We start from the raw sequence: 144,179 nt of genomic DNA, 5'->3' as shown, positions 1-144,179 counted from the left end.
GATATATATGAATTGTAGATAAACAACAAATAAATTTTTAGTGTAAGTATATCCCAAACATTGCATGGGTCTGATACCATATGTGTATATATTGTTATTTAACTGAAATTCAAATTTAACTTGGCATCCTGTTTTCTCGGTTTTGGGGGTTTTTGTCTTTTGCCAAGTCTGGCAATCCTATGTTGAAAGAAGGTTTTTTATTGATCATCTGAAACCTTTGAAAGGCCAGTTGTTATAGTACAAAGGAAGATAGACATAATCTTTATTCTAAGTAGATACCTCATAATTTTAGGCATTTGAATGACTGTCTTCAGTCTCTTGTATTGATTGGGGCTGTAAAAGAATGTGATTATAGCCTCATAATGTCACGAACCTTCATATGATTTGAAGTTGAGAAGGACACATTATCAGTTTTTAATAGCCTGAGCAATACTGAGCAAAGCAGTAGAAAGGTGCCTGGATGTGTTGAGACACCTACAACAAAGATGTAAAAATAAATAAATAAATAAATAAAAGAAACTAGTATTTTAGAAACAAAACAAACCAAAAACAAACAAACAAAAAACTGATGCTCTTCCAGAGCTGCTTTCACAGTTTCCTCTACTTGCTGTGATGTACCTATTAGGGTGTGGCCAAATTGCAAAGGATTATGGGAGACCCAGCTGGAGGAGCAGAGGAGGGGGCCAGGCAATGACCATTGAGCAGGTGAGAAAAAACAAAATGGCCAAGCTGAGGGTATCCTGAAATCTGGAGACCAGCCTGACGGCATGAAGTCTGGCATATATAAAACAGTACCCCAGCCCAGGATATACGGGAATAGTGTTGTGTGTTTTTTGCATCCAGATGCAGTGTTGAAGAAAAGAAGGTTCTTCTACCTTACTAATGCTTGCACGTCTTTGGTTCTCAAAAGCCCCTTCAAAAGACTTCTGCGGTAGATTAGTTCTTTAACCTTGAGACGTATATCTAGAATGAGGGATTCACAGCTTGTTTTAACTTTGCAGCAAAGGTAAGAATACTTGAAAACTTACAAACTTGAGAAGTCGCCTGGCTCAACGACTCTTCCACTATTGCTTATTTTTCAGTGATGTTTGAGAAAGGAGGATATTTCTTGAAAATACAGTTTGAAATGTCAATTGTATTTCAGTCGTTTCTGCCCTTCGTTTTGATGTGGATTCTTTCCTTCACGCAAATATATAGTTAAGCACTGTGGAGTAGAGTACAGGCATCCGATTCTGCTGTCCCAGCTTTTGTTGACGTTCCCACTGACTGACCATCTTACCAAATCTGGCGAGTTCTCCACGCCCAGCAAGATCTTCTCACAACTTGTGTTAAGAACTACTTCGTGTCACCTAGGGTGACATAGTGAGATCACACCCTTGTGGGTATGGGATGGGTCGTGCCCAGTAATCGTCTTCAGAAAGAAAGAACTAAAGTGGGTGGGTCAGTCTCCTTGGTCTGGAGCAGTGGTTCTCAGCTGAGGGTGGTATCCTGCACCGAGGGAGCTTTTGGAAATGTGAGACTTCTTTTGTTGTTCTAAATTATATTTTACATATAACATTGTGTAAATTTAAGGCGTATAACGTGTTAATTCGGTGTATTTCTGTATTGTAATATGATTGCCATTGTAGCGATATTTAGCACCTCTATCATGTTTTGTAATTATTTCTTTTTAGTGATTGGAATAATGAAGTTTAGTCTCTTGGCAAGTTTGATGATTATAATCAGTCTTGTTTATAAGTCTGTTTTTAAAAGTTGATTCATGAGGGTGGAGAGAGGTCTGCTATTGACCTTAACTGGGGATCCTACGCAGCAAAAAATGCTCCTACCCCAATGCCATTAGATTCTCTGGTCTCAACAGAGAGCCTAATGATCCAGTGAGCAGTACAAGGATAGTCACCCTATGGAAGGACCTGGAAAAGATCTTTATTCCCTGTAGGGTTCCACCCTATGGGACATGAACTTTAAGCACAGAAAGGGAGCTTTGCTTTGTTTATCATTTTAGGATTGGGTTCAGCTGCCAGTGACAAGAAACCCAAATAATAGTGGCTTAAGCCCACAAAGTTCCATTCTCTCACGGATGAGTCTCCAAGTAGACAGTCTTGGCTGAAGTAGCAGGTCTGCAGAGGCAGCAGGAATTCCAGCTCCACTGCTCCGAGGTGTGGCCTTCATCTGCATGGTCCAGGATGGCTGTTTAAACGGAAGCTGTCCCTTTCACATTCCACCCAGATGAAGGAGAAAAGGAGAAAAGAGAGCTTGTTCTCTCCCTTTGAGGACACCTCTCAGAAGTTGCATATGACATTTCCGTTTACATTCCTTGGCCAGAACTTTGTCTCATGTCCATTCCTAGCTGCAAGGTAGCTGGGAAATAGAGGCTCCTATTCTGGATAGCTGTGTGCCCAGCTGTGGGCACACAGAAGAAAGAAGCAATGTTTAGCAACAGCTAGCAATTTCTGCCATTCCTAGCAAGGCAGATTACCTACATCAATAAAGTAAAGCCCTAGTATGTTATTAAAGCTGGTCCAGCCTTGACTAAGTAGGGAAAGAAAAAAAGTACTGACTTGCCTTGGCCCCAGAATTCTTTGACACTCCTCCCATTGAGACTGGGGCTGTGTCTCCTCCCCATAAATCTGGGTGGGGATTTATGACTGCTCCAACAAATAGAGCACAACGTAACTGATGTCATACAAGGCAGCACAGCTGCCCTCTGGCTTTCTCTGGGATGTTCGCCATTGGGACCCAGCCACCACGCTGTGAGGGAGCCCAGGCCACGTGGAGGCCACATGTGGGTGTTTGGCCTCCAGCCCCAGCTGTGGTCTTAGCCAACAGCTACCAACTGCCAGACACGTGAGTGAACAAGCCTCCAGATGATGCCCCCTCGAATTCCAGAGTCACCCACTGCTGTGACCTGAACGTGTCCCACCGCCAGATATTTAACCCCCAAGGTGATGGTATAAGGAGATGGGACCTTTGGGAGGGACTAGTGCTTTTACAAAGAGACCCCAGAAAGCTCCCTTCTCCTTTCACCATGTGAGGACACAGTGAGAGGTCGGCAGTCTGCAACCTGGAAGAGGGCTCTCACCTGGTCCTCTGACCTCCAGCACCATGAGAAATAAATTTCTGTTGTCTGTAAGCCACCCAGTCTGTGGTATTTTGTTACAGCAGCCTGAATGGACTAAGACAGCCTTTGGGTTTTCCATGTGACTGTGACTGCAGGAGGGACCCTGAGCACGAAGTGCCCAGCTGCGTCCAGTCAGCACCAGGGCTTTCGGGAGGGTCACAGAATGATTATTGTCTTAAGCCACTGCGTTTGGGGGTGGTTGTTTATGCGGCAATAGATAATCAGAACAGCCCGCAGAACACTGACACTTTAGTATTGACTGGTTTTCCAGCGCATTCCCCTGAGCCCAGTGAGTGTCAATCGATCAGGAGAGACATCAAGAACGCAGTAAATCAGAGCCCAGCGAGGCAGGTGGGGTGGGGATGGGGGTGGAGATTGCGGAGAGAGAGGATGTTGCTTAGAAAGCGATGCAGCGGCTCTTCATCATCAAGGGCATCTTCTTCCACCGTCAGCCTTGGTGGACCACAGCTGGGGCTGGCGGCCAACTAGTTCTTCACATGGTACAGTCAGAAGAAACCACGTGATGTGAATAAAAAAGTAAGGAAGCTGGGAGCCAAAGAAAAGGAGGAAAATGTGTTATGTGTGCCAAGGAACTGTGACTGGAAATAGAGAAAGACAAGAATCCAAAAATCTAAATTATATTGTCCACTGTGTATATTTATTTATACCACATCTTCTTTATCCATTCATCTATTGATAGGCACTTATTGCTCTCATATCTTGGCTACTGTGAATAATACTGAAATGAACATAGGGGTACATATATCTTTTTGAACCAGTGTTTTGTTTTCTTTGGAAAATAACCCAGAAGTAGAATTGCTGGATCATTTTGTTCTCCATAGTGGCTGCACTAATTTACATTCCTAGCAACAGTGCACGAGCATTCCCTTTTCTCCACATCTTTGCCAACACTTGTTATTTGTGGTCTTTTTGATGGTAGCCATTCTGACAGGTATGAGGTGATATCTCATTGTGGTTTTGATTTGCATTTCCCTGATGATGAATAATGTTGAGCATCTTTTCATGTGCCTTTTGGCCATTTGGGAAAATGTCTATTCAAATCCTCTGCCTATTTTTTAATCAGGTTTTTTTTTTTGATGTTGAGTTATATGAGTTCTTATATCTTTTGGATATTAACCCCTTATCAGATATAACATTTGCAAATACCTTCTCCCATTCAGTAGCCAGCCTTTTCGTTTTGTTAATAGTTTCCTTTGCTGTGCAAAAGTATTTTAGTTTGATGTAGTCCCATTTTATTTTTGTTTTGTTTGTCTTACATTCAAGTCTTTAATCCATCTTGACTTTATTTTTGTACACTGTGTGAGAAGGTAGTCCAGTTTGATTCTTTTACATGTAGCTGTCCAGTTTTCCCAGCACCATTTATTAAAGACAGTATCATTTCCCAATTGTATAATCTTGCCTCTTTGTCATAGATTAACTGACCATGTCAGTGGGGGTTCATTTTTGGGGGTCTTTATTCTGTTCCACTGACCTACATGTCTGTTTTTGTGCCAGTACCATACTATTTTAATTACTATAGCTTTGTAGTATAGTTTGAAATCAGGTAGCATGATACCTCAGCTTTTTTCTTCTTTCTCAAGATTGTTTTGGTTATTCAGGCTCAGGACCACAAAATTTTAAGTAGACACACTTAAAAATTATTGATGGGGAATTCCCTGGTGGTCCAGTAGATAGGACTCGGCACTTTCACTGCCAAGGATGCAGGTTCAATCCCTGGTTGGGGAACTGAGATCCCACAAGCTGTGTGGTGCACCCAAAAAATAAAATAAAAATTAAAAAAAAATAAAGTGATAACTTATTTTTTTTAATTATTTGTGACCCCAAAGAGTTTTTGATCATGTGAGTTCCACTATCAATATTTTAGAAATTAAAAAAATATGTATTACTTTATTTAAAAACGAGTTCATTCCATGTTAATATAAATAGTACTCTTCACATTACCTTGTGGGAAATGGGGCTCAGAGGACTGGCATGAATGTTGACGCCTTTGCCTACTGCTCTGGCTGTGATTAATCAACTGTCCTTTGTCTCTGCCTCAGAAGTCTCCTGTCTTCTATGAGCATCCGTGACACCATGATATGCTAATCTGTACCCTTTGAAGGAGGGCAAAACCTCAGCCCTTCACAGTTCTTGAAATAACCTCTGAGACTCAGCATACCTTCCATTTTAATGTAGCATTAGACCTCACTGTATTCACAGTACCCATGACTTTGTAACCAGTAGAAAACACAGATATTTTCATAACATACCATATTTGTATCAAATATCTCTAAATAACATTTATGCATATCAACACTTTGAAATCAAGGTACTTAGTCTTATTGATATATTAAACAAGCATGTATATTACTATATCACAATCTGTTTTGTAATATATTGACAACTGTATTTCAACATGATTGGTTTCTTTTTCTTTTATTTTTATGCATTTAACATTTTTATTCTAAGAAGGGGTCCATAGACTCCTGATCTAGGCACTCTGTTCATTGCCTGAGGCTCTGAATAGCACAGGAAAACCAGAAAGAAAAAAAAGTTTCAATTATTGGTGTTTGAATTTTCCAAGCCCAGGCGCCAGGGAGAAATGGAGGGATGCATGCATGTAGAAAGAGATTGGGAAGACATGAAAGCAGTAAAAGCCTTCTGTACCTGAATCTGGAAAGGAGTCCCTGGACTCGGGGGAGGGGATTGGACACAGGGGTGAGACTGATGAAGTCTGGATGGGGGTACAGAATCTGAAGGGTGGATCTCACTTCTAGAGGCCATCAGCCTCCCCTTGACATCCAGGAGGCCTCATGGGGGCTTCTCCAGCCTGCGGCCCACCTGCTCTCCATCTGAGTGAGCCACAGAACTGCCTCACCTCAGTCTACCTTCTCAGAGACTGGTGATGCCCCCTTCCTCCACAGCCAGAAGCCCCCATGCTGTACCTGTGTCAGTCACCAAAATGTGTTCAGTCCCAAGCAACTCACTTCTCCCCCATTCCATAGCCCAGGATGCAAGCCTCGTGAGTTGTAGGGTGGCTCTAAGCCCTTAGAGGGATGGTGCCTTGTGGAACAGAAGGTCCCCTGGCCTATATATTGGGTCACCCTTATATTGGGTGAGATTAAACAGAACCATCTTGAGGTTTTCCTCAGCACCGGGTTAAAGAAAAACTCTATCAGATATATACAGGAGAGGAAAGAGGTCTGGAGGTGTGTAGTAGTTTGCCCAAGAGATAATCTCTCCCTATTTTTAATGTCTGTGAGCTAGGAAATGCAGAGTTGCCCCTTTAGCAGGCCTGAAATGGCTGTGTGTGGGAGCAGGTACCCCCCTGCCCTTCGTTGGTGCTGATTTCAGCACTGTGCTCCTATTGCTATGGTAATGAGCCGTGAAAGCTTTTCAAGCTGGCCAGGAAGAGCAACCTGCATAAAAGAGAGGATCAATCAGGGCTACAGTTTGACATTTGAAAGGAGTCAGAGTAGAGAGACATGAAAGTTTGAATTATTGATGGAAGAAATACAACAGTGCGGCCAGCTTACCCCAGGGGAGGAGAAGGGGCAGGAGAAGGGGCACATTTTGGGAGGCTCAGAAGTAGCTTGTCCTACCCCAACTATCTCCCTGAAAAGCCTAACTGTTCCAGACTTCTGATTTTGCACCGTTTGTACTGTATCTCCTTGTGTGTTTACCTATATATGTGTATATTTAAGCAAACCCTCCAGAGATGAAATATACATATATCAAGACAGTAAGACATTTGATTTAAAAATTTTAAAAAGACATTTTAAAAAGATCTTTTCTGGGCTTCCCTTGTGGTGCAGTGGTCGAGAATCTGCCTGCTAATGCAGGGGACACGGGTTTGAGCCCTGGTCTGGGAAGGTCCCACATGCCGCGGAGCAACTAGACCCATGAGCCACAACTACTGAGCCTGCGCGTCTGGAGCCTGTGCTCTGCAACAAGAGAGGCCGCGATAGTGAGAGGCCCGCGCACCGCGATGAAGAGTGGCCCCCGCTCGCCGCAACTAGAGAAAGCCCTCGCACAGAAACGAAGACCCAACAAGGCAAAAGAAAATTAAATTAAATTAAATTTTAAAAAAGATAGTGAGAGGCCCGCGCACCGCGATGAAGAGTGGCCCCCGCTCGCCGCAACTAGAGAAAGCCCTCGCACAGAAACGAAGACCCAACAAGGCAAAAGAAAATTAAATTAAATTAAATTTTAAAAAAGATCTTTTCCTTTTCCTCTATCAGAATAGAGCACCATTCACATATGGATGGAGCAGCTAGAAAGGGGCACATGTGGCAAAGAAGAATGAGGAGAGAACGGAGAGAGGGTTGCTGAAGATGGGCTTGTGAATTGCCTAAGATTCCAGGACTAGTGATAAGGAAAAAAATCACTTAGAACACTGACAACACCAAATGCTCACAAGGAAGTGGAGCAACAGGAACTCTCATTCATTGCTGGAGGGAACACAAAATGGAACCACCTCTCTGGAGGACAGTGTGGCGGTTTCTTACAAAACTTAATATACCCTTCCCATAGGATCCAGCCATCATGCTCCTTGGTATTTACCGAAAGAAGTTTAAAACTTATGACCGCACAAAAACTTGCACATGGATGTTTATAGAAACTTTGTTCATAATTGCCGAAACTCGGCAGCAGCCAAGGTGTCCTTCAGTAGTGAATGGATAGATAAACATTGGTCCATCCAAGACAATAGAATATTATTCAGCACTAAAAAGCACTGAGCTGTCAAGCCATGAAAAAGACATGGAGGAACCCTAAATGCCAATCACTAAGTGAAAGAAGCCAGTCTGAAAAAGGTTACATACTGTATGATTCTAACTGTATGACATTCTGGAAAAAGCAGCTATGGAGACAGGAAAAAATCAGTGTTGCCTGGGGTTGGGATGGGGGTAGGATGAGTAGGTGAAGCACAGAGGAATTTTAGGGACTCTGTAATGATGGACACATGTCATTATACATTTTTTAAAAACCCATGGAATGTATAACACCAAGAGTGAATCCCAAGGTAAACTATGGACTTCTGGCATGATATATCAGTGTAGGTGCACCTGTTGTACCAGATGTATCACACTGATGGGGATGTTAACGCATGGGGTGGAAGTAGGGGGAAGTATATGGGAAACTCGACCTTCCTCTCAATTTTACTGTGAACCTAAAACTGCTCTTTAAAATAAAATAAAATAATGATAAAAAAAATGGTAGGCTGTACTCTTATAATTAAAATGTTACTTAATCATGCTTCATCTTGGTATAAATTATGTATTAATATACATTTGTATTAGTTTGCGAGGGCTGCCATAACAAAGTACTATAGATGAGGTGGCTTAAACAACAGAAATTTCCTTCTCATAGTTTTGGAGGCTAGAAGTCTGAGCTCAAGATGTCAGCAGGGTTGGTTTCCCTTGAAGCTTCTCTCGTTGGCTTATAAATGGCTGTCTTCTCCCTGTGTCCTCACATGGTCTCCCCTCTGTACCTGTGTTCTAATCTCCTCTTCTTATAAGGACATCAGTCATATTGGATTAGGGCTCACCCTAATGACCTTAATTACCTCTTTAAAGACTATCTCTTAATACAGTCACATTCTGAAGTGCTAGGGCTTATGGCTTCAACTTATGAATTTTGAGGGGACACAACTCAGCCCATAACATGTTTGTAAAATAAAGCTGTTTTGTTACTTGTAGCAGTTTTCTAAAAATGGTTGTGGTAACATAGAATTAAATAGAAATAATTCCTTCACTTTATGCTAAAACAAGGAGTCGCTAGCTCCGCTCTTATTAAAAAATATAAATATGCAGTAAAGATTCAAAAAGAACACAGACCTGGAAGTCTGATAAGTACTAGTACAAACATCTGTGACAATAGCCAACAGTTCCCAGTGATCACCATCTGTCATACATGGTGTTAAATTCTTATTTACTCCCTGCAACAACTCCATGAAATAGATACAATTATTATTATTATTTTACAAATAAATATAGGCTTGGAAGGTAAGTGACTTGCTCCAATCACAGGAAGTAGGAGAAGTAGGGCTGAACACCAGGTGCCTCAGGCTCCAGAAGCCAGACTAGTGGCTGCTTTGCTCTACAGTAAGTCCCCTACATACGAACCTTCAAGTTGTGAACTTTCAAAGGTGTGAACATGTGTTCACAAGTCCAATCACATAGGTTAGTTCACATGTCTGGCGTACATTGCCACATGCATGCGTCCTCTACAAGTGGTTGTGCTTTTGTGTACTTTACTGTACAGTACTGTATAGAGTACAGTAGTACAGTATCTTTATTTCAAGCCTAGTATGTCTGGAAGCAAGCGTAAAAGCAGCGGTTTTTATAGCTGATACTGCTAAGTCTCCTATTGCTGACGATTCTCCAGCTCCCACCTCCTCTCCCTCCTCCAGTCAGTAACTCTTCTTGCCTGTTCACTGGATGCCAGCCCCTGTATGCCAGCTGCTATACTGTACTACTGTACTTTTAAAGGTACTGTACTGTAAGATTAAAAATGTTTTCTTTATTTTTTGTGTTTATTTTTTATGTATTTTTTGTGTGAAAAGTATTATAAACCTATTATACAGTACAGTACTATATAGCTGACTGTGTTAGTGGGGTACCTAGGCTAACTTTTTTGGACTTACGAACAAACTGGACTTAAAGACGCGCTCTTGGAATGGAACTCGTTCATATGTAGGGGACTTACTGTACTGGACGTAGTTCATACTCTGATGGTGCTCCAAGTTCACAGACAGCAGCAAGAGCCTTTCTGACCAAGGCCTCTTGGTGACCAGAAAACATGAATTCAGGTCTGGCTCTGTGTCCTAATACAAGCCTGGGCCACCATTTGGTAGCATGTTATTCTTTTCCTATATGCCCAAAAGTGGTGTTTTCATGAGGTAGAAATGAAACTCTTTGGTATTTTCTTGAATGGAATATTTAGATACAGTGAAATGCACAGACACTCGCTGGGTTGACAAATGGATTTACCTGCGTAACCACAAAACCTGCCTGAATTCTTGTCCAGCCTCTTATCAGTTTCTACCGATTAAAGAGTCCAAGAACCCAGGTCGGTAACAATGAGGCATCTGCTTTTTAATCCTTTACCCATTTAGCTGAAGGACTGAGGTCTTCACAGTGAGATTTCAGGGTGGACCTTAAATGGAGAGGCAGCTGTCGGCATCTTGGCCTTGAATCCACATCACATAACGAAGCTGTGTACATTGCAGGACCTTAAGGAAACAGCTACAGAGCCTGTCACCTGGGGTGCCTGTTTGAAAAGCTAATGTTGGGCCCAATCTTTAGGAATATTGATTCCATGGCTAGAGTGGCGCCCATAAATGTGGATTTTAAGAGAAGATCCTAACTCATTACTCTATGCTTTGAGAAATGTTGCCTTGGGAGTGAAGGAAATGAAGTATGACACAATTTTGACAATGTACGATTCTGAGAGACTCTTCCAGCCCCCCCCCCCACACCAAATCAAGGGGTGTGTATTAGTGTGTTGGGGCTGCCGTTACAAATTACCACAAACTGGGTGGCATAAAAAAACAGAAACATGTTTTCTCACAGTTCTGGAGGCTAGAAGTCTGAATTCAAGTCACAGGCAGGGCCACGCTCGCTCTGAAGGATGCGAGTATAAAGGAGGATGCTTCCTCGCCTCTTCTAGCTTCCGGTGGCTACTGGCAATCCTTGGTATTCCTTGGCTTGTAGCTACACCACGTCCGGTTTCTTCTTCCGATCTTCACGTGGCTTTCTTCCCTGTGTGGATCTCTGTGTATCCTCTCCTCTTACAAGGACACCAGTGGTTGGATCTAGGGCCCACCCTAATCCAGTATGACCTCATCTTAATTTACATCTTAGTTATATCTGCCAAGACCCTATTTCCAAATAAGGTCACAGTCGCAAGTACTGGAGGTTAGGTTAGGATGTGAACATATCTTTTTGGGGGATACAATTCAACCCATTACGGGTTCTATACTCTGCTACTCAAAATATGATGCTCATACCAGCAGTACTGGCCTCACTTAGGAGCTGTTAGGAATGCAGAGTCTTGGGGTGTATCCCAGACTTATTGAATCAGAAACTGCATTTTTAACAAGATGCCTGTGTGATTAATCTGCATATTAAAGTTTGAGAAGTACTGTGTTACAGGTCCAAATAGTTCGAAGTAAAAAGGGACAAATGTTCTTTTCACACCTAACTCTGGGAAATAAGGGTTTGTGTTCCCTGGAATTCCCAGCTATATTCCATTTATCCAGTTGGAATCATCTCTTTAACCCCACAACAATAGATTCTTTTGAGAATTTGCTCTGTACTTAGTTTTACAGATGGCAGAGACTAATCCTTGTCCCCCATTATCTGTTCTCTTCTTTTCAGCAGTAGCAATCTTGAGTTTCAGTGGGACATGTGACCACCCTGAATATACTTTCCATTTTCCCAGCTTCCCTGGAAGCAAAGCCTGCCCATGTGGCTAAGTTACTTATAGCCAGTGGGATGTAAGGGGAAGTGGTGTGTGTATAATAGTTTCTGGGACATAGCCTCAAAAGGAGGGGATGTATACTTTCTTTTCTCTTTCTTCCATCCAAATGAAGCAGAAGAAAGGAAATAAATATCAAAGTGGAAATCAGTGATATAGAAAACAATAGACAAAATTAATGAAAATCTGGTTTTTGAGAAGATTGATAACATTGATAAACTTCTAGACAGACTGATCAAGTAAAGAAGAAAAGACACATATTACTAATATCAGGAATGAGATGGGCGACAGCTACAGATGTTAAAAAGATAACAAGGGAATAACATAAACAATTTAATGCCAATAAGTTCAACAACTTAGATGAAATGGGCAAATTCCTGAGAGATATAAACACTAGACATAAACCCTAGCTCACTGAAGAAAAGCATACATAACCAGAGTAACCCTATATTTACTGAAGAAATTGTAATTAAAAACCATCTCATAAAGAAAACTCCAAGCTGCTACAGTCTGAATCTTTGTGTCCCTCCAAAATTTATATGTTGAAACCTAGCCCCCGAGGTGATGATATTAAGAGGTGGGGGTCTTTGGGGTTATTAGCTCATGAGCATGGAGCCCTCGTGGATGGGATTAGTGCCCTTTTAAAAGTGGCCGGAGAAAGCTCCCTTGCTCCTTCCACCATGTGAGGATAAAATGAGAAGTCAGCTCTCTGCACTAGGACGAGGGCTCTCACCAGAACTTGACCATGAAGGCACCTTAATCTCTGACTTCCAGACTCCAGAACTGTGAGAGAAATTTCTGTTGTTTATAAGCCACCCAGTCTGTTATTTTGTTATGGCAGCCTGAATGGACTAAGACACAAGCCCCAGTGGCCTTACTGGTGAATTTTAAAAAGGATTTAAGGAAAAAATAATAAAAATTCTACACAAACTCTTCCTTCAAAATTGAAGAGGAAGAATAAGCAATACTTTCTAACTCATTCTACAATGTAAGGCCAGCATCACCCTGATCCTGACACCAGTCAAAGGTAACACAAGAAAAAAAAAACTGCAGACCAATATCCTTCATGAATATGGGCGCAAAAATTCTAACATTTTAACAAGTTGAATCCAACAATATATTAAAAGCATAATACAACATGACCAAGTGGGGGTTATCCAGGAATGCAGAGTCATTTTAACATTTGAAAATCAGTTATTATAATTCACTATATTAGCTAAAAAAACAAGAACAAACAAATCATATGATCATCTTAATAGATGGAGAAAAAATGTTTGACAAAATCCAACATTCATTTCTTACAAAAACTTGCAGCAAACTAATAGTAAAAGGGAACTTCTTCAATCAGATAGAGCGCACCTGCAAAAAACCTGTCTGACGTCATACTTAATGGTGAAAGACTGAATATTTTCCCCCTAAGACCGGGAATAGGACAGGGATGTTTTCTCTCACCACTTTTATTTAACATTGTACTAGGGGTACAGTTGGACAAGAAAAATAAATAAAAGGCATCCAGATTGGAAAAGAACAAGTAAAACTGTCTTTATGTGCACACAAGTGCATCTATCAGAACATTCCATCAAAATATCAGATGGAATTTGAAAAAAGAAATAAACAAAAAAAACAGTAGAACCGAGAATTTGGCCATTTCTTAAAAAGTTAAACATATATCTACCATATGATCTAGCCATTCCACTACTAGATATTTAAACAAAAGAAAAGGAAATATTCATCCATGCAAAGACTTGTACGCAAATGTTCATAGCCACTTTATTTGCAAGAGCCCCAACCAGGAAACTACCCCCATCCATGGGTAAATGGATAAGAAAGAAAGTAATATATCTACAGAATAGAGTACTCCCCAGCAATAAAAAGGAATGAACTATTGACACACACAACAGCATGGATGGCTCTCAATTTTTCTGAGTGAGGAAACCAGACAAAAAGAGAATAAATATTTGTATGATTCCATATATATTTTAAAAGTCTACATTTTTTAGAATTGGAATTGTTGAAAGGTGATCAAAAGGTACAAACTTTCAGTTACAAGATACATAATTACCAGGGCTGTAATGTACAGCATGATGACTGTAGTTAACACTGCTGTGTGATATGTAGGAAAGTTGTTAAGAAAGTGCATCCTAAGATGTCTCATCACAAGGAAAACACGTTTTTCCTTTTTGATTTCTCTTTTTGTTGTATCTGTGTGAAATGATGGATGTTAACTAAACTTATTGTGGTGATCATTTCACAATATATGTAAATGAAACCACTATGCTGTGCACCTTGATGAAATAAAATTTATATTTTAAGACTGGACAAGAACAAATTAAATATAAAATTCTCTTTGTGTGTCTGTTTGGGCCTCCTCCCTCCCTGCTGTGCAGTGGGCATCTGCATTACACATTAACCAGAGCTCCTCAGAGATGGGAGAGCCTGCTCCACCGTAAAGATCTTTTTCTCTTCTTTCTTCTGATGCTAGTAATATAACTTAAAGAATAGCGTTCTTTCGCAGCTCTGTGGGGGGTCATGGTGACTTGCTGCTTGCTTTGTACGTGCTTACCTGGACTATGTATCCTTGGTGAACTTTATGTAACATATCAGTATGTCATTTTGATGTATGACTCTTTGTCTCAAAAAGTGTATTCGACTTCCAACAGGTGGAAGAGTTCTCAGAGCTTTCTGAGAATCTGCTTCCGCGGTTATAATTCTCAGTTTGGTTCTAATAAAATTCCCTTTTTTTCCTCTTAACTTCATAGCCAACTGGATGTTCTTCAACAACCTTAAATTTATACTGTGATGTGGGTCAACTCTATCTCAATAAAACCGGGGGAGGGAGTCTCGGAAATGCAATTTATATGGACAGAAAGCACATCGGTGGTTGCCTGGGGTTGAGGAATGGATGGGGAGGGTAGGGAGGGCCTTTTAAACATTGAGGTGAAAATTAAATTAAATTAAATTAAATTAAATTAAATTAAATTAAAAAATAAACGCCAGAGTGAACTAAGGAGAAGTCCTAGAGGACATTAAGAGATGTGATTAGAGGTAATGCCCATTCCAGGCAAAGGTTTGCCTTTCTTAGCATTTCCTCATCCTGACGTGTTTATTAAAGAGGATGCTAAAAGCTGAGACAATTATATTAATGATAATTATGGGTGTATTTTCTACAAGCAGACGGTTTGTGGGCAAAACAAAAGAAGGGAATGGGAAATGAAGTTTCTCCCTCATGCGCTTCTTCCTAAAATAAAATTCTGCATTATTAATGTGGTAATGCATATTTTGGAGGGTAGCTAGTAATCTTTGCTTTAGTGGAATATGTATTTTCTAGGAGATGTTTAATAGGAAGATAATTCTTGTAAGCTCCTTGCAATTATAATGCATCTTTATGAAAAATTAGAATTTTTAATATTCAAATACTTTAAATAGCTCTCAAAAAAAAAAGAGAGATATGATTCTGCCACCTGTGTCTGCTAACTGGTGCTTATTGAAGTTGGTTCCTACCCTCCCACAAAGACTGCAAGACAGGGGCCTTATCCTTCTTGATGGTCACATTTCAAAGGAAAGGCTCCGTTTGAGAAAGACATTCCTGGGTTGTAGAAGATACATATACTTCTCAAAGAGACAGGACAAAGGACTTACAATTGCACGTTTTCTAACATAAATGCTCTAAGAAAAGGGAGATGGGGGCTTATCAGGTCTTGGCTGGAACAAACAGTAAATTCTTTTGGCAGCCTGGGTTTTCCCAGGCAGGAACTTAGGGGGGCTGGGTCAACCCAGGGACACAGCATTAGGCTACTAGGAGCCAAGTTAGAGTTTGGTCAAGTCTCTTAGTGTTGGGGATTGGATGGAGTCTTCGTGTTGAGAGATTTTGCAATTTTCAATACATATGTCAAACATCAAATTATACACTTTAAATGTGTACAGTTTATTGTCTGCCAATCATACTTCGATAAAACTGCCTTAAAAAAGAAAACACAGCATTGTAAATTAACTATATTTCAATTAAAAAAAAGAAAAGGAAGGAAAAGGAAAAAGTCTTGTTGGTTGAGATCTCAGATGGAGGAGGGAACCAGAAATTCACCTTCTTTCTTGATAAAGAGTTTCTTTGCTTTGGGACCAGACGTGACCACGGCATAGGGTTAAAAAATACCTTGCTCAGATGCAACATTTCCTAATGTTCTCAGAAATAACTTAGTGTCTTTGTAAACAACAATAGCCCCAGGATCCAAACCTTGGCTTAAATTGATCTGATGGACAATTTGACTTTTTTTCTTACCAAAATGGAAGATTTGCAATACTTCCTGATAATTTGCTCTCGAAATTTAGCATAAACTGTGCCTTAAGAAGCGGCGTAAGTGCTTTTGAAGTTCATTTTTTGAATAGGTAATACATTCACATGATTCACACATTAAATATGCATAAAGCTCCCGCTCCTGCTCTTCATCCAACCAACTCCCAGCCTGCAAGAAGATAGTAAATGCCATTAGTTTTTTGTATATCCTTCTAGAGTTTTTTACGCATGCGCACTCTACTCTATACCACTGATCGTTTTGTCTACCATTACGCCAATACCATGGTGTTTTAAATAGTGTAGCTATATAATAGTTCTTGAAATCATGTACCGTTAGTTCTTCAACTCTGTTTTTTTCCAGACTTGTTTTGGCTCTTCCAGGATCTTTGCACTTCCATTTGAATTCTAGAATCAGTTTAGAATCAGAAAAAAAGCATGCTGAGATTTGGATTGAGATTGCATTGAATAAACAGACAGACACACAGACACACACACACATTTTTGCTTCTCTATACCGCAGATGAAGAACGCTACTCATAGGTGTCTTAGAAATTATTTTAAGTTAAATTCAAAAGATACTGAAAGATAGTACGTTCATACTATAACAAATTCAAAAATAGTGAAAAGTATGTCCCATCCCACTCACCCCCCTCTCCAACTCCTAGTCATGCAGTTTTTGTCCCTAAAGGAAATCTCTGTTAGCAGTTTCTTGGGAATGTTTCTGTGTTTATTCTCTGCATATTTATATCCTCTTCCTCCCCATTCCCTGCTTTCGGCATGAATGGGAACACATCATACACACTGTTCTGCTCTTACTTTTGTCAGTGTCCAGTGTGTTCTGGGCTTGCTCCCTGTCAGCACATATGGCTCTGCCTTGTTCTTTTTAATGGGTGCACAGTCCTGACCTCAGTGCTTTAAAGCCATGTATTTCTGTGATTCATCCTCCCTTTGCTTAGCTCTGGAGTTTGTGAGGACACAGGCTTGACTTTGGCAAGCTGGGTATCAGCTCAGTGCCACTTTTCTATTCCACCCCATCTTCTTGTGCACTTGAGGGTCCAAGCGACCGTGAGTTTACTGAGGTTAGGGACTCCAGTCTCCATAGTTATATCCTCCACCACAGGTAATGTTCTACAAAGAGCAGATACAAAGAGAGAACACAGCACAAAGTTTAGATCCAACCAGCTTCAACTTTGTAGAGCAAGCAAGAGGGACTCAGCAAGAATTAGCATCCTTTCAATTAGTGAGAAGGTGGTGTCTTACGGACAGAGTCTGCATACTTGAAAGGCTGCTCTGAGGTCGGTGATAACACCCCTCTGTTTGGGTGTTCATGTATACGGAGTGTTTGTCTTCTAGAACTTCCTCCCAACACCCTTTAGAAAGGATTTTGAAAGTAGTGGAAAAATCAGTATGTGCAGCCACTAACAGGGAAAAAAGCCAGCCACGGTTATTCATGGTCATTTTAACAATCAAGTCATGTTTGCCCTGCGGGTGAGGGGGAGAGAAAACAGGCCTGTGTGAAGCATTTTCCACAGCAGAGCTCAATTGACCTGTCAAAGAAGGCTGGGTCACTTCTCCCGCTGAGCCCCCTCTCTGGCAGTGTGTGCCTTTGTTGGGAGCCAGCTGGGCCCCCAGACTTTGGCAGTGTTCCTTTGGACAGAGTGATGGAACAGCTGTTCATTCATGAAGAAAACTGGCCGTCTCCATAACAATCAATGTTAACTTGACTCCGTTGAGATGTCTGAGTGGCCACTGGGTCTCCTGGCCTGGCTGCCATCATGCCTGTGGCTTTTAATTGGGTCCCTTGAGTGTTTGCAGGACCGTGAAATAGGCATGACCTGGGTCAGCTCCCCACTAGAGTTGGGACCCTTGAAGTTAAGGAACCTATGGATGAGGCAGGGCGGTTTTCTGAGTCTCTTCTAAAATGATTTTGAAACCGATGGTGTGTGTGTCTGTAAGATCTAGCCTGGAGGAAAGTGCTGTGTTCAGTTTGTGACTTACTCTCTTGGTGGCCAGCTTTACATGTTGTCTAGCTTTTACCTTTGTTTTATTACTTTATTAAGTAGCTGTCACAAGAACGTGGACCATTTCCTCCATATTTGGAATCTTGTTTTACTTGATACCTCTAGATATGTGTCCTAGGGGCAGGACAGGAATAAAGACCCAGACATAGAGAATGGACTTGAGGACACAGGGAGGGGGAAGGGTAAGCTGGGACGAAGTGAGAGAGTGGCATGGACATATATACACTACCAAATGTAAAATAGCCAACTAGTAGGAAGCAGCCGCGTAGCACAGGGAAATCAGCTCGGTGCTTTGTGACCACCTAGAGGGGTAGGGAGGGTGGGAGGGAGACACAAGAGGGAGGAGATATGGGGATATAAGTATATGTATAGCTGATTCACTTTGTTATAAAGCAGAAACTAACACACCATTGTAAAGCAATTATACTCCAATAAAGATGTTAAAAAAAAAGAAAAAAATCATTATATGTGACCCAAACTGGAAAATAAAGTGAATAATAAAAAAACTAAAAAAAAAAAAAATGTGTCCACTTTAGAGATAAGAGCCTTGAGAATTAAAAAGTACGGACAGTTTTTACCCTTCAAACAAAACTGACATATTTAAACATTGGTAATCAGTAAGATTTGTCAGTATGCCTTTCAATAATCATCATAGTATTTACAATATTTATAAATCATAAACATAAATGCACATTGCATTAATTTATTGACAATGTCCTATAAACCTAAATGCACCATGAATGCAAAATAAATTATTAGAGTTCATGAGCAGTACTTGCACCTGTTGAATTTTTTATGACCTTCAGCATTCAGCCCCCTGCTCAAAGAGGAGAGCAGCTTTGCAGTAGAAGATTTTGCTCTAGCTGAGGACTCAGGTTACTGAAGAATTTCAGTTTAGGCCTTAGTGGATCCGCCTCGTCTCGGTTACTGTAAAAGTCCACAAGACTTTGTTTCCTTGATATGCTAGACATTTGTCTTGATAAAGCTCCGTCAAGGGGGCCTGAGAGAATCTCCCTGGAAAGAAAACTACAATTTGTTGATGATAAGGATGAAGGTGAGGGTGATGATTACAGTGATATAGGCGTCGTGAGATGGCCGTAGCTTGAAGAAGCTCATGGCAAGGGTGACAAGCCACAGCAGATTTATGGAACCTGTATGCACTTACTCGGTGGTATGGGCTGAGTTGAGTCCCCCTCCAACTTCATGAAGCTCTAACCCCCAGTGTGCTTGTATTTGGAGATGGGGGCTTCATGAATTAAAGTTAAATGAGAACCTAAGGGTGGGGCCCTGATTTGATAGGATTAGTGTCCTTTCCTTATAAGAAGGGATGCCAAAGAACTCTCTCTTTGTCTGCCATGGGGGGACACAGTAGAAGAGGGAGAGAGAGAACGCAAACCTGATCATAACCATACTGGTGTTTGTTTTTAACCAGCTGGTAACATTTTAGTGTTTCTTTTCTTTCTTTTTTAAGAGAAATAGGACTTGAATAGACATATGTCCAAAGAAGAAATACAAATGGCTAACAACTGCATGAAAATATGCTCAACCTCACTAATCATAAGAGAAATGCAAATCAAAACCACTGAGATGTCACCTGATACTTGATAGTAGGATGGCTACTATTAAAAGAAAACAAAACAGAAAATAACAGGTGTTAGAGAGGATGTGATAAAATTGGAACTCTTGCACACTGTTGGTGGGAAGGTAAAATGGTACAGCTGCTAGGGAAAGTAGTATGGAAGTTCCTCACAAAATTAAAAATAGCACTACCATATGATCCAGCAATCCTACTTCTGGGTATATATCCAAAAGAACTGAAAGCAGAGTGCTGAAGAGATATTTGCATACCCATATTCATAGCAGCACTATTCATGATAGCCAAGACATGGAAGCAACCCAAGTGTCCATCAACGGATGGACAAATAGACAAAATGTGGTATATACAAGCAATGGGATATTATTCAGCCTCAAAAAGGAAGAAATCCTTGCACATGCTACAACACAGATGAACTTTTAGGACATTATGCTAAGTGAGTCACAAAAAGACAAATACTGTATGGTTCCACTAGTTTGGGGTACCTAAAGTAGTCAAATTCATAGAAAAAGAAAGTATAATGGTGGGGCTGGGGAGAAGGGGTAAAAGGGAGTTGTTGTTTAATGGGTACAAGGTTTCAGTTATGCAGGATGAAAAAGTTCTGGCGATCTATTTTACAACAGTGTGAATATACTTAACACTACTGAATTGTACAGTTAAAAATGGTTAAGATGGCACATTTTATGTATATATATTTTTTTAACCACAATAAAAAATACACTTAATCCTGGATTGATGAGTGTAACGGCTACCAAGGTACTGTGCAAAGTGCTCAATGTGCAGAATCTCATTTAAGATTTTGTAGTTCCTGCATAGGAGGTGATAATAACCCCACTTACTGAAGGGTTTATTTGGGGTTGGCATTGTTCTGAATGTTTTGTATGTAACTCCTTTAATCTTCACCACAATCCTAGGAGGTTGTTACCTCCATTTTGCAGATGAGAAAACCGAGGCACAGGGAAATTGTCACTCAACCAAGGGCACAACAGATGGTAAATGGCGAACAAGGATTTGGGTTTGGGCTTCTCCTGTTATTTAACCCCTTTCATAGTTGTCATGTGGCTAAGAGAGATGTTGTAATTTGGCCAATGTCATATAGTCGTAGTGACAACTCTGGGATTTGAATCCAGGATTTTAAACCCAAAGCTGATCGCAACAACTTGGTGTTTGTTTTTAACCAGTTGGTAACATTTTACTGTTTCTTCTCTTTTTTATTAAGAGCAGATATTTGATGAAATATGCATCCTCAAGAAGTTGATAGGTTGTATATAAAAAGATGTTTGATTTAATTGTTTTTTCTAGGCTTTGAGTTTGTGTATTAACTTTTTTCATTTTTCTTTCAATGGTGAATTTACCTCATGCTTGTTATAAAACGTTCAATCATCAAAAAAAAAAAAAAAAAAAAAAAAAAAAAAAACGTTCAATCAGTACTGAGGTCTGCAGAATGAAATTTCTAGTTGTCTTGCCAGCTCCTCCAAATGCCTGTTCTCAGAGGAAATCACCATTAACTCTTGTCCTTCCAGATGTTCTCTCTTCATTTTTCTATATATGTAATAGGTAGAATAGGTTTAAATTTTAAGTTTGTGGTTTTAAGGTTTTTAATTTTTTATTTGACAAATAATTAAAGAACAAAAAGTAAATATTCATCAATTACAGTACAACTGTAAACAATTATTAAAAGTTATATTTCAAAGTCCTCTTTCTTTCCAAGCAACACTTTTCCCCCAAGGTAACTGTTATTTAAATTCTGTGCATTTTATTCCTATTTTATCCACATGTATAGGGTCAAATTTCTATATCTATCATCTAACTACAAAATTTTATATTGATGAAATATAATTATGTTATATATTTTTATCTTCAACTTGCATTTTGCATGTACCAACCTGAGAAAATGTATTATAGACATTTTCTCAGGTTGGTACATTTAGATTGAATTCTTCTTTTTTTTTTTAAACTACTTTAATGGGGACTTCCCTGGTGGTCCAGTGGCTAAGACTCCACTCTCCCAATGCAGGGGCCCCCTGTTCGGTTCCTGATCAGGGAACTAGATCCTACATGCCGCAACTAAAGAGCCAGTGTGCTGCAACTCAGACCCGGTGTAGCTAAATAAATAAACAAATATTTTGAAAAAGTAAAGTATAAACTACTTTAAAATAAATCCATAATATCATGTTATTTTACCCCAACATATTTCAATATGCATCTTTAAAACATTAGAACATTTTTCTATTAAAAAGCACATCTAAAAAAAAAAAAAAGCACATCTAACAAAATAAGTGGTAATTCCTTGATATCGGGTAATACCTAGTCTATATTCAAATTTTCCTAATTGCATAAAAAATCAGGGATTGCATTAAAAATGTATTTTTATAATGTTTGTTTGAGTCAGGACCCAAGCAAGGTCCACATGTTTCATTTCATTGTTCTGTTTCTTTAGTTTCTGATTCTGCAGCATATACCCCCTCCCCTTCTTTATACATGCTTTTGTCCCACAGAATGTTCTATGACTTATCTGTTTTTCAGGGTGTTATTTAACTTTTATTGCACCTTCGTATTTCCTCTGCATTGAAAGCTATATTTAAAACTTGATTAGATTCAGGTTCAGTGTTTAAGGTATGACTAGTTCACAGTTGGTGCTGTGCTGTGCAAATCATAATTGCATCCCCTCAGGAACACATAATGTCTGTGTGTTCCACTTTTAGTGATGCTGAGATTGACTGACAGGCCCAGTAGCTGAAGGATAACAGGTTTGAAGACATAAACACTTTGTTCTTCTCTGACACTTAAGTTTTGGGTTTCCCTCTGACTTCCTGAGCATTGAATCAATGGTTGTTTGAAAGGCTTGACTGAGAGATAAAGGTCTTTACGAATTTCAAAAGCCCTCTCTTGAAATGGCAAGAGCCAAGACCTGGTTGACTCAGATCACCTTAACCATTGAGATGATATGGAAAGAATATCATGTAAAGCCATTCTCACCTGGCAAGAATAGGGAAGGCCTTTTTGATGAGGGAAGAACTGAGTAGATGGCTGCTTGTGTTAAGGGTGAGTGAGAGGGGATGGGGTGAGGTTGAGGTGGTGGGGAATAGAAAAATCAAATAGATCTGGGTCAATCTGAAGCCTTTTTGGTTAGTGCCCCCTTCCCCCAGGTATAGCCTAAAGAAGATTCAAACTTGGCATTCCACATATTCAGCACAGGAGATGGGAGGTTTCTATTGAGACAGGATTCAGTTTTCATGGTTCATGACTAGAGGGGATCCTGTACTGAGGGCTGGGAGGCGGGGTATGGAGGTTAAATTAAGCTATTTTTGGTTAATGGGAACCCTTCAAGTTGGCTTCTGGTCTTTCAGATACGACTCCTGTAGCTTTGATAACTTCCTTGCTTCCTAATATGATATGATGTTCAGGCTCATCTCGTACATTTCCTGTCTCAGACTTGGTATCAGTGATTTTTCCAAGGAGCCCTGGTTCCTTTCAATGGAAGATGATTTGGAGAGTAACCAAGGTGCTGGAGGTCCTGCTACTGGGGTTGTCATTTTTTTCAAAGTTTTTTCAGCAGAAAGACATGGAAAAAAGTGGTTTATTTTGTTTTATAAAAAGTATATCATAGTCTCAAAGTGATGTTTCCAATTCAAATGTAGGGCTACAGAGTTTTACTTAATCTCTCTTATTTTACATCTCTATCCCTTCTCTTTTTATTATTATTATTATTTTTGCGGTACGCGGGCCTCTTACTGCTGTGGCCTCTCCCGTTGTGGAGCACAGGCTCCGGACGCGCAGGCTCAGCGGCCATGGCTCACGGGCACAGCCGCTTGGCGGCATGTGGGATCCTCCCGGACCGGGCCACGAACTCGTGTCCCCTGCATCGGCAGGCGGACTCTCAACCACTGCGCCACCAGGGAAGCCCTATCCCTTCTCTTTGACCCTGAGAATCCTGGTTCTTGAGAACACTGAAGATGTGGAATTTGGAATACCACAAAATTGCCTATTTGTTTTACCCACAGAGAAAAGTTTCAAAATAGAAACACTACCAACTATATGATATGTGAAAAAAGTTTAAAAATATGTTACAGTTTTCACCTAATTTCTTTAATTCACTCTCCTTCCTGGTCTCCCTCCTTCCCTGTTCATTGAGCTCCTCTCCTGCTTCCTGGGATTAATTGGCAGCATGTAAGCCTTTGCCTCTGGGCTCTGCTTTCTGGGGAATTCAAGCTGTGATATTTGTCAGAGAATGTGTATTCTAAGAAACGGTGCCATTTTACATAGGAACCCTGAGCATGACCGAACCGTATCTCTGTCAATCAGATAAATACAAATAATCTCATTGATTTAATCTGCATTTCTTCAGTGATGAAAGAAATTGAGTAACTTCATATATATTTTTTGGTCACTTTTTTTTTTTTTTTTTTTTTTTTGTGGTACGCGGGCCTCTCACTGTTGTGGCCTCTCCCGTTGCGGACCACAGGCTCCGGACGCACAGGCTCAGCGGCCACGGCTCACGGGCCCAGCCGCTCTGCGACATGTGGGATCCTCCCGGACCGGGGCACAAACCCATGTCCCCTGCGTTGGCAGGCGGACTCTCAACCACTGCGCCACCAGGGAAGCCCCTTGGTCACTTTTATTCTTACTTTTTCTGGTCCTTTGCCCATTTTCCTATGGGGCTGTTTGTCCTTGTTTATTGATTTATGAGCATTCTTTATACTAAGGAAATTAGGCTGTCATGTGTTGTAAACATATTTTTTCAACTTGCATTTTTTTCCTTAGCTCTGCAAAGGATTTTAATTTTCACTTAATCAAATCTGTCAATTGTTTTACTTATTTATTTGCTGCAGGCTTAAATAGGTCTTCTCTCCAAGACTGTAAACATATTCTTAATGTTTACTTCTATTCCTTTATGGGTTTTAGTTTTTACACTTGAATCACCGATATATCTCAGTATTATTTTGATATAAGGCACTCTATAATTTTACCTAATGAGATGCATAAAGTCCAAACTGTATTAAAGAAAAATGTGCCTCAAGATAACACACTGTCTGGGTATAAATTAATTTCTGACCTGCAGTGTCAAAAAATTAAAAAATCAGTGATCTATTTCTTGAAAATTTATTCTAAAGTAATGTCTTTTTTAAAAAATAAAAAGTTATATGCATGGGGCTTCCCTGCTGGCACAGTGGTTGAGAGTCCGCCTGCCGATATAGGGGATGCGGGCTTGTGCCCCGGTCCGGGAGGATCCCACATGACGCAGAGCAGCTAGGCCTGTGAGCCATGGCTGCTGAGCCTGCGCGTCCGGAGCCTGTGCTCCACAATGGGAGAGGCCACAGCGGTGAGAGGCCCGCGTACCGCAAAAAAAAAAAAAAGTTATATGCATGAACACTTTTCTATACATTTTACTTACAATATAAAAAATTAAAAACAAACCATGTTTAATAATAATTAATTGTCATTTTAACTTGAAATATGTTTCCTTTAAAATTTTAATTGTCAAACTATATAAAAATATGAAAAATACATATACATTATTGTAAAGAAAATACAACATTGTATTTATCCAATGATTTCAATATATAGTGTCTTTATATGAGGGAAAAATGAAAATGGACAGGGTTCACCCTGAAAGTCTGAGGGTTTTTTTCCTGTTTTTGATTTGCATTATTGTTATAATGTTTATTGATGCAATAGTTTTTTTTAAAATCCTATCATATTTATAATATTATAAATATCTGTAAATCATAACTGAATGAAAAGTTAAAAATGCCTTTTAGGCGACTGAGAAAAGAGTAACCACAATGAGAGAAGCAAGAAGAGCTACAATCCTGCAGCTTGTGGAACGAAAACCACATTCGCAGAAAGACAGACAAAATGAAAAGGCAGAGGGTTATGTACCAGATGAAGGAGAAAGATAAAATCCCAGAAAAACAAATAAATGAAGTGGAGATAGGCAACCTCCCAGAAAAAGAATTCAGAATAATAATAGTGAAGATGATATAGGACCTTGGAAAAAGAATGGAGGCAAAGATCTAGAAGATGCAAGAAGTGTTTAACAAAGTCCTAGAAGAATTAAAGAACAAACACCTAGAAGAATTAAAGAACAAACAAACAGAGATGAACAATACAATAACTGAAATGAAAAATACACTGGAAGAGCTCAATAGCAGAATAACTGAGGCAGAAGAATGGATAAGTGACCTGGAAGACAGAATGATGGAATTCACTGCCGCAGAACAGAATAAAGAAAATAGAATGAAAAGAAATGAAGACAGCTTAAGAGAGCTCTGGGACAACATTAAATGCACCAACATTCACATTATAGGGGTCCCAGAAGGAGGAGAGAGAGAAAAGACCCGAGCAAATATTTGAAGAGGTTATAGTCAAAAACTTCCCTAACATGGGCAAGTAAAGAGCCACCCAAGTCCAGGAAATGCAGAGAGGCCCAGGCAGGATAAACTCAAGGAGAAACACACTGAGACACATAGTAATCAAACTGACAAAAATTAAAGACAAAGAAAAGTTATTAAAAGCAACAAGGGAAAAACAACCAATAACATACAAGGAAATTCCCATAAGGTTAACAGCTGATTTCTCAGCAGAAACTCTACAAGCCAGAAGGGAGTGGCACTATATATTTAAAGTGATGAAAGGGAAGAACCTACAACCAAGATTACTCTACCTGGCAAATATCTCATTTAGATTTGGTGGAGAAATAAAAAGCCTTACAGACAAGCAAAAGCTAAGAGAATTCAGCACCACAAAACCAGCTCTACAACAAATGCTAAAGGAACTTTTCTAAGTGGGAAACACAAAAGAAGAAAAAGACCAACGAAAACAAACCCATAACAATTAAGAAAATGGTAACAGGAACATATATATTGATAATTATCTTAAATGTGAATGGACTGAATGCTCCAACCAAAAGACACAGGCTCGCTGAACAGATACAAAAGCAAGACCCATATAGGTGCTGTCTACAAGAGACCCACTACAGACCTAGGGAAACATACAGACTGAAAGTGAGGGGAAGGAAAAAGATATTCCATGCAAATGGAAATCAAAAGAAAGCTGGAGTAACAACACTCATATCAGATAAAATAGACTTTAAAAATAAAGAATGCAAAAAGAGACAAGGAAGGACAGTACCTAATGATCAAGGGATCAATCCAAGAAGATATAACAATTATAAATATATATGCACCCAACATAGGATCACCTCAATACATAAGGCAAATGCTCACAGATATAAAAGAGGAAACTGACAATAACACAATAATAGTGAGGGTCTTTAACCCCTCACATACACCAATGGACAGATCATTCAGACATAAAATTCATAAAGAAACACAAGCTTTAAATGACACAACAGACTGTATAAATTTAATTGATATTTATAGGATGTTCCATCCCAAAACAGCAGATTATACTTTCTTCTCAAGTGCACATGGAACATTCTACAGGATAGATCACATCCTGGGTCACAAATCAAGCCTTGGTAAATTTAAGAAATTGAAATCATATCAAACATCTTTTTCCACCACAACGCTATGAGATTAGAAACAAATTACAGGGAAAAAATGTAAAAAACACAAACATATGGAGGCTAAACAATACATTACTAAATAACCAAGAGATCACTGAAGAAATCAAAGAGGAAATTAAAAAGCACCTAGAGACAAACTACAATGAAAACATGACAATCCAAAACCTATGGGATGCAGCAAAAGCAGTTCTTAGAGTGAAGTTTATAGCAACACAAGCCTACCTCAAGAAACAAGAAAAATCTCAAAACAACAATCTAACCTTACACCTAAAGGAACTAGAGAAGAACAAACAAAACCCAAAGTTAGTAGAAGGAAAGAAATCATAAAGATCAGAGCAGAAATAAATGAAATAGAAACAAAGAAAACCATAGCAAATATCAATAAAACTAAAAGCTGGTTCTTTGAGAAGATAAACAGAATTGATAAACCATTAGCCAGACTCATCAAGAAAACGAGGGAGAGAACTCAAATCATTAAAATTAGAAATGAAAAAGGAGAAGTTACAACAGACACCACAGAAATACAAAGTATCCTAAGAGACTACTACAAGCAACTCTATGCCAACAAAATGGACAACCTGGAAGAAATGGACAAATTCTTAGAAAGGTATAACCTTCCAAGACTGAACCAGGAAGAAATAGAAAATATGAACAGACCAAACACAAGTTTTGAAATTGAAACTGTGATTAAAAATATTTCAACAAATAAAAGCCCAGGATCAGATGGCTTCACAGGTGAATTCCGTCAAACATTTAGAGAAGAGCTAACATGTATCCATCTCAAACTCTTCCAAAAAATTTCAGAGGAGGGAACACTCCCAAACTCATTCTACGTGGCCAAAATCACCCTGATACCAAAACCAGCCAAAGATACTACAAAAAAAGAAAACTACAGACCAGTATCATTGATGAATATAGGTGAAAATATCCTCAACAAGATACTAGCAAACAGAATCCAACAACACATTAAAGGATCATACACCATAATCAAGTGGGATTAATCCCTGGGATGCAAGGATTATCCAATATACGCAAATCAAACAATGTGATATGCCATATTAACAAATTAAAGAATAAAAACCATATGACCATCTCAATAGATGCAGAAAAATCTTTTGACAAAATTCAACACCGAGTTATGATAAAAAATCTCAGAAAGTGGGCACAGAGGGAAGCTACCTCAATATAATAAAGGCCATATATGACAAACCCACAGCAAACATCATTCTCAATGGTGAAAAACTGAAAGTATTTCCTCTAAGATCAGGAACCAGACAAGGATGTCAACTCTCCACTATTATCCAACATAGTTTTGGAAGTCCTAGCCACGGCAATCAGAGAATTAAAAGAAATAAAAGGAATAAAATTGGAAAAGAAGAAGTAAAACTGTCACTGTTTGCAGATGACATGATACTATACATAGATAATCCTAAAGATGCCACCAGAAAACTACTAGAACTAATCAGTGAATTTGGTAAAGTTGCCGGATACAAAATTAATGAGCAGAAATCTCTTGCATTCGTATACACTAACAATGAAAGATCTGAAGGAGAAATTAAGGAAACAATCCCATTCACCACCGCAAAAAAGAGAATAAAATACCTAGGAATAAACCTACCTACACAGGTAAAAGACCTGTACTCAGAAATCTATGAGACACTGATGAAAGAAATCAAAGATGACACAAACAGATGGAGAGATAGAACATGTTCTTGCACTGGAAGAATCAATATTGTGAAAATGACTATACTACCCAAAGCAATCTACAGATCAGATTCAATGCAATCCCTATTAAATTACCAATGGCATTTTTTACAGAATTAGACCAAAAAATCTTAAAATTTGTATAGAAACACAAAAGACCATGAATAGCCAAAGCAATCTTGAGGGGGAAAAAAAAGGAGCTGGAGGACAGACTCCCTGACTTCAGACTATACTACAAAGCTACAGTAATCAAGACAATATGGTACTGGCCCAAAAACAGAAATATAGATCAATGGAACAGTATAGAAAACCCAGAGATAAACCCATGCACCTATAGTCAACTAATCTATGACAAAGGAGGCAAGGATATACAATGGAGAGAAAACAGTCTCTTCAATAAGTGGTGCTGGGAAAACTGGACAGCTACATGTAAAAGATGAAATTAGAACACTCCTTGGCACCATACACAAAAATAAACTCAAAATGGATTAAAGACCTAAATGTAAGACCAGACACTATAAAACTCTTAGAGGAAAACATAGGAAGAACTCTCTTTGACATAAATCACAGCAAGATCTTTTCTGACCCACCTCCTAGAGTAATGGAAATAAAAACAAAAATAAACAAATGGGACCTAATTAAACTCAAAAGCTTTTCCACAGCAAAGGAAACTGTAAACAAGACAAAAAAACAACCCTCAGAATGGGAGAAAATATTTGCAAACGAATCAACGGACAAAGGATTAATCTCCAAAACATATAAACAGCTCATGCAGCTCAATATTAAAAAAAGAAACAACCCAATCAAAAAATGGGCAGAAAACTTAAAGAGACATTTCTCCAAAGAAGACATACAGATGGCCAAGAGGCACATGATAAGCTGCTCAACATCACTAATTATTAGAGAAATGCAAATCAAAACTACAATGAGGTATCACCTCACACTGGTTAGAATGGACATCATCAGAAAATCTCCAAACAACAAACGCTGGAGAGGGTTGGAGAAAAGGGAACCCTCCTGCACTGTTGGTGGGAAGGTAAATTGATACAGCCACTATGGAGAACAGTATGGAGGTTCCTTAAAAAAACTAAAAACAGAACTACCATATGCCCCAGTAATCCCACTACTGTGCATATACCCTGAGAAAACCATAATTCAAAAAGAGACATGTACCCCAATGTTTACTGCAGCACTATTTACAATAGCCAGGACATGGAAGCAACCTAAGTGTTCATCAACAGATGAATGAAGAATATGTGGCACATATATACAATGGAATATTACTCAGCCATAAAAAGAAACGAAATTGAGTTATTTGTAGTGAGGTGGATGCACACAGAGTCTGTCATAGAGTGAAGTAAGTCAGAAAGAGCAAAACAAATACTGTATGCTAACATATATATGGAATCTAAAAAAAGAAAAAGTGGTTCTGAAGAAACTAGGGACAGGACAGGAATAAAGATGCAGATGTAGGGAATGGACTTGAGGACATGGGGAGGGGGAAGGGTAAGCTGGGATGAAGTGAGAGAGTGGCATTGACATACATACACTACCAAATGTAAAATAGCTAGCTAGTGGGAAGCAACTGCAAAGCACAGGGAGCCCAGCTTGGTGCTTTTTGACCACATAGACGGGTGGGATAGGGAGGGTGGGAGGGAGATGCAAGAAGGAGGGGATATGGGGATATGTTTATACATATAACTGATTCACTTTGTTATACAGCAGAGACTAACGCAACAACATAAAGCAATTATACTCCAATAAAGATGTTAAAAAAACCAAAAAAAGACACATGCACCCCAATGTTCATTGCAGCATTATTTACAGTAGCAGGTCATGGAAGCAACCTTAATGCCCATCGACAGACAAATGGATGGAGAAGATGTGGTACATATATACAATGGAATATTACTCAGCCATAAAAAGGAACAAAATTGGGTCATTTGTAAAGATGTGGATGGACCTAGAGACTGTCATACAGAGAGAAGTAAGTCAGAAAGAGTAAAACAAGTATCATATATTAATGCATATATGTGGAATCTAGAAAAATGGTACAGGTGAACCGGTTTGCAAGGCAGAAATAGAGACACAGATGTAGAGAACAAACGTACGGACACCAAGGGTGGAAATTGGGGGAGGAGGGTGGGGGTGGGATGAACCGGGAGATTGGGATTGACATTATACACTAGTATGTATAAAACAGATAACTAATAAAAAAACCTGCTGTATAAAAAATAAAATAAAATAAAATTAAAAAAAAAAGCACAATGAGATCTTAGTTTAGAAAAAAATGACATGGTAGTGCTACTTGAGGCAAAGAAAATCACATTGATTTTAAGAACAAAATAAAAACACAAAATAGGGCTTCCCTGGTGGCGCAGTGGTTGAGAGTCCGCCTGCCGATGCAGGGGATACGGGTTCGTGCCCCGGTCAGGGAAGATCCCACATGCTGAGGAGCGGCTAGGCCCGTGAGCCATGGCCGCTGAACCTGCGCGTCCAGAGCCTGTGCTCCGCAACGGGAGAGGGCACAACAGTGAGAGGCCCACGTACCGCAAAAAATTTAAAAAAACACAAAATATTTTTTAAAATCTCATAAATGTGGAATAAACAAAGTTGTCACTGCCAGTATTCAATCTAGAAAAGGAATTGGCCACAGAGATAGAGAAACAATATGGTGAAGTTTATATTGTTGTCCTTAACTGGCAACTTTTTTTAAATAAATAAATTTATTTATTTTTGGCTGCATTGGGTCTTCGTTGCTTGGCTCGGGCTTTCTTTAGTTGTGGCAAGCAGGGGCTACTCTTCGTTGCTGTGTGTGGGCGTCTCACTGTGGTGGCTTCTCTTGCGGTGGAGCACGGGCTCTAGGCGTGCATGGGCTTCAGTAGTTGTGGCACGAAGGCTTTAGTAGTTGTGGCCCATCGGCTCTAGACCGCAGGCTCAGTAGTTGTGGCACAGGCTTAGTTGCTCCGTGGCATGTGGGATCTTCCTGGACCAGGGATCGAACCCGTGTCCCCTGCACTGGCAGGCGGATTCTCAACCACTGCGCCAACAGGGAAGCCCTCAACTGTCAAACTTAGTAGCCAAGGCTTTTTGTCCTGTACAAGGCAACACATTTCTTTACAATTTCCAAAAGAAACTGAATGAGTTGTTTTGTTCTGGTCTTAATAGACTGTTTTTTTGTTTGTTTGTTTTTGTAGGAGTTTTAGATTTATAGGAAAATTGAGTGTAAACTACAGAGAGTTCCTATAACCCTCCCCACTCCCAGTTCCCTATCATTAACATCTTGTGTTAATGTGGTACCTTTGTTGTAATTGATGTGACAATGTTGATATGGTATTATCAGCTAAAGTCCATAGTTTCATTAGAGTTCATCCCTGTTGTTCTATATTCCTTGAGTTTTGACAAACATGTAACGACACGTATCCACCATTATAGTATCATTCAGAGTAGTTTCACTGCCCTAAAAATCCTCCGTGCTCTGTTTATTCATCCTTTCCTCCTCCCAAGCCCCTGGCCATCATGGATCTTTTTACTGTCTCTATAGTTTTGTCTTCCAGAATGTCATCAAGTTGGAATCATACAGGATGTAGCCTTTTCAGGTAGGCTTAAAACTTAGTAATATGCATTTATGTGTCTTCCAGGTCTTTTCATGGCTTTATTATCTGGAAGTACCAGTTTGTTTATCCACTCACCTGTTAAGAATGTGGGTTTGGTTTTTAATCATAGGTTCAGTTTTAATCAACTTTAAGTGGTTAATGATAAACCTCCAGGTATGCTTGTACAATGAAGATCCGGGGTGAAAGTAAAGGGAAGCAACAACGAAGTGGATTAAAGGTTGGAAACAGCCTATTACCTTTGAAATTACTATTCTGACTTTAAAAAAGAAAAAATGCCAAAACCAAAAAAGCCCTTCTTATTCCCGTATTCTTTCATCTTTATTATACAATGAAAATGATCAAATACCTGAATATGATGAATTCATTTTCTGTTTGAAGATGCACCAAATCCATTTTAATAATTACAATTCACGTAATACATAGTTATTATGAAAAAAACTAGAAAATGCAGGTTGGCAAAAATAAGAAAATTTAAATTCTATTCATTACCTGTTTGTATAACTGTTTGTATGCCTGTGCATAATCTTTCATAGTTTTCCATGCATTTGTGTATATGCATACATCATATAAAATTCATTTCAGTGGATGTACTGTTCAGCTGATTCTTATTATTCCCAGTAGTTATGTTCTACAAAGTAACCACCAACACTGAATTCTAGAATACTGAACCATTGCTCCTAGAGGAAATACAGGGTTGGGTTCCTGGGAGCCTTTGATCACCACATTTTCACCAACGGATCAACACATAATTTAGAAGTTACAAATCAATTTTAACAAGCAGGCAGACTCACAAGTAGGGAATCTTCAAATAATAAGGATTGACTGGATGTATGCCAAAATCAAGCACGCTGTTTTTTTTTGTTTTTTTGCGGTACGCGGACCTCTCACTGTTGTGGCCTCTCCTGTTGCGGAGCACAGGCTCCGGACGCGCAGGCTCAGCGGCCATGGCTCACGGGCCCAGCCGCTCCGCGGCATGTGGGATCTTTCCGGACCGGGGCACGAACCCGTGTTCCCTGCATCGGCAGGCGGACTCTCAACCACTGCGCCACCAGCGAAGCCCTCTTAGATACCTTTTTAGAAGGGCACCTGCAATCTCGGCTCTTATCGTGACGTGCAGTGCAGCCTAACTGCGAGGGGCACAGGGCTGGAGCCAGATGGTGTGGGGTGTCATCCTGACTTGGCCACTTATCACTTTGCCTTAGGTCAACTATTTTGTCCATGCCATATTTCAGTTTCTCATCTACGAAAACGACAGTCATAAGACCTACTTCACTGGGTTGTAGTGAAGACTGTTAATTAGAACAGTTCCTGGCATGTAGCAAGTATGGAATAAATGCTATTAGCAACACTTACCCTATTCTTTTCATTGGTGTCTGTCTCATTTGTCAACGCTAAGATCTTTCAGAGACGGTCTCTGGTTATCTGTGAAGCCTAAGGGATGGTGGAGAGCAGGTGCTCACAAATATGCCTGAAGGTAACTACCGCAGGGAGATGAACATAAAGCTCAGACAACAGAGTTGGAAAAAGCATTCCCTACCGTGAATAACAACATGTGAGAAAGTAAGGATGAAATCTGCGTGGGACGCTGTAGAAGCAGCTTGGATGAGGTGAATGACCCTTATAGTGAAAAAGGGAGAAAGGCGATACAGAAGGAGAAAGGGAATGAGGACTCTGGAGCCCAGAGCAATCTGAAATGGTCTGTCAGTGGGCTGCAAGGGGACCCCAACAACTAAAAGAGTGGATGCAACAGAATCAGGTGGGGAAAATCCTGGCAGCAGGGAGACTGGTTAGGAAAATAGAACATTACTTATTAGTAGCAACAATGGCTGCTATTCACAAACCCTGCTCTCTTAAAAGAAAAGGCAATTTTATGATCACAAAGAGGCTACATTTTCTTTTTATTGGCAACTCAATCTACATATATACAGTATTGCACAAATTATAAGTGGGTTGACAGTTATATTAATACAAATTCATGAGCATTTACATAAAGCTACTGCTCTAGGTTTTGGTGCATTTTGTGCCTGGTATTTTAGTAAATATGACAAACAAAAAGGAACTCAGCTACTGCAATTCATAAGAATTGGCTTTCAAAAAAAGCAAATATGTCACCTCACAGAACACTTAATACGTCAAACCCAGGAAAATCAATAACTAAATGACAAAAGGAACACTGTTAAAGAAAAGTTGGTGATAAAATGTCAGGTTAAAGGGCGTCCCTGGTGGCACAGTGGTTGAGAGTCCCCCTGCCAATGCAGGGGACACTGGTTCGTGTCCCGGTCCGGGAAGATCCCACATGCCGCGGAGCAGCTGTGCCCATGAGCCATGGCCGCTGAGCCTGCACGTCCGGAGCCTGTGCTCCGCAACGGGAGAGGCCACAGTAATGAGAGGCCCGCGTACCGCAAAAAAAAAAAAAAAAAAAAAAAAAAAAAGTCAGGTTAAAATATTAGGCTTACAAGCCCTCGCACCGCAAGGAAGAGTAGCCCCTGCTCGCCGCAACTAGAGAAAGCCCGCGTGCAGCAATGAAGACCCAATGCAGCCAAAAATAAATGTAAATAAAATAAATAAATTTAAAATATTAGGCTTAAAAATTTTAGCAATTGGACTTAGGACCCAGAGTGTACACACCGTATTGGGAATTATAAGAAAAGATCCCCATGTTCTGCTTCACAATTACTACTACCTTCCAAAAGAACAGTTCTGGGTGGCTACAATGTCTTCTTCCCTGCTAGTATAAACGACTGTTCCACAGTCCTGGTGAAACAAGATGGTAATTCACATAAATGGGATTTAAAATAAGATTCTTCTCACCCCAAATAAAATAAAACTAAATATACTCTCCAAATTACAGAGAAATCTCATCCAAATGTTCACCAGATAAAGAAGCCAGACCACCCGTTTACCTTCACTGACTGCCTCGGAGCGCAGGGCTGGCGTGTCACCTACAAGATGGGGAGATGTGGGTGGTCCCGGCTGTGCCCCTACCCAGCCTGCAGTGTGAGGGGGGACAAAAGCCCTTCAGCTTCCCAGGGTATAGAACTGAGGGGATGGGCTAGATGGCTTTTAAGAGAACTTCTGATTAAAAGGATCTAAGTCCGCTTGAGATCCCATATCCGAGCAGATGCTTAGGGTGGGCAAAAGAACTGGACTTAAAAACAGGTGGGTGAAGTATTTACCTTTTGATCCCATCACTCAGAACTATTCTGCACTACAGTTAAGGAAATCTCTGTCCAATACTTTAATGGCTGGGGATGCTGCAGGGTAAGCAAATGAGGTATCAGACAATGAAGTTTTAGATAAAAATGTAGAAACGCTGTGCCCAGTTTGGGTAGAAAAACAATGCACCACCACACCACACCAGGAGTCAAGACTTCCTGCCTCTGAATTTTAAAATCCATCTTGTTGGGAGAAGTACGTTCAATCCTTTCAAAAGATCTACCAATCTACACCTATTAAGAATATGTTTTCTGAAATCCCCCCCAGGAAGGCAACTTCCATGAAACTAGCTCTAACAGAAAGGATGCAGGAAGGAGAATTTAATTGCAGGGTAAAACTTTTTTTCTTTACAGATCAGAAAAACGACACAAAGAGAGCAACAGATTCTCATTTTCTGTCCCCTATAAAGGACACAAGTATCAATTCTTCTGGAATCTAACACACTGGCTTCATTTTCAAATGCATCACTTTATTTTCCTTGTAAGGCAGCCATATGTTACAAACCTTAAGCATGCGACAGTCCTATGACTTCTGCAATAAGCCATAGAGCTTCCATAGCTCTCCTGGGGCCTACAGCCTGAGCAGTCCTGAGGAGTCAAATATTAAAGCTTTCTCCACAGCCACATGTTCCTTTGATGTTTGGGTTATTGAACACAAACTCACTGGATAATTTGTCTTCAACATAGTCCATTTCTGTTCCTAAAAGTGTTAGCTGTGCTTTCTTCTCGATGAACACTCTGACTCCTGGGGGAGAAGAAAACATGAGTCATATAAAGCCTGCCATCCCATGGAACCTGCTGATTCAAAGCACAACTGAACTTTAAATAGTAACCACTAACAAACGTCAAACAAGAGGCTTTTGAATCTGTCTCATTATTTCCTTTAAGGGATGCAGTGCTCAGTTTTCTGTCCCCTTTCCTACACAATAATCTATGTCAAAAACAATTGTATTAGGCTAGACAGTTGTGTACAGCAAATTCCATGACAATTCTGTGTAAAACTAGAATTTGCCTTTCTTCGCTATACTTCAATTTGCTACATGAAGAAAATGTGTATATTCTCAGTAAGAGTTCTGTAAAGATGGAGTCAATGAGATTAATGAAAATCCTGAAATGACATTTGTATACACAACACACTGCCAAGCCTAGAGAAACACAAAGGACTATGATATAATGGGCTAGTTTAATAAGACTAAATCATGAATCAGTACAAGCAGTTCTGTTTTTCTGCTTATGGACCAGAAAACTGACAATAACATAACTCCCTAGTTATCTCTACCTAACTAGTTGGTAGAGGTGGGAACCTTCGTAAATACTAATGGATTAAGAAAGCTTTCTTCCTTATAAAAAACTGCATCATTACTTAAATATGAACTATCTTTATTAGATCTCTTCTTTAAGATGAAAACTTTCAGGTTTAAGATACTTTTACATATTGATTTTAAAAATAATATATTAACAAATGTCTTTATTGATCAGTAACTTAAGTGCAATAAAAAGAATACACATCAAGAACCCATGAAAACTGGCTAATGGCGCACACAAAGCCAGTGCTGCAGAACCCATGCACGCTGAAACTCCCCTGAGGTTGTAGCAGTATTTATTTTGTTTTAAATAGATTTTATCAGATTATTGGGTAGGGGCAGGGACTGGGGGGGAGGGGCAAAATATAATTAAAGCACTGCAATTTTTTTTTTTTTTTTTTGCTGTACGCGGGCCTGTCACTGTTGTGGCCTCTGCCGTTGTGGAGCACAGGCTCCGGACGCACAGGCTCAGTGGCCATGGCTCACGGGCCCAGTCGCTCCGCGGCATGTGGGATCTTCCCGGACCGGGGCACGAACCCGCGTCCCCTGCATCGGCAGGCGGACTCTCAACCACTGTGCCACCAGGGAAGCCCAGCACTGAAATTTTTAATAAAAATTGGAAATAGACTCTTCTAAAGGAGGAAATGACATTACTTATTTGACATAGATGCTTCACACCAAAGTGGCTGGTTCATTCTGAAGTTTTATCATCTTAAAATCTTTCTGCACACAATGATAACCTTTCATAACTGAAACAAATAAACAAGTTTATCCAATAATCTATCACTTAGTTACTAAGAGCACAGCCTCTGGAGTGAACTTGATTGGGTTCAAATGTTCATAAGGCCACTTACTGGCTGTGTGACCTTAGGCAAACATATTTAATCTCTCAGTGCCTCAGTTTCTTCATCTGCAAAATGGGGACAATACAGTACCATTCTCATTTAGTTGCTGTGTATAAATTAGTTAATATATGAGAGCCCGTCGAACCATGCCTCCCTTACAGTGAGCACTAAATACACCATTCTTACTATTATCATCATTACTCTCCATGCTACACAAGGCCAAACATTTTAGGGAGAACAAAGTGTCCAGAAAAAGTTTGCATAAAACTCACCATCTTGAACAACTTCTTCATCAGAGTCTCCTTTTGTCTTTGTATATTCCAGAGTGTAGGAAAGGCCATTACAACCCCTGGTTCGGACACCAACTTTCACACCAACCTGAAAAGGCATTGTAAAAATAAACTTAGTTTTAATGTAGTACAGATTAAACAGTTATAGTAATAAAAGCCCTATTTGATAATATTTTCTTCAAAAGCTAAAAGATAAATATTAGATTTCTGGCTATAAATAGTCCCTTTAGGAAGTATAAACAGAATGGGAAACTAGCATTTAAAAAATTTAACTACTGTACAAATATCATTAAAACATTGGCAGGGATCCAAAAAGAATAAAAACCAATTATATACGAAGAAAGAAATACAGAGGGAACACTGCACCCTAAAACTACAGTCACCAGTACCCTAAAAATGAGCTTGTGCGTTTTTTCCTATTTTCTTTCAGTCTTTGTCTCATATATAATCTAAACATGGTTTTTTTTTTTTTTTTTTTGGCCGTGCCACGCGGCTTGTGGGATCTTAGTTCCCTAACCAGGGATTGAACCCATGCCCTTGGCCATGAAAGCTCAGAGTCCTAACCACTGGACTGCCAGGGAATTCCCTAAATATAGTTTTTATTAGAGCAGAAATAAAAAATTTATTCTCTGCTTTTTTTCCCACTTAAGACATCATTTTCCCATGCAATTAGCTTTTGTAATTATCATTTGCAACTAATGCCTACATAATATTCCACTACACCTAAAGCATGTTTATTACTTAACCATTACTATTAACCATTTTTTCTGGGAATAACATTTTTAAGGGAAGAGTTTTAATTCCAAAAATGAATAATCACCTTTTTTTTTTAAAAAAAAAAGGAAAAAAATATCTGATGGCAGAGATGACTACATAAGAAAACTGGACTTGCTCAAAAATGTTTTTGCTCCACCTCACCATGTGAGATGTTCCCAGGATATTTCCCTATGGTTAGGTTCACCAAGGTTCATAGGTCATCACCTGGCAATCACATTGCCTCTATGTGACGTGGGGCCTTAATTCTGTAAACATTCTCAAGTACCAGAAAGCAAAAGACTGCAGTCAACACAGACGTTAAGAAGTTTAAAAAGTGACCAAACAGCACTTTTAAAATACCAATGTCTACCTCAATGTAGTTTTCTAACAATATCTACCCAATTTCTATCTATTCTTGAGTCCTATCTGCTTTTTCATGTGCGTATACAGCATTATCATAAGAAGTATCATTTTAGCAAGCAGATCCTGATTCCCTGAACAGCAGTAACATGTGCTTGCTCCAGGAAAGCAAACATAAAGTAGGAAGACACCTGATGAAGAGCATGCGTTAGATGTTAAGATGTTTGGTGGTTTTGATGAGTTGAAGCATTCAGAGTATTCTCTTCTGTCTTCAAACAAGGAGACGGAACTATAGCTGTCTCACCTTCACAGTGACAGCTTAGAGAATGTGTGAGGGAATTTCACATATTCAACATGATAAATAATAAAGTGCCTGGCTGAAATTCTGGAGCACACGTCATAAATACTTGTTTAACTTAGTTTTTATCTTTGCAAATAGGAAGACTCAAACAAGCAGGAAGTCCAACTATTAGGAATAGAGAGACATTTTATTAAAGAGTATGTGAAAATACAGCTTTAGGTACCTGGAGTTTGGAAAAGGGATTGCTTATGCCACAAATGACACCTGAAGAAGTGTTTGCTCAACCCTTTTCATGTCAAAACGAACAAACATCCCTCAACTCTACAAAAGTGAAATTGTGTCAACTGGTCAATTTATACTCTAGTCATTAGTCTACCCAAATTTAGTTGGAATTGAGTTGGAACACTGATATACTTAGATTTAATAATTCTTAGGGGGAAGATGATCGAACTCCTGTTACACTGTAATACAGGTTGTACAATGGAACTTAGAAACTACTCTGTAGTCTAATTATTGAATATTAATAGTCTTGGAAGTCATTTACAGTATCCCTTAGGCAGTGAACAATGTGCTAAGATTAAGATGGTTCGCACACCCCTTGCCCAGCGATTCTACATCTAAGAATACAGCTTATGTAGATGAAATAAGCTATGCCTACAGGTCCAGAACAACGGGCCTGGCACACTACAGATGCTAAATATTTGTTGAATAATGTTTGTGGAAGCACTGAATGAGAACAACCCAAAAGACCTTTAATATGAGAGCGTGGCTAGATAAACTTGTTCAACGGAATACATTAGTATATGCAGCCATAAAGAGAATAAGGATCTTTATGTAAGGATATGGAAAGATCTTCAAGCTATACTATTAGGGGCAAAGCAAAGTGCAACCACAGTGTGTGTGGTATGTTCTCACCTAAGTAGGAAAAGAGACACACACGCAAATGTAACAAGCAAAGTCTAGGCCAGCGGTTCCCCTCAGGGAATTAGTTTTGGTTGTCACAACTCCGGCACAGGCCAGAGATTCTGCTAAACATCCTGCAATCCACTCCCAACAAGGACTATCCAGTCCAAAACATCAACAGTGCTGAGGCTGAGAAACCTTGGTCTAGGTAATAAAATGCACAGATGATCTGTGCAAGGACACGAAGAGGCAGCCTCCTGGAAGGGAGAATGAATAAAGAATGTGGGGCGAGAGAGTGACTTCCTTTTCATATTTTTCATAATACCCTGTTGTGTTACTTGCATTTAAAAATCATGAGCATTTTTTACTTTTTAAATAAAAACCCCTAATTAATGAAAGCACACTGTTTATCACAAGATAAATTCATTGTGAAAATACAACTTCAATTTTTTACTAAATATTTGTCTGATTGGTTTTACTTACGTGTTCAGGCTTATCTTTAAGAAGCTGTTTTATCTTGTTTACTGCTGAAGGTGTCTGAAAAAAGGGAAGGTTATTAAGTTGTTAGTTACAAACTTTGCCTTCTTCAGCCTTATATTTCCTAGTATTTAAGACAACTCAAGTCTATCTTTAGCAAATTCATGTGGTGAATTTATGTTCCATTCTCACCAGAGTACCTTGTGGATTTCATACACAAGCATATGAACTCTACTCAATTAATAGCATTTTTAAAAATATCCACTAGCAACATCCTCTTCATCCCCTGCCCCCACCCCCTCAGTCAAGGTCAGCTCCCTGTCATAATCTCTGTGGTACTATCTACTCACATCACAAATATAATTTTTCTAGTCAGCATCTATTTCAAATTCCTACTTTATGCCCAGCAACAAGCACATTGCCTGACACACAGAAGGCACTCGACAGTCAATGAATGATATCAAGTACCACATTGGGAAAGCCAACCTTCAGGCATTTTTCCTATTGATCATTATTAACTCTATTGCTCATTCTGTTTACCCCAAATCTATTTCAGATCCATCAAAATGTACACCTAGAGGAAAAAATGTTACCAGCATCAAATAACGCAGTGTGCCTCTCGTGCCAGTCCCACCAAATGTTCACAGAGATTGATTAATTGATTGATTTCGGCTGCGCGGCATGTGGGATCTTAGTTCCCCAACCAGGGATCGAACCTGCGCCCCTTGCATTGGAAGCACGAAGTCTTGACCACTGGGCCTCCAGGGAAGTCCCTATCCACAGAGATTATTCCATAGCATCTGAGCATCTAGATGATGCTCAGAACTAAGCTAGTCAATAATAGAAACAAGAACATGGAAGAGTTTTCAGGAGAAATGCTGTTTAACCAAGCCCAGTTGTCCTCAAAAATAAGAAAACGTCTCAATGTACTTCATGCGTAGATCAGCATTACAAACCCCAATTTCCTGAGGAGGCTGTTAGGGAGAAAGCCTGTCCCAGGGCATTCCTGGCCCACTTCCTAGCTGTGTCCCAGCCCATTACTTGGCTTAAACAGGGATAAAAGTCCCTCCTCCTCAGGATTCTTGTGAGGATTAAATGAACGAATTCATGAAAAGCATTTAGAATAGCGCCAGGAACAGAGAGCTCAACATAAGCCAGCTATTATTATAACAATGAGAATATATTATCATGAAGAGATCATGTCCTTCCTACGTTTCGTTTTACTAGCTCCTCTAGCTGGCAATGCTGAGCCGGTCCTCCAGTTTTCTATACAGGCATTTTCCTGGTTTGTGAAATCTCAGAGTGGACATTATGATCTACAACTAGGTAGTAATCGTAGCCAGAACTCAAGCCTGTGCTGGGGGTACAGACCTGATGGATGGCCCGAGTGTGCTCTTTCACCCTGTCTGGTTGGGGCTTGGCCAGATGCAGATGCTGAAGCAGAGTCTGGACAAATTTAGAAAAGTCATGAAACCAATGTAGAAGGTTGAGACTATCATTAAAAAAACAAAAACAAAATCAGGGACTTCCCTGATGGCGCAGTGGTTAAGAATCCACCTGCTAACACAGGGGACATGGGTTCGATCCCTGGTCTGGGAAGATCTCACATGCCACGGAGCAACTAAGCCCAGGTACCACAACTACTGAAGCCCGGGTGCCACAACTAATGAAGCCCGCACACCTAGAGCCTGTGCCCCGCAACGAGAAGCCACCACAATGAGAAGCCCGCGCACCGCAACGAAGAGCAGTCCCCGCTCACCGCAACCAAAGAAAGTCCGTGCGTAGCAACGAAGACCCAACACAGCCAAAAAACAAAAACAAAAATCACAGAACAGTGCACTGCACTTGATAAACAGTGAAACTTTGATTCAGTTATTAACATACGGTGTGTATGTATTTCTTATTGTGTGTCACTTAAAAAAAAAAAGTTGAATAAATCACTACCAGTGGTTCTTTCAGAACAGGAACCAAGCAGATCAACGACAGGGAATAGGATGGGGGGGTGGGGGGAAGGAGGAAATTCTGCAGAGAATTATTTTTATTTATTTTTTAAGATCACAGTATATTAACCTCAAATAGAGAGATATTAATGGAAAAAATTTTTAAAAAATGCTTAGTTACACTTCTAAATGATTGCCAGTAAAAACTAGCTTTCCTAATTTTCATGGTGATATTTCCCATGTGAGTCCTGAAGAAATTAATCTAATTACTGTCAAATTACAATCAAAAGATTTCCAGTAAATTAAAAAAAAAAAGGCACAGTCGTGGGAAAATACTCACTGGAAGTCCAACCTGATGCGGAGCCTTGGTTTATTGCCAGCAGATGGGAGGTGTAAGCTCAGGGCACACATACCATGCTGCCCCACCTGTTTCTTTTCATCCTGACCAGGGATTGAACCTGGGCCATGGCAGTGAAAGCGCCAAATCCTATCCACTGGACCACCAGGGAACTCCTGAGTCTCATGTGACTTTCTAAATTATCTAATTTGGTTTTTACAAAAGCAATATATTTCCTTCTTTTCTCAACTCTTAGTAGAAAACACTTAAACAGCAAACAAAAGCAATTCATGGAGAGTGGTCCACTTACCACAAAGTGGTTGATGTTCAACATTTCATACAGAAAGGGGCTTAAGAGAAAAATTACCTGCGTGCCTGGGAACCAAAACATGTCTTTACAGGAACCAAAACATGTCTTAATTTCCTAGTGTCAGGCAATAATCCAATATACCCCACTGGGAGGAGTGTTACTGATGATGTATAACCCTGCTGAGAGTCCACGTCAGGGTAAAGATATGGTTATTAGAACTTTCCAAGCAATGGATCTGAATTTCAGAACAAGTCAGAATGACTAAACAGGGGAACGTTTGGGACTTAAGATCATTCTGGGAAATAGTATAAAAACTTCAGCAAAACAACATGCTGCAAGCCTAGCGGCCCTCCAGTTTCAACATACTCCCCCAAACAACTAAGTTACCCATACCTACCCAAGAAAGTTATGTATAATCAATGAGTCTAATTCACCTGAGATTTGGCCAGTGAAATAAAATTCAAGAAACTCAATGAAATATTATTTCTCTCATATGTATATCACAGAACAAGACATTCTTTCAAGTGAAAGAGTATCTTTGAGTGAGATATTTTGGCCTTAAAAAAAAAAAACGACTTCTAGTCTGTTTTTGTGGCTGAAATTATGGGAGAAGGCACTGCAGATAAACGAATCTTTTGACTACTTCATAGCAACATACTTTTACTTTATCCAATGCCATAGCGTTTCTATTCCTTGTAGCAGAAACTTTCCATCCTCAATACTGCATTTCCTTAGTCATTCCCCCAGGCAATTTTCATTTTTTGCTGTTTAAGGAAACAAGATTAAAACCCGAAGTTAACTCCACGATTATGTATACTAAACATGAGCCAACAACTACAACCTAGTTTCGTTTCATTGTAAATCTGGTATTTTAAGGTTTAAAAGATGGTAGATAAAGGGCAGCCAATGAATAAATTTCAGTATATTTTGTTTGAGTCATTCTTTAACAGCTATGGCATTATGATGCTGTTTCCCTTTTGTCTTTGCCTATTCCTGTACATGCAGGTAATCATAGTACATATTCACAATTTTGTAGCCTACTGCTGAAAGTTTAACATGCTACTCATTTGATACATAGTAACGTACATATATATTCACTGTTTCTTGAGTACTTTCTAGGTGCTTAATGGTTTATATGCATCATCTTTTTATTCTTTCAGTTCTGTGATTTAGGTATTAAAGATTAAATAATTTGCACAGGGCTAGTAAGTCAAAGAATTAAGAGTTATGACTCCCAAACCTTTAAAAAAAAATCATTACTTGCAATGACTACATATCTTGCCAACAGGATTTACTCTTACTTATTTAACTTGGCCTTTCATTCAGGCTACTTCCAATTGTTTCCTGTGTAATGCCCCTTAAATTGCCTCCATATACCAATCTTACAGCTTGGTCACTGTTCCAAAGGACTTCTGGGGCTACTCCTTCAATGAATAAACACCTCCTTGAGCCCCCATGTATTTAACATCATATTGTTTCCAGACCCTTCTCAACCAGGAGCTGCTAGAAATTAAGCCCTAAGGTACCCACTGTATGTAATGAATTAACTTCTCTCTTGTGCATCAAGAATGATGCTGGCTATGTACCATTAATCTTCACATCTTTGGTTGAGCTTTAGGACAGTTGTGGGTATATCCCTAACCCTAATTAGGGCTGCAATGATTCTGCTTTGTACAACAATGGAAATAAAGGCCTCTGCCTGCAGTGTAGTGTTAAATCTTCAAGTTCTTCAGTCATATTTTACTCTGGCTCCTATACATACAATTCATTCGCAATTCCTGGGCCTGCAGGGAAGTAGGGAAGGGGGATGTCATCCTCCTTGGATGAAGGGTACTGACTTTGATGTGGTGGGTTGAAACCTTATTCTATCAAGGACCCACCCCTGGTTGCATAAAAGTGCCTGTGACCAGTCTTTAAAGTCTTTCTCTCCAGCAAACCATCAATCCTCTCCTGGATTAACAACAGTTAACACAGGTAATTTGGCTCTGAAAACATGGAATCATGCTTTTATTTCATCAATACCTTTTCCTAACCTCTCACTGACTACACTGCACAGGTACAGCACTTCTCAAAGGTTGCAACATGTTGAATTCCTGATGTCAAAATTTATATACTTAGCTAACATTCATCATCTCTTCTTACCCATTTCATTGAACTATCTCATTTCATTTGCTCTCATCTGTCTTCACTCATTAGTCCTTTGATGATTTCACTGCTTTTGCACTTAAATGAATACGGTGTTAAACGTTTGCAAAAACACTTGAAAATTAAGCACAGATATCCATACATGCATGCCAGTGTGTTAAGACTAGGAACACATGCCAGGATTAAAATAACTGCAAGCCTGCTACCACAGACCTTTGGTGGAAAGAAACAGGGATGTGCGTTGGCACCAGCTAAGATCACAGGGAAAGGAACTAAAGTCCGCTAGACAGTTAAGGAGGATAAATTCAGACAATGGACTCCTGCATGCTAATTGGAAATGTTGATCAAAGGCAACACAGAGCCCTTGTGAACTGAGAACTGACATGACAAAGCAGTGCTGGTAGCAGAATTGGCCTGGTAAGCCGGGACAGGTAATGAAGCATAAAGGAGCAAGCACGGATTGAGAGCAGGTCTGAGAAAGTGGGCTGGGTTATTGTTCCTAGTAATTTCTAGAGGTGCCAAAGGCCTGGCCCATGACTGTGTCCCAAGAGGGTGGGAAACGTAGGTCTTAAATGTCTGATGACTAAGTAGGAATGGAGAGAAAGGGTATGACCCATGCCAAATGGTGGAGAAAGAAAAGGCAAAAAAGTGTCTCCACACTTTCTGACTCTTCCTGGCTCTATCAGTACCAGTGGTAGAATTCTTTTGATTTCTGAATAATTTTTACTGAGATTGAAAGGAGACGCAAAGTATGAGTAGTGCTTTCTAGTTCTTATGATTTCAAATCTTGGAGAATTCTAAGATTTGACAGTGTATCTTTCAGACAGGAAAATGGGCTTGATGGTACAGAAAAAAGGAATGTAGAATACAGTATCACATAAAAACAGAATAACCTCCTTATGCACCTAAAACAGTGACTCATTATAAAAATATATTCTTCCACCTGATCATGACTTTCTCCTGTTTTGCTGAAACGAATTTTCCGGCAACAGGCCTTCTCATGGCATTAAATTGAACGGAATCCATGATTCAATTTAATCTGTTTTCCCCAGTCTTCAGGAATTGAATGTTTGCACAAAGGCTTCTTTACCAAGAGTGGGGTGTGTGTGAGAAGAATGCTGAACTGATCATAAGATTTCCTATGAAATTAATCTTTCAAAACTGCAAATAGTAACTGCTTAATGGACAGGGGGTTTTCTTTTGGGGCCAGGTGTTTTGGAGCTACATAGAAGTGACAGTTTTACAATACTGTGAATGTACTAAATGCCACCGAATCGAACGCTTACAAGTGGTTAATTTTATGTGAATTTAAAACACAAAACAAAACTCTGCAGTACGTCGGGGATCCAGCATGCACAGTAAGTTCTGTAAGTATCTGCAGCAAGTTTCCTTTGAGTGTGTTTGACCTTTCACCCAGAGAACGCTGTAAACTCACTCAGGGTGGTAATTTATCCTTCTTTGTCCTTTGTTAGAGCCACCACGGCCTAGGGCCCCTGGAGGCACAGAGTGCGTTTCAAAGCCTCTTCAACCCCAGACACCAGGAAGTAACCCTTTGTGCACTGCAGCCTTGATCTCTGCAAGCGGGTGGGCTTTGTTGTCTCCGCGCTCTCACCGGCGCTCCCGCATCACACTGTGGTCCTGCGGCCGGGCGAGGCTAGGCTCGGCTCTCCCCAAGCGCCACAAGGGTAGGAACCCTGGTTCATTCACCCAGCTGCGCCCGGCACCTGGCACTTCGACCTCTAAGTAACCCGCGACCTCAAGCACTGCTGCCGCAGCAAGACCCTCCGCAACCCCAAGCTCCGGAAAAGCCGCGCCTGACCCCCAAGGGGCCGTGCTCGCGCCGCCCCTCCCCCCTCCGCACGCGGCGGCGCGCCGCCTGCTGGGAAACGTAGTTCCCGGGCGCCCGGCTCCCGAGGAGCAGCCCCGCCCGTGCTTGTTTATCTCCACAGCAGAGGCGAGTTGGGGGTGGGGACGATGCGGCGGCTGCGGAGCGGGTCAGGGGTGCTGCCGCCCGGCCGTGCTGTGCCCTGCCACCGTGCCCCCCCTCGCGGGGGCGAAGGTGAACCAATATAACGGGCCCGGTCGCGCGCCCCAGCCACTCACCAGGGTGAGGGCGGCCCGGGTGGGCTGCAACTTCCTCTTGCTCACAGCCCGGACAGTGGCCCGGACTAACGAAGCCGACATCCTCGCCCTCCCGGCGCCCCGATACCTCGGGCCGGAACTCGGCCACCTCAGCCTCTCTCCATGGACACGGCGGGCGCATTGACGCCACAAGCTCCGGCGCACGGCGCCCTAGGCCCCGCCCCTCGTGGGCCCGCCCACGCCGTCGCCATTGGGCGGGCCGTATGAGTGACGGGCGTGGGGCGGGCCGTATGAGTGACAGGCGGAGAGCGTGGCTTGGCGCCCGGGCCGTGGTCATGTGACGCGGGACACAGGGGTCGAGCGCAAGGTCGTAGCTCTGCGGCAGATCCACGCGCGCTGACTCAAGCCAGAGTGGGGCACATGGAATGAACTCGGACTTGTGGATTCTGGAGGCGCGCCGTTCCACGCCCTGACTTCTGGGCAAGGTGCTGCCCCGCCGCTTAAGAACTCAGAGGAGTCTACCGGCCGTAGGTGCGGTTCACAAGGTGCGGCCGTAGGTGCGGTTCACAAGGGCAGAATGGATTCGAGGCCCGGACAGCTACATACGTTTCCGTCTTCCTTTTTGGTCCAGCTTGGCAGTTCTTAAGAGCGTAGAATTACCGCAGATTCTCAATAAACATCCTCCTTCTCTCCCCTGCCTTTCCCCAAGCTGCTTAGGATGTTGGGATGTTGAAATATGGTACTAACACAATGTTTGCTTTAGGTTGGAATCCAGCTTTACTGTAAGATGTGACTGGGCAGCTCGGGGAATACTTTTATAGCAAGTACCAGTCGATAGCTTGATGGAATACCTGTTGCTTGTCAGATCTTGTGGCTGCTCAGGGACTTCTGTCCTTTAATTCGGCAAACATTCCTGAGCCCCAGGCATTGTGCAGCCAGCACTATACCCAAGGCGTACACAGGAAGCCTGGTAAACGGAAGGTCCAAGGAAGAATTGGAGATCCTGGTAGGAGAGAAGTGCAGTAGGGGCAGCAGATGGGAGGAGAACATCAAGAAAGGCGGCATATCGGGCTTCCCTGGTGGCGCAGTGGTTGAGAGTCCGCCTGCCGATGCAGGGAACACGGGTTCGTGCCCCGGTCTGGGAAGGTCCCACATGCCGTGGAGCGGCTGGGCCCGTGAGCCATGGCCGCTGAGCCTGCGCGTCCGGACCCTGTGCTCCGCAACGGGAGAGGCCACAACAGTGAGAGGCCCGCGTACCAAAAAAAAAAAAAAGAAAGGCGGCATTTCTAAATGCTAAAGGGAGAAAGGAAGGAGGAGGTTGTGTGGAGTCTTGCTGGGGAGGATGGATTCTTGCTCAGTGTTTTGACGTGGAAAGAACTAATCAGTGAAGTGTTTTTTATTTTTATTTTAAAATGCTGGGCTGGGCTGGGCGAGGGCTTCCTCTCGCTCCCCGCCACGCGCGGAGTGTGAAGTGTTTATTAGAACCCAGTTTATCTTTCATCCTCTAGAGCCTACAGGATTGGATAGTTCAGAATTAGTTAAGTAATCTTCTCTCTGCTACTTAGACGCGATCGCATTGACAGTAAGAGAATAGTTGTTTTCCAAGCCCCGCTGTGCACAGAAGAAACTGTGGGATTAGGCGAGGTAGTGTGGAATCGTCTCTTGGTTTCATCTTTAACTAGGTGGGTGATTTGACTAGGTGGTGATCTGTGACTAGGTGGGTGATCACGTTCTTTCTCATGCCTTGTCTCCTAAAGATATGAAGATTAAATGAAAAGCTCTTAGAAGACTGCACAGCACACAGCAGCACTCCATAAACGGTGCTAATTGGTAATAGATATTCAAAGATGCCATGAATTTTGAAAATACTTCATATGATACAATGTCATTATACATTTGTCCAAAGCCACAGAATGTGCTACACCAAGAATGAATCTTAATGTAAACAGTGGACTCCAGGTGACAATGATGTGCCCATGTAGGTTCATGGATTGTAACAAATGTCCCACTCCGGTACAGGATGTGGACAGTGGTGGAGGTTGGTGTGCTGCAGGGGCCATAAGGGAACTCTCTACTTTCTGCTCAATTTTGCTGTGAACCTAAACCTGCTCTAAAAAATAAAGTTTATTAATAAAAATGTAAAAAAAAGATGCCATGTATTTTTATCAATTATTGAAAAATGTTATATAGTTGCGTAGCACTGTTCAGGTTTCAGAAGAACCCTTGAGCACATTATCTCATTGGAGCCTCACTACTTTGAGCCACACAGAGGAGCGTTGGCATGGCTATTTTATAAATGATGCTTAAACTCAAGCCCTTTAGTATAGTGCCTTAGACACTATTTAAAAAATCCAGTCCTGAATTTTCTGATTGAGGATCCTGTGTATGACTAATAGCTTTCTTTCCTCTATTTAATACACACTACTCAGTTTTTAACTTGTTGGCTGTTTTGCATGTATGTGCTCAGCCACATAATCTGCTTGTCAGTGGATCAGGCATACCTAATGTTACTTGAAAATGGTGCAGATCCCTGAAAGAAACTGGCATGTTAGAAGAAAGTGTCTTCATGACTATATAAAAAATGTGTGCTCCTTTATCTCAGAGCAGCAGCTGTTGTGTGGTATTGAAGTTAGGCGGGTGTGGAGACTGTTGAAGTGGTCCCAAGCTGTAACCACTTCTAGATTTCCACTAATAGGTTAAAAACTTACAATAGGAAAATGTTCAACACTGCACTTCAGGATTTAATTTCAGGGTTCTAGACATTTAAAAAAGTGTTTTCTTAGTAAGACCGCACTTGATCCTCACTACTGTGCAAGGGCAGGTATGGTTTCCATTTTACAGGCAAGGAAAATGAACTGCTAAAAGGTCAGAGGGATTTGCCAAACTCTCAGCTGGAATAATGGCAGAGCCAGAATCTAATTAAGCCTAGAATTCCACTCAGTGGAAAGTGTGCTAAATTCTTGACTGCTGCTGTCCAAACAAGCCTGCTTTCAAAGAAAAAGAAGTACCGAGCACATCTTTGCAATTTTAGGGAGGTTTGTTAAATTCTGTTTGCTTTTCAACATTTTTTTTTGCCGTAATACTGAACCCTACTGACTTATCTACCCAGGATTTTTTCCACTAGGGTAATATATATATGTATTTGAATAAACTGAAGTTATCTGAGAACATTTAATAACATCTCTAAGTGTGCACATTCCTGCTACTGTACACACTGAGCAAGAGATTAAAAAGTGTAGATTGGGGGTATAAAAAATGGATTTCATATTTTTGTTCTTGAGAGAAAGAGGAAGGGAGAACCCTGGTGGTGGGGCATTTTTGCAGCTTGTAAGAGACAGACCAGCTGCATCTGCAAGATAGCCACACCCTGGAAACTGGACTCAGCATGGAGCAGATGTTCCTGTCCCCCAGCTGGGGTGCTGAGAAGGGGCTGTGACCAGCATCCAAGTAAAGGGAGTGAAGAGAACCAAGGGCAATACATTATCCAGGTCTGCTGGCAAATACTAGTCACTGTCCCACTGATTCAGTGTGACGAACTGAAAATCAAAAAGCTATCAAATACATTAGGCAGAATCTACTTTAGAAATCAGAATAAAATGTAGGAAACTTTCAACATTCTTCAAAGGATATATGAAAATATGGTTTCTATGAAAAGGAAGATAATAAGAACAAACTAAAAGAATGAGAGGAAAAGGAAGGTGGTGGGTTAGGTAAGTTCAAGAAAGTTACAAGTGCAATAACAAACCTCATGTTAGAAAGAGCAAACAGGAGGATGACACTAAAAATCAAGCCAGTCACGTGGAGGTTAAACTTGACAAGCTTTCCTAACCGGAAAGAAAAGAGATGATAGGGAGAGGCATTTGAGAATAGACAAAAGTATTTTTGAGAACTAAAATTATGAATATAGATATTCTCTCAAATTAAAAAAAAAAAAACCTTAGGTGGGGAGAGACATTGGATTCACTTTTGTTTCAGACAAATGTCACTGATACAAAAGTTACAGGGAGAAATAAACACAGAAGCATCCAAGCAGAAAAATAAAACCTATAAGGGAACAAAAATCAGGTTGGCCCCAATCTCGTTACTATGCCAGAAGACAACAGAATGCCATCAACAGTCTTTCCAAAGAAAGTGACAAGAATTACGTGTCCAGTCGACTGTCATGTACGAAGGCAAGAGAAGAAAAGAGGAGCAGCGGAGGAAAGTCAGGTAGAGCAGTTTTAGCCCAGGGTGCTTAATTTACTTGTTAATTCATGAGTTTCTGTTCATTCAAAACTGAGTAAGGAATAATGCCTAATTCTTTCTACCACAACTTCCCTACTCTAAAGTTCATTTTTTTTTTCTTTTTTTCGCTGCCCCGCGTGGCTTGCAGTATCTCAGTTCCCTGGCCAGGGACTGAACCTGGGCTACAGCAGTGAAAGCCCCGAATCCTAACCACTAAGCCAAAGGGAACTCCCCTCTAAAGTTAATTTTGATATGGTTCTTTTTTAGCTGGAAAACGCCTCCAAGTAATTTGTTTAAAAGAAGGGCACACAAGGTGTGCTACTTTCTGAGCCCTCTTCTATCTGGGAACGTTTGCCCAGCAAGCACCCCCTGCAGCCCTTCCTATGCATTCACCCCCCATAAATCTGTGCCTCTTACTGGCACACTCTCAGGACTTGGCAGGCGTCGGGTGTCAATAAACACCAGATCGAATGAGCACATGTAAAGGGAACACGGGATAAAGAGGAGCAGATCTGTACTGCCCTTAATCCTTGACCTAGTTTCCTCAGGAAATGTAGGACTCTCAGTGGAAAGTAATATGGATAAAGTTACAGGTTGAAAATGTGATTTTATTTCAAAATGATAAATAAACCGAGGCATAGTTTAGACCATGTACTACTTCTGAAGGGCTTGTGAATTAGAGAAACAGTTCCAGGAGGGCTCCAGTCAGACCAATCAAACTCATGATTGGCAGAGATAGCCTCTTTAATAATCAGGGATTTTAAAAGTCCTCCACCCTAATTTCTGAATATCATAAAAAGTAAAAATTACTTTTGTCATTTTTCCTTTGAAAATGTTTTTAGCAGCAAACAGGACTCTTGTTTTCCTTACTTCATTTTTATGACCATAGTAGTTATATGTCAACTTACTTAAAATTAGAGAGGGAAGAAAACTAAAAGCCCCTCAGTGGCACTGCTCATCCACGGAAGGCTCACATAAATAGGTACTCATGTTCACGTTATCACTTCTTCTACAAATATCAATAAAGTAAGGTTTGTAAATCGTAAATACAGTAGTGGCAGTTCACACATATTTGACACGCTTTCACACAAGGATTCAGTCAACAACAATAAATATAATTTCCCCTCTTCAAAACAAACAAACAAAAAGGATTTATAAGGGAAAAAAAGGATTAATTTACTTGGAGTTCATCAGCACACCAATTTTAGTGTGCTTTGAAAGAATTAAAAAGCATGAAATTGTATTCCTGAATACTGGCCCATAATTACATTTTTTTTTAAACCTGTCTTCAATACATACATCATGGCTTTCTATTAAAATCCTTAAATCTACAGGGATTTGTAGTAGGTAAGACTATATAAAAATTTTTTTTCCTCATTAACAATTTCATTAAGTTAAAAAAAAAAATCGGACATTTCCCTTAAATGTTAAGTTGAAGCCTGATCTATGCTGCTGTGTCCTGTGAAATGAACCTAATTTTCAAAGTGAATAGGAACGCCTGAGTGGCCATTTAGAGTGCGGCATTTTCCTTCCCTCATGATTCCTGCTGGGTCCTCTTCGCTGAGGCTTTTCCCTGAGTCATATATTTACTGGAAAGGCTACCTAGAGGAGGGGAAAAAACAAAACCCAACATAAATGAAACAAGCCTCACTTTATCGTAAACGCCATACAGTTACTTCTTATTGTTAATTATTCACAGAAACTTTTCATACTGGTCACTTGTTTTCAATCAAGTAATTTGGCTAGATATATTGTAAAAAGGTATATATAGAACATTATCTATTAAACATAAGCCTCGTCACATTCTTTCTAAATGCAGACGAGTTGCTAGAGTGACATCATTTTAATACATTTGCATGCTCACTATTTACATATTGGTACAGAAGGCCAGGTGAACTTTTAAAGGCTCTGCTCTGCATCTGCAACCAAACAGAATAGATTGCAAAGAATACTTTGGTCAGAAATGTATATCTTGCGTCATTACTCTGACGACACGAAGCTGTGAATGGTGATATTGTAGCCATAAGTCATTGATTTAAAAGAAAAAAAGGAAATTTATTATATTTACAGGTGAAGGACAGAAATAAAGACTGCTAATTAAATGCATACCACAGAACAGTTAATAAGTTCTGTTCTGGAGTCTAAACAAATAGATCAATGAAGCAAGAAAACTGAGAAATTCTTAAGTGATTACTTGTAAGAAAGTAGTATATAACAAAGGTTATACACATTGATTATATACATTTCAAATCAATGGGGGAAAGTATGGATTGTTCAATAACTGGTATTGTGTCAAATAAGTAATTTTGGAAGAAAAGGGTTAGATAAGTTTCCTGCCTCACATCATACTTTTCCTCCCCACCTAATTCCAAATGAATTATAGAATTAAATATAAGAGAGTCAAAGTATAAGAAGTAGTGGCTACTTATACAATCTTGGGGTGGGGAAACAGTTTCCTAAGTACATCACATTATATTTTATTTATGAAAAAGGCTTTCTATGCTTAGTACTAAAGAAGTTACAAATCAATAGAGAAAAGATGAACACCAATAGATAGCTGGTGAAAGAAAAAGCAATATATGAAAGAGAAAAAGACAGCACAAAAAAATATTCAATATCAATGGGTAATCAAAGAAATGCAAACAAGATACCAATTCCTAACCACCAAATTGTTTGAAGGAAAAGCAGAAGGACAGGGAAGTGGGTAGAAATTTTGGTAAAGGAATATTCATACAAACCTTACAATAACTTAAGTATGCAAACAACTCAAATGTCCAGAACTTGTGATATGACTAAGTATATTATGAACAAAATAGGATTATTAGGTATGCAGAGGATAATTAATAACATGAAAAAAGCAGTTTATAAAACCACATGAATAATATTTCCATTAAAACTAAAAATTAAAAAAGGAAAAACCCTACCAATCAGCTATTTGGCGCTTCATTTTCCTTATCTGTAAAATAAGGGCAATAACACCTACCCCCTTGGAGTTATTGTGACGATTAAATTAATTAATACATGTAAAGCAACTGAAACTGGCACATAGAAAGTACTCAATAAATGCTAACTATTATCATTACACTGATGTAAAAAGCTGGGAAGATTTTACCTCCAAAACCTAAACAATAGTTAATGCTCTAGAACGGGACAAGTATAAATGGCTTTTATTTTCATTTTGCTTAAACTATACTTTCTAAAATGTCCAAAGCCAAAATATTAAGTATGCAAATATAAACTTATGCCCCCCAAAGGCAAACTTTTCGAAGCAGGACATCTAGATAGTCAACTCACAGTGAAAAATGAGTGCTATGTCAGGAAGATTCAAAGTACTCTGCTTGTATATAAATACCATATTTATACCACGGAGTGTCTACTGGTCAAAAATACACATCTTTGATATTCTGAACTGCACAAAGTATTGAGGACAGGCTTTTCACTTGAAGGACAAAAATTTAGATCACTGCACCTCATATTCTACACACACTTCGGATGGATTAAAGATCTAAATAGGAAAAATAAGGTTTTAAAGCTAATAGAAAAAAATACAGTTGTATATCTTTATAACCTCAGGCTAGGGAAGAATTTCTGAAAGATAACCCTAAAATCATGAATCACATGTCCATGAAAACTAATCAGGGAAAACCAATCATCTGATTATCTCAAAATTAAAAACTGAAGTGGCAATAGATACAAGGTGAAAGACAAGACATACTGGAGGAAGATATTAAGGAAGTATATAATAATAAATGCTCAGTATTCAGAATGAAGAACGCTTGTAAATTATTAAGGAAATGATAATGCAACAGGAAAACGGGCAAATGATCTGAACAGACCATTTATAGAAGAGGAACTCCAACTGGCCAGTTAACATAGAAAAAGGTGCTTAGCATCACCAGAGTCAAAAAAATACCCATTAGAACAACACCAAAGTATTTCTCACTCATCAGATTTGTAAGAATAAAAACTGCTGATGGGAGTGATAATTGTTTCAACCAATGAGAGGGTATACGACAATATCTAACTAAACCGAAAAGGCACATATGCACATATGAAAATGCGCTATGACCCAACAATTTGACTTCTAGGTACTCAAACCCTATAGAATCTCTAAAACATGCTCAAGAAGACTCACACAAGAATGATCATTACAACACTGTTTATAATAGGAAAAAATCAGAGGTAATCTAAATGTTCACGTACTAGGTAATGGCTACATAAAATATTCTGTATTTGTATGATGCAATACTGTAAAGAAAGAGGCTAAATCTATATATAACAACATATATAAATTTCAAAGTAATTTCGTTAAATAGATATAAAAAAGCAGGTTGTAGAACATTCTTATTATACAGTGTGATATGTCATTTAAATTTAAATATTCACCAAGGATACGTATATTAAAGGATACATAAGTAAGGGCTTAAAAAGAACTGGTACCTGAAGTCATAATAATGGATCCTCTGGGATGGAGGGGGACATGACAGACAGAATGGGCCTGGGGTAGTCACCATCTTAACCTTTTATTAACAAATGATTGAAAAGAAAATGTGAAAAAATAACGCCAATTCTCTAGTAGATGGGTAGTTGTTATATTATCTGTACCTTTAAAAAAATTTTTCCCCAAAATGTTAAGAAACCATTCTTTTCTAAGAATAGTACTTATAGTTTTATTACTGCATCACTTAAACATGTAGTCCTATATATATATATATATATATACACACACAAAATCTCATCATACCTGAAGAAACTTCATATAAAAAATTCACATGTAAAAAGATAAAACTATGGGACTTCCCTGGCAGTCCAGTGGTTAAGTCTCCACACTTCCAGTGCAGGGGGCACATATTCGATCCCTGGTTGGGAACTAAGAACCCACATACCGCATGGTGCGGCCACAAAAAAAGATAAAACTGCTAGAAATAAAATATGAATTTTTATGTAATCTGGGGGAAGAACATGAAATTCTTAAAATTGTGTAAGCATGACTTGAAACTACCCTAAAGCTGGCTAGATCAAACTACTAAAACAAACAAACAAATGTTATGTATGGCAAAATAAATCATAAATGAGGCTGAAAGAATAATAAACTGGTGGTAGTGGCGAAGCCTACTGTAACTCATTTGACAAAGCATGAATGAATTTCTAAGTAGAAAGAACTAAAGACAAAAACGAATCCTCAACGAAAATACAAAGATATAACATGAAGAAATACAAATGAGAACATGGGAAATGTTAGTGTTTAATGGTAATAGTAGAACTTCAAGCAGACTGGCAAAAAAGGACTACCCTAATGGAGTGAGGGTATGGAAAGTTTGTGAATGACTCTCTGAGATTGTCAACAATCACAACACGGCATTAATTGTATCTCTGTCGAAACATGCATACCTTTAAACCTATTATCCTCCTAAATGGGTATTTATCCTGAGGAAATAACTAGACAAACATGCAAATATACATTATAATGTTTAAACAGTGGTCTTCAACCTTGGGTACTTGTATTCCTGAATAGCTTAACAGGACAAGTGCTTAACGTATTCATTGGGCAATCAGAGAGCTGACCACAGTGCTTCAATTTCTGAGTTCTTTCTGAGAATGCCTTTGTGGCCCAGGCTTTGGGCTGGTTCTCAGGAATCACACCACTTTTTCTTTCCCCTTTCACAAGACAGAGAGGCATACCTTCTAACCATCCACCTCTTAATGTGGTACATTGCCCCAGGGTGAAAAAAAAACTTTGGGAGGCAGGGAGGCACACAGAATGCTGGTATCTGTGATAAAATGTGAATGCCTCTAATAAAAACCCAAATTTTTAGCTTTCATAAAATTACACTGATAGCTGATGACCATCAAAATAATTTCTGATGATGCCTTATTATGTGATTTTTGGTCAGTTAATTAAAAAGGAATGAAAATAACTGAGTGGCACTGTTGTAATACATCTTCCCTTCCCAGACTCCTAAAGGTATTTCTTATTACTTTTAATTTGCTATCATAAAGACTAATGAGTTTTCTCAATGTTTACCAAGTATAAAAACAAAAAGATTAGGAACAGAAATGATTCACTGTTTCAGTCCTGCAGTAAGTAGTACTGATCCAAAGTTGAATGAATGCATGGGGGAAAAAATCCCATCTAAATAAAGGACAGTCATTTTCAGTAAGTAAACATAAAAAGCAATTTTTAATCAAAATTTGTAACATTTGTTTTGGCTAATTATATTATTCTTATAACTATAAAAATAATTTAGAAGAAATGTTTACACTTTGAGATTTAATAAAAAGCTTAAAAATTCAATTTATATAAAAAAATTCAATCTATATAAACACTTCTGTTGCAGATAAGTATGATAGGCTGGTCAATAAAATGCTTGAAATATATATGATTAAAAGGTACCATCTTAAGATAAAATTCCATGGAAGTGAAACAAAAGAATTCAAGGCGGAAAAAAAAAAGATGTAAAATTTCTGCAATAATATTTACATTTCATTTGATACATTTAAGCTTGATTTAAAAGTTTTGTTTTTAAAATGCCAATATTTACAAAAAACCTCCAGAAATTACATGTTTTGCAATTATGATGAAAAATGGAGATATAAACTTAAACACATACAAGGAGATATATTGGTGGTTCAACATTTTGGGGGAGAGTATGCGAGCAAAAAAGTTTTGAAGACACTGACATAACAAATGTTTGAAAAGAGCTAGCTCATTAATAAGGAATGGTTAAATAAATAATGTATATTCATATACTGGAATATCAAGAAGGGTATGAAAAAGAATGATCTATATTCACTGATACTAAGATCTCCCCATATGGTTTCTAAAAAGTGCTTCTATTATTTTAAATTTACTATCATAAAGAGAACTGTGTTTTTGTTTTTAATAAGTAGGCTTTAACATTCTGGTTAAGGAAAAAAGTATACATCATCATGAAGGAGAAAAGATATCCACCAATCTCTTACAGTATCTCCAATTTTTAAGATTTCAAATCCTGGGATTAAAATGGAATAAACGAAGAGACAGAGGTAGTTTCTTTGGAAAAGTAATTTTCTTTGCAAAAACGGTAGAGGATTAAGAAATAGAAAAATGTTAGTTTTCTGAGATTCTCATACTGAACAGTTTATGACTATGGTTCTCCAATCTCCACATACTCCTGTTTTGTTAAAAATTTCCATTATATATTCGTCCTAGAAGTTAGAGAGAAGTACAGCATGGTTGGAGACTTTGCGTTAACCACAGTAATAAGAGTAGTAATAATTTATTGAGTGATGTGTGCCAGATGCTGTGTTAAGGGCTTTACATATATGAAATTAATCCTTACAATTGCCCTGTGAGATATCAGCCCCAATTTATCGACAAGGAAACTGAGGCACTGAGAGGTTCGATAACTCGACAGAGGTAATGCAGCTAGTAAATGACTGAACTGGATTTCAGACTCAAGTAAGTCTGATTTTAACACTCGTATTCTTGATTATTCTTCCAAACTTACTGAATATCTAAGGCACTGTGTTGGCTGTGTGTATGTGCAGGAGGGAGGAAACAATGAAGATCAAGGAAATTCATGGAATTTTCTATCTACTACTATCACATTTGAGAGTTAAGAACTATACGTAGCTTAGTGGAAAGGAATGGAGGGAGGTATCAGGAGAGGAAAAGAGAACTTGGTTGAGTGCTTACTACTGAATGGGTGCTTTAATCTTCTCAGCACCCGATGACACAGATGGTGCTACTGCCAATTTTATAAATGTGACATCTGGAGCTCAGAGCAGCTAATTTCTTCTAAGGTCAATATAACTGATGTGTGAGAGCAGGGGCTGTCCACACCAGCAGGCTCTTGTTAGGAAACTACCCGTGCATCACAGATAAATAAGCCTGTGAAAAGGAAGAGCTTTTTGGAAACCTAATACTACTTACAGTTGAGACATATTTCACATCTATAACAACATAGATAACTTGTATAAATTTACCACGGGTAAATTTGACAGTATTAACAGTTGTCAATAAATTAAACTTGAAGTTTAATTTATTGGAAAGGATAAATTTTAACCACCTATGTTTTCTTTTCTGGTATAAAGTAAACCTATTTATTGTAATAAACTTACTACAGGAAAAAAATAAAGTTTTACAGTTATTCAAAAGATTTATAAATATGTAAGTCTTTTACTCAGAAGAAAATTTATTGAAATCCTAACTTACTGTCAATTGGTAATGCCATTTCTAGGCATATGTCTAATATCTGTATTTCTCCCCCACTTAAAAAATTATACAATTATAAAGTTTTACTCTCAAGATGTGTAAAGCCTTTAGCAGAAGCAATGCCGACAGATGCCCTGCGGGAATATCAACCCCATCAGCACCCCCTGTCAACCTCCGCCCTCGCTGCATGCAGCTACTGTTCTAAGTGCTTTTATGAGGGTTTCTCAACAGCCATACCAGGCAAGTGATAGTAGTGCTATTATCCCCTTGTAACAGATGAGGAAACTGAAGGAAGTGGAGGATAAGATCACAAAGCTAGAAATCACACCATGCGATCTGATGGCAAAGCCGATATTCAGAAACACCTTATCCTTGGCAAAACAAATATCTCAACTAAGCAAGGATCAGTATTTTCTTATGTAAAATGTTCTGGAAATGCCTGTTCAAGGCTGAAGCTTGTAAAAACAACGCTCTTTTGCCTTGCTTACATCTGGTAACCTTGTGATCCTCAAACTCTCAGAGGATCTACGGGAAACAATCCCACAAACTGCAGTGGAGTCTGTTTCCCAAACACTTTCATCTGTTGAAGTAGCTTTCAGAGGCAGCCTGTCAATCTCATCCATCTTTCATGGCTGCTGCCATTGTCAATCAAATCCTCTCACGATAGGCCCCATTCTCTTTTCACACAATTTCATTTTGAGTGTTTTCCCGTAGAACTTTTCTTATTTTTAAGTCCACACATTCCACTGACAGCAATTACAAGACCTTCCCAGGAAAGAGCTGCTCTCGCCTGTTCTTACAGAGTCTCCTATGTCTTTACCTTTCATGGACACCATATTCCCCTATTGGGTAAGGGTGGCAATTCTCTGAAGATTTCTGTTTCTCTTTGAGTTGTTCTACCTCACTGTGCACACCAACCTCAATAGTCAGGCCTTTTAAATTTTGATTGTAAAGAGATTTGATGCCATTTCAAATGTTTTTTCCAATCATTAAAAAAAAAAACCCAACTGTAAAATTAGCATATCATAAAAATAAATGCCTACTTCTATGTAGATCATTTTATATACTGGAGATAAATCATCGTGGTACTGACAGAAACGGAAGTACTTAAATAATTTAATAATTCAATTAATTTTTCTCTTGTTAACATTCAAAGTAGAAACAACCAAATACTCTTTGCCTGGAGCTCTCAGCTTTCCCAGGGTGAGATCACTGTGCCCTGGCTTATTTCAGCCTGGTTTGGTGAAAGCTGGGAAGAGTTCTCTCTACGGTGGGACTCTGGAGGCTGCTGAGGCTCTGAGAGCGCTATCTCTCAGAAACCGACACCTGATGGTAGATACAGATTAGCCTCTTCACACTCTGTAAACTAACACAGGCACCTCTCCAATCTAAAAGCAAACATTCTTTGCACATTAGCAATAAGACACAATATGTAAAAGCTGAGCATAAAATATGTGGCTTGTTTTACATTATATATAAAAATGTCAGGTTATATCAATGAAGCTTTAAAATTTCAAAAACTTAACTTTTCTCATCAACTATACAATCAAGTTAAAAAGAGTACACATGCTCTATTTGCTTATAGAATGTTCCTCCTTTAACTCTACTTTATTGAAGATTAGAGAGAGAGAAAGAAAGAGAAAGAGAAGGCCTTCACAGCCTCCCATTTCCCCCTCCCTTTTAGCATCTTTCCTTAGGCCTGGGGCCTGGGTGGGGATGGGGCACTAACCCCACCTGGCACTAACCCACAGCTGAAGTTAAGCAGCCTACAGTTCTTCTAGCACTTCTCACCACAACTCTCTACAATCAGGTTTTTCTGCCCTCCACTCCAAAGAAATGGCTCTTTTCAAAGTCACAGTGAGTGACTTCTGTATTGCCAAATAAAATGCTGAATTCTCAGTCTTCGGTGCACAGACCTATGAGCAGCAATTTACATGAAGTCAATTCTCCCTCTTTGAGGCACTTTCTCCATTTGGACTCCGGGACCCAACTTGCTGCTTCTCCTTCCCCATGAACCATTTTTCCTGTGTCTCCTTGGTTTACTTTGCCTGAGCCTCTACATGCTTTTTCTCTTTTCTAAGTGATCGCAGTCAGACCCAGGACATAACTACCATCTATTATACATTGAGCATGCTCAAATTTGTATCTGCAGCCTGGATTTTGCTCTAAATGCCAGGCTCCTATATCTACTTGGCTACTCAACATCTCTACCCAATATCTAGCAGGTCTCTTAAAACTTACACGTCTAAAACCGAACTCTATTTCTCCCCATAATCTGTTCTCCCTGACGGTTCCCCGGCACAGGAAATTCAAACTCCATTCTTCTAGCTGCTCAGAGCAAAAATCACAATGTCTGCTCTGATTCTCAAAATCTCATGATTTTGTCATGCTTTATCATCTAACCCATCAACAGATCATGTTGGCGCTACCTTTAAAGTCTCCAGAACATTAGCAGTCCTCACTTCCTCCACCCCTTCTACCTACATCTAAGCCGTCCTCCACTCTCCCCTAAACTGTAGCAGGAGCCTCCCTGTTGGTTTGAATTTTCACCCTTTCCTCCTCACGGCATAATGAACCTTTTAAAACAATTCAGATAATACCACTCCTTTGCTCAAAACCTTCCAACAGTTGCCCATCTCATGTAGAGATAAAAATCCCATCCCTACCATTGCTGAAGGAGCTGCATGACCCACACTTGTATACCCTTGACCTCCCCTCCAACCAACCCTCCTCACCCTCATCCCACTTAGTGTCACCCACTTAGGACAAAACTGTTCTCAGCTCTGTTGTAAGAGTCTAACTCCAATTTCCTCTTGGCTTGCCTCTTTCTTTCACTTGATTCTCTGCTTAAATGTTACTCTATCAGAGAGGCCTCCTCCCTCCCAACATTCTCTTTCCCTTTTCCTGCTTTATATTTCTTAGCATCTGTCCCACGTGAAATATTTGTCTCTCTTCTGACAAGAATGCAGAGTAAATGAGAGAAGGGGCTTTGCTGATGCACTGCTGTATCTTCAGTGTTTAGGCCCACACCCTGAACTTAGAGGGGGCGGGTGGGTGGGAGGTGTGGCTTAATAAATATTTGTTGAAGGAATGAATAAATGACACAGCTGAGAGAGAGAGTGTTCAGGTCAATGATTACTTTCTTTCCTTACTTTGGTGCATGGTAAATAATCTCCATGAGAATACACTGCTGACAAGACAGTGGCAATTTCAAAGCAGAAACAAAAAGTATAGAAGAGGAACAAATAACTAGACTATGGTTCCTACTCAAGGATGGTATAAGAATCACCTAGAACATTTAAAAAATACACAGGCCTAAGCCTAGCCCCTGAAGCATCTGATTTAAGAAATGAAGGTTGGGCTTCCCTGGTGGCGCAGTGGTTGAGAGTCCGCCTGCCGATGCAGGGGACACGGGTTCGTGCCCCGGTCCGGGAGGATCCCACATGCCGCGGAGCGGCTGGGCCCGTGAGCCATGGCTGCTGAGCCTGCGCGTCTGGAGCCTGTACTCCGCAACGGGAGAGGCCACAACAGTGAGAGGCCCACGTACCGCAAAAAGGAAAAAAAAAAGAAATGAAGGTGGGGTCAGGGTAGCTGTATTTTTAAAAGTTCCCCAAGTGATTCTGATGTCCAATCCCGGTTAAAACCACTTATTCAAAGGAAGTGCCTCAAAAGGCATGTGGTACACTATGCAGTAAATAAAATAACACACATTTTTTTTTTTTCAAACCCACATACCTGACTGGGGACTCAAAAATATAGATGTTTTTTGTTTCTTTTGGTCTTCATGTAAAAGCACTGCCTAAAAAACGAAATAGACTGGTTTACAAAGTCGAAAGGAACAGCATCCGAAACAGCCTGAAAACTGTAACTAAATCCAAGGAGAGCTGAAATTAGGCATGTGGGTGGCAGAACTTTGCAAGTTAATCAACAAGCAAGACACATCTGCAGGACCCCTTAAAGCACACCCGGTGAGCTGGTGCACAGCAAGCTCATCACAACCTGTGCCTCGGGCAGAGCAGAGGAGCCACGAGGATGGAGACAGGGAGGGCCTGGGGCAGCCCAGCACCTCCGAGCACCTGGCACAGAGCTGCTAGCACTCAGTACGTGTTTGCAGGAGAGACAGAGGATGGAAGGGTTTCCTGCTCAGGCCTGAGCTAGGTTTACCTGAACAAATGTGCCAGTTGGTCTCAAAGGGCTAGGTGAAGAAGGGGATCCAAATACACAATCAGATTTAGACAGACCTGAGAAAGAAATCAGCACTTTTTGTTCCTACTTTAAATCCAAAGTAGTAGCCCTGTTTCAAACTTTCACAGAATGATTTTCTGTTGATATGACAGAAACTCTACTCAGTATACTGTGTGGACAAAATAATAACATATTGGAAGAAATGAGAGGGAGCAAGATAATTTTTAGACAGAAAGAAGCTGATTATTTTTAATTGCTCTTGGAGGAAATTCACCATACTCTAGCCCCACTCCTCCCCTTTTTATTTTACTTTTATATTATGACTACTTGATTTAATGTGAAAACACTGCAGTCTGAAGAAACCAAGATTCTAGTGCTTTCCGTAGCTTTGATAATACCCCATCCCTGCCCCAGGATATCCCATCTCTCTTTGATTTGCTACTGCCCCCTAGGCAGCCAGAATCACCACTCTAACTACTTTTTTTTTTTTTTAATTTTGGTCAGATCTTAGTTCCCCGACCACAGACTGGCCCACAGCAGTGAAAGTGCCCCGAGTCCTAACCACTGGATGGCCAGGGAATTCCCTGCTCTAACTATTTTGAGAGATTCACTAGCAGGCAACTTAAAACTTGCTACTAGCTAGAAAGAAGAGATCATCCAAGCTGCGGGAGGACAGGGGCATTCCTTCACCACTCTTGTACCGCAGAGGAACGCAATGCTCCTGCTCTGAGTAAACACAACACCTGAGTTTTCTGAAGGGTAGCCTACAAAAGGAATTTTGGTGAGACTATATTACATCTTATCTATACCGTTTATAGTTTCCTCATCTGTAAACTGGAGATATCAATAATACCACATTTAATGGGGCTGTGGTGAAAATGAGATGAAATTACCCGTCATAAGTGCTCAATGAATGTTAGCTATTGCTTTTAATTTCTTTTAAACATTTTACCTCTTATAATTATAAAAGAAGATCATTTTATTCTGGTATACATCCCTTGTTAGGGCAAAAAAGTTTGAATTTGAATTCCTTAGAAGGACAAGCTGAAGCTGTAACTTTCATAAACATTTAAGTCCTATTTTAAAATCAATAATGAAAACAATTTAAAAATATACTTCTTTTCATATAAAGCTCATTTAAAAAAAATAAGGATAGCTGATCTAAAAAGTTTCTACCTTAAGAAAAAGAGATACTATATTGCTGATATGATATCATAGAATGGAAGAGAGGTATTAGTGTTCCAGGAACAACAAGGACTAGAGTGAGTATTTTAAGGAAATTGTCAGTGCTGACATTTTTTTATGCTGCACATAAACATCATTTACAATCGAGGACAAGAACAGGGTTACCACTTTAATCAAAAACATTATTTCTCAGGGTTTCATTTCCATGCTAATCAAATTTCATCCACTTTCACAGGTTTGTTCTGAGAAAAGAAAGTGAGAGCGTATAAACTGCTTTGTAAACCATAACTTATCCCCCCACACACAAAGAACGCTTACTCTTAACAGTCTGTTAAAAAGATGCCCATAACGGACACTTCACCCATTTAATAGAAAAAGTGGATTAAGATCTGACAACTCAAAGGGGCAAGATCTGTGGATGATTTTCAACTATGGACTGATAGTATCAATATATTTTTCCTCATCATAAGAATAATCATGCTCACTGCAGAAAATTATTAAAATGATGAAATGCAAAGACAATCCGCTGCAGGTAGAGGCACCATTAACTGTGTAACCCTTCTACTTCTAGTCCCCTTTCTAGGCCTGTGCGCACATGTATTTAAACAACAATACAAGCGGCTCCTGCACGAACTGTATGGTGTCCTGAGATCACTCCCCCATGGCCCTGCAGCGCTTCCATTTCAAAAGTGCACACACTGAGTAGCAAAGCTCAAGTGGTAGCTTGTTTTCTGGTCACTTAGGTTACATTTTTTAGGTACTGGGGATTACCAGGTCTTCGATTCACTGATAATCTTATCAGAAAAGTCAACCAAATGACTCTGATAAGCCTCTCAAAAAACCAGCAATAAGTGTTCAAGACATAGAGAGGATCAGAAGTAAAGGCAGGAGAGGTGGGTTCACCTTCTTAAAAACAAAATCTTTTCCAGTAAATAGATCTGTTAAAGAAATAAATATAAATAAAATAGTTAAGAACTCTAAAAAAGAGATTTCCCTTGAGATGTGAGTGCGAACATCAAGGTGTGATGGGTGTGCATACCTGAAGAGCCTTTAAACTGTGGGCATTCCTTTTTAATATGCCCTTCTCTTCCACAAATAAAACAACGTTTTTCTCTTAAGTCTTTGTCGTCTTGTCTCTTCCATTTTTCCACTGGTGGCCTGAGAATTTTCTCTCTCCCCAGGTCAACAGCTGCTCTCACTGGCTTGGCTTTCTGAAGTGTGCACTGCATGGGCTTATCTTCTTTTGTTGATACCTCCCTCTCTGTGTACTTGTTTTGAATTTCTTTGTCTTCTTTGCTTCTTTTCTCTTTGTTCTCGGGGTATCTTTGGTTCAGTGTATCTTCCTGATCTCGCCGTCGCCTCACTCTGTAGAAGATATAATATTAGTAGGAAAAATCTGAACAAAAACCTAAATAAATTCCTAAGACCACTTCAGGTTTAGGAGACAACCAGATATAGGCGGCATCAGAGGGAAAAACAAGAATTTAACAATTTAAGTTCATCTTCTCTATTAAGAAGCAACCTCAGGGCTTAAGGGTGTAGTTTTTTTCATTTTCACAAGTACTCTAGTGCTGTAAAACCAGTTTTTGCAACTAGTGGAACTCCTTAATATAATACCTACTCTGATACTGATGCAATGAAACTCAAATTATCCTTGGAGTGATTTCTTAAACCTTTCTGGCCCATGAGCATTCTTTACCAGCACTGGAAACTTGAGACATGAAACTTTAGGTTCACAAGGAAACAATGGTTATTAGGAGATTTATGTTCTTAAACTGTCAAAATTATTTCTTCCTTGACCTACATGATCAGTGACTATTATCTGAATAAAAATAAAGTACTAAATAAGAGCCTTGAATTCCAGATGGTGACTTATTCTAAGTGGCAAGTTTTTAAATGAGAATATTATCGTCCAGTTAAAAATACCACCACCACCCCAAAATAAGAATGTGTCCCAAGCAAGCAACCTAACCTAACCTAACCCGCTCTGCGCTCCTGCAATCATTATCATAAGAAAGCATGGGGCCCAAACTGAGTAGGTCACCATAGCAATTATTAAGTACACCCCAGTTATTGTACACAGAAGTGTAATTGAGATCCTAAAAAAAAAAAAAACCCATTTTACTTTTCATTGACTGAAATGATTCTGAACTCCTCACTGCTGTAAAAGGGAAGAATTTCAGTTTCCTCTTTTGTTCTTATATCCCTGTTGGAGAGTGTGATAACCAAATGATCAAGTGATGATTAGGGCTGTGCCCCAAATTAGGAAAGGTGACGGGGCCTGGAAGACTGTCTCCTGTACACCCTAGTTAATCCTAGTCATCTGCACTTAAAGCCATGTTTTAAATCACTTCATTTTCATGGTAAAAAAAAGCTCAAATTTATCTGAGAACTGCTGGATTTAATACAAGTTTATTTTGTTACAAGAGAACCTCATTTAAAAACTGGTACAGCAAGAAAACAAAAACAAAACCACCCCTTTTGAATATCTGCTTACCTTCTCCTCATAGGACAGTCCTTCATGAAGTGTCCAATTTTCCCACAAATTCGGCAACATCTATCATTTGGGGCCAGCTCGCCTTCAGTTAGCACATCTGGATCAAAAAAGTACTCCTAGCAGAATATAAATACATAAAAATCTGAACTATTAATATGAGATCCAAACACAAAAACTAACCAATATCAATCAGGAATCTCACTGACATACCAACATCGATATATTAATTTTAATAGTTATTATTATATTGCTTAATTCCAAAATCAAAACCATTAAGAGGTCTAATTCAGGATAGGCTTACCTAAATTCATTTTTGTTTATTACTATTCGTCATGCAGGACACTGTTTAACCATAAAGGTAGCTTGTTCCCTTCCACACTTCTGAACAAAAGCATTACACATCCCTGTGAGTCAGCTTCCTAGGACTTGGGAGAAGCTGAGGCCAGGTACAAAGACTTCATTTTCTCATAAAATGAAAAGGCTAAAACCTAAAAAGAAAGAAGCTATGTGCTGTTGCTTTGTTGTGGCTTCTGAAGGAAAATATCAGAGGAAAGGAAAGACAATGGTCTGGACTCTAGCCTCTTTGCCACCAAAATTAAGGTGGGTACCAGCAGAAGTGGCACCACCTGGGAGCTTGTAGGACATACAGTCTTGGGCCCCACTCCAGACCTCCTGAATCAGAACCTACATTTTAACAAAATCCCCAGGTGATTTGTTTGAACAAGTCTCAAAAGCACTGGTGTAGAAGACCACCACAGCAGTATCTAGCAAAAAATAGATGTAGAGATGTAATCAAATGCTGAACATGCTTATACACCCAATAACTTAAGGTTCATTTAAAAAGTCTTTATTAAGAAAATTAATGCAGGAAAAAAACCCCTTTGTTTTTAACATAAAACTCTCTAGTTCCTAACCCCTTCCCGTTTTCTCTCACTGAAATGAATTTTTATAATGCAGTTTTGTTTTGTTTTTAATGAGTGTGGTTCCATAAAAACCTGATTATTAGGTTATATGAGAACAGACAGATCTTTAGCACAGGCAGCACTGACTCTCTCTTGTCCCATTAAGGGATTTATTACTCTTTGCAAGCAGACTGGAAAAATCTAGACGTCATATGAGGGGGTGGGGGATGTCCTTAGATATGTGCAAACTGGGTTTGCAGAGGCTGGTATGGAGCTGAATGCTTGGTGGAACAGCAGTGCCACCAATGTGTGTTACCGACGAAAAGCAGCAGCAACAAAATTATTAATTTTCCCACCCAAACTCCACTTCCGGCTATCTCTTCCTGTTCTCCTGATAAATGGCTTCAAAACAGGGATGTTTATTAAAAGGTTTTTATCTTGGCTAGACTCACCAAACTTCCAGAGTATTTAGATTACTATTGAAGTAATGTATACAAATTAGGTGCTTAAATGGCTTTTAGAATTGGTTTTTTGTATTTCCAAAACTTACCATTTTTGAGGGGTAGTCCTTTGGAAATCCTTTGACTGGAATACCAAATACTCTTCTCCCATTTATAAATGCTTTCATTATAAAATTTGTCACTAAGGAGAAAAGAGTAAAGGCTCAATTGGAGGGATTAAAAGTAAAAGAGATGGCATTAATATTTATAAACGAAGTAATAACTTACTTTTCCTTGATAATCCAGCTCCAAGATTATGATTCAAATCAAATGGATCTAAGTAAAGAAAATTAATGAAAACATAAAAAGATAATCAAATAGGAAATACCAGTATTCATACATTAAGTGAGGTCTATATAACAAGAAGAAAGTGTTACATATTATTAGTATTAAATGACTGCCTTTTTAATGAGTTTTAAGTCTATAATACAACTAAGTAATATATATATATATATATTCCTAAATATAAGGCAAGTTTTCCCACAAAAGTATCCATCAGAAAAGAGGGTATTGCTTTATATTTGAATCCTTAAAGAGTCCTTCATATTATGAGAAGGTGCTTCATTTTGAACAACAAAATACTGTTTGGAGAAGACGTATTAGTCTGATATTACCTAATCATGCTAGTTTTAGAGGCATATAGAAGTCACAAATATATTTAAAACATTTTAGTACTGAATGCTCCTGCTAATTAACAGCCTTTAAAACATCATTTTAGAAAATAATTTATCATGAAGCTCATAAAACATAAGATAAATGAAAACACACACAGACACACACACCTGTCCCAGTAGCATACCAATGGCTATCTGGATCTCCATTTCCAGTAAAAGCTTTATATAAAGACTCCTGGGACTTCCCTGGTGGTGCAGTGGTTAGGAATCTGCCTGCCAATGCAGGGGACACGGGTTCAATCCCTGGTCCGGGAAGATCCCACATGCTGAGGAGCAACTAAACCCGTGCACCACAACTACTAAGCCTGTGCTCTACAGCCCGAGAGCCACAACTACTGAAGCCCACGTGCCTATAGCCTATGCTCCGCAATAAGAGAAGCCACTGCAATGAAAAGCCCGTACACCTCAACGAAGAGTAGCCCCCGCTCGCCACAATTAAAGCCTGCATGCGCAACGAAGACCCAATGCAGCCAAAAAAAAGACTCCTGTATGATTTTTTTTTTTAATCAAATGGCTTGTGTTAGAATTTTATTTATTCATTTATTTATTTATTTATTGGCTGTGTTGGGTCTTTGTTGCTGTGCGCAGACTTTCTCTAGTTGTGGCGAGCGGAGGCTACTCTTCGTTTCAGTGCACGGACTTCTCTTTGCGGTGGCTTCTCTTTGTTGCGGAGCATGGGCTCTAGGTGTGTGGGCTTCAGTAGCTGTGGCGCATGGGCTTAGTTGCTCCGCGGCATGTGGGATCTTCCCTGACCAGGGCTCAAAACTGTGTCCCCTGCATTGGCAGGTGGATTCTTAACCACTGCGCCACCAGGGAAGTCCCTCCCACGTGATCTGAAATGTCTGCATCTCAAATATCTTAGATAGGTATATAAACATGATGTATCTGAAATATTATTTGTTAGATGATCCAAAAAGTGGTAGAAATGATGAAAAAAATGCTGATGTCAAAGATGTATGTGAGATCTGAATAAACTGGTTCATGAAATAAATTCAGGTAAAGCACTATTTCTAAGTCAAAATACTATTTTATATTGGATTTAAAATAAAAATATACAGAATAATTCACAATTTAAACATTATGTATAGATATTTAATTATTTCCAATAAATGTCCAGAAACATATTCAAGAAAGCAAAGGAAAAAATAAACCCAAAACCTTTTTTGGTGATCAACTCATTAAGAAAATGGAGGATGTATATGGTACATACAAAAGGAGTAAAGGGGGCTTCCCTGGTGGCACAGTGGTTGAGAGTCCGCCTGCCGATGCAGGGGATACGGGTTTGTGCCCCGGTCAGGGAGGATCCCACATGCCACGGAGCGGCTGGGCCCGTGAGCCATGGCCGCTGAGCCTGCGCGTCCGGAGCCTGTGCTCCGCAACGGGAGAGGCCACAACAGTGAGAGGCCCGCGTACCACAAAAAAAAAAAGAAAAAAAAAGAGTAACGAAGTAAAAAGAGGCATTCCTTCTGGTTGTCTGTTATGCTTCTAATGTATAATAACTGGGGTATACCATTTGGGATTTAGACCCACTAAGAGTTTACTGGCGTATAGGACCCTTTACTCAGTATAACCCTGTACTAATAACTGCTATGAGAAGGTTACCTTTCTAGTAGGTTTGGTCATGCTTTCTTCTGGTGATTTTTATGTGTGTGCTATGTGGAAGTATTTTTGGTTGTTTGCTTGGTGTAGCAGAGATACTACGATATTAGCTATCAGACAGACACTACAAACTACCACCACTGAAATTTCTCAGTTCTAGAATAACTAGTTAAAAGTCTTCCTTCTAATATAGCCTATTACTAATGGCTCGTTTGTAAATAATGTAAAGTTAAAAGCAAAAGATAATGAGGCTTCAAAAAATTAAGAAAAAAATATTAATAATTGGCAGACCATAAGAACCCACTCTGATAGCGGAAAGGTTTAAGACGAAGTTCTATGTTTTTGACATATCAGATACCAAAAAGTTAAAACTGTATCTATAACTCATTGTCATCTGAATTTAATTTTACAAATGTTCACAGTATTTTAATACTGTCAATAAGCAGAAGTAATGATAAAAGCATAACCTAAAGTAATACATTATTTAGGTGATATGATTATATTAAAAATAAATTTAAAAAGACCCAAATCAACAAAATATTTAAGCCATTTCTCAATTCATTTTTAAACATTTAAACTCCATTTTGTCTTTAAAATTAAAAATCCCACAAATTTATCATTTGTGGAATGTGTGGAATTCCACATTTATCATATGTGGAATCTAAAAAATAAAACAAACAAATGAATGTAATGAAACAGAAACAGACTCACAGATATAGAGAACAAACTAGTGGTTACCAGTAGGGAAAGGGAAATGGGGAGGGGCGAGATAGGGGTATGGGATTAAGAGACACAAACTACTATATATCAAATAGATAAGCAACAAGAATATACTGTACAGCACAGGGAATATAGCCAATATTTTATAATAACTTTAAATGGAGAATAATCTATAAAAATATCGAATCACTATTTTATACACAGGAAGCTAATATAATATTGTAAAACAAGTACACAACAATTAAAAAAAAACCAGTACTGAGCAACCACTGAAAATAATTTGGTGAATATATAAATATATATATAGTTAATAAAAAATCTACAAAGATAGAAACAAAAATCTCCCAAAGTGGAAATAAACAATCAAATATCAATACAAACACAATGGCCCACGGATCTTAGCATTCAAGGAAGTCTTCAGCACAGGCGAAATAAATGGCAAATTTTATATCTAACTACTTATAGGTAAACTTCTCCATCAATAAACAGCAAATAAGGACCTTGAAAACTGACTTTCGGAGGTACTCTTCAAACCCTCACTTAGGAAGGTTTTAAAAGTCTCACTATTTTGAAGCTGGCTTACCTCTATAGCAACCTTATTCTCCAGTACCTGTTAAACACAGGTAAAGGGCTTGTCATGGTGAACAAAGACTTTTGGATTTGTGAGAGACCCCATGGGAGGGCATCAGCCATTTAAAAATAAATCTTTAAGTTGGAAACAGACAAGTCTGCCTGATGTGGACAGTAACGGGATGGCTGCAAGGCGCACCCCGATCAGTGGCTCATGGCTGCTCTGGGAGAGCTCTGCAAGGATGAAGAACACCCTCACAGTTCAATCTCTATATTCTATTCAGTTTTAAGTTTGATTTTATTTGTACCTTCAATAACAATGTATTTTGATGTCCACTGTTTCTTAAAAGTTGTAAGCAGACTTTTTCTCCTGATGCTAATAACATGTTCTTTAAAATCAAATTCCTCTGTGTAGAAACGAAGAAGTCCCAACCATAGCTGCCCAACAGATTCTGTATTTTTTCCATATTCTGGCCAATAGGTGGGCTAGAAATAGAAGGAACAAGAGATATCATGCTCTATAGTAAAGTGTTAATATCAATAGTCATTTGTATCTTAGGGAGTAAATCTGGGTTTATTTTAATTAACTAGAGTTTAAATACATAAAAATATAATTATATAACTTTTCTTTTATATTTTAAAATATCATTTACATGAGTTTATTAATCTCTACCCTATGACTTGGAGACAGAAAGAGCTCAGGGTTTTAAATGCCAAACCTCAGAATGCATGTTTGTGGAAGAATCTGGAAATAAATTTTAAGAGCCTTGGTGACACCTGGTTATTATATCTCTGTAACTGAGAGTCTTTCCAAATTCTCTGTAGGAAACCATAGAGCAAATATTTGTTCATTTGGAATAAAGTTACTTGACCATTTGGAATTATTGGGCATTAAAGAAATCCTGAATATAGTCCCTAGAAACTCACCTGGCTTAAAAAAAATGTTTTCAACTTCAAAGGAATCATCTGTATGTGCTATTTTTTTTTTACTGTCATAATATAAATAAATATTACAAGTGATAATATAGTTGTTGACCATCTACACTACAGCATAGGATAGGTAACTTTCAGTCAAGGATGTAAAAATTCTTTACTATTAAAATACGTACCAGTTCATCTATTTGATCAAAAAAATAAATATTCCAGCCATCAACAAATATTTCAGGTTTCTTTTCACCTTTGTATATCTGAAATTAATTTTTAAACTATTAGTATGGATTACAAACTTAATGCATTGATAAAAAAACTTGTAGGAAAATAGTAAAAATTTTAACTACAGAACCACAGAATTTTAGAGAAGGAAGAGGGCTCAAAGATCACCCAGCTCTACAGATGAGAAATACAATTTCTTTTACTAATACCTCTTGAAGGACAGGAATGACTGGTGGGTTCCTCTGCTGGAGAAAATATAGCACCATAAGTGTGTATGCATATGACGATAAGCTGCCTCTAGAAGCATCGCCAATATCGCACATCTGGGGGGAAGGAAAAGGAGGAACAAAGGAAAGACCACCAATGTCTTCTGCTACACTTGCATCTATTCTATTGTCACTAAGAATAAGGTGCTTCTACAGGGCACTAATATAAAAATTACATTTTCAAATGCTAAAATATGCCAACAAAACCAAATAAGACCAACCAAATAAATAAATAAAAATCAAAGCAAAACAAACCCCAACAAAGCTGTGGAACTATCAGCCAGAAGCAATATTAGGTTACCACGTAAAATTTAAGCAACAAAATTTTAGCTTGCTGAGTAGGGCTTCTCAAATAGTTAAAAGAAGCATTTGACATGGCTATGGTTCTTTAAAAATACACACTTATCTTTTCTTTTTCTTTTTTTAATTGAAGTATAGTTGATTTACAATATTATATTAGTTCCAGGTGTACAACATAGTGATACAATATTTTTATAGACTATAGTCCGTTTAAAGTTATAACAAAGTAGGGAATTCCTTGGAGGTCCAGTGGTCAGGACTCTGCACTCTCATTGACGAGGGCCCGGGTTCAATCCCTGGTCAGGGAACTAAAATCCCACAAGACGTGCGGTGAGGCCAAAAAAAGTTTTTGCAAAATAATGGCCATATTCTCTGTGCTGTACAATATATCCTTGTTGCTTATTTACTTTATACATAGTACTTTGTGTCTCTTAATCCCATAATACCCCTATCGCTCCACTTCCTCTTCCCACTGGTAATGACTAGTTTGTTTTCTATATCACTGAGTCTGTTTCTGTTATGGACTTATGTTTTCAACAAGGTTGAAGATGTAATGAAATTTCCTGATAAATCACAAGAGGAAGCATACTCACCTTTGTAAATACTTTCATGGTATAGCACAAATATTTCACTCTGGGATCAATGGCTGAATAAGCAGATAAGAGCCTTGTGTTATGAAGGGCCTGTTAAAAGGGAAATTACACTATAAGTCTACCAGTTAGAAGAAAAAGTTTTAAGATGGAATATTCTGAAAAGGTTTACACTGTAATTCATTTTAGGATGAAGACATTTAGGCTGAAACTAATATTTTTCCCCTGAAGACAAACTTCATTAACTTACTAGATAAGAATTATAAGTGACATCTGATCTCAGGCCTCCTTAGTCTAAACATTCCTAGAAAATATAGGCTATTAAAATAATCAGTTCCATTTAAGTCAATGTAAGATCTGCACCCCCCACTTCCTGCCCATTATTCAAATTAAATGTCCTTAGGGGCCAGAGAGGTCCCATAAAGCCCTGAAATAAACCAGGTATGAGACCAAAGACACACACACACACAAACACACACACACACATACACGCTCCAAAATTAAAACAAAGTTCAAGCCAAACAAAAAGCACTTGCCACTCTGACCTCATTTTAAATGAATACTAATATTAACTCAATTCTATGTTATATCCCCAGCCTCAGAACACTGCCAGGCACTTAGCAAGCACTCATAAATAACTACTGAAAGAATGAACTGGATGAAATGAATGGTTTAATTTTACTGAAAGATTGTGTAAATTAAGAGATACTTGCTCCCCTTCATCTCCATAAAGAAAAAGTCTAAAGAAAATCTTACCAATGTGTTATACAAACTGATGTCCACTTCCAGACCACTTCTCAAATGGAAGAACTTTACAATTGGCACCTTTGCTGTTGTAATAGGCAAGATGTTTCTCAGCCCTAGGTTGGGAAATAAGATAGTGTCATTAAATACAGCAGCAGGGGATATAAGTTGCTCTTATGTTAATGTGAGTCACTAAGACTAGTCAAAGAATTCTCTGTTATTAACAAACATCTGGGAAGACTCTTCTGGCAAAGTTTACATTTGTTAAACACATCAATATCTGAAGTACAAGAATGAACAAGGCAGCCACTGCTCTTCAGGAACTCAATGGATCATGTGCATGTGTATAGGGCTGTCAGTCTGATAAACATCACAAAAGAGGAAACTACTACAGAATCTGGACTATGTGGGCCCTACCTATTCTCTCCAAATGACTACACATATAATATGGAGAAAAGCCCATAGGGGTAATCATCAGAATCCTCAAAACAAAAATTACTCATCCTGGAGCTAGAAGCTATGTCAGTAAAAGAAAGGAATCGACTTCAACAGAGAAGTAAATTGCTTGAGCTAGGCTTTGAAAAAGAACAGGCAAAAAAAGAGAAGGCTGACGGGATTTACCAGGCAAGGAAAACTGCACAGGGGAAGGGTAGATGCCTGAAGCAGAACGGCATGTTCAGGGAACTTCCATGGAATCGTTCAGGCTACAGAGTGGACTTGAGGGAAAGAAATAATGAGTAATAGGAGATGTGGTAAAAACTGGGAGGAGTCCAAATAGGGAACATATACATCCTTAGAGGCAAAGAAATGCCAATGCACTGGTGTAAGTTGGGGAGAATCACTGACCACATCTATTTAAACAAGGTCCCTGGCAATGGATAGACTGGAGGCACCCAGAAGAGAGACTAAGTGACCATTATAAAAACTGACCCAGGGCTTCCCTGGTGGCGCAGTGGTTGAGAGTCCGCCTGCCTATGCAGGGGACATGGGTTCGTGCCCCGGTCCGGGAAGATCCCACATGCCGCGGAGCGGCTGGGCCCGTGAGCCATGGCCGCTGAGCCTGCGCGTCCGGAGCCTGTGCTCCGCAACGGGAGAGGCCACAACAGTGAGAGGTCCGCGTACTGCAAAAAAACAAAAAACAAAAAACAAAAAAACTGACCTGGCAGAGAAGCAGTAAGACATGTGTGAGAGCATCCATAACTGGATGGGTTGGGGAAGTAGAAGTAGAGGTGATAAGGAAGAAGGAGGGCTGTAACAGTAAGACCATTTCCTGAGTACCTAGATTCCTTTACAAACATTACCTCGTAAGACCATTCACCCTTACCCAAAAGATGAGGAAACAGAGACTCCGAGAAATGAACGTGCTTAGGAATGTGCAGTTGGTGAACTGTGGAGCTGGGATTCAAATCTAGGTATGACTGAATCTACTGAACCTAGTCTAGGATAGGCTAATTATCACTTCATTCGTTTTGGTGATTCCAAGGAAGCCAATGTCAATAAGCAAGAAAGAGGATTCAGAAGGACGAGCCGGTAGTGGTGGCTGTAGCAGAAGGGAGGCAGTAAAGAGAAAGATGAGCTCATCCTGAGATGTTGGGGTTTGAGCTCCTTCTGAGAGAGTTAAGTGGTGATGGCTAGAGGGCAGAAACCTAGCGGTCTGGAATTTAGAAAAAAAAGTACACAGATGAAAGAAATTCCAGCAAAAAAGGTCTGTGTGGGAGATAGAAGTCTAACACTCTGATAGGGAGGAGCGGCAAGGAAGCTCGTACTTACTGAACACTTTGTGTTATGTCAGGCCCTGTAGTTTAATGTATTGCCTTGCTTAATCTTAAATGCTATTTCTGTTGTTCCTGCTTTATAGATGAGAAACTGAGTGCTCATAATGAAGTTGAGTGACTTTTGGGGATCACACAGCCAGAAAGCAGGGACCCAAGGTTTAAAACTAGAGAGTCTGATTCTAGAAGCCCCATTAATTACTTTGCTATACTGGCTCTAAATTAGATATCCTTTTTCTCAATCTCCTTCCCATTCTAGAATTTGACCCTGCTAACCACTTCTAAGCCTGTTCTCTAGGATTTATTCATAGCACATCATCCTGGTTCCTATTTTACCATTCCAATAGCTCTTTTTTCAGTGTCCTTCCCTAATTTTAACACTCAAGAATTAAAGTTTGGTCCTCAACTTCTCTCAAATGATCCCATGGAATTCTGTTTTATTCTTGGCTTCTGTCTCTCTTTCTTCCTTCAAGTATTTCAATACAAAACTGTTTCATTTTGTTCTTCAATCCTAACTGACAACTCCATATTTCTAACTGCTTGCTGTACTGTTAACTCTCGGAGATTATAGCTTCATGGCATGCTGGTGTTCTCTGCAAACATTCTCATTTCTCAAATACACAGACATCAGCCTGAATCCTTATTTCCTACTTGTAGGTTCCAATTCTAGGAAATTCCCTTTGGAATCTCTCATATTCTTTTCCTTTTAGGATCACTGGCATCTGGTTAAGGTCCTTCTGCCCTGTCACTTAGATTATATCTTCCCTAAGAGTATATCAGCTCCCTAAAAAAGTTTAAGTTTTGCTTTTATGGGGTTTCTCCCCTCTGAAGAAAGTTCAGTGGCTTCCAAATATCTACAGACTTTACCTTATCTCCTAATAGTTCCCACTTGAAATTCCTCTCAAAATGTACCAATCTTCTCACTGTCCTAAAAAATATATTACAGTGATTCTCGCACTCACATCCATGCATCTTAGAAATGACTTCTCTTCCTATCCTCTTCAAATCATGTTCACCATCATCTGAGATCAGAAAAAGCCCATCTCTTCCATGAACCTCCCCTACCCAACTCTTTTCCCAGAATCTCTCTCTCTTCAGAAGTTATTTAATACTTGCTGTAGTTTCTACAACTCATTTTAATAAATGAATACTACCACACATTGTTACATAGCCTGTGAGATTATCTTATGTTTGAGATCTGAAAGCTGTCAAAGACCTATACAGACTTATTTTTCTACCATCCCTAAGTGCCCAACACAGTGCTGAGCACATAACAGGTACCCAATAAAATACATGGGGAGACTGCTTTCTTAATCATAGTCCTGTAGCTATTATTCCATTTTTGTTCCATGCAATCTGCATTACATTGTAATCTGTATGTAAAAGTCATTTCTAGTCTAAAAATGACCTATTTTTAACATGGTTCATTCTTAGGAAATACACACAGGTATTTAGGGGAAAGGGACGTGATGTTTGCAGCTTAATCTCATATGGTACAGAAAAAAATTGTGAGCAAGCAAGAGATAGAATGATCAATCAAATGTGGTAAAATGTTAACAACTGGTGGATCTGAATGAAGGATAGACAGAGTTCTTTATACAATTTTTGCTGCTTTCCTTTAACTTTGAAATTATTTCAAAATCAAAAGTCAAAACCTAGCTCAGTACTAAATAACTAATAGTCACGGAAGCTTAGCAATTTAGTTTCTTTGCATAATCTTCAAAAATAAAAATAAAAAAGCATATGATCTTTAGAGGTAAAATTCCCAAAATGCTTGTTTCAATGACCAAAAAAATCATATCAAAACATATTAAAAAAAATACTGAGGGCTTCCCTGGTGGCGCAGTGGTTGAGAGTCCGCCTGCTGTTGCAGGGGACACGGGTTCGTGCCCCGGTCCGGGAAGATCCCACATGCCGCGGAGCGGCTGGGCCCGTGAGCCATGGCCGCTGAGCCTGCGCGTCCGGAGCCTGTGCTCCGCAACGGGAGAGGCCACAACAGTGAGAGGTCCGCGTACCGCAAAAAAAAAAAAAAAAAAAAAAAAAAAATACTGATGCGCTAGGTTTTCATTAGGAGTAAATCAAAATTAAGTTTTTTTCCCCCCGTTACTTAAATAACACAGTATCCTCTTTAAACTCCTGGAAATAAAAAAATGCAACAAGGACTTCCCTGGTGGCGCAGTGGTTAAGTATCTGCCTGCCAATGCAGGGTACATGGGTTCAAGCCCTGGTCTGGGAAGATCCCAAATGCCGCGGAGCAGCTAAGCCCATGCGCCGCAACTACTGAGCCCGCGCGCCACAACTACTGAAGCCCACGCACCTACAGCCCATGCTCTGCAACAAGAGAAGCCACCACAATGAGAAGCATGTGCACCGCAACAAAGAGTAGCCCCCGCGTGCAGCTACGAAGACCCAACGCAGCCAAAAATAAATAAAATATAAATAAATTTATTTAAAAAAAGAATGCAACAAAAAGGGGCATTCCGGGTGCATATTTATGTGTATGTATGTATGTATGTGTGCATGCCCACGCTGTGAATTTAGGTCTACTCTTTTTTTTTTTTTTTTTTGCGGTACGCGGGCCTCTCACTGTTGTGGCCTCTCCCGTTGCTGAGCACAGGCTCCGGACGCGCAGGCTCAGCGGCCATGGCTCACAGGCCCAGCCGCTCCGCGGCATGCGGGATCTTCCCAGACCGGGGCACGAACCCGTGTCCCCTGCATCGGCAGATGGACTCTCAACCACTGCGCCACCAGGGAAGCCCTAGGTCTACTCTTGACTAAGATATAAGAAAGCTTTCCATGGATGGTGCACGGATTTTAAGTTCCACAAAGGCAACGACAATATCTTGCTCACTTTCATTTTCAACTCTTAGCACAGAAGTTGGATGAACCACAGTTTAAAAGAAGACTCTCACTGTTAACAGCATCCATAGCTGCCTCTGACAAAGAGAGGCAGGAGAATATGCTAATGGCATTTCAGCTCTGTGCACAATTTACAGAATCTGTACATTTTACAGCCGTAAATACTTGTTCAGGGTCACACACAGCTAAACAGCTGTAAGTACAACCCATCACCCTAGTCCATGGTGCTTCCCACTATACTTCACATCACTGCGAGCAGCCCCTACACTTTGATTTACACAATGCTGATAAGGCAAAGCGATTCCCAAAATTTCCTGCATGGTATATACTTTGTCTTGAAATAAAACTGACTGAGGCAAAAACATGCACACACATATTATAACCAATTCCTCAGTTTTTCATACTTAATCACATAAGATTTTTTTAAAGACACCAATACCATAAATGTTATATGAGCTACTACACTGTTTCGTTGGCATTCATAAATTCTAAGTATGCAAAACACTAATAAAAAAGACAAAAATATTTTTTAGAAAAAGCTTACAGAGGTACCTGAATGTTTTTTGAGGACTCTTGCCAATTCTTCAATAGTTCTTACACAGTCCAACCCCTGCAAGAAAAATGGCACAAACAAACAAACAAAAAGGCACAAACTACTGAATCAGAAATGGAAGACAGGTTCCTAACCTTGTTATAGTTTCCATTTCCTCCAGAAATAACAAAATTAACTTCAAATTATTCTACATACATTTTTCCCTTTTAGGTGAGCGTTAATCCTCATTCATAGGAATATCCTAAGGATGTGGAAACCCTCATTGGGTTGCTCTTGGAGGCACAAGAAAGGCTGAAATCAGTGTCTCCAGAAAAGTCTCTGAACCAGCGAGGATCTCCATTTTTCCCCGCTATGTAATCATGTCACTCAGAAGTACTCTCTATGTGACAGAATTAATAAGAGGGAGCTTCTGTGGCCCGTCTTATTCATTCTGGGTAGACCTTCATTATACTTTAATTAAGAGCTGATGAAATGCTGTGGCGAGTAATTAAGCTCAGATTATTTCTCCACAGAACTAGTAAAAAATATAACGCACAAAAAGAAAGTCATACAGGAAATATGAATAATATTTCAAATATTTAAAAACATTTGGGCCGAAACATTAAGTCCTTCTGATGGCTATATACTTCCCAGAATATATTTGGAATTTAATTTAAAAATGCCCTCAAGACTAGTTTATTAATCATGTAAAAATTCAATCTTGATGATGTATTGGGTTGGCCAAAAGGTTCGTTTGGGTTTTTCCACATTACAGGAAAACCCGAACGAACTTTTTGGCCACCCGATATAATCAGGTCATTCCATATATTGGACCCAATCTTGCTTAGCCACCTATTCACCATAGTCATGCTAGATAACTTTTGACTATTTTCCCAAGTCAGATACATCCTCAAAGGATAAAAACCTGAAACTCAAAAAAGGCATAAAAAGATCCTGAGCAACAGCAGCAATCACTCCTTTGGATATACAGCATTTGGACTGTTACAAATAAAAAATTCAGTACTTCTCAGACTTTACACCTTTTCAAAAGTATTTTACATTTTATAAATGCCTTCATATCCATGAGGGCTGGCAAACCTTTTCTGCTTTGTGGACCATGTGGCCTGTTGCAAGGACTCAACCGGTGAAGTTACAGAGTGAAAGCAGATGTAGACAATACATAAATGAAGGGGTGTGGCTGTATGCCAATAAAAACTGATATTTACAACACAGGCAGTGAGCCATAGTTCCCTGACTCCTGACATACATGATCCAAGCTGATGAGCACAACCATCTCCTGAGGCAAGAGGATCTCACTTCCATATTAGAGATTATCAACCAAAGACCACATGTTTAAGGACTGATGAACCAAGTCTGTCTTGAATTCAGTTTAGCACTCTCCTATCACTGCACCACATTGCCTGCCTACTAAAAAACTTCTCAGAAAACCTCACGTTGGTATATTTATGTACCTGAGTCAGCCTAGCGGCTACGCCACTGGGACACGGGAGAGGCTGGTTTAGCTTTCTAGAATTCCCAGATGTTGCTTTCAAATCTAGTTTGCACTACAAGTTGCAAGCAGAAGCCTTTCTACTCCTCACATTCACTTCTCAACTTCTAAGTTATCTGACCAGACAGATTGTGCCAAATGGCATACTCCATATGATACACCCTGATAAATCTGGAAAATACCATGCTGTATTGTCAGTCAAGATTGTCAAATCATATTCCACAGCAAATGGAAGTTTTACGTGGTCACTGTACCTCAGCAGTTTCAAGTCCATTAATTGTCATACAGACGTCAAGGTCACTCTGTTTGAACCCAAATCCATTTTTGGAGGAGCCAAACAAGCTCAGTTTAGTTCCTGTTAGGGATATATGAAAAGTCATACCTAATTACCTGAGTACATTTAATCTTCTGATCGAAACAACTCTCTCATGAATCAAAAATACCCAGTTGTTAACTGTCCTATAACAATCTCATTATAATTATGTTCTTTTATTAGCTAGTCATTTATTATAAATTATTTTCTCTCAAAATTTACTATAAATAAATAAATACAAGTTATAGAAGACATGCAAGATTATCAAATGCCACTTTCTTCTTAAATGCAAGGACATTTCAAGGAAAATGTGGATCACCTCAGAACATTTAATAATGTAAGCTTACTACTTTCTAAATAAATTCACTTTTTACAGGTCTGAATTTTGACTCTAAACCTAATACTAAATGAAGTTCACTTGTGGTATCTGCTAAGCAAAATACTACACTGCGTCTGTCTTTTCTATTGACAAACTAGGATTGGGAAGACCAAAAGCCACCCTAGGTATATCACAGAACAACTGAAGCCCTGTCCCCCCCATCACTGTAACACTGCTTTCTTAGTCTCAAAATTAATGTTGTTGTAACACATGTACTCATTCTGAAGGAAAGTCACACTATCGTTCTTTACTTAAAGGTAAAAACTTATTTACCTGGAAACTCTTGTCTTATGAAACTTTCTAGGTTTTGCCGAATATGTTCACGTGCCTGATCTTCTAAAATTGTTGGAGAAAAATCCTCTGTTTAAAATAAACAGATACATTCAGAAACAAAGATTGTTCACATTCTCTGAAAAACTATATTTTTAAATAAAATCTAACTGGCTTAAAAAAAAATAAACAAAACTCTAAATTTTGTGTGTCTTCTCAGTAGACAGCATTAAGCAATGTAAAATAAAGACGCCTTTTGAAAGAGTCTATCACCAAGAACTGCTCCTGAGATGTAAAGCAGTCTGAACAAGGGTTCTGCTCCTGGGTTTCAGAGAGACCCAGAGCCCTATGAAGGCAGCCTTCAGGGAACTACACAAACTCCCGCCCCGCCGTCGTCCCCCCCCCCCCCCCCCCCCCCCCCCCCCCCCCGCCAGGATGAACACAATAGTTTGTGAGCATGTGCATATGTATGTATTTTTTCTAAAGAGAACCAATAGTTTTCTTTCCTCACTTATACTCTCTGAAGAGGTTTAAAAAAGAAATCCCTGATTCAGGATAAGTGTCTTCTGGCACAGACAGACATCTCAAGGTACAGCAATGTGATGGATCTTTCACTCTAAGCAGCTGCCATGCCTCTCCATGTAATGTTTTTCCTTGTAGAGCTTTATACCTCAGTATACCAACACTTCCCCAAACTGGTGTTCCTTAAAGGGCTGTTATAAAGGTTATTAATTAGCATTAATTAAAAAGTACTCTACGCTCAAATTTTGGAAAAGGGTTACATAAGACTAAAGAGTTAAATAAGTTCTTTACCATAGCATTTCTCAGAAGGCTTTATTATGCTAATGTGCCCTAAAAACCTCTACGGGAGGGGGCAGGATATAGAGTTATTCCCTACTTGACCTATGGAATACTCCTTGTGACGAAATACGATTAATGGCAGGCACCTAGAAAAACATTTCAAGGAATACCAGTTAGGAAATGATAGTACTCCAGTCTTAAGACTTAAAAATTCTCCCTCCGTGTCTTTCTTTAACAATTTTTTATTGCATGTCCCAAATGGAACAGGATACACAGAGCACTGTGGATACAATGGAGAATGGAACAGACTTAGCCCCTATAATGAAGCTAACAGGTTAGTGATTCAGATAACTCTTGAGAAAATGCCAATTTAATATTTTGACAAATCAAAAGAAATGTTAATAACTTACTATAACACTGAATGCAAACTTGATCTAAGATATTTGAAAATTTGGGTGTTAATGGTGGCAAAGGTTCCAGCTGGATTCTTTTGAAGTCTTCGGGACAGTCCTTCTTTAGATGACCCTCTCGTTTGCATAAACTGCATACTACTGTAGGAGACTGCAGGAAGATGGCAAAGCAAATAATAAAAGATTTAAGATAAAACTTTATTTACCAAATAAAGGGGTCTTGAATCTTTTTTCCAAAGTACACATTCTACTTCTCACATTCCAAAGGAATGAAAATATAATGGTGTGGCCACTCCAAAGTATCTGAGATGGGGACACCCTTTTGGTACACGCAGGAGCAAAAGGCAGTTATTTTTACTACCAACAGCATTACTTTTCTCCTCTGCAAATTCCTAAGAGATTAAGGAGGGAAGTGGACCTAGTGGTTGCAGTGGAGTGAAAGAGCAACTTGTTAACCACTACCGAGAGGGGAGAGCCCTGTTTTAGTACACAAAAATCGAAAGTACATGCATTAAAACTCTTTCAAGTCTCCTAGTGCCATGTCTAGGAGTGGCACTGATTACCTTGCCTTTGGTGAAGATGAGTTTACTAAATTCATAGAAGAAATCAGACTGATCCGCAGTTGAATTTTCCTCACATACATTTTCTTCTTTAAGACTGATTTTATTAAGTTCCATTAGTAGATTTCCATCCACCTGGTGTTTTCCACATTCTTTCAAGTCTTCATACTTAGCAGATCCACCTAATTCCTCATCCTCTTCAGACAGGGCATCCTCATCCCCTGATCCAGTGTAGGTGTTGTCTAACTCATCTTCGTTAGCAACATCATCCTCATCTTCCCTTCGGGAAATGGAGAGCCTGGGTTCTTCCTCCTCCTCCTCTTCCTCCTCCTCTTCTTCATCAGAGTGAATGATTCCTGATGTCTGGCCCTGTCTTGAAGGGGTAAAATGGCTTAGAGCATCTCCAAGTTCATCTGTACCTTCAATGCTTTCTTCATCAACATCAGCCTTGTCATCTAAAGTAGCAAATTCGTCACACCCTTTAGCTGTAGGATTTTCAAAGCCTTTTAAATGCAAAGTGCCATGAGTCTCGTCACTTCCTGGGCTGCCACAGACGACAAGCTCTCCACGTTTGCTACTACTTAAAGCTTGATCATCAGCAGTCAAAGGATGCTTGCCCTCCATTCCACATTTTTCTTTCTCATCTTTACTTCCTGTTTCTTGATGATGTACTTTAACATCCTCAGAGTCATCGCAAGTGACCTCTGCCTTGATATAGTCTGAGTTTTCCAGGTGGACACTGATGTGTGTGTTTCCCATTTCCTCTGTTGATGGGCTTTCAAAGCTTTCAGCAGTCTCTTTAAGAGTAAGTGATGGTACCTTGCAGGTGCTCGCAGTTAAAGTGGCAGCACCAGGACCTTGAGTCAAAACTGAGGTTTTGAGTTTATCATCTTTCGCTTGTACATCTGGATCACGTTTTGCTACTTCTTTAGAATGTTTGGAAGTACAGGTATCAGTACTCAGAGGCTTTGGAAGGCTGGATTTTGTAATTTTGTGTGGAAGAGCAAAATATTTATACGTTGTCCTTAAACAATGAAGTATATATTCAAACACAGGTTGATTATTTAGGGTCCTTGCCACATTTCTTTTAACAGAGTAGGGATCTGTAATGAAAAAAAAAATCTGCTACTTCATACACTTCTATTTCATGTTTTAAAAATTAGCCTGCTATAGATAAAGACAACAAGTAAGCAACAGTAAAATTTATCATGTATCATATGCTTTTTAAAAAACTGGGGATGGGGAGTAAGAAGATACAGTTTAAAAACGAAAAGAAATGCTTTCTGAAACATCTGCTCTCTGAAGAGAACCCATTCTGTTCAGAACCAGTACCCCTTCCCTATTCTGTTCTGTGACTGCGGAGGTTAAAAAAAAAAAAAAAAAAAAAAAAGATGTCATCAGTGTGGCTCTTGTGCCCTCGGGAAGCGAGGTCTTCCCGCCAGGCTCTGCTGAGTGCTCAGCCTCCCCACTCAGCCAGGCCCTGCGGTTTGTAGAGCTTACCTCCACTCTTCTGCCCTGGGAAGCCCCATCACTGAACTGGCTGGACTGAATTCAGGGGCGAGAGGGAGGCACCAGGAGGAGACACCACTTCTCTCAATCTTTTCTCCTCCCCTAGAACTCCAGCAGGTTAGGCAATTGGCCAGAAGAGCTGAGCCAGAGAAACTGCAGGGGAGGGTTTAAAAATGTGAGATCCCCATGACTGCACACAGAATTTATGCAAAATGCAAAAAACCCTCTTATGCAATATAAGGCTTGAAAAAAATCAAGCAAAAATAAGAAAATTCCATTTAGGAGGTTCTTTAAATTATCTGAAGGAGGAGAATTAAGATTTCTAGTGGGGTTTCCACCTCCTGACTTTGTAAAGCTGAGATCTCATACATTTAATGAAATCTACAGGGCACATCAGTATGTCTTTTATACAATGGTTTCAGTTAAAGGAACCTTAACTCATTTAAGAGTTTAAGTGTTTTTTTTAAGAGAAAAGGTGTTTTCATGAATAAGTTCTAAATGTTATTGCAAATATTCCAAAAATAACTATCCTTTTTCTCTATGGAGAGGAATCCAATGAAGAATGTTATTTTTCATGAGAAAAGGTATTTTCCTCAACCTCTGTAAAACTAAACAACATCAACAACAATCCATGAAAGGAGTGAATCTAAAAATCCAGAAATGAGAACAGCAAAGAGGAAAGTGGGATTTACACATCGCTTGGAAAAGACTTTTTAAGCATTTCAAGTTGTTAAAGCAATTTACAAAGAAAATAAGGACACAGCCAGCCATTCTTTTAGTTGCTTAAGTGATTAAGATGTTTTATTGCAGCACTTAAAAAACCCAGGATGAACAATTTGTTCCCTTGGGATGACTCACTGTAACACATGCAAGATTCTAGCTATCTATTTCACTTTTGGGGTCAGGCCTACCTTACATGTAGGAGCTGAAAAAAGACTGAAATAAAAAGCATGCTGTTAGACTGACACCTTAAAAAAAAGGTGGGGTGGGGAAATTAAAGATAAACATTTTGAGGTACCTTCAATGGCAATGCGCTTTTTGGGCCAATCCTTTGATTCACGAGATACCGATTCTTTGACACGGATACTTATCACTAAATCAGCCAAATTAAATTCTAAAGCATAGAATCGAAGCAATTCCACCCAGAGCTGCCCAACCGGTACTGAAGGCTGGTGTTTTAAATCAAATATTAATGATACCTATTAACAGCAAAGAGAAAATATACAGGTTATTTCAGATGTCAGTACAATCTGAAAAATAAGAGATCATTCAAGCATCAAATAAAAAAAATCTGAAAAACCTTAGCAAAGATATGAATTTGACAGCCTATCTAGATAACCACATTCTAGGTTCTATTTCGATTGTGGGAAAACAGCATTCCTTCACTGAATTCCCAGGATTAAAGTATGTTAAAATCTAGTCATTATCATAGGAATAGACAGGCAGTTTTATGTAACCAGGCAGCACTCCTTATTTTGAAGTCTTAAGGGCAGGTGGAGAGAACTGTGCCCTGATTGCTACTACCCTCAGCACTGAGCTCTCCCTGTTCCTGCCTCTGGAGGGTGCCTTTACACAGTTACACACAGAAATGGGCTACAGCTAGAGGCACAGAGCAAAAGGAAAAACACTCCTCTCACTTGCTCTGAGAAGCTACATTAAGTTCATTGAATCTGCCGGTAGCAACTGATTTTAAAGTCAAATAAATAACTCTTGATATCAGAAATTAATACTAAGTTTTCCACTCACAGACTCATGACAAGTTGGGACATACTGTGATGGAATATAGTGGAAAGTACAAAGGACTTAGAAAAGAAAAAAATGGGTCCAAATACAATTTTGCCACTTCACAGATCTTAACTGCTCTGTGACTTAGCTTCTTCTTTCTTGGATTGGCAGTATAGCACAGAGGCTAAGAGAACTGGCTTTGGAGTGGGACATGCTTAGCTTTCAAATCCAGCTCTGCCATTTACTGGCTGTGTCTGATCCTGGTGAAGGTATACAAGCTGTCTAAGCCTCAGTTTCCTCATCTGAACAATGGGGATCACAGTACCCACCTCATAGGGTTGTTGGGAGGACTGAGTGAGAGAGTGTCTGTTAAGAGCTTAGCACAGTGCCTGGCACACATGTTCAAAAAATGGTCGCTACCATTATCTGCAGAGTAGGGATGATACCACCTATAACACAGGATAGTTATGAGGATTAAATCAGAAAACAAGGGAAAGCATCTGGCAGACTGGTTGCTCTCTGTATTTTTTCATTTAGGTATAGTCTTTTTAAATACAAGAAATCCATATACCATTGAAACAATGTCACAACTGTAAGATGCTCTTAAGAGGTAATCTAGTTCAACTCCCATATGCTACAAGAGAAGGAACTGAAGTCCAAAGAGTGACTTGTCAAAGGTCTCAATGCTTGTCAGGAGCAAAATGAGGACAATGTCTCCTGATCCCAGTCCAGTGTTCTTTCACCACACCATGCAATTTCGACACTGTCGAGGTCTCAATTTCAGAAGTGGCAGCATGATTTATCTCTCCAATTAGCATTCAAATGAAAAGATAAAGTATTTAATTGGACTTTCAGCAATAGCTTTTCCTTCTAGGGTATACAAATTTGTTTCCAATCACACTTTACTATATCAAGCTTCAAAACAAGTGGTATGGTATTTTATTAATGCCACATACTTATTCACTAAATCTTAACCACAAAGGTTCTGTGAAATAAGATAAAGTTATTAGGTGGGCTTACAAAGCAAAACTGATTAAAAATGGAAGTTGTCTAGGTCCCACACACTATAGTCGAGGACACAAAGAAAACCCCAGAAATGGAAAGCTTCATTAGATCTCACCTCTTTATCCATATATTCAGCATTACTAAGGATTTTTAAGCATCTCACTGAAATGACTTGATTATATCATAACATGGAACTTAAGAGACCTTTGATATATCTAGACTAGTGGTACTTACACTTTTTGTTGTTGTTGTTGTTATTGTTTCTGCTTTTTTAACGTAGAGAACACTTTCTTTCTCAAATAAAATAAGACTAGCAACTAGCATTTACAAAGTGCTTACCACATGCTCGGCACTGAGTGAAGCATTCTATAAATTAGTGACTATGAGAGGGTACCAATATCATCCCCATTCACAGGTGAGGAAACTGGGGCACAGAAAGATTAAGTCACCTGCCCAAAGACACACAGCTAGGAAGTGGGAGAGCTGCATTTGTGTTTGTAAATTCAAATATTCTGGCTCCACAGCCTGTGCTTTTAGCCACTCCCGGAACCCCAAATAGAAAACTGATACCAGCAGCGTGCTCCGGCGGCAGCAGGGGTAGAGTGCCACCCCCACCCTCTTCCCCTCAACTCTCAAGGATTCCAGAAAACACACCTGGAGAACATATGATTCACCATTATCTCCTCATTTTAGGCATGAGTAAATAAGGACTAAAAGAGTGACATGACCTGTTTGCGAAGAGCTAGGATAAGAATCCAGGTCTCAGAAGTAGTTTGTGGGTATTACTGTCATTTTACCCCAAAGGGTTATGGGGAAGCTCATGGAGTCAAGGACCATTTACCAATTTGGGTCAGAATCCTACTGTTATTACTAGTATAATTACATTGTTCAGATTTTTGTTTGAAATTCTAATGGCAATTCTTTCCTTTTGCATAAATTCTCCTGCCCACCCCTAATAGTATGGATACGGAGAAGTACACTAGACCACAGACTTATTCACTGTTATTTTAGTAATTTGAGGTTAGTTAACTTTTCATATATTTAAACCTCATAATACTGTCTAAGACCTAAGCTCTTAGAGGACAGATGGGAATTTATCTCTGAATTCTCAGCCTCTTTCACAGCACCTTGCACACAGAAGAAACCACATAAGTAACTGTGGATTCAAAGATTTGAATTTTACCTTTTCTCATTACTTGTCTATTCAAAGGACTGAATAGACTAGGAAACCAAACAGCCACGAAATAGTTAAGATAGTTGAGGAAAGAAGAGAGGAAGAACTGAGTAACTCATAAACTGCACAATTAGCAACAAATTAAAAATAGACAGTAAAACTAGAAACAAGGGAGAACAGACCTGTCCCCTTTTAACGGGCATTTCTTTTGGTGCCTCTTCTTTTGCTGAGTCTGCGTCCCCTGCAGCATTATCAGTGTACTCCCAGGCCACAGAGTCTTTCTGAATTTCTTTAAGGTTGAAATTCCCTAGTTTGTTTAATGAGAATCCTTCAATCTGGGAAAAATTAGACACATACTATTATAAGGCAGAAACGATTTTATATCAATCAGAGCATATTAATCCTGGAAGAAATGAAAAGTAACATACTTTAGTTCACTGAAAATATAAAAGGTATTTTTTATAAAAGGAGTATCTTTGAGACATCTGTAAATTTAAAGGAAAAATCAAGGTTTTGATTTGCAAAAGAATTGGTGATTTTTGGAAATAATTCTTTAGTAAATACTCTAAGAGAAGGCAACATGGCTAGGCCTAAGGTCATGGTTCTGGAATAAAACCACCTGGGCCCAAATCTCACTCCCTCATGTACTAGCTGTGAGACCTTCAGTAAGGTCCTCATTTTCTTTAGGTTTCAGGCTCCTGTAAAAAGGGATAACACCAGAATCTCCTTCATGGGATAGTTATGGAATAAAATAATGGACACAAAGCATTCAGATACAGGGTATGGCACATAGTAAGTGTTTAAAAAATATAAAGTGTTTCTTTTGACATTGTTAAGATGCTAAAGAAAAGTCTAGGCTCAAAAGGTCTAAGAAATGTGGAACAAATGTGAACAGGTTTCTTTACTGCAGGTACAAAGGGATGTATCACAGCCTTTTAGACAGGTTAATGTACATAGTGAATTGTGGGGTGGGGTGTGTCTGTGGTAGCCCCAGTTCCCCAATGTATTTCCACATCAAATGGACTACTTCTTTGGTTTAGCAGACAGAGCAATCCTAAAACAGAAGACATCATGTCCTGCTCATGACAGTTTCCTTCTTACTCAGGATGAAATTCAGTCTTTTCTAGGGCCTAGGTAATCTGGTCCTTTGCTATTACTCTGACCCATTTTCTCGATCTGTCCTCCTGGCTTGGAGCTGACATCTGCTATTCCCTCTGCTTGGAAGGCTCTTCTCCCTAAATCAGCTAACCCATGCAGTGAGGAACACATTCAGGCTCTGCTCAAATATCTTTGACTCTAAATAACTCCTCCTCTTTCACTCTGTCCTTCCTACCCTGGTTTATTTTTCCTCAGAGAATGACCACCACTTGATATGTACTTATTTCCCTTTCTCACCTTATGTAAGGTGTTTCTCTGGCTGCTTTTGAGTTTTGCTCTTTAGTTTTGGTTTACAGCAGCCTGACTATGATGTGCTAAGCATGCTTCTCTTTGAATTTATCTTACTTGAGGTTTACTTGGCTTATTGAGACTGTAAGTTTGTCTTTTTGTCAAATTTGTGAAACTTTATGTTTTTCTATCCCCTTCTCTTGCTCCTCTCCTTCTGGGGCTCAAACTACCCATAGGTTAGATTTTTCTGAAATTGTTCCACAAGTCCCTGAGGTTTATTTATTTATTTTAAAACTTTTTTTCTTTTTCTTCTTTAGATTAGTTTCTACTTATCTATTTTCATATCTATTGACTCTTTCCTATGTCACCTCCACTCTGCTATGATGCCCATCCAGTAAATTTTTTTAATTTAAAATAATGTATCTTTCACTTCTAAAATTTCCATTTGCTTCTCTTTACACTTCCTAATTCTCTGGCTGATATTCTCTATCTCTTCAAGTTATCGCAAGTGTACTTCCTTTGTCTCATGGAGCAGTTATAATAACTGCTTTTAAAGTCTTTGGTATCTTATCTTGGGCTTGGCATCTGTTGATTTCTTTTCCCTGAGAGTGTGACCCATTTTCTTGGCTCTTTGTATTGTTGAGTATTTTTGGATTGCATTCTGGATATTGTGATACTATAATGTATTGTGAAAATTCTGGATTCTTTATGTTACTCCAATACGTGTAGCTACTTTTGTTTTATAGGTAATTAACTGCTTAGACAAAATGCAGATTGTCACCTCTCTGGTAGACAGCAGCTCCGACCTCAGCTCAGTTTAGTAAGCCTTGGCTCTTAACTGTTTTCAGTCTGCTTCAAATGTATGGTTTATAAGTCTGTAATTTATTTTAAAAATTCTCAGTCATTATTACTTCAACTTTTCTTCTGTTTCTCTTTCTTCTTTTCCAGGTATTCCCATTATACATACATTACAACCCTTAGTAATTGTCCTACAGTTCTTAGCTATTCTGTTCCATTTCTTTTTCATTCTTTTGTTCCTTTTTGCTTTGCAGTTTGAGACGTTTCCATTGAATAAAGCTCACTGATTTTTTCCGCAGCTTTGTCCAGTTTCCTGATGAATCCATCAAAGGCATTCTTCATTTTTGTTAGTTTTGATTTTTAGTATTTCCGTTTGATTCCTTCCTCGAGTTTTCATCTCTCAGCTTATATTATCTATTTGTTTTTGCATGTTGACCATTTTTTCCTTTAGAGCCCTTAGCATATTCTTGTTTTTTAAACTCCTGGTCTGATAATTCCAATGTTTGCTCTGTTTCTTCACACTATGTTATTTGCCTTTTAGTATACCTTGTTATTTTTTTGTGGAACGCTGGGTGAAGTATAGGCCTGGGGTGTGAGATTTTCTTTTACCTGGCTAGGAGTCAGGCTATGTACTGTTTGTTGTAGCTGTACATGTCAAGGGGCTATAACTTATGCTGGTATCCTTGTTTTTGTCTCCTGTATTGCTTTTGGGTTTCCTAAGAGATTTCTTCTTATATGAGGTCTGTCTGTTGTAATCCCATTATTACACCGGAGGCCTAATGATGTGAGGGGAGGTGTGAGGGGAGGGGAAGCATTCTATAGTCCTATGTTCAGATCTCAGTCTTTTAGTGAGACTGTGACCTTCACAAAGTGCTTCTCAGTCCTGCGCACCTGAGGTGAGACAGGAAACTACAGAGGGTTGGAGTTGGTATTTTTCCTTTACCCAGGTCAGTTAGGCCCTGATAAAACTCAAGGTGGTCAGGCTCTGGTAAAACAGTTTCCCTTGAGGGCAGGTTTCTGTTTCTAACAGCAGAATGCTCCAGGCAATTTCAAAATGGCTAGCCTTTCCCTCAAAGGGGATTTTTCTTAGATCTTTACCCTGACAACCTGGTGGGCATTTTTGCAGATAAAACTCATGAAATCAGCCCCCTAAGACTGGCCCCCTATTTGTTTCTCACTTTCAAGCTTATCCAAACTGAGCCTCCAGAATCAGAGACCATGTGTTCCTACCCTGGTGGCCATTCCATGGGCAGGATTCTGGGCTTATGCTCTGACAACTTATATATTTGCCTGTCTCTCCAATTTTGGGGGCAGTGGTTTTCCTCATGACCTCAATTCTCTAATGGATCTAAAAAGAGTTGTTGATTTTCAGCATGTTCAGTCTTTTTCTTTTTGTGAGGATAGAGTATTGACTTCCAATCTCCTTATATGGCACGCTGGACTGGTTCAGAAGTCAGTCAGTGATGTACTGAGTTCCCACACAGAATTAAGGGTTCCACTTCTCTATATCTTCCCTTTCTGGTTTTTCTTCCCCTTATTATCTGGTGGCCTTAGTTCCTCTGGCCAGAAAGAGTACTGGTTTTTCTACCAGGGTTGCCTTCAGGGGTAAAGCCACTGAAAAACAGAAACTCACTCTGTGTTGGTCACTTGTTACAGGTTTTGACTTCTCTCCAAAGTCTGTTTGCATTTGTTCAGTCTCCAGAGCCTTCACGTTGTTGTTTTATGTATTTTGTTGAGAATTTATAGCTGTTTATTTCCAGAAGGATCACTTGTTTTAGGAGTTCACACCTACATACCGTAAGTGGAACTTGCCTTTCTATTGAAGGGGGAAAGGACTACATCTGTTCTACCTGTAGAGTTCCAGGAACTCTACATTCCTGATCTCATTTCAAAAATTTGCAGATGAGTCTTTCACCAAGGCTCAGAGATTAAATAACTTGTTCAAGGTCACAAGGATTTAAGTGGCAAATCCTGGGTGAATCTCAGGGCTGCCAAACTTTAACACTACTCTTCTTTCTACTATATTATCTGGCATTCTTAAAGTGTAAATAACTATTTCCTAAGGGTTACGTTTACATAATCTAAAATAAGGAAGATTCCAAATAATATCTACTAGGAGACTAGTAAAATATTGTTGTAGGGGATAAAAGATGCCAAGAACACAGGGTTAAGCCTATTCATCATTCACAACTCACATATCAATATCTAATGATGATAAATGGGAATTTTAATTGGGAGTAAAACGTCAGAGAGATAATCTCCAACATGGAAGAAATCTGAGTAGGTTGGGAGAGAATGGCTGAAAGATTTTCGAAAACACAGATCTGAGCACAGAGATACAATACTCTAAACTTCTTGACAGAGAATTTAGTCTTACTCATCTGTGTATTACCTTCAGGGCCTAGTACAATGACTAAAATACAGAGTGCTTTAAAAATTTTGAAGGAGTTAACAGTTTAGATACTTTCATGCACCTAATTTTGAGGTTCTCAATAGATTTTCTGCAGAAAGAGTGATATAAAATATCTGGCATGAACAAGGCACTGAATTTCTTTTCTCTCACTTGCTTCACATTTTTGACCAAAAGACCCTAGCAGAAGCCAGCACACTGATACTTGACTAGTTTAAAATGCTGAAAGCTACAGATCACTTTGGTTCAGGCAGCAGAGTTTGCCATATTTGACACACAGAATTCAATCTAGTATTTGGCCACCACATACTTGTTTTTGTTATTAAATCTTGAATAGGCGGGAGGAGAAGATGGCGGAAGAGTAAGAGGCAGAGATCACCTTCCTCCCCACAGATACACCAGAAATACATCTACATGTGGAACAACTCCTACAGAACACCTACTGAACGCTGGCAGAAGACCTCAGACCTCCCAAAAGGCAAGAAACCCCCCCACGTACCTCGGTAGGGCAAAAGAAAAAAGAATAAACAGAGACAAAAGGATAGGGACGGGACCTGCACCAGTGGGAGGGAGCTGTGGAGGAGGAAAGGTTTCCACACACTAGGAAGCCCCTTTGCGGGCGGAGACTGCGGGTGGCGGAGGGGGACGCTTCGGAGCCGCTGAGGAGAGTGCAGCCACAGGGGTGCGGAGGGCAAAACGGAGAGATTCCCGCACAGAGAATCAGGGCCGCCCGGCACTCACCAGCCCGAAAGGCTTCTCTGCTCACCCGCCGGGGCAGGCAGGGTTGCGAGCGGAGGCTCGGGCTTCGGTTGGAGCACAGGGAGAGGACTGGGGTTGGCTGCGGGAACACAGCCTGAAGAGGTTAGTGCACCACGGCTAGCCGGGAGGGAGTCTGGGAAAAGATCTGGAGCTGTGAAGAGGCAAGAGACTTTTTCTTCCCTCTGTGTTTCCTGGTGCGCGAGGAGAGGGGATTAAGAGCGCTGCTTAAAGGAGCTCCAGAGACGGGCGCGAGCCGCGGCTAAAAGCGCGGAACCCAGAGATGGGCGCAAGCCGCGACTAAAAGCGTGGACCCGAGACGGGCGCGAGCCGCGGCTAAAAGCGCGGACCCCAGAGACGGGCGGGAGACGCTAAGGCTGCTGCTGCCGCCACCAAGGGGCCTGTGTGCGAGCACAGGTCACTATCCACACTCCTCTTCCGGGGAGCCTGTGCAGCCCGCCACTGCCAGGGTCCCTGAATCCAGGGACAACTTCCCTGGGAGAATGCACAGCGTACCTCAGGCTGGTGCAATGTCATGCTGAACTCTGCCGCCGCAGGCTTGCCTTGCACTCCGCGCCCCTCCCTCCCCCCGGAACCGAGTGAGCCAGAGCCCCCGAATCAGCGGCTCCTTTAACCCCGTCCTGTCTGAGCGAAGAGCAGACGCCCTCCAGCGACCTACACGCAGAGGCGGGGCCAAATCCAAAGCTGAGCCCCTGGGAGCTGTGAGAACAAAGAAGAGAAAGGGAAATCTCTCCCAGCAGCTTCAGGAGCAGCGGAATAAAGCTCCACAATCAACTTGAAGTACCCTGCATCTGTGGAACACATGAATAGACAACGATTCACCCCAAATTGAGGAGGTGGATTTTGAGAGCAAGATTTATGATTTTTTCCCCTTTTCCTCTTTTTGTGAGTCTGTATGTGTATGCTTCTGTGTGAGATTTTGTCTGTATAGCTTTGCTTCCACCATTTGTCCTAGGGTTCTATCCTTGTTTTTTTTTTTTGTTGTTTAAAAATTTTTTTTTCTTAATATTTTTTTAATTTAATAACTTTATTATATTTTACTTTATCTTCTTTCTTTGTTCCTTCCTTCCCTCCTTCCTTCCTCCCACTGTCCCTCCCTCCCTCCTTTCTTTCCTTCTTTCCTTTTCTTCCTTCTTTCCTTCCCTCCTTTCTTTCTTTCTTTCTTCCTACTTCTACTAATTCTTTCTCTCTACTTTTTCTCCCTTTTATTCTGAGCCGTGTGGATGAAAGGCTCTTGGTGCCGCAGCCAGGAGTCAGTGCTGTGCCTCTGAGGAGGGAGAGCCAACTTCAGGACACTGGTCAACAAGAGACCTCCCATCTCCACATAATATCAAATGGCAAAAATCTCCCAGAGATCTCCATCTCAGCACCCAGCTTCACTCAACGACCAGCAAGCTACAGTGCTAGACATCCTATGCCAAACAACTAGCAAGACAGGAACACAACCCCACCCATTAGCAGACAGGCTGCCTAAAATCATAATAAGTCCACAGACACCCCAAAACACACCACCAGACGTGAACCTGCCCACTAGAGAGACAAGATCCAGCCTCATCCACCACAACACAGGCACTAGTCCCCTCTACCAGGAAGCCTACACTACACAACCCACTGAACCAACCTTAGCCACTGGGGACAGACATCAAAAACAATGGGAACTACTAACCTGCAGCCTGCAAAAAGGAGACCCCAAACAGTAAGATAAGCAAAATGAGAAGACAGAAAAACACACAGCAGATGAAGGAGCAAGATAAAAATGCACCAGACCTAACAAATGAAGAGGAAATAGGCAGTCTACCTGAAAAGAATTCAGAATAATGATAGTAAAGATGATCCAAAATCTTGGAAATAGAATAGACAAAATGCAAGAAACATTTAACAAGGAGCTAGAAGAACTAAAGATGAAACAAACAATGATGAACAACACAATAAATGAAATGAAAAATACTCTAGATGGGATCAATAGCAGAATAACTGAGGCAGAAGAACGGATAAGTGACCTGGAAGATAAAATAGTGGAAATAACTACTGCAGAGCAGAATAAAGAAAAAAGAATGAAAAGAACTGAGGACAGTCTCAGAGACCTCTGGGACAACATTAAACACACCAACATTCGAATTATAGGGGTTCCAGAAGAAGAAGAGAAAAAGAAAGGGACTGAGAAAATATTTGAAGAGATTATAGTTGAAAACTTCCCTAATATGGGAAAGGAAATAGTTAATCAAGTCCAGGAAGGACAGAAAATCCCATAAAGGATAAATCCAAGGAGAAATACGCCAAGACACATATTAATCAAAATGTCAGAAATTAAATACAAAGAAAGCATATTAAAAGCAGCAAGGGAAAAACAACAAATAACACACAAGGGAATCCCCATAAGGTTAACAGCTGATCTTTCAGCAGAAACTCTGCAAGCCAGAAGGGACTGACAGGACATATTTAAAGTGATGAAGGAGAAAAACCTGCAACAAAGATTACTCTACCCAGCAAGGATCTCATTCAGATTTGATGGAGAAATTAAAACTTTACAGACAAGCAAAAGCTGAGAGAGTTCAACACCACCAAAACAGCTCTACAACAACTGCTAAAGGAACTTCTCTAGGCAAGAAACACAAGAGAAGAAAAAGACCTACAATAGTGAACCCAAAACAATTTAGAAAATGGGAATAGGAACATACATATTGATAATTACCTTAAATGTAAATGGACTAAATGCTCCCACCAAAAGACACAGATTGGCTGAATGGATACAAAAACAAGACCCATATATATGCTGTCTACAAGAGACCCACTTCAGACCTAGAGACACATACAGACTGAAAGTAAGGGGATGGAAAAAGATATTCCATGCAAACGGAAACCAAAAGAAAGCCGAAGCAGCAATTCTCATATCAGACAAAATCGACTTTAAAATAAAGACTATTAGAAGAGACAAAGAAGGACACTACATAGTGATCAAGGGATCGATCCAAGAAGAAGATATAACAATTGTAAATATTTATGCACCAAACATAGGAGCACCTCAATACATAAGGCAAATACTAACAGCCATAAAAGGGGAAATCAACAGTAACACATTCATAGTAGGGGACTTTAACACCCCACTTTCACCAATGGACAGATCATCCAAAATGAAAATAAATAAGGAAACACAAGCTTTAAATGATACATTAAACAAGATGGACTTAATTGATATTTATAGGACATTCCATCCAAAAACAACAGAATACACATTTTTTTCAAGTGCTCATGGAACATTCTCTAGGATAGATCATATCTTGGGTCACAAATCAAGCCTTGGTAAATTTAAGAATACTGAAATTGTATCAAGTATCTTTTCCGACCACAACGCCATGAGACTAGATATCAATTACAGGAAAAGATCTGTAAAAAATACAAACACATGGAGGCTAAACAATACACTACTTAATAACGAAGTGATCACTGAAAAAATCAAAGAGGAAATAAAAAAATACCTAGAAACAAATGACAATGGAGACACGACGACCCAAAACCTATGGGATGCAGCAAAAGCAGTTCTAAGAGGGAAGTTTATAGAAATACAAGTCCACCTTAAGAAAGAGGAACCATCTCGAATAAACAACCTAACCTTGCACCTGAAGCAATTAGAGAAAGAAGAACAAAAAAAACCCAAAGTTAGCAGAAGGAAGGAAATCATAAAAATCAGATCAGAAATAAATGAAAAAGAAATGAAGGAAACAATAGCAAAGATGAATAAAACTAAAAGCTGGTTCCTTGAGAAGACAAAGTAGATAAACCATTAGCCAGACTCTTCAAGAAAAAAAGGGAGAATACTCAAATCAATAGAATTAGAAATGAAAAAGGAGAAGTAACAACTGCAGAAATACAAAAGATCGTGTGAGATTACTACAAGCAACTCTATGCCAATAAAATGGACAACCTGGAAGAAATGGACAAATTCTTAGAAATGCACAACCTGCCAAGGCTGAATCTGGAAGAAATAGAAAATATGAACAGACCAATCACAAGCACTGAAATTGAAACTGTGATTAAAAATCTTACAACAAACAAAAGCCCAGGACCAGATGGCTTCATAGGCGAATTCTATCAAACATTTAGAGAAGAGCTGACAGCTATCCTTCTCAAACCATTCCAAAATATAGCAGAAGGAGGAACACTCCCAAATTCATTGTACGAGGTCACCATCACCTTGATACCAAAACCAGACAAGGATGTCACAAAGAAAGAAAAGTACAGGCCAATATCACTGATGAACATAGATGCAAAAATCCTCAACAAAATACTAGCAAACAGAATCCAACAGCACATTAAAAGGATCATACACCATGATCAAGTGGGGCTTATTCCAGGAATGCAAGGATTCTTCAATATACGCAAATCAATCAATGTGATAAACCATATTAACAAATTGAAGGAGAAAAACCATATGATCATCTCAATAGATGCAGAGAAAGCTTTTGACAAAATTCAACACCATTTGTGATAAAAACCCTGCAGAAAGTAGGCATAGAGGGAACTTTCCTCAACATAGTAAAGGCCATATATGACAAACCCACAGCCAACATCATCCTCAATGGTGAAAGACAGAAAGCGTTTCCACTAAGATCAGGAACAAGACAAGGTTGCCTACTCTCACCACTCTTATTCAATACAGTTTCGGAAGTTTTCGCCACAGCAATCAGAGAAGAAAAGGAAATAAAAGGAATCCAAATCGGAAAAGAAGAAGTAAAGCTGTCACTGTTTGCAGATGACATGATACTCTACATAGAGAATCCTAAAGATGCTACCAGAAAACTACTAGAGATAATCAATGAATTTGTTAAAGTTGCAGGATACAAAATTAATGCACAGAAATCTCTTGCATTCCTGTACACTAATGATGAAAAATCTGAAAGTGAAATCAAGAAAACACTCCCATTTACCATTGGAACAAAAAGAATAAAATATCTAGGAATAAACCTACCTAAGGAGACAAAAGACTTGTATGCAGAAAATTATAAGACACTGATGAAAGAAATTAATGATGATATAAATAGATGGAGAGATATACCATGTTCTTGGATTGGAAGAATCAACATTGTCAAAATGACTCTACTACCCAAAGCAATCTACAGATTCAATGCAATCCCTATCAAACTACCACTGGCATTTTTCACAGAACTAGAACAAAAAATTTCATAATTTGTATGGAAACACAAAAGACCCCGAATAGCCAAAGTAATCTTGAGAACTAAAAACGGAGCTGGAGGAATCAGGCTCCCTGACTTCAGAGTATACTACAAAGCTACAGTAATCAAGACAGTATGGTACTGGCACAAAAACAGAAATATAGATCAATGGAACAGGATAGAAAGCCCAGAGATAAACCCACACACATATGGTCACCTTATCTTTGATAAAGGAGGCAGGAATGTACAGTGGAGAAAGGACAGCCTCTTCAATAAGTGGTGCTGGGAAGACTGTACAGGTACATGTAAAAGTATGAGAGTAGATCACTCCCTAACACCACACACAAAAATATGCTCAAAATGGATTAAAGACCTAAATGTAAGGCCAGAAACTATCAAACTCTTAGAGGAAAACATAGGCAGAACACTCTATGACATAAATCACAGCAAGATCCTTTTTGACCCACCTCCTAGAGAAATGGAAATAAAAACAAAAATAAACAAATGGGACCTAATGAAACTTCAAAGCTTTTGCACAGCAAAGGAAACCATAAACAAGACCAAAAGACAACCCTCAGAATGGGAAAAAATATTTGCAAATGAAGCAACTGACAAAGGATTTATTTCCAAAATTTACAAGCAGCTCATGCAGCTCAATAACAAAAACACACACAACCCAATCCAAAAATGGGCAGAAGACCTAAACAGACACTTCTCCAAAGAAGATATACAGACTGCCAACAAACACATGAAAGAATGCTCTACATCATTAATCATTAGAGAAATGCAAATCAAAACTACAATGAGATATCATCTCACACCAGTCAGAATGGCCATCATCAAAAAATCTAGAAACAATAAATGCTGGAGAGGGTGTGGAGAAAAGGGAACACTCCTGCGCTGCTGGTGGGAATGTGAATTGGTACAGCCACTATGGAGAACAGTACGGAGGTTCCTTAAAAAACTACAAATAGAACTACCATATGACCCAGCAATCCCACTACTGGGCATACCCTGAGAAAACCATAATTCAAAAAGAGTCATGTACCAAAATGTTCATTGCAGCTCTATTTACGATAGCCCGGAGATGGAGACCACCTAAGTGCCCATCATCGGATGAATGTATAAAGAAGATGTGGCTCATATATACAATGGAATATTACTCAGCCATAAAGAGAAACGAAATTGAGCTATTTGTAATGAGGTGGATAGACCCAGAGTCTGTCATACAGAGTGAAGTAAGTCAGAAAGAGAAAGACAAATACTGTATGCTAACACATATATATGGAATTTAAGAAAAAAAAATATCATGAAGAACCTAGAGGTAAGACAGGAATAAAGACACAGACCTACTGGAGAACGGACTTGAGGATATGGGGAGGGGGAAGGGTGAGCTGTGACAAAGCGAGAGAGAGGCATGGACATATATACACTACCAAACATAAGGTAGATAGCTAGTGGGAAGCAGCCGCATAGCACAGGGATATCAGCTCGGTGCTCTGTGACCGCCTGGAGGGGTGGAATAGGGAGGGTGGGAGGGAGGGAGACGCAAGAGGGAAGAGATATGGGAACATGTGTATATGTATAACTGATTCACTTTGTTATAAAGCAGAAACTAACACACCATTGTAAAGCAATTATACCCCAATAAAGATGTTAAAATAAATAAATAAATAAGAGAAGAAAAAAAATCTTAAATAAATAAATGGTATAATCAAAAGCAAATTCTGTGTCACCTTAGAGGACTTCCAATACTACTCCCGAGGAAATAATACACTGGCCACAGGAAAGGGTATTCATGCTTCTCTTAAGCAAATCCTGAGGAGAATCCCAGCAGCAGAATAGAAGCACTTTTTTTTTTTTTTTTACTGCGTCCTCACATCAGTGACAGATGCCTACTTTAGAGATGACGAGGACACAAGAAAAGGCAGATTTCACTAAGACATTAGTGAGCATGGCAATGCATCAACCTCTTCTAAGGCTTTTTGTTTGGCATAGCAGTCCAACTGGTTTGGTTCCATCTTAAACTCCTGTTTCTCTTGGATCAAAGTGAAAAGAAAACTTCAAAGACTTTCACAGAATCCTGTTTGGGTCTGATGAAAAGGGTTATTTATCAACTAAGGGTTGATTTTGTTCTCTCACCCTTTTTTCTACCAGGAGAGCGGACTAGCAAGGATACCCTGAATTTTTTCATTTCAGTACCACAAGCACAAAGAGAGCTCCCTTTAGGCAACTGGGTCACAGCACAGCAGACTGCAATCCCTAATGCCAAGACAGAGTTTATATAGGACTTATTCTGCTTTAGTCTTTATTCTCAGGGCCTGGCAGACAAAGGTCCCTGCTTAATTCTCAACTTATTAAGTATAAAAAAATTCCTTAAAATCATATATTTTTTATAGACCCATAATTAAGGGCTACTGCTCTAGAACATCTCCTCCTTAAATGACAAGAATCCTGCATATGGTAAGAAGACTAGTTAAAATACTGATGTACCAAAGTAAGCTCTCACCCAGTGACCCTTTTTATAAAGTAAGTGTACACGTAAGATTTTTATCAAGATAAACACCTAGGGATTAACAGTGAGGTTTCCAAGAGAATGAGAATAACCTCATTTTGACTTTGAGGTGGCTTCTTCTTAAATCTTACTATTTGAATACATCAGCTCAACTTTAATTTATCCAGAAAGAAAGAACAGTCACATCACTGAAGTCTAATTCATCTTAAAGATTATAGCAATATATTATTCAAGAGGTGACTGACTGCTAAGTTCTGCATCTTGTGCTATAGGTAGCAATTTCAGCACTTATATTTTCTTTTGTTTCACAGGGAACGGGGCATAAAGAGAATCAAAAGACTAGAAATAGAAAGTAAGTGATAGCGAACCAAAAGCTTCCTACAGTCTGTCTGGAGGTGATATATAAATTCAAGTATCAAATTATAAAACTGTACCCAAAGAAAGTGTGTACCAAATGATAATATATTCACATTCTCTTGTCTGAAAACCTCAAGATCATGTGTTCCATAAGTCAAGAGTTTTTTCAGTTTAGAAAAGTAACAGTGTCCCTAAGCAGAGTACAGGGCAGCATCCCGAGTCAAATACATTAATACTTCAGCAGTGAAAGGTATGAATATTCACAATAGTAGGATAAATAAATTCATGTCAGTTCTGGTTAGGTTTTTATACTCTGAAATTATACACAAGGGATTGTGGCCCTGTAATAAAATCAGTATCAGATACATAAGCAAAAAAGTTTTATACCCATGATCCTAGATAAACAGGCAGAAGGGGTTCTTTCCTCTGTTGAAGAAAGAAAATGGCCATCAGGGCAAACACATAAGGTGGCAAACCTCCTTCTTCAGGGCGATCTATACTGCAAAGCTACAAATGAGAGAAAAGACGATAAGCATTCTTTTGTACTTGTCAAAAAGAGGATAAGCATTCTTTTGTACTTGTCAAAAAGTACATTCTTTTGTAAACTTGTCATTTATGCAATTTGGTCTAAAACCCGTTACTTCATTTCTGTGTGTCACATGATTTACCCCTCCAAATAAAACTCCACAGTGACAAAATACTTCCTTGTACTTTTGGAGTAACCACAGATTGTGGTTTTGAGTGACAGTTTCAATTTCAAATTTTTCATTTTAACTAAACTCATTTGTGAAGGGCCCTAAAAATAATATTTGCTGTTTTATTTTTTTGATATCCATGGTAACTCCATTCACTTGGTTCAAAAACTTGTTAATGGAGTCAAAATGATGGTTCAATTCCAACTGTACGACAATTGGCTTTGCTCAGTTTAATGGTCCCCTCACCCTTAGCTACTACCTTGAAAATGCATGCTTTGGTCAGAAAGGTGATTAGGCTAGAATGTAGGCAAACTCATTAGCGCTAGCAGAAATAACAACTTAGAAAGCATGGCCTACTTAGTGATGAAGTAGGAGGCTGCTTTCAAAAGACAGCACATTGTGATTATCAATTCACCCAGTTAAGAGTGGGACATCCTCTGTCCCTGTTGGGTCCTGGACCCAAGCAACAGGAACTACGTATTGTTACTGCCATGTCTTAATCGGTAAAGCTTTGGCTTTTCTCTACACAGAATCTCAATTTTATAATCATGATAAGACCTTACATTTTGGGGAAATGTTAATGCTCTCATGATTATTTGAGCATTTCAATAGGATACCATATTTAAAACACTGTAGAAATATAAAGCAAGATCAGATAGTGGCTTTCATTTTTTGGGAGTCTCTGGGTGTATTATTGGAAATGGTATGAGAAGCTTCATTTCAAACTTTCCTGTGCCTGAGAATCACTTCTGGAAACTAGTTAAAAAGTAAACAGTTGGTGGGTCACATACTATTGATGAGATTCATCTTATGAAGCTGCAGCTTCATTTATAAATGCTTTTAGACATTGTCTTTTCCTCAGCAAAGACCTGGTTTATTTACAGTGTATTTGATTCATATGGTACAAAGGTAGGAATATTGTGATGAGTATATTTTCTTGATCTGCAGAAAATGACTTCTTAACCCACTTGTGGGAGTCCTGCACTCTAAACTGACTTTTCACTGATGGCCATAATTCGCCTTAATCCACACACATGTTTTTATCAGCTTTTCCTGACAACCTACATCAAGAATCTTTAAGCAGCGTAATTTTGTCTCTCTTAATTGAGCAGGACAACGTGAACAAGATCCAGCCCCAAACTGAGACTAAGGGATGGGGGGTTTTAGCTAGTGAAGCTGATCAAGCACAGACAACCTTATAAATTCATGAAATAAAGTGAACTTGCTTCCAAGGATGTCAGCTGAGAAATCCATAAAAATCCCTGCTACACAATTAACATGGAAAGAATTATGGTTTGAGATAGACTTGTACAAAAAAATATGATTCTCGGAGAGTTGCATTTTTCTGAGGGTAATAGCTGTGCCATTCTACCACTAGAAAGGGGGAAACGGGAGAGGGACTGACAGAATTCTCTTCTGCTGTTATTCAAACTATGTGTTTTTGAATTTGCCTCCAGCTGATGAGAGTAATGTTAGATTTAGGACACATCACTGAAATGCCAGCTGGCTGCTTCCACTAACAAATATATGGAAATAGCTTTCGAGGTCTTTTTTAAAGCATCAAAATTTTACTTTCGTTTGGTGAGGGATCAGAACTACAAAAAAAGAAAAAAAATGTAAACACTTGGGCCATAACTCTGGGATTTGACTTACAAATCTAATTTTTTTTTTTTTTTTTGCGGTACGTGGGCCTCTCACTGTTGTGGCCTCTCCCATTGTGGAGCACAGGCTCCGGATGCGCAGGCTCAGCAGCCATGGCTCACGGGCCCAGCCGCTCCTTGGCATGTGGGATCTTCCCGGACCGGGTCACAAAGCCGTGTCCCCTGCATCTGCAGGCAGACTCTCAACCACTGTGCCACCAGGGAAGCCCCCACAAATCTAATTTTTAATAAGCATCATAAAGCATTTTGATCTTTTGAGCAATATGTCATAGTGAAATAGAAACTGAGTTTTCCTTTCTGTACACATTAAAATTTCTGTTCTAATACTCAGATGCCAACTCCCTTGATGTTTATAAATATGCATCCAAACATTTAAGATTAAATGAACCATGTGAAAATCAAAGCATACTGCTTATGCACACACAGAATGTGCATTCATTTAAAGAACTCAAACCTACCTTTGCCCAGTACCTAAATGCAATCACCAAAGGAACCAGCTTTGATTCCAGTTTTCCAAGGGCAGTTAAATGATTTGTTGTCAGACAAGCATTTTCATTTCCTGCACTCACTTTACAAAGAAGACCACTGGTGGGGGTAGAGGGTGAGAATGGGAAGGAAAAAGAGAAAGTATTATACAGGTATCAGGTGTCTTTTACACCACCACCAACTAATTTACACTGATAATAAATACTTCTAACTCACTAAACCTTTATGGGTCATCTCAATATTGTATTAAAAAAGATAGGGCAGCTGTCTTCTGAGTAAACTTTATTTTTCAAGAACTAAAACTTCATGTTTTCATATATCAAAATTATTTTGGGGGGAAAATGCAAGTAAGGAGAATACTGTAAAATCTTTCGAATGGGAGTATGAATTCATCTTTATAAGGGCAAGAGTGTTTTCCCTAGTTGGAGGAATCTGCCTAATGGCAAATCATTACAGCCTACAAACTACCCATTTACAGTGGTAATGGTAATGCTTCCAGATGGAGAGAGAGCCGGGTGAACTGTTACTCAGCACTGTTTAAAATGCTTCTAAAAAGGATGGCAAATAAAGGTGATTAGAGCAAGTAAGTATTTGACAGAGGTGTTTTTTACTGAAATGGGTCAAAATGCTTCCTTCCTATATTTTTTCTTTTTAAGTAATTTTACTTTTAAAAATAAACCACTTTTTCCTCTCGTGTTAAACACCAACAGAGGGAGAATGCTAACAGGAAGCTTGTGAAATTAACCACGTAGGAGCTTACAATTCTAGAAACTGGACATTAAGATGGAGTAAAGTACAAGTGCTTTTGGCAAGTTGGTACTTAATAAACAGCTTAAAGAAGCAGAGACCTTTGTTTTTCTCTGCACACCACCACTGGCACCCTAGCGTGGAAATCTGCGTCAACATCAATAAAAGAGTCTGGAAAAAGAAAAGAATATCAGATAGGTTAGTTAACTAAGCCTTTGTTTAAAAGCACAACTAGATAAAGTACAAGTACCAGTTGTGAATTATCTGTTTGACCTTTTGAAAGACCATTACAAAATAAGGTTCTCAAGAGATGATTATGAAATAAAAGTGACTTGAAAAGGAAAAAAGTATTATATTCAAGAATCAAGTAATCACATTAATTTAAAATCCTTATTTTGAAAAACTAATGTCTGATTAGAAATGACTACATTATTGAATTAGAACATTTAAATGTTACGTGGGTAACATAATTAGAAATATGAATAGGACATTAAAAAAAAATTGCTGCAAAAGCTACTAAAATACATGGGGTCAAAATACATATTGACTGAAGTAAGAAGAAATGTTTAAATGTTTCATTCAATCAAAACAAAAAGGATGGGAAAGACTAATTCAAGGGATGAAACAATTGAATGAGGCCTATGGAAAGCACATAAGCCGTCAAGCCCCAGTTGGACATTACTCTGGACAACTGATAAACCTAACTGGGAACAACGATTTGTTGATTCATTCATCTGGGCTGGGCCACACTATTTATTATTTGTAAAGTATTAATTTAAACCATAGAATTAAAAAGATTATCCTTTAGTTTTTTACCCTCAAGAGTAAATTTTACATATTTTGATTCCTTTTACTCTCAGCCTAGGGCTAATATAATCTTTCTAAATTATGTGACATTATCACCAAGCTAAAAGCTTTACTTACAAAATAATTATTCTGCATAGTAGGACAACTAACAAGACTCTAATTAACTTGCTAATAATTCATGGGCATTTGCTTTAGTTTTTTGTTTGTATATTACCCATATAAGTAAATCAAAAAACATGACTTCTTATTTTCAAAGTTTGAGAAATAAGATATTCAAACTATAGACAAAAGAAAAATTTAAGAGCAAAATGTGGAAAGAATTTGGCCTTACCACTGTTCTTTAAACATTCTTGGACAAGTAAGAGAACATCTGGCTGAGACATCTAGGAAATAAATCAGTGAATATATCAAATAATCCATAAGTACTTCTGCTTCACTGAGATAATACACAGTCATTTGAAATTACCCAAATTCTTTTCCAAATTGGAAAGCACCTTGCGACCAGAGTAAAGGAATTAATCATTGTGCTGTGTGCACACATCAGTCAGACACAGAGAGATGAGCAAAAAGAGGATGAGTGTGGGCAAAAAGAGACCTACTACGCAGTTAACTCCTGATTCACTAATTCCCGAGGTAGTTAGCTTCTCAGCAAATCTCAAAGTTGTGGCTAGAGGTTGTGAAACTGTTAACAATATTACTTCTCACTCTGTGAGACTACTTCAACAGATTGCTTACCCGGGTCTCCACTTTAGTCTTGCCTTTCTCTATTAATCTTTGCTCCACACAGGAACCAAAACCACTTAAAATCATACATTAGATCTAGTTGTGACCCTCCTTAAAACTCTCAGTCTGGCTTCTTAATGCCCTTAGGTCAAAATGAAATTCTGGCTTCCTGTACGTTGGGCCCCCAGACTACTCCTCTATCCTAATCTTAAACTATTCTTTCTCAAGGTGCCTTCACCACAGCCCTTACAATTTTTCCCTTTAGCGTGCCTTGAATAGGCCAAACTCACTGTTTGCAAATGATGTGCCCTCAGGCTGAAACACTCTTTTACCCTTTCACTGTCCCCACCCATTTTCATCTTTTAGAGTTCAGTTTAAATGTAATCCCTTCAAAGGGGCCTTCAGGACAGCTATATCTACACTCTTTTATTTTCTCTCACAGAACCTTGTTTCCCTGCATAGCCCTCATTATAATTAATTACACATACATAATTACTTATCTCCTTCCCTAGTATGAATTCCAGGAGGGAGGAATGGTATCTGTTTTGTCCTCTAGAACCTAGTATGGTACTTGACATATACTCAAACTCACTGAATATTTGCTAAATGAATGAATGACATGAAATCAAAATAACTGCTATGCTGGTAAATTATTAAGCAGAATTTAAGGTTAAAAGAACAGTAAAATCTATTGGTCAGCTGACCAGGTAGCTATAGCAGTCAGGGATGGCAAGGAATGAGAAGTTGTGAAACAGAACATCTGGGGGAGGAGACTAGGAATCATTTTTATTTTTAAGTAGCAACACAAGTAAATGGGCATAAACCATTTGCAAACTGGCCTGCAGGAACCACCAGTAAGTAAATGGATAATCTACCAAAGTGCCTTCCAGTTTTAAAGTTCTGACTTATCAACATCTTTTTGAACCATGTTTAAACCAGAAATCTAGGCTAGGTGTAGTTCTTCAAAAGCATAATTATTTTTACAAGGTGGGTGTATATAAGGAAACTCAGGAACAGATTAAGCTTGCAGGTCATAAATGTTTATATAGATACACAATTTGAAATCTGAAACCCTTTCCTGCCATTGGAAAGTTGACTTATCAAGATAATTTAATCCTTTCAAGTTAACAGACCTAAATTACCCGATCAGATTCACATGGTTAGAAGACCAGTGTCTGAAGAAAGTATGAAAGATCTGTAGAATAAAAAGAAATGCTCTAAAATTGAAGGCATGCAGAAGAACATAAAAACAGCAATTTTAGGAAAAAAAATTATACTTTTAAAAACAATGCAGTTTTAGGAAAAAAACATCACACTTAAACTGTCTTCAAGTATCTAAAATATATCTATATATAGCTCACATTTGGGAAAAAAATGAATTTCTGTACCACTCTGTGAAAATTCTAACGTTTCACTTTGTACTTACAATGGCTGGAAATTGAATGTCAATGTTTATATCTGAATTTTTGAAACCCAATCTGCTACAGGATGACCCATATAATCTCAGAGAACAATCTAAAACAAAAAAAATTGAATAAATACAAGTCATAAATAAAGTAAAATTTCTCAAAAGTTATTACAAGACACTGCTATTTCAGAAATGTAACCATCAATTAGAACTACACACAAAAGAAAAACAGTGTTCAAGTCTGGCATAAGCAAAGGACAAGAATGGGTGACTCTTGCTCTTGTCTTCATTTTATTTTATTTAAAAGGGAAGACTGTATTGACTGCAGTTTAGTTTAACAGCCACTCTTTTCATATCAGTTGTAAAACATGTTAAAACTTACTTTACTATTTCATGTTTTGTGCAGAAAATACTATTTGAAATGATTTTTTAAATGTGGAAGTCGAAAAGGGATGCCTAACTTTGTCACACGTTTGTAAACCTGATAGTATGTATATACTGAAGAGTTAATACAAACACTTCACCTTTTTGAAAGCGTACATAGGTATAATTTACTATAAAGATCATGTTTCAGTAAAACAATAATCACAAAAATCAGCATAAAGTTACTTTTCAATATGAATACTCATTGTATTATGAACAAAAAGCTTAATTTAACATAATATAATCCCTTTAGGAAAAGTTTAGAAAATAATTATAGTATCACTGATATAACTTAAAATGTTAGGCAGTAAGAGATTCACAGTTCAGAGGAAGACGTGTGTATGTGTACCACCTATATTTATTTTACAGCATTTTTCCCAATGTTTTACTATTGTTGTGCCAAAAAATTACCCCTTCTCAGCAGGGGACTTTGTATTTTTTTTTTTTCCAGGTTTGTTAAGTCAAACAACTTCTTTGGGTTTTAACAGGTTTTCCATGACAAAGCACATTCAATTTTACAATGAAAATCTATGGCAAAAATCAAAATTACAAATGACTTCTCAGGAGCTTGTCTACAACATAAAGGATGAGACACCTATACAGGGGGATGAGCAGAATCTTGCCCTTTATTTTTTTTAACAGATATATATTAATATGAATCATATACTATATGAATGATCTTTCAGTAGAACAGTTTTATGGGTGGTATGGCGATAAATTCAAATAGTGATTTCAACCCTGGCTGTGGATCAGAATCACTTGTGGAGCTTTCAAAAAAAATAGTTTTCCATGGCTCCACAGACATAACTTGGAAAAATCAATTCAACGCTGCACAAAATCTCTTACAAATTAGTTTTGAAAGCTCATTTTAGATGGTGCAATTCTTTTAAGTGCAGTTAAATAGAACCTTTTATGGACACAGATAACCTGAAAATGACTCCAGGATACTTTTCTTTATTTTAACTCAAAATATTGTGTCAATGTAAATAGGTAGAAAGGTGTGGTGATCATTTTGTAATGTATAAAAAATACTGTATCACTATGTTGTACACCTGAAACTAATATATTGTACGTCAATTATACTTCAATTAAAAAAAGAAACTGAACTTAGAGATAGAAAGTAAATAAATAAATAGAAAGGTAAACAGATATACAAGAGTCCCATGGTGCTCTAATAATACAGGGCATGTAAATGGACAGACACAATGAAACTCACAATGAAGACAGGTTAATGACAACATATGTAAAAGTCTTTGTTACCTTAGGGTAAGCCAGGAGAAACAAAAACATACAATAAAATTGAGAGCTTCAGGACATGGCAAATCAATTTCTATTAGGCAAAAATTACTACTGGTAGGAAAAATGAATGGGGTACTTTTAGGTAGCTAAAAAGAAAAACAAATCTAGAAAATACCTGGTAACTTGTGTTGGAACACATTTTCCATGATACGTTTAATTTCTAGTCTCTGTTCCAAGTTCTCATTGTGTAAGCCAAACTCCTGTACCACTCTGTCAATGGCAATACCAATCGCATTTATCTGGGAGGGTGTAGGCGGGGGTAACGTGGTGAGCAACTCTTCCTCCTGCTTCTCCTTTTAATATCAATGTTGAGATTAAAAATGATTCACACAGTTTTTACCTTCTACCATTCACAGAGACAACACCCTGTACAGTATTCTGGAATATTTTTCTTAGCCCTCCTTCTCACTTTAGCTGTTTTAGTCTTCATCTTATCAAACATGCACACACTTCTTTATGCACATAAAATGATAATAGAGGGAAGACAGGAATAAGGAAAAAGTGTAAAGAAAGAACTTTAGAAATAGCAATGGCAAATTATTTACTTTATTATTACTGACCTAAGGACATATATCTAGGTCCTACCATTGGCTTCATTCATCCTGATACTGTCCTAAGGAAATTCACAAGACTGCCCAGCAAACATATCTGACCAGTATAAAATATTTTGGTCAAAATAAATTCAGCAATATAAGTAGCAAAATTACTAATACCATAATCTTAAGGAAAGTCATAAAGATGACAAGTAATAACTGACAAGTAAACATATTTGTTTGGGTTATAGTAAACTTACCTTAATGTTTTTCTTGTGTCTCTTCTCTTTGATATGCTTATGAGCAAATGCAATGGATTCAATTAAAACATCACAGAGTTTGCAGGTGTACTTTGCTGTAGGGTAGTTTCTCGGTCGCTACAATTTGAATAGATTTATAGAGACATACACATAAGCACATATTTATAGAGACATATAGAGAGAAAGATGTACAGAGACAAAATACAGGTAAACAAAAACTGGCCAGGAGATGATTTCTCATTCACTTTAAAAACTGTTAATATAGTACTATCACTCTTTATCACTATGCTAATAATCATTTTTCAAAAATAATTCTTAAAAAAAAAGTAATTCTATTAAATCAAACAGTATCACTTTTGACTTGTAGTGCTTAAATACCAAAGTAGGATATATAATTCATCAAAGCACATGTTCCCAATTACTAACAGATTAAACCAAAACAAGGATTTTAACTAACAAATTTTAACTAACAAAAGGCTGTTACCCTTTTCAGCCTGTCAATGCAGTCTCTTTTCAATCGCTCCTCAGCCTGCTGTAAGCCCAGTAGCTCCTTAGTTGAAAGCACAGACTCATCAATCACAGGGCCTTCCAAGTCTCCATCCTGTTCATTTTCCTCATTTCTAGTCCTCCGTGGCTTCCTAGGTCTGGACCTCTGCTTCTTGTTTTCTTAAGTTAGTGGGAAAATATTATTGGCAATACTGAATAACACCACTCTGAGTAAAAAGCAGAACTTACATATTTATTAATGAAATCATGTGATATCTGAATGACATCTGAACACAGAGCAAAAGGAAAGGTATACCTCTCCCGTGGATAAAATGCTTAAATACTCTTAAGCTCCTCACATTTGGACACACCAATCCACAGAAACCACCTTTTTGGAAAACTTAAAAGAATTCTACTTGAACCATAAAATTTGATTTTATCATCTCTTCCTGGTATACTGCTGAGCATACTCAAGCAATAGTAAAAATTATCCTTTGAAGTACACCTGTAATTCTAATGTAATTAATATATCATAATATATAATGTACATGTATCTAACACTTCCTAGTACACCTGGTATTCTAATGAAAACTATCCACATCTGTTTTCATTTTTTATAAGTGAACAGTCTCAACGGAGCAAAGATGGACAGTCTATCTCCAAAGAACTCAGAAATCAACTACATTCTTATCTGGAGTGAAAATCCATCACTAAATTGTAAATTTAGCATTCATATTATTGGGCCCTCCCCCACATTAATATCAAGAAGTCCAAGCCAAAACTGTATTTACCGAGGATAACTATTACCCATTTTATCTTTACTTTCATTTTAGCTTCTTTGAACGGCCTGCACACTGAGCATATTTCAAAGGAAAAAAACAATTAGCAGTTGAAATAAAAGTTTTCTACAAGTACAGACTAATTCATTTGTTTATAAACCCTGCTGTTAGTTCTACAGTCCTTATAACTAATAAATGAATCTATTCCTTTTTTAAACTTATAACTTTTCAACTTCAGTAAAACTGAAGATGCTTGTGGGACTGATCTACAAAAAATTGTTTTTAGTAGCTTTGGTAATTTCTATCAAGTTCTGAAAATGAAGCTACTAGTACCACATAAGAGTAAAATGAAATTCATTTCCGCAATTAAAATTGTGATAAGTGGACTGAATAGTTTTTAAATGGCTTACCAAAAATTACTCTCTGAAAATATAAACCTACTGAAATGCTCTGCCTGAGGCAACTGCCATGTCAAGTTTTCAGTGGAACTCATTATTTGTATAGCAAGTATGATGAATCAGTCGACTGAAAAGAAATTATGTCAGGAAAGGGACGTATAGGACCTCTAATTTTAAAAACAGCTATCGCCAACAGCTCTAAAGGAAAAGCAGCAAGCACTGTACTCAAACTACCCTAAGATGAATATAATGAAATTCTGCAAATACAGCAGCAAGTAAAAAAAATTAAACAAGTATTAGGACAAATACAGTTGTCTTTTTTTTTTTTAAAGCAATCAAAATGGGACAAATAGAATACTAAAAGGTAAGTAGTCAAAAATGGTCTATTGCTTTTTAACACTCCCCCTACGCCCAATTAAATTATCACAGTCTTTTAAGGACAGTACTCCTGGTCCGCATAAACCTTTGAGATAAGCAATTCTTTTAACTCAGAGGTGTGTCTATTCTCATTTAATTTGCTTATCATTACAAACTCTAAATAACTGCATCTGACTTCAGTTTTCAGGGCAAAGTTTCTTAGGCAAACACTCATTATGTGCAACATCATCAGAGAAGTCCATTGTTAGTTCACAAAACAAAAACTGATATGAAACCAAATTCCTTTTTTCATCTCCTCTCTCTTGATCACAAAGGCTTCTTACTATATTTGCTATCATTTTTCTAGAAAGAGTGACTTTAATTTCCCTCCAAAGAGCACAGTTAACTCCTTATTTTATACACAGAAGTGGATGGCTGCACAAATAGTCTGATGATGACAATAACTGCAGCTACCAATACTGAGTATTTTATCATGTGACAGATGCAATTTAAGCACTTTATGTGCACTGCCTCAGATTAATCCCTACAGTGATCCTGTCATGGATGCTAATATTATCCCCATTATACAGATAGGGAACATGCTGGTCCAAGAAAATAAGTAACTTGTCCAGGGACACATGACTAAATCCAATAAACGGATTTAAAACAGATTAGAGCATGGATGGAATTCTGAAATTCATCTTTCTATCTAACAGTATAAGAAAAATCCCTTCTTGTAGCAAACCCATTCACATCTAAAATAGACCAGAACTCCCTACCACTTAGTTTGTTAAAAAAAAAAAAAAGGCAGGAACTGACAAGGCAATACAAACTTCTGAACTGAGTTTCATAGGCCTGCATGGTAAAAACAGTTAAAATCTCATTGAAGGGAATCTAGAAAGGCAAAGCTGGGTATTGCTAAAAAAAATTCTCATAATTACTTAGAGGAAGACTACCTGGCTCATCCCAGGCTTTTTGTAGTAATATGAATTCTCTATATACAGTACTCCAAGTTTCTCATATTTCATTTGCATATGGTCCATTACTCCATTCACAAAGGACAAGTGCATTTGAGCAGATATTTTCCAGCTAAGATCATTAATGGCATTGTCCCAAATATATTAAATTGGCAATCTAGGATATATGAGGAATGAAGTAGGGGCAGTCAAGTAGAACTGAAAAATAGAAAGTTAGCATTAAAAAACAAAGCAACTCTAAGATAATTTTCATTATATCTTCTTGCATCATTTAATAAGATGATTAAGATATAAGTTTGATTTAAGGAATATTAAGATATTAAGTTTGATTTAAGGAATCAAACTTAATATCTTCCTTCCTTATTAAGATATAAGTTTGATTTAAGAAAAATTTCAGTCCCTTTAGTGAGATCCTTTTTAGGATCCTCTGAGTACAGTGTAAAGTTTATACTTTAAACTGAATTTCTCACTACAGTAAGCAATGTTATGCCAAAGCTTAATATTTCTTCATGAAGATTTTTCAAGGGATAGAAACTGAACAGTCCTTCATTTGGAAACTGAAAGCACACACATATAATTTCATACATCGCAAACACAGGACTTTTGGATTGACTTCAACAAAAAGATAGTAAAAATGCAGGTCCTATTCAAAATCACTTAAGCTTTGCTTTTAAGACTAGGCAGAATATAGAATAAGAATATAGAATATAGAATACAGAATAAGAGGTTTTTGGTCTGTAAACAGTCTCTTTTAATATCTATCTGGTTGCAAACTTTTGACCTATAAATCTTTCTTTTGGTAATGCTGCTTAAGATCAACTTTTTCTTTTCTGAAAGACCAACAATTGGTAACTAAATTAGAATGTCCATGTCTCGCCTGGACACAGTAATAAAGAACTACTTAAATATACACAAACTTTTAGAATCGAAACGCCAGAAACTGTGAATACGTGTTCAGTTCCCTCTGTCAGATTCCAGGCCGAGTTCATGGCCAGAGCAGCACAGTACTTGATTTCAGTTCCACTTCCTCATCTACCACTCTGCATACACAAGTCTGGATAAATTTAACCTCTCCAGAGACACAGCTATCTGCTTTGTATTGAATAAAATTGTGATTCTACCTTTGATACACCATGACAGAGCACTGCAATTCCTTCAAGTTCTTTTTAGCTTAAAGATTTACAAGGCTGGTTGATTCTTCTGTTCTTCTGTTACATGGACAAAATCTATTCACCTTTTAGAAAAAGGTATAAATAATAACTCTGGGGCAATTATTATCAAGCACATAGGGTGCTTAGAAGGCTTTTGGTTTTACTGAAACTGAAAGGACAAGCTTTTATCTTATCTGAATTTCTGACTTTCTAAACAATGTTTTTCAACCTGTTTACCATGTTCACTTTTGAGAAAAAAAATCTTAAACTATCCTTCTCTAGAGATTGAGATCCACACAAAAGACACATATCCCTCTGTAGCAGGAGATATATGCAGTCTACATCGTGTTTTTACATAGAATAAGTTTTTTTTTAAGCTTTATATTCTGTCGTTTATATTACAGATACATTCATTATTCAAGTACAAAATTAAAATACATAATTTAGAAAACACATACATACCCCTCAGAAATTACGATATCTCCCCAGGGGGATATCATCACCCTCTTCTGTAAAAAGTACCAATGGGAAATATAGTTTTACTAAAGTAAAATAAGCCTTGTGGCAAAGTAAACTTTTAAAGGGAAATACATGCAACATATTGAAGTTGCCCAAAAAACATGATTACAATCCTTAAAATAATCACATTAAATAAGCAGAAACTATGAAAAACTGGAACTGCATTGCTGAAAATAATAAAACTCATTTGAATGAAAAATAAAAGACATTGCTGACGTCAGGGTTGTAACTTGACAAGTTGGAAACATTACCAGGGCTTCCTGCTTCCATTTCTGACATAGTTTCGAGGCTTGTCAGGTCTTTATGAAATAGTCGTCTTACAGTTCTGCACCCTCTTCCATCTTGCCACCTATACCCACCTTCACTTTCTTGAAAAGAGTCTCTTCTTGGTCGGTTTGTAACAGGAATTCTAGGTCCAGGTTTGAATTCTCTCCAACTGTCTGAATTACCAGCAAGTTCATCAGATAGCCATCTTTTACTCTGATCTTTGTGGTTGTCATTTATCCAAGCGGGTTGACTGTAAATTGGGTTCTTAAATGCATATGGATTGCTAGAAACAGCATATGGTCCTTTTCTGGGGGTATTCCCATAGTTCCCTGGTGTTCCTTTTTTTTTTGGAAGGCCTTTTTCCATTTTACTGCTATGGCCTTTAGCATAATCATCCATTATTAAATAATCTTGTTGGGGGTGACCCCTTCTGAAATCCTCATCATCTGTAGTCCCTCGCTCTTTAGCACGCCTCACAAAATAAGGTTTTGTGGCATCTCCCATGATCTTTGACTTCAATTTTCTTACTCTTCACCTGGAAGAAGGCATTTTGGAGACCAACTATAACAAGGTATCATACTAAGTTCACAAAGTACCACACATTTATTGCACAGATGCTCAAAAGCTTGTAAGAAACCCTTCTTTTCCTAATTTCCATCACGTTCCAATAATTAGTGCGTTATGCTAGAAGTTAGGAGGCTTAATTCTATAGTATCTTCATAGATAGTAATATAATAGTTAGTAATATCTTCATAGATATTATATAGATATAACAAAAGCTCTTTTCTTCAGAACCCCCCAAAGCCCCCCAAAACCAAATACCTCACCCCAAGCCTATACTTTAGAGAACTCCCCAGTCTTTTAAAAACAAGCTGGCAATTACTTTTAAGTGTTACTACAAAGTAACCGAAACTTTGTAAACGCAGTACATCTCTCAACTCCACTTTTCAGTCCCTTCTACGTACCCCGGCACCTCGGCTCCGCTTGAGACTATTCAGAACGACAGGCTTCGATCTCTTGGGCTACGGAGGGCTCCCGACCAAGGCTCCGCTCCGGTCAGTGGGGCTGGCTTTCTGACCAAGGGACAACTCAAGCTAATCCCCCCAGTCCTCATCCTCCCACCCCAAACAAGTTTGGTTTTGTCACGAACAGCAATTCTCCCTCTTCGATCCCCATGGGACCGCCCCACCCCCGATCTGCCTCGTTTTCCACCCTTTGGGTCGGAGGCGGAGAAACAGGAGGCGTCTCCGCAGTCCTGGCCAAGAAGCCACCGCGGGGACCAGGAAGCAGGAAGTGACCTGCCTCCTCGATAGGGTTCCGGGGTCTCCCCGGCCGGACAGGGGGCTGGGGCCGAGTGCCTCCACCCAGATCCCTTCTTCTCCAGCCCCCGCAGGGTCTGACACAAAGTGAAGACGCGGACTCGAGCCCGACAGCTCAGTCCCCACCGGCTCGGGGGTTCCCTGGACCTCGCAACTGGGGAGAGGAGGCCGGCGGAGGATGCAGCCAACGTATCTCCTGGGCCCGGCCCACCCTCGACTGTGCAGACCGGAGAACCCACCCAAGACCCTCCCCGGACGCGAGTCTGACAGGGACACGGGGGGAAACGGTGCCCGTGAGCACTCACCACCTCCGCCGCGGCCCCCCGCCTCTTCCTGTCCCGGCCGGGCTCCCTCTCCGTGTTTTCCTCCAGCCCCACTTCCGGCGCTCAGCGCTGTCTCATTGTGCGCTATTAGAAGCCGGCCGTGCCCCAGTCCGAGCGCTCCGCCGCGCACGCCGGAAACTCCACCACCCCGCCGCTCCCGCTTCCGCCGCCGCCGCCGCCGCCGCCGCCGCCGCCGCCGCGCGGGCGCGTTTTCCGGCAGTCGGGAGTCGGGAGTTGCGTCGGCGTCGGAGTGTAGGCTCTCCGCTCTTGCTCGCTCGGAGCTGTCCTCGCCTGGGCTCCTCTCTCTCCTGGGCTTTAAAAGCACTGGGGAGGTGTGCGGAGGAAGCCTCTGGTTCTCTGCGAGAGAAGCGAAGCCCGCGGTGAGGCGTAGCCGTGTGCCCGGGTCGGGTCGGAGACTCGCTTTGCCCCTGGATGCTCCACTCCAGAGCAAGTTCAGCGTGGGTCTGAGGCCTCGTGGCGCTCGTGCTGTTTTACTGATAATTCGAGTGATTGAACGTCTCAGTGAGGTCTTAATGGCCGACCCTAGCTTTTAAGCCTCCGCTGTTCATCCGGATCACAGTATGGCTCAGAGAAAGAAATGCTGTGCTTTTTTCTTGGATTGTGTACGGATTTGTTTCTCTTAAAAACAAAATCTGGTTTCGCAGAAAATGTGTAAATGCAAAGGATGACCAAGGAGGGCATTCATACTCGAATTTTCAAACGGAGACTGTTTTAACGCAACTAGCAAACAACTGGGTTCCTTTTTTCTCTCTCTCTTCTTTTCCATTGACTTTACCTTCCATGCTATCTGCAGTGTTCTAAACGCTTGGAAAGCCTCGAGCAACTAATAAAATTAGGGAGCTTTGAGAAAATGCAACAGTTTTTTATTTCTCTTTAAGGGTATTTAAATTTAAAGCCATGAGATTCTGTGGGGATAATGGTCTTAAAATGAACACATTAGTACTGGCTGTTGCCAGGCACTGTTCTGAGGGCTTTGCAAATAATTACTCATTTAATCCTCACAACAGTCCCACTAGGAGAATAGCATTATCCCCCTTTTAAAGATGGTGGGCGAAATAGCGTTTATTGTGAAGTAAATGGAACCGCTGGAATCCAAACCCTAATGAGGCAGTCTGTTTTTAACCAATGTCTATACTAAAAGTGATTTAAAACAGGTAGGTACAACTTTTGTACAATGCTTTATCTAGATACTTTGGTTCTGAAAATACATGACAATCAAGCCAGTAATCTGACAGGCAGAAAATGGCCTTTTATGGAGTCCAAAGGGAGTGTGATGATACATTATTACATTTATTATATGGAAGAGCAGCACCACCACACCCAGCCGAGTAATTCTGTATGGAACAACCGGTTTAGGAAAAGTCACTCTTGACTGTCTAGAGTTCTAGAGGAGCAGTAGAGGACACATCTTTTTAAGAGTTTAAAATATTTTTTATTTGCATTTTCTTCAGTGTGTTTCCCAAAGCCTAACTTCTATTCAAAATGTACTTTTAAGATTCATCTTGAGGATAAATGAGGCTCTCTAAAACAAGATGCAATACTAATCAACAGATATTGACAGGTAAGATACCTCTTTCTGTCAATATTGTACTGTAATGGGAATTTAAATTGGTCATGGAGTTCATAAAATCCAGTTGAAAAGTTTGGTTTGATTCTTTTTTGGATGTCACTGGAGGGAATACTGATTTTCTCAGAATCTTTGCAGTGATTGTGTCATGGTCCAGACATATTTCCAACAATTTGGAGCCGAAATATGGGGGCTATCTGCCTTAGAGGTCATTAACAAATTACAGAGGGCTAACAGGATCCCGTTTCTGCCCGCCGCAAAGTCTCTTAGTTTAAATTGTTTCAGAACCTTATATTTATGACCTAAGAAGTTGTGTAAAGTAAAGGAATTTTATTTCCAGTGCTTGTTTTCAAACCTTAGGAAAATCAGTGAGCTAGTATACGCTATGAACTAAAACCTAGACTGTGCTGTTCCAGAGTCAGCCATTTATTTAGGGTCATTCATCCGTTTCATTTTTTTCAACAGATGTTGAATTCCTGATATGTGCCTGATATATGAGAGAAATAGTCACAGTCCCTGTTTTCAAAGTGTTGAAAAATATGGTAAAGGTAAAAAATGTCCTGAAATTGAAAATTTAAGACTTCACTTAGATGAATGTACTTTTTTTCCTCCTAAATTTGAGCTAATGTTACTCTGGGGCTCTACTTCCCTCTGGGAACTATGGGAAAAAAAATTTAACTTGCCAGTTAACATATCTCAAGTCTTTGCTAATTTAAATCATATCTTTGATGGTTTGGTCTCTTGGGTAAACACCCTATTGTTCAGATTTCCTTCTCCACTTCCTTTGCATGCTATCTGGAGATGTGATGATCTGGAGTCATATGATTGGAAAGAAGTGTGCCTAGATACACATCCACAGGCTCTTTGAGGGGGTCCTCTTGCTTCTTTGGTCTTTCTAGGCTCTGTTCTTTGCCTTGTTGCTGGATATCTGATGCTGAGGTCTGAGACTCATGGACTCGTGGTTAGTTCTGTCAGCATAGTCCATCTCCAGTGGTTCGCTGTTGCCAGCTTGGACCCATCCTACTACACGTGATGGCATCATGCATCCCTCTTGGGATCTAGCTGCAACTCCCAGGAGATTTTCATTGTGGGTGGTCCACTACTTCCCCCCCGTTGGCAATCTCCTGGCTACTTTGCTGTCTGTCTTCCTTGGCATCAAAAAGAATCCAGAGGGGCTTCCCTGGTGGCGCAGTGGTTGAGAGACCACCTGCCGATGCAGGGGACACGGGTTCGTGCCCCAGTCCAGGAAGATCCCACATGCCGTGGAGCGGCTGGGCCCGTGAGCCATGGCCGCTGAGCCTGCGCGTCCGGAACCTGTGCTCCACAACGGGAGAGGCCACAACAGTGCGAGGCCTGCGTACCGCAAAAAAAAAAAAAAGAATCCAGAAACATCTGGATTCTTTTCAAGAACACAAGGAATCTCAAGTATACCTGAAAGTGCCAATTTCAGTTCTCTGCTTGACTGTGTCCTGCTGTTATTTTCACACTCCTGAAATCATCCCATGTTTCTCTTCGGTAGTCTACTTCCCCCATGTTCCAGTCTGGGGATGGGCCACATGTTTCAAACTTTTCCCTCAACTAATCTTACTCTCTGAGTGATGGAAAGTTCTGCTCCCCTCCCTGTTGCCATGGAGACTAGCAGCCCCATCTTTCCTTCCTCTCCCTACTTCCAAGTTTCAGCTGCCCCTTTTCCCATGGAAACTGAACACCCAACTCCCAGCTATTTCTTAGGTCTCGTTGCCTGCTTCTCATCTTCACAATTATCAAATGCTGCACTCTAGACTTTTTTAGGTTCCCCACAGCCCTGCCCCCCACGGCTTTCCTGGGGTCAAACTTCCCAAGAGGCCTTTGAGTATCCACTGGACCAGGAACCTGAGAATATCCCTGGGCTCATGTGCTACCCCCTAAAACCTGCAGCCCTCCCATTGCAACTGAAAGCTGAGGGTTACCTGAGGCTTTTAGAAGTCATCCCTAGGCCATCTTCATCTTTACAGACCCAACCCCCAAAAGACACCAGGAAGCTGCTGCCTCTCTCCTTGCCAAGCAGCCCAGCACAGATGAAGTCCTTTCTCCCAGCACTGGACACAGGACAGTGATGGAGAGAAATCAGGACTGGATTATTCAGAAGAAAAAAAATCCATATCTCCTTCAAAAGGAGATATAGCTAGTGGTGGGTAGGTCTGTGGCAGTGTTGGTGATACAAAGATGGGAGAGGAAGGAAGGAAACTTCTACTGATTGTGTAACCACTGGGCTGAGCACTCAGTACTTGTGTCTGATTGTCTTCTCGCAGTTCTGCAATTTGTGAGTTAGTTAGAAAACTGAGTAGTCATAGGCTTATGGTAACATGGCTTTACTGGCCTATTCACAACGTCACCACAGCCTTGTAGACTTCAGTGTTTATATTCTTTTTACTCTACCATGCACCAAGCTCCTGTCCCCTGACTGAGCCCTCACACCGTCAGGAGCTGGTGTTCCTTTCTGAATTCTATTTTTGAGACCACTCTCTGCAACTGCGATTCATTAGTCTCAGGCTATAGATCCAGCTCTGCCTCTACTTTGTTTTGATCTTCAGCAAATTACCTTCCCTCCTGATATTCAGTTTCTAACTGTAAGCCCAAGACAGGGAACGTGATGCCAAACATCCAGTCACTATTCCTGACTGATCCTGAAAAGCTCAGTTATTCTCGTGAGTAATTTATTTTGGGGTGTGCATTTAAATAATTTGTTTATATGTTAATAATTTGTTTTATTGATTATTTTAAATCTAAGTAAAAAATTACATTTTATATATTTTGAGGCTTTATTTTTAGATTTATCTTCTATTTATGATATTAAATTCCTCTTTATAGTTGTGGTATAAAATCTTCTTTTAAAATATATAAATTAGGATAACACAGGGAACTCTACTTAATGCACTGTAGTGTCCTAAATGGAGGGGATATATGTATATGTATGGCTGATTCATTTTGCTGTGCAGTAGAAGCTAACACAACATTGTAAAGCAACTGTACTCCAATAAAAATTAATTAAAAAGATATAAATTAAAACATATCCGGGCTTCCCTGGTGGCGCAGTGGTTGAGAGACCACCTGCCGATGCAGGGGACACGGGTTCGTGCCCCGGTCCAGGAAGATCCCACATGCCGCGGAGCGGCTGGGCCTGTGAGCCATGGCAGCTGAGCCTGCGCGTCCGGAGCCTGTGCTCCACAACAGGAGAGGCCACAACAGTGAGAGGCCTGCGTACTGCAAAAAAACCCCATATCCATTTAAAGAAAACTAGTAATAATTATTGAGAGATGTCAAAAATCATGAAGACGATATACATATGATTGAACTTCAGGAAGCACTGGACCCAAGGGAGAGAAGAGATAATGCCCAGAATTAAACACTGAGGCTGTCCAGCATTTAGACATTAAGAAAAATAAGAGAAGCTGCTAAGACCAAAAAAGGAGGAGCTTCAGTGATAAGAGGGAATTTTTTTTTTAACATCTTTATTGGAGTATAATTGCTTTACAGTGTTGTGTTAGTTTCATTGTGAATCAGCTATATGTATATACATATATTCCCATATCCCCTCCCTCTTGCGCCTCCCTCCCACCCTCCCTATCCCACCCCTCTAGGTGGTCACAAAGCACCGAGCTGATCTCCCTGTGCAATGCACTAGCTTCCCACTAACTATCTGTTTTACATTTAGTAGTGTATATATGTCAGTGCCACTCTCTCACTTTGTCCCAGTTTACCCTTCCCTGTCCCTGTGTCCTCAAGTCCATTCTCTATGTCTGCATCTTTATTCCTGTCCTGCCCATAGGTTTATCAGAACCATTTTTTTAAGATTCCATGTGTATGTGTTAGCATACGGTATTTGTTTTTCTCTTTCTGACTTACTTCACTCTGTATGATAGACTCTAGGTCCATCCACCTCACTACAAATAACTCAATTTCATTTCGTTTTATGGCTGAGTAATATTCCATTGTATATATGTGCCACATCTTCTTTATCCATTCATCTGTCAGTGGCCACTTAGGTTGCTTCCATGTCCTGGCTATTGTAAATAGAGCTGCAATGAACATTGTGGTACATGACTCTTTGAATTATGGTTTTCTCAGGGTATATGCCCAGTATTGGGATTGCTGGGTCATATGGTAGTTCTATTTGTAGTTTTTTAAGGAACCTCCATACTGTTCTCCATAGTGGCTGTACGAATTTACATTCCCACCAACAGTGCAAGGGGGTTCCCTTTTCTCCACACCCTCTCCAGAATTTGTTGTTTGTAGATTTTTTGATGATGGCCATTCTGACCAGTGTGAGGTGATACCTCATTGCAGTTTTGATTTGCATTTCTGATAAAAGAGAATTTCAGAGAGTGTAGTATATAAAACTTTTCTCTGAGCTGCTCTGGCCTGATGGATGCCAAATGTACCAAAAATGCTATGTCGAGACATCCAGGGGTTCCGTTGGGAGGGGAGGATCCCCAACCAGCCTAGGTCAAGGCATTTAACTAATGACATTGGGTGGGGTTAACACAGTGACTCAAATTTCCAGAAGCAGTCTCAGCTAAGTATCATCTATTGCTTTGAAACTATTCTCTCCTGAGCCAAACAGGTAGAAATTGAGAAGGGAGAAAGGTAGTGAAGAGGATGGGAAAGTAGTATTTAGAAGTCAAAGGTGGTGGAAGTGGGGGAAAGCTTCGCAATGCAGAGAGAGAAAATGAAGCCTAAATTAGGGCTGTACCAACCATATGTAAGGAGAAAATATAGGTTGAAGAGTAGTCTTCATTACAGAAAATGGAGTAGACTTTGATTAAATAAAAATAGTAAATAAAAAATATCAATGGCTCTAATCTTGAACGGTTCTAGTATTCTTGAACTGTTGTACTTTATCCCCTGGGCATGGAACAGACCACAGTGCTTCTCTGAGTGGGGCTGCCAGATAAAATGCTTGGGACATACTTGTACTAAAAAAGAAATTGCTCGTTTATCTGAAGTTCAGATTTAACTGGGTGTCCTGTATTAACTAGTTAATTTTGTTGTTGCTAACTTTGGCTGTCTCCAATATCTTCCGGAGGCTTTCTGCTGGAGCTCGAACTGTTGGCAAGGATTTACCCAACTAAAGAATACTTACTGGTTCTCAGGTTATCGAAGTATCTCTAACTATGCTGTCTTCTTGCAGTGACCATATAAAAAGCTCCCTTTCTCCCCCAACCACATTGTATTTTGAAAAATAGAAAACCTATAGAAAATTTGCAAGAAATGTACAATGGATATCTATATACCATTTACGTAATTCAGCAATTTTAACATTTTGTCACATTTTCTTCCTTTCCCTCCTCCCTCTTTTCCTCCCTTTGTGCATATGTGTGTTGTTTAGCTGAACCATTTGAGCGTTAGTTGCAGATATCTAGACACCTAGGCCCCCAAACTCTCAGCATGTATCTTTTAAAAATGAGGATATTTTCCTCTGTAACCACAGTGCAATTATCGCACTCAGGACATTTAATATTGACATAATACTACTTTCTAATATGCAGTCCATATTTAAGTTTCTGCAATTGTCCCAGTAATGTCCTTTAACATTTTTTTTTTTTTTGGTATTCTAGATTTGAGCAAGGATCATGCATCGTATTGTATTTATTTTCATGTCTCTGTTCTTTAATGTAGCACAGGTTGACAGTCTTTTTTTTTATTATTCATAATATTGACATTTTTGAAGAGTCCAAGTGCATTCTTTTGCAGATGTCTGATTGTTTTCTCATGGTTAGACTTAGGGTAAACATTTTTGGCAGGAATACTAATAGGTGGTATATCACACATCTGAGTGTGTCACAACAGAGGATATATGACGTGAATATGTCCTTTTAATGATGATCAGTTGGATTATTTGATTAAGGTGTTATCTACTGTATTTCTCCATTATAGAGATTCATTTTTTCCCTTTGTAGTTAATAAGTGACTTGTGATGGGATATTTTGGACTGTGTGAAGATCCTGTTTCCCCATATTTCTCCCAATAGTTTTAGTGTCCATTGATGATTCTCTCCTGAAATCAAATAATACGGTAGTTGTGAAATAGTGACTTTTTATTTCTATCATCTCCTTTATGTTTATTAGTTAGCATTCTTCTGTAAAGGAAGGCTTTCCTTTCTCCTCCTAATTGCTTTAAAATTAAAAAAAAATCAGTGTAGACTCATGGATTCTATTTTATTCAGTGTGTTATAATCCATTCCTGTCATTATTCATTTTGATGCTCATATTGTCCCAAATTTGGCAAGTGGCAGCCCCTTAAATGGGTTCTTATATCTCTTTGACATATCTTCCTCAGTATTGAGTACTTCCTTAATTTCTGGCACTAGAAAATGCTCCAGGCTCACCTTGAAATTATGCATTTTCCCAAAGGGTTTGGGGAATGGTGTTTAGAAAACAAGCCCTGGGTGCCATGTGTGCTCATTGCTCTGGGGTGAAATTGCTTTTAGGTCCTCTCAATGGACAGTACTAGAAACACTTTTTAAAATCCATGAGTTCATAATGATACTCTAATTGATATCCCATCCAGTAGTATAGAATTCTACCTCCATTCCATATTTGTCTCTTTGTTTTCCCACAGTGAACTCCCTGCTTCCTCAAAACATCAATATATTTACTCATTTGCTCATTTCTATAACATACACAAAACAGTTTCAGAATTACTTCACCAACATTATCCAAAACAAGCTTACCAAGTAACGTTTGAGATTTTTTTTGTCCTTGGAATATAGCCCACTGAAAGTGTATAGTCAGAATAATTTGTTATTATGTTCAGATATTTTTTGGATTAATTCTTTTTTCTTTGTAATTGTATTATTAACTTGGTTATAATCAAGGTAATTCATTTTTTTCACTTTCAGGGCCTCCTACCCACCCATTCTTGTTGATTTAATTTATTTTTTTTAATATGTGAAATGCTTAACATGGTTCAAAATATGAAACTATATAAAAGTTATATTCAGACAGGTCCTGTCCCCTTTCCATCTCTTCAATTTCCCCCAACCCCCATAGATAAGCAAATTTATTTGTTTCTTGTTTATCTTTTTTTTCTTTTTTGTGAATATAAATGATACATGCAGTACTATTTACAATAGGCAAACATGGAAGCAAACTAAATGTCCACCGACAGATGAATGGATAAAGAATATGTGGTACATTGGGACTTCCCTGGTGGTGCAGTAATTAAGAATCTGCCTGCCAACGCAGGGGACACAGGTTCGAGCGCTGGTCTGGGAAGATCCCATGTGCCACGGAGCAACTAAGCCCATGCGCCAAAACTACTGAACCTATGCACCACAACTACTGAGCCCACATGCCACAACTACTGAAGCCCGCACGCCTAGAGCCCGTGCTCCTCAACAAGAGAAGCCACTGCAGTGAGAAGCCCATGCACCACAGCAAAGAGTAGCCCCCACTCGCTGCAACTAGAGAAAGCCCACATGCAGCAACAAAGACCCAATGCAGCCAAAAAAAAAGAATATGTGGTGTATATATATATATAATGGAATATTACTCAGCCGAAGAAAAGAATGAAATAATGCCATTTACAGTAATGTGGATGGACCTAGAGATCATCATACTAATGAATCAGAAATAGACTCACAGGGACTTCCCTGGTGGCACAGTGGTTAAGAATCTGCCTGCCAGTGCAGGGGACATGAGTTCGAGCCCTGGTCCGGGAAGATCCCACATGCCACAGAGCAACTAAGCCCGTGCACCACAACTACTGAAGCCCGTGTGCCTAGAGCCCATGCTCTGCAAGAAGAGAAGCCATTGCAACAAGAAGCCCGTGCACCTCAACAAAGAGTTACCCCCCCTCACTGCAACTGTAGAAAGCCCGTGCACAGCAACGAAGACCCAATGCAGCCAAAGATAAATAAATAAATTTATAAAAAAAAGAAATAGACTCACAGACATGGAAAACAAACTTACGGTTACCAAAGGGGAAACGGGGGAGGGATAAATCAAGAGTTTGGGATTAACATATACACACTACTATATATAAAATAAATAACCAACAAGGACCTACTATATAGCATTGGGAACTATACTCAATACTTTGTAATAACCTATAAGGGAAAAACTTTTCAAAGAATTTTGGTGGTTTTATGTACACAAGTAGTTTTGTAATGTGTTAGAAGGCAATGACCTTAAAGCATTATTTTGTAACAATATTGCAAAACAGTTGGATATGTGAGGTTAAAAAAAAAGTTATCTGATTTGAATAAGTCGTGTATTTGCCTTTGCAATTTGGAGAAAGGTTAATAATAATCTCTTTATTTGGTGTTACAAAAGGCTCTCACTTTAACCTGTGAGGTACGTTGGGCAAGGGTTATTACTTTATTTTATAGATGAGGAAAGTTGAGCCAGAGAGGTTTGGGGAATAACCCAAAGCCCTGCGACTAATAAGTGCCAGAGTCAGAATTAAAACTCAGGCTGGGGGCTTCCCTGGTGGCGCAGTGGTTGAGAGTCCGCCTGCCGATGCAGGGGACACGGGTTCGTGCCCCGGTCCGGGAAGTTCCCACATGCCGCGGAGCGGCTGGGCCCGTGAGCCATGGCTGCTAGGCCTGCGCGTCCGGAGCCTGTGCTCCACAACGAGAGAGGCCACAACGTGAGAGGCCACAACATGAGAGGCCCGCATAACGCGCACAAAAAAAAAAAAAAAAAAAAACCCTCAGGCTGTTTGATTCCTAATTCAGTATTCTTTAAGTAATGGAAGACTAAATACTGAATTATGAATTTACATACTGGGCATTTGTGTTTTGATGGTGGTTCAGAATTGAGAGTTTTTTTGTATGTTGATGGAAAATTCATTTAAAAATACTAATTATTTAAATGAAATCACTAGGTTAACAAAGTTAATTAAATGTTTACTTTTCTGATTTGGGGCATGCTATTACACAAGCTGTCATTGATTGGTAGTCAGTAGAGATGCTGAGGAAAGTGGAAATAAAGTGTAAACAGGGGTCTCATTTGCCATTTTCAGACCTTCTTGGGGGTTCCTGTCAACTTCCCTATGATGACTTCCTCCTGCCCTTAAGATAAAGACTGACACCATCACATGGTCCGCAGTCTCCGAGGAGCCTGTACCTTCCCCGCCTCCCAGCGTCATGCTGCCGATTCTCTCCGGGGTCTCTTTTCCCTAGCCACACTTTGCCTTCTCTCAGTCTTCAAACCTGCCACCCCAGGGCCTGTACACATATTCTTCTTCCTGGGCTGCTTTCCGCCCCTTTCTTCACCCAGTTAACATCTCATCACTCAGTGCTCAGATCAGTAAGATCAATAAGATCACTTATTCAGGGAAGCTTCTCTGATCTCTCTGGCTGGGCCAATCTCTCTGTTATATTCTCTCATAGTATCATGTGCTTCTCCTATATAGCACTCCTCACGATCATAATTTTACCAATGTTTGTGCAATTTTTTTTAAAAGCTTGTTATGAGGATTCTTTTTTAAAAATATTTATTCATTTGTGGCTGTGTCGGGTCTTAGTTGCAGCATGCAGGATCTTTGTTGTGGCGCGTGGGCTTCTCTCTAGCTGTGGCACGTGGGTGGCGCACAGGCTTCTCTCTGGTTGTGGCATGCGGGCTCCAGAGCACTGGGTTCTGTAGTTGCGGCATGCAGAATCTCTAGTTGTGGTGCATGGGCTCAGTAGTTGCAGTGCATGGGCTTAGTAGTGTGGCGTGTGGACTTAGTTGCCCTGTGGCATGTGGCATGTTACTTCCCTGACCAGGGATTGAACCTACATCCCCTGCATTGGAAGGTGGATCCTTAACCATTGGACCACCAAGGAAGTCCCTTGTGCAATTACTTGATCAGTGTCTGCCTCTCCCACTAGTGTGCAAACACCAGGAGAGCCAGAACTCTGGTTTTGTCACCATGGTGTTCCACAGCCTAGTGCGGTGCCTGGCACACAATAGGAGTTCAACCAATAATGATGCATGAGTGATGGTGTGCATGGTTGCAGGTATGCATGAACCCAGGCAGTTCCCTCAGCTTGGCATGCCACTTTCATACGTTCTCATTTTCTCTAGGTCTTTTTGACCTTTCCATACCTGCTCATGACATTTTGAGCCTTTAGTAGGTACCTGTATGTTTAATCACATTGCCTCTCTAGCTCCTGATTCTACATGTGTATTCTGTTTTGTAACCTCTGAACTCAGTAAGTTTTCATGGGTTTAGTGGTATTCGTGAGAATCTGAGGAGCTGTCTCCTCCATTGCTACCCAGCCTCCCATCATTTCACTGACTCTTCTTTCTTCTCTCTCTCTTCCAATTTCCTCTTCTCTCCTGACTCTTCTTCCTCTTCCACTCCAGGAGTGTCACAGGCATCTTACCCCATGCAGGATAATTTTGAAGAAGCCATGGTACCAGCCAACATCTGTGACCCTGTAGGTATTCCCCTTCTCTGAGTGGACTGACCCAGGCCTTTTCCCAACAAAGATAGACCTCGTGGAAGATGAGGTCTAGTACTAGCTACTATAAGTAATAACAAAATAATACATCATTATGTTACATTACAATGGTATCATTTCTGGTCAAGTTTGAAGACTGCCCAGTGCTCTAGGCCATGGCATTGGGGGAGAGATTGGTGAAAGGGAGGATGAGAGGAAAGGAGGGTAATGAATAACTTTCTCACACTTCCTAAGGTGTGTTCTTCCTACTGCTGTCCTATCTCAGGTCCTTCCTACAGTTACTTCCAGCCACCATCTGTCTCCCTATTTCTTCCATCAGATAGAAAAGATCACATTCTCAAGTGTTCCTCTGAGGACATTTGGGCAAAATCAGATTGAGGACAGACCATTTTAGTATCTGGAATCACCAGGTAGCGCCCGTGGCCAATTCAGGGAGTCCGTATCGTAATGTGCCATCTTCCTCTTGCAATCACTTGAGCCTGTCAGAGTTTTCAAAGTGGGTATTTCTGGCATCCTCAGTTCTTCTTTCAGGTTTTGTTGCATTTCCTTACCCAGAGCTATTTTGTACAAGCATTTCTCGTGATGTTGTCACTTTAGGGTCTGAGGTTTTGGTGCCTACCCTGGAGAACAGGTGTTCATAAGTGTGAGCCTTTATCTAGATAAATCAACGACAAACGGCCATCCCACTCCACCCCAACAGTTCTGGAGCCCTTTTTGTGTGCCAGGAGCTGCACTGTGGCGGTTACCTGCATTATCTCCTTATATTCGTACAGCTGCCCTTCAAGACAGACCTGACCATCATCCTCATCACGTAAGTGTGGAAACTGGGACTTAGAGGGGGTAGTAAGCTTGTCCTAAGACACCCAGCTATGAATAGCAGAGCCAGGATTTGAACCTCTGACTCACACCAAAACCCCTGAGCCTAAATGTCAAGCTATTTACCATGGCTGGGGGAGGAAGGTGTGAGGAATGAAAACCAGTGTTTTGTTAGGTCAACAGATTTGTTTACACTCTCTGTATAAACAGTGAAATTTCCCCATAGGAGTCACATCAGAAGAGACAGTAACGCCTAAAAAACACATTGGTGAACTTGACTCTGCCTTCACTGCTGTTAGTTCTTGTTTTCACTCATCAATGTCTTACTTTTCTCTTGCCATCATCTTTTTGTTATTCATTAATCAAAAAGCCTTAACCAGCTCTCTTTTGGAATAACTCTTTTTATAGTTTTCTAGAAAAAAATCTGCTTCCCTTTTCACTTTTTCCTAGGATCTCTTTCCACAAAAGGCCGTATCCCTGAATTTGTATCATTCCAGGCATTAGAGAATCAAGGTCAGAAACCTGTGTAGGTTTTTAAGATTATTTACTTCCTTCTCCTCCCCAAACACACACAGACACACACATGTTGCTTTGCATACTCATTATTAAAAATACAGACTTAAAAACTCTCAGAGGCAGGTGGTCAATTAATTAAGATGACTTCAAAATATGTTGAGTTTGTGTGTGTGTGTCGGGGGTTGGGAGCTCAGTTGCGGTCTCTAGATCTAGATCTAGCACACTGTGAACCAGCTCTGGGGCCCACTTACAGACCACAGAGGTTCATGCAGCGGGAGGGCTAACGACATCCTCCCTTCTAGAAAAATGGAGTGACTCAGAATACAGATGTTTCGCCTACCCTTGCATTTGCAATTAGGAGCTGGCTCGGCAGTTCCCAGGGAGTCTTTGAATCATCTGTTCTTGTATTTTCTCATGCCGCTGTTCTTTTTAGAACAATCTAGGACGTGTCAGCTGAAAAGAAAATTACTTGCAAAGAGAGAATGGCTTTTTATGTGGGGGTGGGGACAGAGAGTTCTCTTTTTCCCTCTCTACATGGGAACGTGGTGGAGAGAATGAGCTAATCATTGTCAGAGAAATAGATGAGTTCTCACAAACCCAGATACCTGGAGAACTTCATGGAATGAAGGCAGTTTAAAGTAACTTTTAACTTTACTCCTGGTGTGTATAAAATGACAAAGACATGATCATTTCACTTTAATAAATAAATACTAACACAAAGGAGATGAACCAGAGAAACCTGAATTTTCGGGCAGCCTCATGAAGTAAAAATAAAATAAAGTAAAAATAAAGTAAAAATAAACTGAGTACCTATTTTGAAATCATTTTTGATGCAGTGTGCCCCAGAGCTGTGTCACTGCTGGTATTTTTTTTTTTTTTTTCCATCTACATGAGAGTGTCCCAGTCCAAGCAGACCCTGGATTTAGATAAACAGATGGTCTGTTTAGATGAGGTCCTGTATTGCCCTGGCACAGGAGAAAAGACCTTATTTTTTTTATCTGTCAAATATTTATCTGCATAAAGCATTTTGTAAGGCATTAAAACCTGGTTTCCACACTCATATTTTATTACCCCTTCATTTCCTGGGATTCTGGGAGGCGTGGTGGAATCAGAGACAACAGTAATAGTATCACAGAATTTTAGAGCAAAATGTACTTCAGAGGAATACTCCTCAAGTGTTCCTCAAATGTGTGTTCCTCAAATGTATATTCATGGACTGATGATAATTAGGGCACTTCAGCATACGAACAGAATGAAAAACAAAGAAACAAGAAAGTGATTTTTGCATAAAGCAAAATGTATTCAATTTAAAATGAGATTTTAAAGAAGAATATCTGTTCTACTTTTCTGATTTGGAGGGGAATGAAACCTTCATTCTCTACCTTTTCTTTGCTGCCCCCTTTCTTGTGAAGAAAACCAGAATATGTCACCCCAAAATATGTCTCTTTGACAGAAAAAGTTGTTTTGAGCTGAAAGCAATTAAGAAGCAGCAAATGTAGGAAAAGCTCCCTGCTTTCCGCCTAAAGCCAGGGTATAAATTCTTTTTTTTTAAATTTTCAAATTTTTTTACTTTTTTGGCACAGCTTGCAGGATCTTCGTTCCCTGATCAGGGATTGAACTTGGCCACAGCAGTAAAAGCCCAGAATCCTAACCCCTAGGCCACCAGGGAACTCCCTATAAATTCTCCTTTTACTGGAGATAGACTCTTATCAGCCCAGAGACACCAGAAGAATCTGCAAACAAATCTTACTCCACTAGTGTCCTCCCATATGGTTACCTCCCCACACAGTTTGCTGCTCTTGGAAGTCTAAAACTGCTTTCCTTTGTCCTATCATTTCTCTAGAGATTTATTGTTCTTGGTTGAAGATGCTATATAAGCTAGAGTTCTAAGCCACCGCTTTGAGTTATTCTTCATTTAGATTTCTCCTGACTGATGTGAGCTGCATGCTTTGTTTTTCTCTTGTTAATTTGTTGTTGTTGTTAAGAGCCCCAGCTGAAAGCCTAAGACAGGTAAAGGTAAAGTTTTGCTTCTCTTGCCCCTGTTGGAGGAGAAGAGGCTCAAGAAACTGAGACCCAGATGGGGATCAAACTATCACTTTGGTCCTGGGCTGGGCAAGGGCTCAGCAACACTCTAAATCCAGTCCAGAGGACAGTCTTCTCCCTCCCTTGCAAACAAATTCAACCGGGTCCACTCCACAAGGCTGATCTGACTCACACCCAGTCACAGGCAGAGAAGGTGGAGCAGAGACAGAATTCTGGATTGCTAGACTGGGCTGGGCTTAGCCTGCTTAACTGCACAAAGAGACATCCAGGTGCAGTGAACTCTCACCCAGATCTTGCCCACCAGTGAACTACACCCTGTGAATGTCAGCTGATCGATTAGATTAGGTGCTTCTCTTCCTTTTGGATGGCAAGAGCATGGAGTGGAAGCTCTCTTCCCAGCATAGACCTAGACGTGGAAATATTGGAGGAAGAGCCTTCCTCTATGAATCAAAATGGAGAGTTCAGAAGGGCTGGGTTGGCTATAGAATTTAGTAAAAGAGCCTCGATGCTTTGACGGTCTCATTGTTTCTGGCATCACTGCATAGCTAAGGGCTGGAAAGAATCATGGAAGAGAATCGTACAACGGTGTTGGTAGTTCTACAAGCAGGCTAAGAGATTTTTTATGATTAAAAGTTTTAAAATTGTAGTAAAATACATATAAAATTTGCAATCTTAACCATTTTTAAGTGTACAGCTCAGTGATATTAAGTACATTCACATTGCTGGGTTACCATGACCACCATTCATCTCCAGAACTTTTTCATCTTCTCAAATTGACACTGTGTACCAATGAAACAATAACTCCCTCCTACCTCCAGATCCTGACAACCACCATTCTACTTCCTGTCTCTATGCATTTGACTATTCTAAGTACCACATATAAGAAGAATCTTACTTATCCTTTAGTGACTAGCTTCTTTCACTTTTAGCATAATGTCTTTAAGGCTGATTCATGTTGTATCATGTGTCAGAATTCCCTTCTTTTTTAAGCTTGGCTAATAATTCCACTGTATGTATATAACTGTTCTCTATGGGAACTTGAGCCAGACCCTCAATGTGACAGCTGGTATCCGTTGTACCAGTAGTTCTGGGAATGGCCTAAAAATGCATAGAGAGTCCTAGGAAGATGTGGGATACATTCTTCACCTCAGCTGAGAAGCACAGATAGGGCAATCAAGGAGATCCAGGAGTGCCACAATTTCCATGGCTCCTCTCTCAGGATCCATCCCATTGGAAGCCTGCATGTGGATGGTACCTCTAACCTCTGGCTTGCTCCTAAAAGTGCCTTTTGTGCCACTGGGATCCATGAGCTTCTGTCTGTAACACTCATGAAAGAGACAGTTCTGCTGTCAGGATTGTGTTCTTGAGAAGATTTGTACCATACAGCAATCTGAGAGAGAGAAAATGTTGAACCTTAATGTCTTCGGACTTTAATTGACCCAGATCAAAGGATTTCCTGTTTGGAATTCAACCTCTCTTTGGAAATGAAATCGTTGATGTAGGTTTGGGTTAAAATTTGGGCGTTTATGTGTTGCTGGCTTTGTGTTATTTAGAGTATTTTAGACTTTTGTCTGGTGTGCATTGCAAGGTCTCTGGTGAGCGATGTTGAGTATTGAATGGAATATCATTTGGAATGGAAAACAGAAAAAGCAATGACTTTTGGCCTATAGTGTATATGGCCTTAAAGTTATCTTAACATTCTGTTTTGACCTGCTTCAGAGTCTTCTGGGGCAGTAGCTGAGCTGCCCACTTCTCAGCCCCCAGAAGCAGCCACCAGGACAGGTGTGGGGAGCACAGGCCCAGCTCCTCTAGGCAGAGGAGTCACCTTCCCTGACAGGCTGCGCTGCATGACTGGCATCAGGCGTGGTTGCTAAACCCGACTCCTCCAGAGATGCCAGCTAGCATCCCCTTATTCAGCTTTCTGAGGCACCCTATTACTCTGTGGAGCACTTGGCACTTGACCAACCCCGTAACAAAGTGGTTTTGGGTCCTCATTTGGATCTCTGTGTCAATCCTTCACTGATTGTAGTGAGGGTGAGAGGAGGGGTGGGGTGAGTAGATGGTTGTAGTTGTCGACGTCTTGAATTTATTTTGCACAAAAAGGGTTGGCAAGCCTATGTTAATCCTTAAAATTAAAAAAAAATTTTGTTTTCAAACTGACCCATGGACTCATTGTCTGGAATCCACTACCTTAAAGACCACACAGAACTACATGATCACTTTATAAATGAGGAATCCAAAGCCTGAAGAGTTTACTTGCCTGCGGTCACAGACAGTGACCAAGCTGTGCCAGCTCTTTCCTCCAAACTATTTAGAAGTCCCATCTGAGATGTAGAACCCCTTGTGCATTCACCCACTAGGATGCACAGCGCCATGATATCTGCTCCAGGACACACAGTGGTCTGGTGGAAGGTGGGAGAGACCTCTGGTCCTGGGCTGCCATGACTATCACGTCCATGACATGGGAGGCTGAGATGGGAAAATAGGGTAAATCCAGCTTCCCTCCTTTAAAGCCACAAAACGGTGCAGCTGAAGATAATACCTGGTCCTATCTATACCACAGACATATTGGGAGGACCAAATTTAAGATAACGTATGTGTGAATGCTTGGAAAAGTTTGATGTGTGATCTGAAAGCAAGGTTAGTGTCTGGCTGGCAAGACCTATTTGTGTGAGCACTTGTAGAATCAGCAGCATTTTACAAACGTCCTTCAAGCACCAGATTTTCAAATCAACCTTTGTATCTCCATCTAGTGAAGACCCATCCGTGAGATACTTGAAAACATTCCTTTTCATTGATTTTTGAGTACTGAATTCAGCTGCCACTAATGTTTCCAATTATGTAATGAAGTGTGCCATTGTCACACAAATTTTTCAAATTTCAGATACAGAAACGTCTTCCTTAAGACGCTTTCCCTTTCTATAGCCCTTCTTAAAGATTTTGCTATCTTTTCATGTCATCTTCTAACTCCTAAGTAATTTTTTAAATGAGTTTTCAGAATCTTTTATTATACTGATAAGGTTCAGTAATTCAGTTATCATTTTATCTGTTTGAGCCTGGTATTGGAAAGATAAGACATCTAGTATAATTTACAAGGAGGAAAATGTAGGAAAAGGAGAAATTTTAAACATATTAAATAGCAAGAAACAAAACAACCTTTTATAACTTGCTTTTCTTGCTCTAGAACATTCTTTCTAAGATTTAGCCTGAGGTGAGGACCTATCTCTTCTCTAGTTTGCTTTGTCGTCTCTAAAACGTGATTTGATTCTATTACATGTTTCCTATCGGTACCTCTGTTTCTGATATCAGAATTTGACTTTCAGAACCACTGTTGAGTGGAGTGCCAGTAATTTTTAACAAGTGCTTGTCTCCTCGGAAGGGAAGTGTCCTAGTCCATTCAGACTGCTGTAATGAAATACTGCATGGCTTATGAAAAATAGAAGTTTATTTCTCACTGTTCTGGAGCTGGAAGTCCAAGATCAGGGTGCCAGTGTGGTTGGGCGAGGGCTCTCTTCTGGGTCGCAGACTTCTCCCTGTGTCCTCACATGGTAGAAGGCCCGAGGGAGCTCTGTGGGGTCTCTTATATAGGCACTAATCCCATTCATGAGGCCTCTACCCTCATGACCTAAGCACCTCCCAAAGGCCCCACCTCCTAATACCATCCATCACATTGGGCGTTAGGTTTCAATATATAAATTTGAGGGGGACACAACATTCAGTCTGTAGCAGGATGTGTTGAAAACCAGCTGGTAACCTGCGAATAAAAATGTGATCTGCCCAGGAGAAAAGGTATCACTGTCATAAAGCAAAACAAACGTTACAAATACATCTTCTTGTCCATTTCTAGAGTGCCCCCCATGCCTTCATTTATTCAATAAATGTTTATTAAATGCATGTCATAATGTACCAGACATTGCTCTAGACACGGGATCCATCAGAGAACAAAACAGGAAGAAAAAAAAGGCCAAGATCTCTGCCCTCCTTGAACTTACGTTCCACTGCTGGTGGACAGCTTGTGTAACAAATACCCTAGTTGTCCTGTGGGAAAGGAGGCGGTGGGCATCAGGGAAAGGACGAAGCAGGGCTGGGGAGCAGAAGTGTGTGTGCAATGGGGTGGGATGTGGGGTCAGGGGGGACTGAGATCTCTAAACTGCCCAAGGTGTGCGGTCCTGGCCTAGTGGTCCCTCCCAAGGCTGATCAATGAACGACCACATAACCCTGGCACCCCCTCACCTTCCCCTTTTCTTTTCTTTCCTCTTTCTGCCTTGGTTCCTTGCATCTTCCCCTATATTTCCCTGTCTTTCTAGGCTCTGTGTCTCTTATTCTAACATTGCACTGCTTTCCCTCTCCATTTTCTTTCTTGTATCTGTACCCCATCTTTAGTCTTTTTAGTGTCTTTATTATTATGTTTCCCATCATCTATGACCCTCTCTCATTCTCCTCCTCTTTCCTTTGAATTTCTCCTTCTTTCCCTCTTTTCTCCACCCTCTTTCCAACCTATCACACTGGAAAGAAGGAAAATACCACCTTAACGACCTAAGTATGTGATTGGAGTGAAAGGGCCACGTGGGCCACAGGGACGTTGGGAAAACCAAGCCTTATCTCCTACCTTGTTTCACAATAACGTGAAATACAGTCTAATTTTTGAAGTATGATTGTTTTTCGTAGAATTGTTACTTAGTGCAAAGCAAGAAGACCATGGTGGGTGTAGTTCCCAAGAGTTTATTCTGCAATAAAACAGGCTTTGAATCCACATAAGTAAGCAAATATTGATAGTACACATTCAAGTTTTTTTTACAGAGCCCAGAATTCTTTTTTCTCCACACTAGGTGGCAGTGGAGTCAAAGAAAAACATTCAAAGCAGCTTTGGTGAGTTTTCCCACAAAGCTGGATGAGGACGGAGACAGAGCAAAATCTGTATAAAGAGAAAATTAAATTACAACAGAGGTGTGATATGACACTAACACGTCACATTCTCATTTTGGAAAAATGTGTTTGGGGCTGTGTCTCTTTACAGAGTAAGTAAAGCATTAGAGATCTAACTCTTACTAATACATGATGTAACTTTCTGTTGGCAAAGTGAAGATTTTCATTTGAGTTTGTCCTTAAAAATAGCTACTAGGTTTGTTAATATATATGTATATTTCTGAGTCTTTTTTCTGCCACTCAAGATCAGTTAGGTCTCAGAGGACATTTACTGTGAAAACTGGAAACCCTGAGGAAATCAGCTCTTCAGTGGTCTTCAAATATTTTAGTAAGAAATTTAAGAGTAATATACTCAAGATTCTCAAAATAACAATAAAAAAATAAATATACAGAGGGGAGATAAAACAAATGTGTTAAACTGTTAGCAATTGGTGAACCTAGGTGGAAGGTATGTGGTGTTTATGGTATTGCCCTTGTGACTTTTCCAGAGCTTTAAATTTCAAAATAAAAAGTAGAAAATGGAAAAAAAGCTAAAAAATTCTTATTTGTGTGGGTGAAGAACTGGAAACACATTGAATGTTCAATGCTTGGGAAATAGTTAAGACATCTTAAAACATTTGTTCAGTGGAATATATATGTCCATCATATGATGATGACATGTGAAAATGCTTATGAATCAATGGTGAATGAAAATGGCGGGCTATAAAACTTGATACGGAGTAGGATCTCATTATAGTCGGAAAAAACACACCTTCCAAGAACTAAAAATAAAATCTACTTTACCAAGATGTTAATCTCTATCTAGGTACTTGTATCGTGGATGATATTTATTTTCATTGTGTTTTTATGTGTTTGTATTTTCCCCAAGTTTTTATTATGAAATTCTTCAAACGTTCAGAAAATTTGAAAGACTAATACAATGAACATCCACGTGCCCTCTACTTAGACTCAACAGTTGTTAGTTTTCTCATATTTACCCTATGTATATCTATCTATATGTATCTATGTATCTGTCTATCTACATTTGGAGTTGGCAAACTAAGGCCAAGGCCAAATCTTGCTTATCACCTGTCTTTGTACAACACTGATAGATTAAAGAAGAGTTTTTACATTTTTAAGCAGCAACATTTTAACTAGTTATACAGTTATCTACAAAATATCCTTGATTTTGTCTTTTGGTCTATAAAGCCTAAAACTGTTACTGTCTGGCCCTTTACAGAAATATTTTGCCAACCCTGGATCCACACACACACACACACACACACACACACACACACACACACACACACACACACAGACACATATACAGTTTTTGCTGAATCATTTGAAAAGCAAGTTGCAGACATTATAACATTTCTCCTTCAATTACTTCATTAATGCATCTCCTAAAAATAATACTCTTACTTAAACATAATACTGTTATCTCACCAAAAAAATGAAGTTATTTCATAATACCATAAAATACCCACCCATATGCAAATTTGTGTGACTGTTTGCAAACTTTACAAAATGAAAATGCATAGCTTTATAACAATAAAAAAATTTAAAAACATCATATGTTACAGTCAACGTGAATTTTTACCATCAATTTTATTATACAAGGGATTTAGGAAAATTGCTCTATGCAGCTACTCCCCTGGGCACTTTAGGGTCAAAATTTAATGTGTTTGCAGGTCAAACAGCTCATATTCTATAACGCATTCAGTGTTGGTGGTCATATTATTGTTTCTGTAGTTGTAGGCAGGAAAAGGTATGATGCTGTGTAATTTTTTCTTTGCATTTAAAAATATCTCTAATATCTCTAATAATTTCTGAAGCTGGGTGATTGGTATACGGGAGTTTGCTGTACTATTTTTTCTACCATTTTGTGTATGGTTAAAAATTTCCGTAATAAAAAATGTATGTATATACAAATCACTACAGTAATAGCCTTGACTTGTGACCTGAATCTGCTAAGGCAAAGTTGCTTTTAAAATATGTCAGAATGCTAAAACTTAGATGTGAAAATTGTGTGTGTGTTTGTATGAACCTTTTATTTTAGAATAGGAAACCTGGTAGTTATGGCAAGCAAAACATAGAAAGATTGGCTTAAAATTTTGAATGGATTTTGAGAAAAGGCTACTTTATCCTTTGGGAGCTTTGTTTTTGTAAACATTTCATTTTTTGTGGGATGTGAATCATGTGTTGGAATCACCTGATTTAGCTGTGGTATAACTAAGTCTGGAGGGTTTGGGGGACACTCTGTTTTTAAACTTCCCCACCACCAATCATGATTATGGTTACATGAGATTCATGTCTTGAAAAAAGAGATCTGTGTTCCAAAGCTCTGGAATTATTTAAACCATGTACTTTGTAAGCTCATCTTTGTTCTGTTTGAGCCATAATGTTATGTCTACTTTTACCACAATCATGTGGATAAGGAACTGTCAGGTCAGGTCCTCTCCCATCATGCAACAGTGTAGAATGTGCTTTACAAAGTCAATTGAAAGCTCTCTTCTCCTTGCTTTATGAAGAGGTCAAAGATAAATATTCTAGTGCATTTTTAAAAAATGGAGATAATCACATTGTGTTTTTTAGTAAGGAAAAAGTATTAATAAAAATTTGGAAAAGAGTTACAGTGGGCCCTTGAAAACTTTTGTGGTTAAAAAATGTGGTGCTATTATATTTTTGCAAATGTAAAACATACAGATTTTTAATGTGCTCAGTGAGATAAAGTTATTAATTATGGAGTGTTAAATTCACGGCAGCCAGATGTGCTTGAATTTGCATAATAAATATTCATTCTTTTGGAAAGAAATTGTCACAGAACATTTGCTTCCCATTGAGTAGGAAATGTACATGTATTACCCCTTCCCCTTTGCATGTTCTCCTTATTATAGGATAATCTACTTTCTGTCACTTCTTTATCATATTAATATAAAATCTATTTATGTATATTTGGCTTCATGTGGGTTCATAAAGCAACTTTTCCTCTGTTAATGTCATTTTTCCAACAGATGGCTTCTTTCCTTCATCTTTTCATCATATATTTATTTGTCACCTACTACAGTTGATTCTTATTACTCACAGTATTATTATTTTCTACAGTCACCAGTCACTACCGATACTAAAGCATTACTCTTAGGGAAAATACAGAATTAGGGTCCTAACAGTCTCTGGTCACATTTCTGTAAATTGGTCAATACATAAACTTGTTTTATGTATGTTTTTGTTTAAGGAGACTTTATTTAATATATAGTTGACTTATTAACATTGAACTCACAGCCAACAGCACTAAAACTCATGCCTGAAGGAAGCTTATCTGATACACATACTTTCTCAGTAAGGCACATCACAGCCTTCTTTCACTTAGGAATACTGGACAGCACTTCAGCACTACGCTTGGGGGTCATTTTAAACAGTGAAATCATCAATAAAAAGCACAAAGTTGTGAAAAATGTGGCACTAAATAGACCACGGAAAGGACATAGTTTGTATTAGGAGAGCTGAAATAAGAAGGCAGAGCCTTCTTGAACTGCTCTGAGGAAAGCATGTAATACTGTGCTTGGCAAGTAGTAGGTTCTCAGGTACGTAGGGTTGGTGCAGGGATGGGTAGCTTTACAGAGAAGGTAACTTTTTTTTTTTTAATTTATTGGCTGCGTTGGGTCATCGTTGCTGCACGTGGGCTTTCTCCAGCTGCGCCAGTGGGGGCTACTCTTCATTGCGGTGCGTGGGCTTCTCACTGCAGTGGCTTCTCCTGCTGCGTAGCACGGGCTCTAGGCTCATGGGCTTCAGTAGTTGCGGCACGCGGGCTTCAGTGTTGTGGCTTGCGGGCTCTAGAGCACAGGCTCAGTAATTGTGGCTCGCGGGCTCTAGAAAGCAGGCTCAGTAGTTGTGGCGCACGGGCTTAGTTGTTCCGCGGCATGTGGGATCTTCCCGGACCAGGGCTCGAACCCGTGTCCCCTGCATTGGCAGGAGAAGGTGACTTTTGAGCTGAGCCTTGAAGTGTGAGAGAGGTGTCCACGGTGAACTGCTGGTGGGGTGTGTGTGTATATATTGGGCTTCTAAGCCCTTTGTGGTTTTGTACTTTTATGCCCCTTT

At 39.4% G+C, this 144,179-nt stretch overlaps 3 protein-coding genes and 1 long non-coding RNA gene across 21 annotated transcripts; 1 reads left to right on the top strand and 3 right to left on the bottom strand.

Moving 5' to 3' along the window:
- Nucleotides 1-15,500: 15,500 nt before the first annotated feature.
- Nucleotides 15,501-19,939, bottom strand: LOC109550752 (uncharacterized). Of its 2 annotated transcripts, none has more exons than XR_002177398.2 (3): nt 18,141-19,939; nt 16,222-16,295; nt 15,501-16,059 (listed from the first exon to the last, which is right to left on the bottom strand). It is a non-coding gene; the product is annotated as an uncharacterized lncRNA (long non-coding RNA). The 2 variants fall into 2 exon arrangements; XR_002177399.3 differs by lacking the exon at nt 18,141-19,939 and adding an exon at nt 16,707-18,131.
- Nucleotides 19,940-36,021: 16,082 nt separating this feature from the next.
- Nucleotides 36,022-47,782, bottom strand: ISCA1 (iron-sulfur cluster assembly 1). Of its 3 annotated transcripts, XM_033857876.2 has the most exons (6): nt 47,644-47,782; nt 44,054-44,159; nt 42,180-42,254; nt 40,815-40,868; nt 37,994-38,099; nt 36,022-36,317 (listed from the first exon to the last, which is right to left on the bottom strand). In XM_033857876.2, exons 2-6 carry the CDS (start codon nt 44,072-44,074, stop codon nt 36,169-36,171), a joined length of 405 nt encoding a protein of 134 aa, XP_033713767.1. In that variant the 5' UTR covers nt 44,075-44,159; nt 47,644-47,782; the 3' UTR covers nt 36,022-36,168. The 3 variants fall into 3 exon arrangements, with proteins under 3 accessions (XP_033713767.1, XP_073662100.1, XP_033713768.1); XM_073805999.1 differs by lacking the exon at nt 42,180-42,254; XM_033857877.2 differs by lacking the exons at nt 42,180-42,254; nt 44,054-44,159 and having other exon boundaries at nt 47,644-47,778.
- On the bottom strand, nt 47,644-119,885 carry TUT7 (terminal uridylyl transferase 7). 14 transcript variants are annotated; one of them, XR_012332462.1, is made up of 30 exons: nt 119,102-119,415; nt 118,121-118,671; nt 113,687-113,868; nt 113,203-113,319; nt 112,525-112,702; nt 110,706-110,794; nt 108,888-108,939; nt 107,851-107,920; nt 106,975-107,101; nt 104,548-104,667; nt 90,929-91,081; nt 87,861-88,041; nt 85,337-86,436; nt 84,774-84,924; nt 83,566-83,652; nt 82,855-82,955; nt 81,111-81,168; nt 75,940-76,043; nt 75,187-75,276; nt 74,237-74,350; nt 73,985-74,062; nt 73,184-73,361; nt 69,541-69,588; nt 69,363-69,454; nt 67,911-68,026; nt 66,453-66,778; nt 64,208-64,284; nt 63,779-63,842; nt 56,287-56,366; nt 47,644-53,448 (listed from the first exon to the last, which is right to left on the bottom strand). XR_012332462.1 is itself a non-coding variant. In XM_019940393.3 (29 exons), the coding sequence occupies exons 2-29, from the start codon at nt 118,638-118,640 to the stop codon at nt 53,381-53,383; spliced, it is 4,641 nt and encodes a 1,546-aa protein (XP_019795952.1). In that variant the 5' UTR covers nt 118,641-118,671; nt 119,761-119,885; the 3' UTR covers nt 47,644-53,380. The 14 variants fall into 14 exon arrangements, 11 of the variants coding, with proteins under 11 accessions (XP_019795952.1, XP_019795951.1, XP_019795954.1 ...); XR_012332463.1 differs by lacking the exon at nt 64,208-64,284; XM_019940393.3 differs by lacking the exons at nt 56,287-56,366; nt 119,102-119,415 and adding an exon at nt 119,761-119,885.
- On the top strand, nt 119,439-142,896 carry LOC141278959 (uncharacterized). Of its 2 annotated transcripts, XM_073805997.1 has the most exons (4): nt 119,454-120,953; nt 121,295-121,360; nt 121,832-121,914; nt 140,003-142,896. In XM_073805997.1, the coding sequence occupies exon 1, from the start codon at nt 119,634-119,636 to the stop codon at nt 120,330-120,332; it is 699 nt and encodes a 232-aa protein (XP_073662098.1). In that variant the 5' UTR covers nt 119,454-119,633; the 3' UTR covers nt 120,333-120,953; nt 121,295-121,360; nt 121,832-121,914; nt 140,003-142,896. The 2 variants fall into 2 exon arrangements, with proteins under 2 accessions (XP_073662099.1, XP_073662098.1); XM_073805998.1 differs by lacking the exon at nt 140,003-142,896 and having other exon boundaries at nt 119,439-120,158; nt 121,295-139,274.
- Nucleotides 142,897-144,179: the final 1,283 nt, after the last annotated feature.

The sequence above is a fragment of the Tursiops truncatus genome, chromosome 6 (assembly GCF_011762595.2).
Source record: "Tursiops truncatus isolate mTurTru1 chromosome 6, mTurTru1.mat.Y, whole genome shotgun sequence".
In the NCBI taxonomy this organism is placed as follows: Eukaryota; Metazoa; Chordata; class Mammalia; order Artiodactyla; family Delphinidae; genus Tursiops; species Tursiops truncatus.
Note: the sequence above shows the minus strand (reverse complement) of the source record. Positions and strands in the feature narration are given on the sequence as shown.

What these genes read in the sequence shown, in the direction of transcription:
- ISCA1 (XM_033857876.2), bottom strand. Translation starts at nt 44,074, where the DNA reads ATGGCATTGGATAAAGTAAAA. An exon ending in TGGCATTGGATAAAGTAAAA is followed by an intron (nt 42,255 to 44,053) that starts GTATGTTGCTAT and finishes AAATTTGTCCAG; the next exon opens with ACTCTGCTTCAGCATCTGCA. An exon ending in ACACTCGGGCCATCCATCAG is followed by an intron (nt 40,869 to 42,179) that starts GTCTGTACCCCC and finishes CCCTTTTTTCAG; the next exon opens with ACACCTTCAGCAGTAAACAA.
- TUT7 (XM_019940393.3), bottom strand. Translation starts at nt 118,640, where the DNA reads ATGGGAGATGCCACAAAACCTTATTTTGTGAGGCGTGCTAAAGAGCGA. An exon ending in AAAGCGCATTGCCATTGAAG is followed by an intron (nt 86,437 to 87,860) that starts GTACCTCAAAAT and finishes TTTTCATTACAG; the next exon opens with ATCCCTACTCTGTTAAAAGA. An exon ending in TCATTCCTGTCCTTCAAGAG is followed by an intron (nt 74,063 to 74,236) that starts GTATTAGTAAAA and finishes AATTAATTTCAG; the next exon opens with ATATACAAAGGTGAAAAGAA.
- LOC141278959 (XM_073805997.1), top strand. Translation starts at nt 119,634, where the DNA reads ATGCAGCCAACGTATCTCCTGGGCCCGGCCCACCCTCGACTGTGCAGA.